Source organism: Citrus sinensis, chromosome 4 (assembly GCF_022201045.2).
Source record: "Citrus sinensis cultivar Valencia sweet orange chromosome 4, DVS_A1.0, whole genome shotgun sequence".
Lineage (NCBI taxonomy): Eukaryota > Viridiplantae > Streptophyta > Magnoliopsida > Sapindales > Rutaceae > Citrus > Citrus sinensis.
In genome coordinates, this window is record NC_068559.1 from 909,597 (window position 1) to 1,050,741 (window position 141,145).

General features: G+C 33.7%; 17 protein-coding genes and 2 pseudogenes across 31 annotated transcripts in view; 8 read left to right on the forward strand and 11 right to left on the reverse strand.

Annotated features, from left to right (window-relative positions):
• Positions 1–1,152, reverse strand: part of LOC102616710 (aquaporin PIP1-2) — a 1,577-nt gene extending 425 nt beyond the window's left edge. The window contains exons 1-3 of the mRNA XM_006486294.4: positions 716–1,152; positions 334–632; positions 104–244 (exon numbers count right to left, since the gene is read on the reverse strand). Coding sequence (XP_006486357.1) covers positions 104–244; positions 334–632; positions 716–1,049 — 774 coding nt within the window. The 5' untranslated portion in view covers positions 1,050–1,152. The remainder of the gene's footprint in view (positions 1–103; positions 245–333; positions 633–715) is intronic.
• A 4,847-nt stretch (positions 1,153–5,999) lies between these two features.
• Positions 6,000–7,568, reverse strand: LOC102616421 (aquaporin PIP1-2). The gene is made up of 4 exons (XM_006486293.4): positions 7,087–7,568; positions 6,685–6,983; positions 6,447–6,587; positions 6,000–6,314 (listed from the first exon to the last, which is right to left on the reverse strand). The coding sequence occupies exons 1-4, from the start codon at positions 7,418–7,420 to the stop codon at positions 6,222–6,224; spliced, it is 867 nt and encodes a 288-aa protein (XP_006486356.1). The 5' UTR covers positions 7,421–7,568; the 3' UTR covers positions 6,000–6,221.
• A 3,861-nt stretch (positions 7,569–11,429) lies between these two features.
• LOC102616130 (glycosylinositol phosphorylceramide mannosyl transferase 1) lies at positions 11,430–15,324 on the forward strand. The gene is made up of 5 exons (XM_006486292.4): positions 11,430–12,203; positions 12,741–13,134; positions 13,903–14,066; positions 14,172–14,242; positions 14,926–15,324. The coding sequence occupies exons 1-5, from the start codon at positions 11,995–11,997 to the stop codon at positions 15,084–15,086; spliced, it is 999 nt and encodes a 332-aa protein (XP_006486355.1). The 5' UTR covers positions 11,430–11,994; the 3' UTR covers positions 15,087–15,324.
• On the reverse strand, positions 15,146–18,439 carry LOC102615835 (uncharacterized). The gene is made up of 2 exons (XM_006486291.4): positions 16,474–18,439; positions 15,146–16,079 (listed from the first exon to the last, which is right to left on the reverse strand). The coding sequence occupies exons 1-2, from the start codon at positions 17,838–17,840 to the stop codon at positions 15,824–15,826; spliced, it is 1,623 nt and encodes a 540-aa protein (XP_006486354.1). The 5' UTR covers positions 17,841–18,439; the 3' UTR covers positions 15,146–15,823.
• Positions 18,440–20,532: 2,093 nt separating this feature from the next.
• Positions 20,533–28,910, reverse strand: LOC107177397 (uncharacterized). 3 transcript variants are annotated; one of them, XM_052439193.1, is made up of 13 exons: positions 28,569–28,910; positions 28,283–28,358; positions 27,073–27,139; positions 23,047–26,985; positions 22,822–22,954; positions 22,433–22,652; positions 22,134–22,346; positions 21,976–22,068; positions 21,786–21,887; positions 21,432–21,689; positions 21,294–21,347; positions 20,895–21,196; positions 20,533–20,776 (listed from the first exon to the last, which is right to left on the reverse strand). In XM_052439193.1, the coding sequence occupies exons 7-12, from the start codon at positions 22,296–22,298 to the stop codon at positions 20,987–20,989; spliced, it is 882 nt and encodes a 293-aa protein (XP_052295153.1). In that variant the 5' UTR covers positions 22,299–22,346; positions 22,433–22,652; positions 22,822–22,954; positions 23,047–26,985; positions 27,073–27,139; positions 28,283–28,358; positions 28,569–28,910; the 3' UTR covers positions 20,533–20,776; positions 20,895–20,986. The 3 variants fall into 3 exon arrangements, with proteins under 3 accessions (XP_052295153.1, XP_052295152.1, XP_052295154.1); XM_052439192.1 differs by having other exon boundaries at positions 27,073–27,738; XM_052439194.1 differs by having other exon boundaries at positions 23,047–23,115; positions 24,577–27,738.
• On the reverse strand, positions 23,308–26,162 carry LOC127901757 (uncharacterized). Its single transcript, XM_052439313.1, has 4 exons — positions 25,425–26,162; positions 24,577–25,205; positions 24,033–24,138; positions 23,308–23,928 (listed from the first exon to the last, which is right to left on the reverse strand). Exons 1-4 carry the CDS (start codon positions 26,160–26,162, stop codon positions 23,308–23,310), a joined length of 2,094 nt encoding a protein of 697 aa, XP_052295273.1.
• A 4,868-nt stretch (positions 28,911–33,778) lies between the features above and the next one.
• LOC102615060 (nematode resistance protein-like HSPRO2) lies at positions 33,779–35,474 on the reverse strand. Its single transcript, XM_006486289.3, has one exon. The coding sequence runs from the start codon at positions 35,366–35,368 to the stop codon at positions 33,971–33,973; it is 1,398 nt and encodes a 465-aa protein (XP_006486352.1). The 5' UTR covers positions 35,369–35,474; the 3' UTR covers positions 33,779–33,970.
• A 6,066-nt stretch (positions 35,475–41,540) lies between these two features.
• LOC102614755 (60S acidic ribosomal protein P0-like) lies at positions 41,541–44,069 on the reverse strand. Its single transcript, XM_006486288.2, has 4 exons — positions 43,812–44,069; positions 43,537–43,704; positions 42,942–43,334; positions 41,541–42,264 (listed from the first exon to the last, which is right to left on the reverse strand). Exons 1-4 carry the CDS (start codon positions 44,067–44,069, stop codon positions 42,127–42,129), a joined length of 957 nt encoding a protein of 318 aa, XP_006486351.1. The 3' UTR covers positions 41,541–42,126.
• Positions 44,070–45,346: 1,277 nt separating this feature from the next.
• On the reverse strand, positions 45,347–47,446 carry LOC102614468 (60S acidic ribosomal protein P0). Its single transcript, XM_006486287.4, has 5 exons — positions 46,992–47,446; positions 46,807–46,875; positions 46,193–46,291; positions 45,702–46,094; positions 45,347–45,613 (listed from the first exon to the last, which is right to left on the reverse strand). Exons 1-5 carry the CDS (start codon positions 47,247–47,249, stop codon positions 45,473–45,475), a joined length of 960 nt encoding a protein of 319 aa, XP_006486350.1. The 5' UTR covers positions 47,250–47,446; the 3' UTR covers positions 45,347–45,472.
• Positions 47,447–48,663: 1,217 nt separating this feature from the next.
• On the forward strand, positions 48,664–53,659 carry LOC102613786 (syntaxin-31). Of its 3 annotated transcripts, XM_006486284.4 has the most exons (7): positions 48,664–48,994; positions 49,581–49,831; positions 49,923–50,068; positions 50,731–50,769; positions 51,271–51,309; positions 52,900–53,097; positions 53,184–53,659. In XM_006486284.4, exons 1-7 carry the CDS (start codon positions 48,772–48,774, stop codon positions 53,341–53,343), a joined length of 1,056 nt encoding a protein of 351 aa, XP_006486347.1. In that variant the 5' UTR covers positions 48,664–48,771; the 3' UTR covers positions 53,344–53,659. The 3 variants fall into 3 exon arrangements, with proteins under 3 accessions (XP_006486347.1, XP_006486349.1, XP_006486348.1); XM_006486286.4 differs by lacking the exon at positions 51,271–51,309 and having other exon boundaries at positions 48,665–48,994; XM_006486285.4 differs by lacking the exon at positions 50,731–50,769 and having other exon boundaries at positions 48,665–48,994.
• Positions 53,660–63,762: 10,103 nt separating this feature from the next.
• LOC102613492 (auxin transporter-like protein 2) lies at positions 63,763–67,194 on the forward strand. The gene is made up of 9 exons (XM_006486283.4): positions 63,763–64,127; positions 64,229–64,422; positions 64,507–64,692; positions 64,826–64,938; positions 65,048–65,231; positions 65,315–65,412; positions 65,799–66,006; positions 66,097–66,354; positions 66,806–67,194. Exons 2-9 carry the CDS (start codon positions 64,252–64,254, stop codon positions 67,010–67,012), a joined length of 1,425 nt encoding a protein of 474 aa, XP_006486346.1. The 5' UTR covers positions 63,763–64,127; positions 64,229–64,251; the 3' UTR covers positions 67,013–67,194.
• Positions 67,195–67,779: 585 nt separating this feature from the next.
• Positions 67,780–69,676, reverse strand: LOC102613198 (uncharacterized). Of its 5 annotated transcripts, none has more exons than XM_052439754.1 (5): positions 69,438–69,674; positions 69,243–69,266; positions 69,053–69,165; positions 68,785–68,952; positions 67,781–68,707 (listed from the first exon to the last, which is right to left on the reverse strand). In XM_052439754.1, the coding sequence occupies exons 3-5, from the start codon at positions 69,060–69,062 to the stop codon at positions 68,235–68,237; spliced, it is 651 nt and encodes a 216-aa protein (XP_052295714.1). In that variant the 5' UTR covers positions 69,063–69,165; positions 69,243–69,266; positions 69,438–69,674; the 3' UTR covers positions 67,781–68,234. The 5 variants fall into 5 exon arrangements, with proteins under 5 accessions (XP_052295712.1, XP_052295713.1, XP_052295714.1 ...); XM_015532707.3 differs by having other exon boundaries at positions 69,243–69,269; XM_052439752.1 differs by lacking the exon at positions 69,053–69,165 and having other exon boundaries at positions 67,780–68,707; positions 69,438–69,676.
• A 2,080-nt stretch (positions 69,677–71,756) lies between these two features.
• Positions 71,757–74,496, forward strand: LOC102612695 (hypothetical protein). 3 transcript variants are annotated; one of them, XM_025101017.2, is made up of 7 exons: positions 71,757–72,035; positions 72,245–72,291; positions 72,436–72,490; positions 72,604–72,696; positions 72,792–72,881; positions 73,482–73,635; positions 73,929–74,496. In XM_025101017.2, exons 3-7 carry the CDS (start codon positions 72,464–72,466, stop codon positions 74,306–74,308), a joined length of 744 nt encoding a protein of 247 aa, XP_024956785.1. In that variant the 5' UTR covers positions 71,757–72,035; positions 72,245–72,291; positions 72,436–72,463; the 3' UTR covers positions 74,309–74,496. The 3 variants fall into 3 exon arrangements, with proteins under 3 accessions (XP_024956785.1, XP_006486344.1, XP_006486343.1); XM_006486281.4 differs by lacking the exon at positions 72,245–72,291 and having other exon boundaries at positions 73,959–74,496; XM_006486280.3 differs by lacking the exon at positions 72,245–72,291 and having other exon boundaries at positions 71,758–72,035.
• Positions 74,497–81,162: 6,666 nt separating this feature from the next.
• LOC102611605 (hypothetical protein) lies at positions 81,163–85,825 on the forward strand. Of its 5 annotated transcripts, none has more exons than XM_006486279.4 (12): positions 81,163–81,499; positions 81,594–81,660; positions 81,897–82,052; positions 82,420–82,473; positions 82,573–82,683; positions 82,952–83,026; positions 83,118–83,223; positions 83,348–83,441; positions 83,889–84,042; positions 84,576–84,783; positions 84,946–85,106; positions 85,301–85,825. In XM_006486279.4, exons 1-12 carry the CDS (start codon positions 81,345–81,347, stop codon positions 85,547–85,549), a joined length of 1,590 nt encoding a protein of 529 aa, XP_006486342.1. In that variant the 5' UTR covers positions 81,163–81,344; the 3' UTR covers positions 85,550–85,825. The 5 variants fall into 5 exon arrangements, with proteins under 5 accessions (XP_006486342.1, XP_006486338.1, XP_006486340.1 ...); XM_006486275.4 differs by having other exon boundaries at positions 81,164–81,499; positions 81,585–81,660; XM_006486277.4 differs by having other exon boundaries at positions 81,164–81,499; positions 81,585–81,660; positions 82,579–82,683.
• A 24,260-nt stretch (positions 85,826–110,085) lies between these two features.
• LOC102611316 (anthranilate synthase alpha subunit 1, chloroplastic) lies at positions 110,086–114,223 on the forward strand. The gene is made up of 11 exons (XM_006486274.4): positions 110,086–110,408; positions 110,552–110,736; positions 110,835–111,024; positions 111,204–111,355; positions 111,745–111,860; positions 112,057–112,303; positions 112,376–112,432; positions 112,583–112,735; positions 112,861–112,941; positions 113,352–113,438; positions 113,535–114,223. The coding sequence occupies exons 1-11, from the start codon at positions 110,198–110,200 to the stop codon at positions 113,853–113,855; spliced, it is 1,800 nt and encodes a 599-aa protein (XP_006486337.2). The 5' UTR covers positions 110,086–110,197; the 3' UTR covers positions 113,856–114,223.
• Positions 114,224–114,256: 33 nt separating this feature from the next.
• LOC107178030 (probable LRR receptor-like serine/threonine-protein kinase At3g47570) lies at positions 114,257–119,516 on the forward strand (annotated as a pseudogene).
• On the forward strand, positions 115,394–118,098 carry LOC127901758 (LRR receptor-like serine/threonine-protein kinase EFR). The gene is made up of 3 exons (XM_052439316.1): positions 115,394–115,528; positions 116,450–116,678; positions 117,770–118,098. The coding sequence occupies exons 1-3, from the start codon at positions 115,394–115,396 to the stop codon at positions 118,096–118,098; spliced, it is 693 nt and encodes a 230-aa protein (XP_052295276.1).
• Positions 119,517–121,442: 1,926 nt separating the features above from the next.
• On the reverse strand, positions 121,443–122,207 carry LOC102611023 (pleckstrin homology domain-containing protein 1). The gene has a single exon (XM_006486273.4). It carries the CDS (start codon positions 122,073–122,075, stop codon positions 121,644–121,646), a length of 432 nt encoding a protein of 143 aa, XP_006486336.1. The 5' UTR covers positions 122,076–122,207; the 3' UTR covers positions 121,443–121,643.
• Positions 122,208–130,019: 7,812 nt separating this feature from the next.
• On the reverse strand, positions 130,020–133,037 carry LOC102617707 (putative receptor-like protein kinase At3g47110; annotated as a pseudogene).
• Between the last annotated feature and the right edge of the window lie 8,108 nt (positions 133,038–141,145).

Genomic DNA, 141,145 nt, shown 5'->3' on the forward strand with positions numbered 1-141,145 from the left:
TGATTAATTGATTAATTATCACAGTTAGATTTATTTCTACAAGCATAAATCTTGATGATCAAGATCTTATTTTAGGGTAATCAAAAGAGTAAATTAAACGTACGTGGTCATCCCAACCGCGGTCCTTGTTGTAGATGATTGCAGCTCCAAGACTCCTCGCTGGGTTGATGCCAGTTCCGGTAATTGGGATGGTAGCCAAGTGAACCAAAAACACAGCGAACCCAATTGGCAGAGGAGCCAAAATCTAACCATACTCAATAATATAGTGATTAGTAAAAATAATCAAGTATTGGTAATTAATTATACAATTTATTAGAAACGGAGTTAACTTACAGGAACATGAGAGTCCCTGGCGCTCCGTTTGGCATCAGTGGCAGAGAAAACTGTGTAGACAAGAACAAAAGTACCAATAATCTCGGCACCAAGACCATCACCCTTGGTGTAGCCATGAGCTACGACGTTGGCACCGCCGGCGAGCCGCCCGTATTGGCCGGCACCCATGAAACCCTTTACAACGCCAGCACCGCAGATGGCTCCCAGACACTGCATCACCATGTAGAAAAGTGCACGTGTCAGCGACAGCTTCCTCGCCAAGAACAGGCCGAGTGTCACCGCCGGGTTGATATGACCACCTGCGTCAAAACAAACAGTTTTAAAAACACTTTAGATATTTTGCTTATAAAATTAACCAAGCAGAGGCGCAGCCGGTACGAACCCGAGATGCCAGCTGTGCAGTAAACGAGCACGAAGATCATGCCACCGAAGGCCCATGCAATCCCTTGAATGCCGACGGTTGAGCACTTGGTATTGGACTTGACGACGCCCATCACTGTCAGTACGGAGATGTACAAGAAAAGAAAAGTGGCTATGAACTCGGCTATACCGGCCCTGTAAAACGACCAAGACTTGAGCTCGCCGGGCTCAAAGAGCGGCGCCGGTGGGGGCTCAACGTAGTCCTTCCCATCTTGGGTCTGAGCCGCCGTCCCAATCGGCTGCCTCTCGGCGAACTTGTTGGCTCCCAGTCTAACATCCTCTTCTTTACCTTCCATTTCTGCTAGTCCCTCAAAAACACAAAACAGTCAATAAGAAGCACTTGCTTTTTTGTTTGTGGCCGTTTGATGTTGTGATGAGAATGAGTGAGAGAGTACTAGAAGTTGGGGGAAGGGGGTTATATCATCCGGATCAGGGAGTGATGAGTGCAGGTGGTGGGCTCCAATTTGGTGTATAAAATTGAATTTACTTACTTATCTTGTGACCGACCAATCATTTTCTTGGAATTTTGTGGAAATTACTTAAATGCGCTTAGACTATTTAGAAAGAAAAATGACATTACGTTGGGGTATCCTAGCTGGCTCAATTTCATCCACATCTGTAATGATGTTGTGGCCACCGTCCATCAAGGGTCAAGCAGACCGAGTGGGTGGGAATTGGGACATGATGATCACGGGATTTATTACGTAATTTCATTGCTCTTTTTAGGGCAAATTACAGAAACCAAAGCAAGTAGGTTATTTAATTTTAATTTCGTTTTACACTCTCAAAGTCTTTCTCATTATCAATCAGCTTTATTGTCATTTTCTTAATGTGAATTATGTCGGTTGCTCTGGCCTATTGTCCTTTCCGTGTGTCCATTTCGCTCTAAGGAATTGGTTCACTGGCACGACTGTAACTTTACGAATTGATGCCTCCATGAATTAGTCCGTTCCTATTTGAATGGCTTTATTTATTTTATCCGTCGTTGTTTCAAAATATTTATTTAGAAGTCGAAGGCTCGGTTTAGGGTTGGCAAAATCCTGGGTTGGGTTCGGGTATCGCAATGTCCAGACTTAGTTTGGATGTAATTTTTAGATGTTCGGATCAAGTTTTAATGCGAGTACCTAAATTTTATATTTTTTAATATTATATGTGTATATTTTTTTTGGTAATTTTATAAGTTTTAAATTTATTTCAATAAAATTTGATATAAAAATATAAACTTTAAGTGTTTAAAATTTTATATCTGTGTAATAAATGAGTCAAATAAATATAAATATTTAAAATAGTATATATTTTATAATATTTTTTTAATAAAATTTGGGTTCCGAGCCGAGCTCCGAATTTATCAAGTGATGCTCAAGATCGGTCTGGCTTCATACTCAAGCTGGGTAATACCATGCCCACAACGCCCGGGTGCGGTACGGGTCTGGACCAGGCGGGTATTTTTGCCACCCCTAGCTCGGTTGGAATTGAAATTAGACAATTATAATTTCAAAGTTATAGTACTAAAATATTTTTTATATATTAATTATTGTAACTTGCAAGTTAAGTTGATTTGAGTTTATACTTATATGATAAAAAATCTATTATATTTTTATTAATTTTAACAAAATTATTGTTTAAAAATTGTGTTTACTATGTACTATTAATTTTTATTTCATATTTACTATATAATATTAATTTATGTTATTTAGAGCCAATCTGACTGCACAGTCACAAAATTGATTAGAAAGTTCTAGTAGACCCTTTATTCTAAATATTAGGGGACTGTAACATTATTAAAAAAAATTACAGCCCTAGTTGATCGAAGTTATGATTTAACGTCGAGAAGTCGTCAATAAAGTTCTTTTTGGGATTAAGGTGCTGTAACTTTTAAGTTACAGCTGCTATGGAAAAAATTGTAATTATGAAACAAAAATTGATAATATATAGTAAATATAAATTTTAAATAATAATTTTAACAAAATTATTAAAGATATAATAGATCTTCCATCATACAATTGAAAATTCATATCAACATAACTTTCAAGTTACAGTAACTAGTGTTTACCATATACTTTAGTGCCGTAGATTTTAAATTTCAATCACAAATAAACCCTAAGACATATAGGCAATTTTTTAACAGTTGAACTCAGAAGACTATAAAATATACTTAAGTACATTTTTTTTTTTTTTACAACTTGCATAACTAGCTCTCCCTCGGATAATGTTTAGGAACAGAACAATGTGTTGCTTTGTATTTATATTTTTAACGCATGAACGTCTACATTAGAATTTAGAAACCTATTTATGTTATAAAGATAGCATCGTCGTAATCAATAATTTTACTCTTCCTGAAAATACACTAGGTTATAAAAATAAATTGATACAACAATTAACTTAATTTTTGAGTATTACTTACGAAAAAAAAGTTCAGGAGTTGGAAGCGACTTAAAAATGAATTTAGATCAATTACTACAGTAAAAAATAGTATTCTTTTTTTTTGGGTGGCGTTTATGCACATAATTTGAATTATAATTTTTCTAATTGATGTTATTCCTACATGGACTAGAATCCTCTCATGATATGAGTTTTTCTAATATTTTATAGATTTTATACAACTTGTATTTTGGTGCTAATATATAATTATGATTTAATTATCTTTACTTTTTTATTTATTAACCACCAACGACATTAATAAAATTTATTTATGAAAATATCATATTAAGAGAGGATCATAATCCTTCCTGCATTAGGCAGCTGTAGCGAATGATTATCTCTTAATAAGTACAAAATCATAGAGAAATTTTATGCTGGCAGGTATTTTTATATATTACACAGGACGGTAGTTAATGGCGAATTCATGGAAATTAATTATGCCAATCATGTCAACTAACATGTTTCTTATAGCGTGTTATTGTTGTAGTGATTTGTCTGGATGATATTGAATAATCTTCATGATATTTGCAATCAATAGTTGGGTTTGTGCTTTAATTAGCTTCGTCATTTCTTTCTGGCAAAGAAAGGTTAAATGCATCTTTTTAATTATATTTGTAATCTATTTGGAGGGAATGTTTTATGGACCTTAATATTTGAGCGAATTTAAGCTCAATAATATTCAAGCTGCATGCCCCTATATAGAAAACGATACGAGTCACGTCACATAAATATATGAAACAACATGAACCCATAATTTTATTACATAAACATGAAAACTATAGACAACAAAGAAGTGACTGTACCTTTTTATTGAATTAAAAAATGCACCATCATATGAGTTAAAAAAAAATTAAAAATGCACTAAAATGACATTACTTTTTTATTTAAGTAAATTATAAAATTGAGAAATTTATAAAGTAGCCTATCTATGAAATTGCCTCCAAACGGAGCAGGTTATATTGACACTATTTTTTATGTTAAATTTTACTCTCATAAATATAAAACACTCAAAACCTCGACCTTTCAGATAATAAGAGTTGGCATGAACCAACTCAACTAAAGAGTTATTAACATACTTGATACTATAAATCTAATTTTCTACTCTCATAATTTCTATTCTTTTAATTCTTATCCATTTAAAGAATGAAATACTATAGATTATTTTTTTAATAGTAAAAAAATTTAATTAGTCAATAGTAAATTTCATCCTAAATGATGTGGATTTATTCACTTATTGGTAAGATAATTTAATTAATTCATTTAGAATTTATTAAAGATCATCAACCACTTAATAAATGATACATCACGTGCCATATAATTTGGGATAACATTTTGGGATGTCATCACATAAAACTCTTGAAGTTTGGTTTCATTATTTGCATATATATTTTTTATATAATAAACTAGTGATTCTCTCGTATAGTTGTACAAATGTCTATCCTTCATTAAAAAAAAAAAGTAAAAGCAAACAATGTATAATTCTTTAGTGGGTAAAAGCTTGTAATTTAGTCCTTATATTATGAGGTTAGTGTTCATTTAGTCCCTATATTTTTAAAAACACCTCAAAACGTCCCTGTTACTAAATATTGACACTTATGCGATTATTTTTTATTATTTTTAACTTGCTTTTACAATATTACATTTTTACAATAATGTTTCTTTTTTGGATATTAATAAAAAATTAAATTATCAAATTAAACTCAAAAATAAAATAAAAACAAAAAAGGTATATATTAATTTTTGTGGAAACTCACGTATGTCTAAAAAATTAATATCGTAAAAAATTACATTATCAATTTTTTTAGAAAAATTAATATTTTAACTCAAGAGTGTGTTCCACAAAAATTAATATATATTATTTTATTTTATTTTATTTTTTGGTGTTAAACTGGTAATTTATTTTTTCCTTTTTAATAATGTCTAAAAAATTATTATAATAGGGTTATTTTTTTCTTTTTAATAATGTCTAAAAAATTATTATAATAGAGCAATATTATAAAAATAAGTTAAAAGGAACAAAAGATAATGGCAAAAGTGTCAATAATTTAATGGTAGGGATGGTTTAAGGTATTTTTAAAAATATAGGGACTAAACGGGCACTAACTTCAAAATATAGAGACTAAACGAGCTTTTACCCTTCTTTAGTTATGCAATGTTGGTTTTAACCATACAAAGAAGTAATATTACATTGCAACAAAACAGAGCAAAACATCCGTGCATGTTTAGCTATACACGATTAAAAGTTGATTAGTTTTGTTTTCTTATATAATAACTATTAATTGTATCTTTAAAAAAAATTATTAAAAAAGTCAGCTTAATACTGAATCCAAATTTACGTAGTAAATCCTCCGCCATTTAAAATTGTCGTATAATCGACAATGTTAATTAAATTAAATCTATTCCATTTCCTTTGTAAGTCATTTTCTTTTGGATTGACCATAAACTTCAATATTACATCATAGCATCATAACCATTTTTTTTTTTAATTTGAAATTTTATGTACATATATAACAATTCTCCAAACGACATTCATTTATAACCAAAACGCAAAAAAATACCAGCACGCAAACTTCATACGATAGCGAGCATATATATGGTGTTCCATAATACATAATGATTATGCTTCTAACAACGCCTCTTCAACTAAGGCAAATTCTTTTTGGTTGGCTAGTATTCAAAAAATTCGATAAGATCCATTTATTAATTATATATATTATATGTTTGTAATATACAGTTTTATCCGCATATATATATTTAGAGTGTGTGGATCTACTATTGTAGTATTGTGTATCATTATTGTACTGTTTATTGTTTAATGAAATTACTTTGCTTTTTAAGAAAAAATAAACTACATAAATTTAAATAAAGCCACTGCCAGCGGCTTCTTTGTGCATAGGCATTACAGAAAATTCATACACAAAACCAAACAACCAGAAAATTTAACGAACCGAAAATGCATGGACTTGGGATAATCTAAAATATAAAACAGAACCACCAACGACAGCCATAAACAAATGCATCAGCAATCACGACCGTTCATAAGACCATCAGCTTGATTTGAACGGAATGGCTCTGATCACAACCTGGTGGTACAAAGCTGCAAGTGCTGCTCCAATGAATGGTCCCACCCAGAAAATCCACTGCATCAAAACCATATATAAGATTGATCATGATTAACTGATTAATTACCATTATTGAATTTACGTCCACAAGTGTAATCTTGATGACCGAGATCTTATTTTAGGGTAATCAAGAGAGTAAATTAAACTTACATGGTCATCCCAACCGTGGTCCTTGTTGTAGATGATTGCAGCTCCAAGACTCCTTGCGGGGTTGATGCCAGTTCCGGTAATAGGGATAGTAGCCAAGTGAACCAAGAACACAGCGAACCCAATTGGCAAAGGAGCCAAAATCTAACCATATTCAATAAGGTAGTTATTAGTAAAGGTAATAATTATGATTATTATTGGTTAATTAATCATACATTAACCAGAAAAAGAATCAACTTACAGGAACATGAGAGTCTCTGGCGCTACGTTTGGCGTCAGTGGCAGAGAAAACTGTGTAGACAAGAACAAAAGTACCAATAATCTCGGCACCAAGACCATCACCCTTGGTGTAGCCATGAGCTACAGCATTGGCACCGCCGCCGAGCCGACCGTATTGGCCGGCACCCATGAAACCCTTTACAACGCCAGCACCACAGATGGCTCCCAGACACTGCATCACCATGTAGAAAAGTGCACGTGTCAACGACAGCTTCCTCGCCAAGAACAGCCCGAATGTCACCGCCGGGTTGATATGACCACCTGCGTCACAACAAAAAGTTTAAAAAATCAAAAATTATTTTGTCGAACCCTTTAGTTATTTTGCTCATAAAATTAATTAACCAGAAGCGCAGCTGGTACAAACCCGAGATGCCAGCTGTGCAGTAAACGAGCGCGAAGATCATGCCACCGAAGGCCCATGCAATCCCTTGAATGCCGACGGTTGAGCACTTGGTGTTGGACTTGACGACGCCCATCACTGTCAATACGGAGATGTACAAGAAAAGAAAAGTGGCTATGAACTCGGCTATACCGGCCCTGTAAAACGACCAAGACGTGAGCTCTTCTTCCTCGAAGAGTGGTGCCGGCGGCGGCTCAACGTAGTCCTTTCCATCTTGGCTCTGAGCTGCCGTTCCAATCGGTTGCCTCTCAGTGAACTTATTGGCTCCTAATCTAACGTCCTCTTCTTTGCCCTCCATTTTCGCTCGCTCTTCTTCACTTAATTAGCTAAAAGACAAAAAAGATTTGAGTCGTTTGCGTGTAGCTGTTTGATCTTGCTACGGGAGTGAGGGTAATCGTTGATGTTGGGGCTTTATATAATATTATCAAGATGAAAGAGTGATCAGAGTGGGTGGTAGGGCAGTGGAGAGTATAAAATTGTGTTTAAGGAAACTTATCACTTACCTACCTAATATTTGGTGAAAATTCAAGGACGTACAATATATGTTTTGAAAGGTATTCTAGAGATACCTCATTTAGTAATACACAATATGTTTGGAAAATTTAAATAAATACTTGTTTACTGATAATGCTTAAGGAAGCTACCTTAATTAATTTAACTAAATTGATAGTGTCTATTTTTTTTATTTAAAACCACCTTAATTAAGGATTAAATTTTTCATTATTGTACTACTATTTAAAAACTGTTTATTTAAACTTTCAAAAAATTTAGATTTCCTTTGTCGTGGTTTGTAAGATCTATAGTAGCTGTTTTAATTTTCACCAAAAGCTGAGGTTTTGGTGATAATTTTACTTAAATTTATTTGTTTATCTCGTGACCGACCAATCATTTTCTTAGTGTTTTTGCGATTTTATTACAAGAACTAATAAGCCTTGGTAATTTATTTATCTCTTTTTTTTTTTTTTTTAATGAAAGGCGTAAAGGACGTTAGGCGTGGGGTATACCAGTCGGCTCAACCTCAACCACATAAGTGAATGATGTAATGGCCACCGTCCATCAAGACTCCAGCAGACCAAGTGATTATAAAAATGTGAAGATTTGATTTGATTTTATTTTTTGGTAATTTTATAGCCCTTGCAGGGGCAAATTATAGAGTTATTTTTTTTTAATTTTTTATTTAACTTCAATTCGTTGCTCTCTAATCTCCATCTTTCATTTTCTCTATGCGAATTAAGTGAGACCAGATTAATGTAATTATCTCTACTCATACAGAAATATCACGCTGGTAGATACCTTATTTTTAAACTTCTATTAAGCTGATGATTGAAGGGGCATTCGTGGAATTTAATTATATCGATCGTGTCAACTAACATGTTCTCGTAGGTTATAATAATTGCAGTGACTTGTCTGGATAACATTAAATAATCTGAATGAACAATAATTTTGTGCTTTAGCCTCATCTTCATCATCTCTTTCTGGCAAATTACTTTTGGTTGAAGGCATCTTATTATATTAGAAAAATAATTGGAGGCAATCGCTTGTGCGCATCTTAATAATTTTTAGGAAAATCAAACTCAATATTCAAGCTCCTTGTCTCTATTAAGAAGTAGAAAAATGACAATGACATAGATAAGCATCCAATTAAATAATAACCCTAAAGTCTTGCTCTTCTCTATTGCATGCGTGGTGACCTCTACACTTTGCGAAATGCTAATTGAAGGAATACAACATTATTACAGCAAAACAATACAAAATATTATTATTTTTTAATTACATGAAACTATTGCTCATATGATATTATAATCGGTATTTACAATCACATAATAACTATAACTAATTTACGTCAACTTTTATATAGTATAACATAGATTTTAACCATCTCTAATATTTGAGAGACTTCAATCTTTACTCAAGAGACGAGATAGGAAATTTAAATTAAAACCCCCACAATATTTCTGTGAGGGGGTTCGAACCACTTTCTTAACACTTGTGAGAGAGTGGTTCTAAACACTAGGCTAAGGTCCAATGATTTACAAAATATTGTTATTTCGCGCCAAAACTGAATAATTTAATCATTGATAAGCATCAATCCACAAATTGTAAAGTACATACTAGAATTCTCATTCAATCACTTAAATTATATATCTTTTAATTTCTCTCTTCTACTGGGGTTGACATAAAACTTCAATATTATATCTAATTTTACATCTTTATCAACTTCAATATTAATTACGTCAAATTATACATTTGTTTAGTCAAAAATTTGTGTGCATAGCATTCGTCCGAAGGACGGCCACGGTCCATTCATGACCAAAACGCAAATAAAATATAACGCACAAACTTCACATGATAGTGAGACCATAGTGTTAAAATAAACAGAATGATTATGCTTCCAACACCGCCTCTTGAATTAAGGCCAGTGCTTTTTTGCTGGTCTGGCAGTATCCTCTGTCCTTATAAAACGTATGTTTGATGACCTAATTTTCATCTTTCGTTTTTTCTGCATTTAAAAACGTAAATAACCCTACTATGTACATATATACGCATACACAATTTGAACTACCAACGTTATGATTGAACATATAATATGTCGTTTTCGAGCTCAAATTATTTTAACATCCGTAAAAACTTTCGATTATAATATTTTTTTTAAAAATTTTTGTTAGCCTTATTTAGATTTCTAGTATCTTTTTAAAGAATAAAATTACTTCCACACAATAGCCTCTTACGTACAGGGTTGTTCAAATTTTATATGAAGTCTGAATCTTAATTATTTTCAGAAATTTACAGTTTTTATTCTATTTTTTTTATCACCTATATCTGATTATAAGATATTTAGATTTGAATAAAGCAAAAAAGTTAAGTATTCTAACTTTTATATATGAATTAAACTTTAATATTCTTTTTCATTAATACCTCTATTAAATAAATTTATTTCCTATTATATAAATTATCCTGTTATTTTTTTATTTATCCTTTTTTTTGTTTTATAAGTATTATTCAACTATTATTATTATTATTTTTTTGTGAATAAGAATTTTAAACATAATAGAACTTTAGGTAAATATATTAATTTTAATTCAAATGATTAAATAATTCTTGATTGACTTATGTAATTAACAAGAAAAAATATCAACATAATATACTAAAAATAACATTATGAGTATCATATATTGATATAAAAAAATATGTGTTAGACTTTTTTTTTTCATTCTTTGTTAAGGTAAAGATTATCAATTTTTTTTTTACTAATCAAATAATTTATTTATAACTTGTCATGTGTTTGATCAATAAATATAATTATTGTTAATATTTATGAGGTTATATATGTCATAATATATAATTTCAAAATTTTCTTTTTAAAAAAATAAATGACTTAATATTTATATTTTTTAAAAAAAACATATGATTCATATATATATATTTAGACCTATTTAAACATCAACTAAATTCAAACTTTTTCATAACAAAAGGTTGCAGAAAACTTTGGGAAGTAATTTAAATTAGGCAGCTGTCCTATTCGACTGACTCATGTCTCCAAAATCCAAGTGTATGGATGGGAAGAGTTGCAGCCGCAATGATGTAATTACAGGCGGTGGTGCTACTAAATTTCGCCGTCCAGCCAAATTTACATATATATATATATATGATTCTTCTCATGACGTTGCCATGCCAATTGAAATCATTGAAAGTTTTTTCTAGCACGTTGAATTGAATAACGAATGAAATGAATACGATTATGAAGTTGAATATTTTCGATAGTTTCAATTGGATGGGCCGCTAAGCTCACTTCTAAGTCAGCCCGTGTCTTGAACTCATGTTTACCAGGCCTAATTCTCAGACCGGCCCTAATATTCACTTGTATTTGAAGCCCCTTCAGGACTTTAGCCATTGGTGCGTCCAAAACTCCAAATTCAGGGTGAAATTTAGCCTATTTAAGCTAAATTTATTATATTTATTTTTAAATATTTTCTTTTAGAACGACATTTTATTAAGATAATCATTACAACTCTATCTGAATTAGCACAATCATACATTAAATATATGTATTACTTTTCACTCGTTATTAAAATCAATCAATGCTTAATATGGTTGAAGTGATGTCAATCAACATCATAATTAGATGGAGCCACATAAAATTATCATGTAAATTCCGTAATATAATTAATTTAGGACGAGATATATTAATTAATTACGAAATACAGACATCACTTGGCATCCGGAAACGATGACACCCATGCAGATTTGAGTATCCAACCGAACCCAGGACTTGGTTCTGTTCTTTAAAAGTCCAACACACAATAGGGACATTCCTCCTTTGTTTGAATCAACAAAACGCGCAAAAAGAAATACCTCCGTGTTTCTCTACCAACTGGGTCCCACACTGGGAAAAATCAGCTCCTCTAACCGCCGTTAATCTCACAAAATTCAACCTAATCCGACGGCTGATACGACCTTTTCTAATATCTGCTTTGGTTTCACTTTCGCACGCTGTTGTTTTTCCCAATCAACGGAAGATCTGATCTGCGAGAAACAAGGCCTGTGCAGACGGACACACAATGAGAAACAGAGCCGCGAAATAGACTGAAGTCAACCAATCCCATCACGACACGTGCCCCCACTCCCCAACTTTCTTATGGACGTACCCGCACTTCAATTTTCACACTGGCTACCGCGCTGCACCTTAACCGCACCGTAACTACTCCCTCTCTCCTTCCCGACGACGACGAGAAGGTTTGCAGAAAAAGTAGTAACATCATTTATGCGGTGACGGATTTCGGGACTCGGCTCGGCTTCGACGAGTCGATTGAGTTTAAAAACAAATAAAATTTGAAAAAAAAAAAAAGGAAGAAGAAGAAGAAGAAGGAGTTGATGGTGATGAGAGGTAGCTTGCTGTTTAATAATAACCGTCGAACGGCACAAAGGTTCAGGCAACTGGCGATCTCAGCCGTCGGATCGTCTAAGATCAAGCTCTTACTCTGTTTTTGCATCGCGTTCACGGTGCTCCTACTCCTGAGCCGCGGCTCCACCTTAACGGAATGGACCGACTCCGGTCCACTGGACCGCTCATCTTCTCCAGGGTTCGTACAGTTTCTTGTTCGCTTTTCCTTTTTTAGTGCCCACATCACGCGGAGCTCTGTGCTGACTTTTAGTTAACAAATTAGGAAAGTTTCTATCTTTGCAGTTAAATCGTTGTAAAGTTTCTACTTTTTCTTGTTATTTGAGCTCAAATACGGGGAATTTATTAGAATGCAGTTTCCCACAGGTAGTTAATAATTAGTACCTTTTGACATAATAAACTTTAATTAACTGCTAATTAATTAAAGTTGATGACTTGGGATATAGTTGTTGCAAATACTGCCCTTTTAAGAGTTTAAACTAAATACAAGATTTGAATTTGTAATTATTTGTAGAATTATAGGTTACTGGAATTGAGGTGTCTGTGTTTTCAAAGATAGGTAGAAGCACAACAGTTGTAAACATACTCTTAGTGGGGCTTCCCCCACCCCCCCAATTTTTTTTTTTTAAATATATAATACTGTGATTTTTGTAGTTGTTAGTCGTATTGAAGTATATTAGAGAAATGTTTTAATGTTAGAGTTGGTATTTGTTAATAGGAAAGGATATGCTATTTTGATGAACACATGGAAGAGATATGATCTACTAAAGCAGTCTATTGCCCACTATGCTAAGTGTCCTGGGCTTGATTCTATACACTTAGTGTGGAGTGAGCCTGATCCTCCTTCAGATTCTCTTCAAATATTTTTGCAACACATAATACGGAAGAACTCTAGAAATGGGCGACAAGTTGAACTGAAATTCGATATCAATACTGAGGACAGTTTGAACAATAGATTTAAAGAGATTAAGGATTTGAAGGCGGATGCTGTTTTCTCAATTGATGATGATATCATATTTCCTTGCCATTCGGTAAAGTTTGCTTTTGATGTTTGGCGAAGTGCACCGGATCAAATGGTGGGCTTTGTCCCCCGAAAGGTTTGCGTTGAATCGGTATGTTTTAACTTAATTGCATTTGCATTTGCTGCAATTTCAAGATTTGACGGTTCTTTAACATTTGGAGCCAGTAGTGTTTAAGCTCTTGTTCATATTCTCTTAGTGCTTATCCATTAGTGAGTTTAGATGTCTGGAAATTTTGAAGAAGCATTATGGGTTGAGAGACATGGCTCTGTATGTAAACTGTGATGGCCTTAAGCTGCATATTCTTGTTCATTGTCCTGTTTGTAGAAGGAAGGAACATTTGCCTAATTGTTGAAAAAACTTTGTACTGTGAGCAACATGCTCTGTATGTAAATTGTGATGGCCGTAAGCTTCATATTCTTGTTGATTGTCCTGTGTGTAGAAGGAACATTTGCCTAATTGTTGGAAAAACTTTGTACTGTGAGCAACATGCCTCTGTATGTAAATTGTGATGGCCGTAAGCTTCATATTCTTGTTCATTGTCCTCTGTGTGGAAGGAACATTTGCCTAATTGTTGAAAGAACTTTGTGCTGTGAGCAACATGCCTCTGCATGTAAATCATGATACCTTTGAGCTTCATATTCTCATTATTCATTTCAAGTCTCTTTGATAGGACACTGTGCATGCATGTGCATCGTCTTTGGATATTGTTGTATGGTCAACCGAGTTTTTAAACATTAACAGGAGAGTGCGGAGATTGGAAAAATTATACTAAATACAAAAGCTTTTGTTAGTATCTATGTTTTGGTCGGAAAACCACATGAACTGCTTTCACTTATGAGTTTGTTAATCTCTATGCAGAAAGAAGGTAAGGATTATTATTCATATTGTGGGTGGTGGTCTGTTTGGTGGACTGGAACATACAGTATGGTGCTCTCGAAAGCTTCCTTTTTCCACAAAAAGTATCTGCGTCTATATACAAATGAGATGCCAACATCGATTAAAGAATTTGTTACCGAGAACAGGTTCTTCTTCCACTGACTTAATCCATTACTTGGCATTTTGATTCAATGTCTTTGTCTTTCATTTATGTGTTTAATTGCTCCACTGGCTGTTTGATGGTTCATCAGGAACTGCGAAGATATTGCGATGTCATTTCTTGTTGCCAATGTGACTGATGCTCCCCCCATATGGGTGAAAGGTAATTATATAATAGTTTATAAATATCTTTCTCATTCTTTCCTAATCAAATCGGTGCTCTCATTTTTGTTATTATTATTTCCCTGGATTGTTGAATTCTGTCCTTGTGTTTTTCTACTTGATTCTATTGACTTTCTGCATGCAGAGAAATGTGATCAGAAACTTGCTTGACAAAAACTTTATTAAATCAGATCATTGTCAAGGGAAAAAGAATATTGTTGCATTGCTTCTAAAGATTCATAAAACAAATCCTTAGAGGCATGAAAAGGCACTAAGGTTTGAGTGAGGTGACAAAATTGCTTGTGGAAAAGAGTATTAGATGAATGTTGTTGTTAAACCATATCTTATATTATGCATCGAACACCTCCGTTATTTTCTTTCTTGAGCTGAAACATCCAAACCTTTGAGACAGTTTTGATGCTGCTCGGTTTATGGCAGCTTCTACTTGAATCTGCACAGGTTTTCTGATCCACCCTCTCTCTTTACATCCATTGGAATAGAGTTGCATTTAAATGCTAGTTGGTGATTTTCAACTTTGGATGGATATTAGTGCAACCCAAGAATGAACTGCATTATTTTTGTGAAATGCTTGTATACATATCCTGTTTCCGTTATTATTTTTACACATTGGATGATTTTTTAGATGAGTATTGTCTGTTTTAAACATTGGCATTGCCCGTGTAGGTAAAATATATGAGATTGGTTCAACTGGAATTAGTACCCTGGGAGGCCATTCCGAAAAAAGAACCCAGTGTCTAAACAGATTTGCAGCTGAGTTTGGTCGGATGCCCTTAGTACCAACTTCAATGAAAGCTGTTGATAGTCGCCGCATGTGGTTTTGGTGATGATGTAGTTTCACTTTCTTTTACAAAACGCTAAACTTCCACTTAAATCAGTTGAGTCATTTTGTTTTTTTTTTTGGCCCTCTGGCTTTAGAGTTGTATAAATTGGTTTGTTTACCTAATTTTTGTATTTTGAAGATAGGGGCAAATTCTTTTACATGTTCTTGGAACGTTACTTGTATTAATGTCACCATGTAACCAATCTTTTATAATACGAGATTTCAGTTTACTTTTTTGAAAACGTAGCAGTTGGATTGTAATAAGCAAATTACAGCGACGAATTACAGTCAAAGCTCTTATCAATTTATTATAAGTGGTTTTTAAGCCTAGCTTTGCAATTTCCATACTTATTTTCTCTTAATTATTACAGATCCTATGAATATGTGCATGAATGTGTTGTCTGATTATCAAAATTATAACTATACGGATCCTTGATCTCTTATTATTTGTTGCCAAAATTATCATGATTGCAGGAAAAAAACCAGAAATTTTTGGGGTTCATTATTAGCCTCCTCCAAGCAAAACTTAAGAGAATGAGCTCTAAGAAAAGCTCACTTTCGGAGCAAGATTTATTCGTTTGCATATGTAAAATAACTATGGCATCTCATCAACAGTTTTTTACAAGCTGAATACACCAAACGAAAAAACCAAGAACTCAACTTTCCCGGTGATTGATGATAATATTTATACTAAAATGATGGTAATATGCTAAGCTTCGATTATTTCTCAACCCTCTTTGATCAAACAATATGATTATAGTCGTCCTGGGAGCTGCTGAGAGGAAAACAGGTCTCTTCGCCACCGGTATTCCAGAGGAAACTTGCATATTTGGAAGCATAAGAAGAGCTATTTGGCTCTGCTGCCATTGCTTGCTGGTATGTCTCCTCTGCTGCCCATAGATCCTTCCTTACTAGCCATAAGAAGTCTGCATATTGACTCAACGCCTCAGCATCTGGTGGATCTGATTGTATTGCTCGCTTGAAGCATTCTTCTGCCCTGCAAACCCAAACAGTATATCAAAACAAACACAATATATAAGCTAGTTTTGAGCATCAACAGCAAAGAATACAAGAATAGACAATCCCACATGAAGCTCAACATACCAAAGCAAAAAACTGAATCATAACCCGCCATCCCCATCCCATCAGTAGACAGATGATTTCAAAAATGTTTAAGATGCAAAACTGTAAATGAGTATGCTAATTGGGTGCTTAAAATTCACATTAATCAGCAGAGACTTACGATGTCAACCTAATTAGGCAATCCTACTTCTATTATTGCTTCTGATACTGAAAAATTTAATCATCATCTTCACATCTAAAGGTAATAGGCCTTAACAAACGAATGAGCCAATTTTAATAAACAAATTAAAAAAGTAACCACAAAATACCTGTCATAATCTTTAGTAACCAAACGCAGAAACTGGGCATAATTTAAGAGCAGAAGTGGATTATTGGGTTCCTCGGCAACACCCATCTGGTAAAGAAGATCTGTTCTAAAATAGTCCATGTAATCATCTGGTTCAAGCTTCACAGTTACTGGAGTTACAAAATGCTGCATTGTTTCATGATCAAGAATCCTATATTCTGATTCCTCTTGAATTCTTAAAGCTTCGTCCAATACTGAGTTCCACAAATCCAATTCCTCTTTATTCATTGGAAATTGTTTACCTGAGGAGACCTCAGACATCTCATAAGGTATGAAGCTAGGGTATTGAATTGAAGGCGATGATCTGCTGAAGCGCTTGTCCGCATTCCCACTGGAAATACGGCTCACTTTTTTGCCATCACCGTCGTTACCAATATCAGAAATTGAGAGTAGTAAATTCTTCATTGTCGAAGAATCAATCTCTGATGTTTCTTGATCCTTCTCACCCGTCAATGAAATAGTTTCTGTGATGGTTTCAGATGATCCTGGCGATAGACTAGCTGCAAACCCAACGTTATTGCTCATTGAATGCACCGTAAAATTAGCCAAAAGAATCATAACATAGACCATCAAAGTGGGTGTTCGTGAGAAAACTTGCTGGAAGAGCCAAACAAATGATGAATTCATTTCCCTTTGCATCTTACTTATAATCTCTTTCAAGTCCTCACAATAAAGACCCTCTCTTATATGCAAGGCACAGGCCTGAAGCTCTCTAATGATAAATACTAGCGAAGAAAATGCCTTATTCACCGAACAGTATGCAAAATCCTCTGCATCTCCAAAACCCTCTTTCCATTTTTGCTTTCTCTTTATCATCCTCAACGATAGAGGAATACCAACACAATTAGCTTTCTGTTCAATGTTCACCCTAACAATCTCTTCCCTCTCTGGCCAGTCCACTGGCTCTGGCCGGATCCCAAGCAAATTATGCTCAAGCAATTCATACTTTGGAAGCATAAATTGCATCGAAAACCCCATATTTACATCACTTACAGCATACGCTGTCTCCTTATTATTTTGATCATGATCATGATTATCAACATGATCGTCCACGATATCTAACCTTCGTGCTAATTCTTCAGCTTGTTTTGCAAACTCATCATCCAAGAACTCATTAAAATTAGGACTGCAAGATCTCTTTATACTATTTCCCCTAGAAACACACGACCCAAAACCCCAATTCTTCAATCGAAAAGTACGATGGGGGTTGCTTTCATTACGAGTTGTAAAAGAAGCAGATGACATAAAAGAGGCTGGCTTTTGAGAAAGTGCATAGGGAACTATAATCTGTACACTATTTTGAATACTTGGCCCAAAAATCAATCCCATTTCCCAACTAGGAAACCTCAAAATTTTTATCAAGAAAAAACAAAATAATATCAACAAAACAGACTAGTTAAAATCACAGAAAACCCTCCTAATGATTGTGACATGCCATTTGTATAAAAGGAGATAATTTAAAAGCTACGTTTATTATTATTATTAATATACCAATAAAATCTCAAAAAAAGATTAGATTCTGAGAAATTCTAGAGGTTGCTTATGCATCTTAACAAAGCCATTAAAGTCAAAGGCTGTAATCCCATGTGATTACAGAACTTTGAAGAAGAAATTCAACCCAAAAAGAAATGAAAAAATAAAATAAAAAGAAAAAATTCAAGAGCAACCCGGTGACAAGGAGAATCGAAATATGCAAAACGGAGATTCAGAAAAATCTTACCAATGTTAATGAATTTTTCTAAACAAGAAGCCAAAACAAAGTGGTTATGATGATGATCTTCCATTTTCGAAACGATCGACTCGTACAACGAAATAAAGGATGAACGGGACGGTTTTTGAGTGAATCAAGGATCGTGATAGATGGACACGTGGGGCTCTACCGTTGGGGTTCGGAACACGTGGCGACATGGGATTTGAGATTTTGTCATAGCATTTCCCGAGTCACATGCAAACGTAAAGTAGCTTCAACCGCGTGCTTGTGCTCGTATCCTCGACACTTGTTGAGAAAATAGCGCCAAAGCCTAATGGGTGGTCAACGCCTGTTTGACTTTTCGGCTTCATCCGCTCGGCTTTCACGGGAATGGGCTCACCGTTCACGGGTGCCTAACCGGCTATAACAGGTAAACTATATTATATTTAACTTAATAACATTACATTACGAGTCCTACTCAATAACTCAATGCATGCATCTGATTAAAGAATACTTAAATTGTTTTGTAATATTACTAACTTTAGTCTTTTACTAGCATAGCATTTGAGCCTACAAAAGGCGAAGGATTTGGAAATTCGTTCTCATTGGGCTTAACTTTTACTTATTTGGACTTCATCCTTCGAGATTTGGAATTTTGGATCTCAACCGTGATACAAAAATGATGTATATGTAGACAGTAGCCATTTGTTGATGTGCGTTTTCTAATTTAGGCCATTTTCTTTCAATTTCCTTCTTGTGGAGTTTAAAAAAACAAAGATTAAAAAAAAAAGAAAAAGAGAAGAGAAATTGATCTAGCCTATCCTAAGAATTACTGCAATAATTTCTTAAACTGCTGAAAGAAGAAAATAGAGAATTGCTCTATATATATATATATATATATATATATATAGTATCTGCTAGCTGCAATAACTCCCTGCTACATGCATGCATGCATGCCCTGCCCTGCCAGCAATGGTGTGAATAATTATAACTCAGCTGTCAATTCGACCCGACAATTTACACATGCATCTTGATCATTCCAAGCTAACCATATCAGGATAAATTCAATTTGCCAACTTGGCTAATGTAATGGGCACACACCACACGAGCAATTTCACAAGACCGTACATTTAATAAAAATGACTGTAGTGATAGAATCAATGCTAAAGCCATGTGATCCGTTCACTCTTTTGAGTTCTGAATTTTCTCACCTCACATGGAATTTATTTCGGAATTGATCTCAACGTCAGCTTAATTAGCTCAAGTTCATCGCGCAACAAGGAGCTCATATAAAAACTCATGACCTTACAATTGTGAGGTCATGAGTTCGAACCCCCACAACACATTGTGAGGGGTTTAATTTCCTTTCTCAAATTGAGTGAAAATAGTTTTATCATTTTCAGAATGTGAGTGGAGTAGACATTCCTTAAATATTATAGAGGATAAAAATCTGAGCGTGCTTTCTGATTTATAAATAATAATCTCAAGTCTTAGTAATAGTCTGATTTGTAAATATCAGTTGTAATCTCATGTAATATGAGTTGTACTCTTCAGTAATAGTCTCATGTAATTAAAAAAAAAAAACAAGGAGCTCATGAGTCCTAACATCATCAGCTACATCGAGGCTACCTCATTTACACCTCATGTAACAAACCAAGTTACTATCGCCATTTGCATTTATAGTCTCTTAAGAATTTCTTACACTACAACAGAATAGGCTTTTCATGGGATGGGAAATATGCTGTCAATGGGATATGACGGCAAAAACATGCGTGCCGTTGATCCATGAGCCGTGGAAAGCTATGAGTTTTAACGGCCAACATTCAACGCTATTAACTATGCTATAGAAGGTATTACACGGTGAAGGGTATCCACCGTTGCTAATTTCATCAATAGCCATCATTACTCCCCGTTATATCTTTGGCGCCAATCTTGTTTTAACCATCCACAGCAATAATAACCAGCCGTTGATTGTTTCATCAACGGCCAATACTACTTCCCGTCTTTTTTTTTTTTTTGCGCTAAACATAGTTCAACATTTAACGAGAAAAAGAAACTGATGTGATAAAATGTGATAGCATGGTTAGTGCATGCCGTTGTAAGAAGTTTTAACAGTGATAATAAAATTTTGCTGTGGAATATTTATATAACAGTCATTACTATTGAAAAAATCAATTTTACCATATAATTAACCTGTTGCAATTTAAATTAACTTACTATTTAATTCCTCGATATATTCCTAATTTCATTTATATAAATAATACATTCGAATTTTCTAAATAAATAAAGTAAACATACACACGATTGTCCAAACAAAATTGTATTCAAATTTGTGTACACATGGTGTCCAAACAAAATTGTATTAAAAAAAGAAAAAAAATCTATAATGAACAATATGATATAAAGAACTCATTGTCAAGAAAAGATGGAAAATATAGCCATTGTTTGAAAAGAAACTACTGAGTACCAAAAATAGTATCCTTAACATGAACTTAAATTAAGCAACTTGATCAAGTCCTCTATGATGAAAACATTCATTATTGCGAAATAATCCTTACCCAAGAACTTCAAATTCCTGCAACAATGAGAATTAAAATATTATGTTCTAGTTTATAAACTCCCAACTTTTATTTTTTACGTATATATACATATGACATTCTATAGGTAAAATATAATTTAAATTATAGCATTACCTTTACTTGAGTTAATCCAAGGTGATGTACTTTATAGGCCATGCAATTGTGCTCCATTTTGCATCACCTAAGTTAAAGAACTTTTGAGTTGGTCAAACCAGAGATAATGATGGTTTATTCACTTCATCAACCCATACTTTGTAGTAATCTGGTCCAAGTTGAACATGGTGGACCAATGCCTCAGGATTTGTTGCAGCTATCATTCCTTTTGCAACCACTTCCCCAGTACCCAACCAATTTAAGAGTTTACAAATATCACCATTAGTTGGAGTATTTGGAATAGCTGTGCTATCTTCAAAGGACTATCAGAAAACAAAAAAATTATATATTAAAACAAAGTAAAAATTTGTTTTTGAAAAATCATAAATTTATATATAAAACATATGAAACCAATAAAACCTGAGGAGTTGGTGCAAGATTATTGTCCAAGTTGTCATCAATGTTAACATGGTCCTGTTAAAATATAAAAATCAAAATAATATTATATGAAAAAAGTAAATATGATGGTACAATTAATTATTAATTTAAATAACTTACCTTACTAAATCTTCTCCTAGACATGAAAAAATTTTGAAATTCAGTAAATCGATCACTTAGTTCTTTCAAATCATTCTCAAGCTTCTTTACTTTGCGGTTGCCTTGGACCTGTGCAGCTACTTTTGAAGGTGTTACACCAAATCCCATACCTTTGACACAGCCAGGACGCTCATCACCTTTTAGTTTTGCAATTCCATCATTCTTTAAGGAGGTTTGATCCTCTTCAGTTGACATTGCAGAAATTTCTTTAAGTTTTTTCTAAATGAGCATATATTACAAGATACTAAGACTATATTAATGGAATTTCATATCATATTATTGTTATATAAACCAAGCAATTGTATTTATTAGTACCATTGATTCAGCAGCAGCCGCATTAATTGGTTGTCCATTTTTTCGTGTACGTGATTTAAGCCAAACGTTTACTCTAGTACCTGAAGATGGATCCTTTTTTATCTACCAATAAAACAGAAGATAATAAGAAAAAAAACCTCATCTAAAAAGATAGCACATATTCCACAATCAAGTTTGAAGTAGATAAAACCATTTCATCCCGTGTCCGTGCCATGCCTTTTCGACTTGTTGTGTGAGGCTTTGTTTGTGTTGCTCTCAATTGTTGGAATTTTTCACTTCTCTCCTATAAGACATAGGATATATTGAATGTAGTAACGTGAAATATAAATAATATATTGACATACATACTTTCCAATCTTTGCTTAATCGGTGGGCAACAAATTTCCTCCATTCTTCATCAGTCACATCTTCAGGTTTTAGCAACTTCAGTTTCCTAGTTGCATCAGGCATTTGAAATGCTTCCCTTATACTAATTGACAATTTGGATTTGTAATCTATCCATAACTTTCTCATTCGAGCAAGTATGTTTTCTTTTTTATGGTCATCAATGATAAACTTTTGCTGCAATGATATTAAAATAAACAACATTGTTAGTTGCTTTAAAGTATTATTATTTATAAATGAAATTAATAAAAAGGCTATCATACCTTAACAGCTGTCCAAAGCACTTCTTTAGTTTCTGAATCAACAGTGGTCCAACAATCTGGAATTATTGATACCGTCTCTCGAACAATACTCCCATGGCCGAACTTAACACTACGGAGGTTGGTCCGATTGGTTGGTCATATTCATTAAACTCTACCACTAGGCGCTCATTTTTTTTAGTTGCCACCACATTCATCCTTGATGGGCCTCTTTTCTTCTTCTCTGTTAACGTGTTAAAATTTTCAAACTTCCAACATTACTATTTATTACAAAACAACCAAATTAAAAAATATACAATAAATAAAATATTATTATGTTAAAGAAACGAAAAGAGAATCATGAGAAAAACATATAATTAAATAAATATTTCATGACTAAATAAAATAAAGACCTAGTTTTGTTGGCTCGGATGGTTCACTGAAACTTTGTGGGTTGGACTGACTATCTAATCTTCGCCTTATCTCTTGCTCCTCTCTTGCAACAATATTTGATGCTAGGAATGGTCTTTTTCCTTTGCTCTTATCCTTTAGGAAGTTGGAAACATTTATAAGTTCAACAAAAAGTATTTCTTAATGTTCTAATCAATGAATTATATCAAAACACTTCTAAAACTTACCTTTCTACCGTTGCCCATAGTCATTTTCTCTAATTAAGTGTTCACGATAAAAATGAATCTTTATGCTAGCTACAACATGTTAAGAGTAAGTGAACATGATATATCATTAGGAAAAGAAAAAGATAAAATACAGTTGTTACTACAAATATAACAACATTATTAGCATATGTTCATTGTTCATACTACAGTAAATCAAATATGCATTCACACTGTAAAAAATAATAAACAATGAATTCCAAATTCAAAATGAATAATAATAGTTTAAATTTCAATTTCAATTTCCTCAGAATCCTTCCTTACATGAGAATCATTACCATCCACATCATTAGGCTCCAGCCTAGAAGCATCGATAGGCATATTAGTTGAATTTACATTCTCATCATACATATTAAGGTTGTGATAGCCCCTTGGTGTTGCTTTAAGTACAACATACCAATTCGATGTATCACTTTCTCGAGAGTAAAAAACTTGTTTCGCTTGTGACGCCAATATGAAAGGATCTATTTGCCATTGATTTTGTCCTTGATGGAGATTCACCAATGTGAAACCATCATTTTGCTTGACTCCATTTATAGTGTTAGCCCAATCACAATGAAATATGGGCATTTGAAATGTACGATAGTCAAGCAAAATGATATCTTTTATAACCCCATAGTAGGATACATTTCCAACAACTGCAGCATTATCCTTCGCACTAGATCTACATATAGTTTCTGCTTCAATAAAGACACCACTATCTTGAGTTGACCTTTCTACTTCCCTTGTATGAAATCTTTGACCATTAACAATGAAACCAACAAAAGACATTGCATGCATCCTAGGCCCTTTTGCTAGTGACTTTAATGTGTCAGATACATTAGCCATACTTTCTTGGATCTTTATCTATTCACCAATAAACCATACAATAGGTCAGCATATACATTGAAAAGTTTATTTCATTTGATTTTTTTTAATGTTAACTTAGATGGACTAAATGATTAGCTTACTTTTTCTGCTAACCATTGGAAAAAAGTTTTAGTGTGCATTTTGTGTAGCTCTTGAATATCACACCTACGTCTCCTAAATGATCTCTGCAATTCCTCCATATGCATTCTAAGATCAAACTAAGTTAATTACAAGACTAAATACATAAATTAAATAATATACATGATCGATAAATACTCACTCTCGAAATGGCTCCGCTTCTATTGTACTTAATAATACATAACGATGTGTGATTTTTAACATAGCTTCAGACATTTTCAATGATCGACCTTTTAAGATTGGCCGCCCTCCTATAATTATCTCGTCACTACTTTCCTCGTTACGCATAGGAAGTGCACCTATATTTTTTGCTTTTTGCATATATTCGCTACAAAATCTTACACACTCCTCAGCTAGACAACACTCTGCTATACACCCTTCAGGCCTTGCACGATTCTAACGTATCCCTTAAGTGTTTTCATACATCTATATAAAAGTAAAAGAAATATTAACTATTTAAAGAGTGAATTTAAAAAGAAAAAAAATAAGAAAAGAGATAATTATTACCTCTCAAATGGGAACATCCAACGATAGTGAGCTGGCCCACATAATCGAGCCTCTCGCCCTAAATGAATTGTCAAGTGAATCATAATATCGAAAAATGCTGGTAGGTAGTACATCTCCAACATGCACACAGTCTCATGCATATCTAACTCTAATTTTTCCAATGCATTTCTATCTATTACTCTTTGACATAATTGATTGAAAAATGCACATATTCGAAATATTGTTGTCCTAGGTCCACTAGGTAAAAGATTTCTCAATGCTACTGGTAGTAATTGCTGCATTAACACATGACAATCATGTGACTTTAGACCTGTTATTTTACACTCTTCTACTGAAACACAATTAGCAATATTAGAGCTATAACCATCAAGTACTTTTAGCTCAGAAAGACGCTTACAAAATATTATTTTCTCCTCTTTTGACAATGTGAATGATGCTGCTGGCAATGTAAGTTTATTTTCTTTTAAATTAGGCTGCAAGTCTTGTCTAATGCCCATTGTCACTAAATCTCTACGAGATTCAATTCCTTCTTTTGTTTTTCCTTTTATGTTCAGTAATGTTCCAATGATACTATCACAAACATTCTTCTCAATATGCATCACATCCAAGTTGTGACGCAAGTCTAACTCCTGCACACAATAAAGTTTTTTAATTCATAATTTAGCTCAGGAAAAAATTAAAAGAAACTAAAATACTATTTATTATCCATTTTTTAATTATCTTTAAAAATGTCTATCATTAGCAAATTACTTCAAATACATATAAACAAAAAACTAATTTAAAAATGACTAAAAACAACTCTTAGACAAATAAAAGAAATGAAGTATTAAACAATGATAAGAGATTACCTTCCAATAAGGTAAGCTAAAAAAAATTGACTTCTTCTTCCATATACTTTTTGGTTCATTTTGCCTCCTGCTTCTCTTTTTCTTATATTTACCCCAATTGTTTTGAATATTACTTAAGGCAAGTACAATGTCTTCACCCGTCAAAGGTTTAGGAGGCCGTCTTGTTTCTTCCTTTCCATCAAACCAATCTTTTTTCTCAATACGCCATTCATGTCTCGGATGTAAAAATCGTCTATGACCTCTATATACCATCTTTTTACTATTTGTTAACCATTCAGAACATACGTTTGGACCACATATAGGACATGCTAACTCTCCTTTTGTAGTACATCCAGCTAAATTACCATAAGCCGGAAAATCATTAATTGTCCACATTAAAATAGCTTTTAGTTTAAAAGCAGATTTATTCAAAGAATCATAAACTTGAACACCATTGTTCCACAATTCAATCAAATCATCTATTAATGGCTCCAAGAATACATCAATGTCATTCCCTGGTTGTTTTGGCCCTGGTATTAATAATGTCAACATTATGTTCTCCTCAGACATACATACCCATGGAGGGAGGTTATATGTTACTAGGAAAATAGGCCAACAACTGTATACAGAGCTAAAATTACAAAAAGGGTTAAACCCATCAGCAGCAACCCCAAACCTGATATTTCTTGGATCAGATGCAAAATTAGACCATTTCTTATTGATGTTATCCCATGCCACTGAATCAACTGGGTGTCTCATTTTTCCATATGAACTTTTGTTAATTGAGTGTCATTTCAATTGTTCTACTTTTTCACATGACATAAACATCTTTCTAAGTCTAGGTATTATAGGAAAATAGCGCAGCACTTTTGCTGGTACTCCTGTCCTAATCTTCTTAGTTCGAGAATTTACTTGCCATCTAGAGGTGTTACACTTAGGACATGTATCTAAATTTTCTTTCTCCTTGGTGAAGAGACAACAATCATTAACACAAGCATGGATTTTTTTGTAACCACTGTCAAAATCCTTAAGCAGTTTCTTCACTAAGTGTAGAGAACCAGGTAAAACATTATCTTCAGGTAACATATCACAAATAATCTGAAGAAGTTCATTAAAACCATTATCAGATAATCCATGTGCAATCTTGTGTTTATATAAGGCAACAGTTGCTGACATTTTTGTATATTTTGAACATTCTAGGTATAAAGAAGTCTCAGCAGCTTTCACCTTTTCAGTAAACTCATTTTCTTCTAACCTATGTGTGGTATCATCAATGTAGTCATTTGGGTTATCTATGACACCATAGTTTTGAAGATAAGCATCATTATACATTTCGTAAGCGTCTGTCATCTTCACATCTTTATCTTGCCTAGAAGTATTTGGAGCTTCTCCATGAAAAACCCAATTATCATAAGTGGGATCCATCCCACTTATCACTAAATGTCCATATACCATGTCTACATGTTGACGACAATAACAGGCACATTTTATGCATGGACATATAATCCTATCAGAATTTCCAGCATTTTTTCTAGCCAAGTTGACAAATTTTTGGGCTCCATCTTGAAATTCTTTAGTATATCTACATATAAAAAAAAGTTAAAAAAAAATAAAACTTTAAATCTATTAGCATAAAATATTTAAATACTGCAGTTATTCAAATACTAACCTATTAAGCTTCACCCATTTTTTATCCTTCAACATGACATCAAGTGCTTGCTTGTAACCTCTTTGATCTGTTGTTTAAATATAAAACATATTTTTTTAATTATTTGTCTAGCAAAGAATCAGATTGCTCAATCTGCTATACATAACCAATTCTTTTTCTTACTCTTTTTTTTAACAAACAATTACGAATAAAAATAATCAAAATTCTTTTTCAACCCAAACTTGCAAATAAGACATCACGACTAGATGACATTATTTGGCAAAAGTACTAGCTCATAAACAAGCATATATACATATATTATACAACTAAGGTTTTTAAAAGATAAAGATAATCAAACAAGTTATTTGTATTATTGGCAAAAGAACTTATCTGTGATTGCAATTTGCATTTGTGCTCAAACTTTTGCCAACTACAAATTTCAGTTGTCCTGAATTCAGATAGATCTGTTCAAGATATAATTTGCTTTGAAATTCTCCAGAAACAATTAAAATGTATTATTGAGTTTGTAGACATGGAAAACCACCATGGCTTGAGATTCTCCAATCATAGACCTTCCAATCCTTGGTGATGGCAATATTTGATTTCAGGTCTTTGGTACTGATGCCAATAGATTTTACCCTGGCTGTTTTTTTTTCCCTTGTGGACCTCTGCTTTACTGTTGTTTCTCTTTTATAGCGTTAATAGAAAAGAAATAGCAAGATGCCAAGAGATTGGACTAGCTAGTTAGTTGGCATTTATTAACAGTTACGAATATGTACATGTTATTTGCATGCTAAAAAATCATGGAAGCAGAGGACATATATGTACATGCGGCCATTTTTATTTAATGTTTTCTTTTCTAAGAAATTCGTTTATGCTAAAGTGATGCACCGCTCAACAAGTAAAGTTATATTAGTTGCTACCACAAATGTTGACGACAGTTACGAATAAAAATAATCAAAATTCTTTTTCAACCCAAACTTGCAAATAAGACATCACGACTAGATGACATTGTTTGGCAAAAGTACTAGCTCATAAACAAGCATATATACATATATTATACAACTAAGGTTTTTAAAAGATAAAGATAATCAAACAAGTTATTTGCATGCTAAAAAATAAAATCATTTAGTATTAAGCATAAAAGAACAAATGAAAAAAAAACCAAAATTTTAATGCCAAACATATTCACAATATGCTATGTGGGAAAAAGATCAAGTATAGGGCATACCTGAAATAATTCTCACCACGAAGTCTGAAAAATGAAGTCGAAAGCTCAGACCAGCATCCTGGATTTGATTTCTCTCCTGTTGCACGTGGAACCAGAAATTTTGAAACAAAAATTTTACTTTTTTTTTCAAATCTTTTAATAAAATTATAATTTAATTAATTGAAAGATAAATTAGATTAACTAGATAACACAATAACAGTAACACAACCATTCAAACTTATGTCCCAACATAACGATTTCCAAATCAAATGAAAAGAAAATTACATATTAAATAAAAAGTTCTTACCTTTCCTTGTCGCTGATGGTACAAACGGCGATAATAGGAATTAAAAAGAAGATTGAGGCCAAAACCTTTGTGAAATTGCAGAGAGGATGAAATAAAATTGCAGAGAGGATGAAATACTAAGGTTAAAAGGGTATACGATTCCAAATAAGAGAGGGAAAATCTGAAAAACTAGGGCATTTAGAAGTATGGGTATTCTAAAAATATGAGATAAAATTGGAAAAAATCAAAAATTTTTGGAAGAATTTGATAACAGCCGAATCTCCATAGAGAATTAATGCGGGAGTGTTTTAGAAGAGGTGGGAAATTTGCAAACTAGAGAGAAATTAGTAAAGTGTTCCTATTTTGTTTGTAGTAAGATTCTAATTTAACAGGATAAGTCCAAGGCCATCTTTTATTATTAATTAACAGCAAATATCACGCGCTATTGAAAACTATTTTTACGGGGATTGATATTTTTATGCTATTAAAAATTTATTATCCAAGCAATCAACGGCAATTTTTTAAAAATATGCCATCTTATTATATAGTGGAATCTTTTAACGGTGAATATTTTAATACATTCCGTCTTTACATATTTTTAACAACATGTAATTATAATATGCCGTTAGAACTCCACCGTAAAAACTCCTTTTTGTTGTAGTGTTACGAGTTGTTTTAGATATTTGGATTTCAATTTACTAGTATGTATAGATACTGGCTTGTACATTGATTTGGAGTGTTAATTAATATAATCCAGAATGTTCATCTCTATCAAATTCTCTGAGTTCTCTTTTTACTATCTCAGTAACCAAACGAAGCAAAATATCAAATTCGCATTTGATCACGAATATTTTCATTTTTGTAACTACACGCCTATTGCTTGACGAACCAAAAATGGCGAAAAAGAAAGAAGTAAAGCTAGGGAAAAAAATTGACATTAATACTTCTAACTTTGATACCATTATAAGAGAAATCATACTCCAACAATAATATGAACACTGATGCCATTTTCAGAAGAATCACCTAAAAGTTTAAGCTGACAAGCGTCCCAAAAGTGAACCCAAGAATTGGAGAAATAATTCAAACAAGGAGGATTACATGCATGTAGAGGAATCAAATCTGAGATTTTATACTCGTTGTGGTACTATGTGTTCGGGAAAATATGTTCTTTAAAAGCATATGTGTTTATTTAATTGTAATAAATAATTTTTCTGATTAATAAAATAAATGAGACATTTTATTCAAATATCTTAATTGCATTAAATTTTTATTAAAGTCTATTTAATCATATTATATGTATTTATGTGATCATCATGTGGATTCACAGAAAATATAAATACAAATTATCTTATGATTAAATAAATTTAATTCGCAGTTGATAAATAAAGTTGGGCACTTTATTTTGGTATAGACTGTAATAAATTCATTGAATGATTTGTCTTAATTTTGTCTTAATCATATATAAATTTATTGATGTAGTACGACTACATTGAACAGGATCACATATGAGATTTAATTAACTTTGTAATAACTGTCAGACTTATTAAATCTCATAGGCATTGATTTTACTGTAATCTTAATCTTGAGTTAATTATGATTTCATGATTGTAATTGTTATTCCATTTGAGTTACCAATAGGCACGATACATACTTGTGGTCAAGATTACCCGGTATCTTGGTGGGAGCAATTATGAGTATTAGAGTTATGGATTAACAATATAGAATTTGTACAACACATCGCTTGATAGGTTTTCGGCACTTGATCATAGAATATTATGGCCAGAGTATGTCAACATATTTAGTATGTTGAAAATTATCATTAGAGAAAACCGGTAAGTATTAAAGAACAAAATGTAATTAAATTGATTGGACCGTTGAGATATCGATTTAATTAATGATGTGGTACAAATGATTGTGTAGTAAAGAAATCAATGTGGCTTAGGACGAATTATTATTCGAGCATACAATTATGGAAGTCAGTTCCAATCTTTTAGTGGAGTAGATTTAGAATTAAATAATTGGGCTAGTTTAATTACAAGTCTAATTATTGTAGCCACTATTGTATGTTCTCAAATAATCCCCGGGTTAGCTCATTTAATTGACTGCACCACTACTGGATTAATAAGCAAGATAACTAGCTATTTTGGTCAAAAGCCTAAATATATTATTTAGTGGGAGACTCCATTTAATTAGCTTGTGTGTAAAGGGCCTTATGTTATTTTACAAGGTGGGTCCCCTATAGAAAAAGCAAGTAACGTGAGTTTTGATTTTTGATTATTTGGAGCCTATGGTTTTCACTAAAGGGTGATATAAAAATGCTTATTTTCTCTAAAGAAAAAAGAGCAACCACTTTATACAGATCAGAGAAAAAGATTTTTCTCTCTATTGTTGAGAGAAAAATTTTCTCATGCTAGTTGCTTTAGTAGTGATAAAGGTGCCCACACATTAAGTGTAGATCAAACCTGAGTCATAACCTGGAGATCATTGGTGAAAGTTCGTGATCTAATAAGCGTGGTGGTGACGGATCGTGATCTAACAGTCGTGGTGGTGACGGATCGTGATTTGGGAGCGCCTAAATCACTTCAGTGGAAAAATCTAAATCGGATTTTCAAGGTACGATTTCTAGATTACAAATTCTTGTATATTAAATGAGAGCGATCTTAAAAGGGTTTTTTAAAAAAAATTAAAAAACCTGATCTTTCCCCAACAATTGGTATCAGAGCCATCTCATATTAATATATAAGAATATTGTATGAAATCATTCTTGAAATTTATGTATTACAGTGGCACAATTTATTCATATATATATTATTTATTTAATATATGAATAAAGTATGTTTTGGTTTGTCTTAATTCATGATTAGATCTTCCATTGTATTTTTCTTTTGGATCTGTAATAAGAGGGGTATTGTTTTATCACCATGTTTCCATCTTGATTTATTTTACTGTTATAGAATTTTTCTAAGCCAAAATTGGCCTAGGAAATTTGTAAATCGCTGCAGAATAATCACGCGATGACAGATCAGAGAACGAAGGCTGGAAATTTCAGCGGCAACCAGCAGCAAGCAGCGCGCGGCCAACAGTAAACTGAGGTGATTTGGGAGATGAACTAACGTGATTTCAAAAGTAAAATGAGGTGTTCTAAGTTTGAAATAATATAAAGAGATATATGGAGTTAATTTAAAGATGGAGAGCTCAAAATGGATATATTTTATTCTTTTTTCATGATGGTTTGCTCTAACCATCGAATTTGGCTTCGATAACCTTTGTAAGCTATCCTCCCTCCACTCAATAATGTAGACTTTTCTTCCATTTATTCTATGTTATTACGTGTCATTTGCACATCAATCCAAATTGATGTCCCAAATTTATCCCAAACAAGAATTTTACCATCAAAATGTTGAATGATAACTACAAATGTTCCAAGGATTCTTCTGAATGCGAATGATTGAATCACCGATTATTTGCTGAGCCTTGTGCTATCGCCATCTTCAGGTCTCTTTCAGCTTGAAGAAATGATAAATTGATGATAGTGTCTGAGAAAAATAAACAATGAGAGAAATTATAAACATACAACAGAAACATAGACCGAGAAAAATTAAAAGTAGGTGAGACCCTTAAGAAGCGCTTTCAAAATAATTCTGAAACAAAAGCACCCCACTTTTGATAATCTTTCTCCCCAGCAGAGGGCTTCACATCTCTGTTCGTTCGTAAGTCATAAAGTTAGTCGCTCCTTATTCCTTTATTCATAGGGAGTGTAAATATACATTTATCTTGATTATTTGACTAAGATTTCAAATTGAAGATTTATGCTACGCAAACAATTTTTCAATTTGGACGAAATAATTTATTATTTTCATGAAATATTGCATGGGATGAATGTTATAAATATCCATATGCCTTGCCACTTCTCATTAAATGATTTCTAATCATCTAGATTACAGTGAAGGTGTGTAGTAAAAAGAACATATATAAAGAGTTTTTAAAATAATTATTGTTAGTTGTGTTATAAAAAGGTCCAGCTACAATACAAGTGTAATTTTATACCTTTTTTTTTTCAACCATTGGATCCAACCCAAGAGTTGCAAATGCTATTACAACGGCTTGGATGGTGTTATTTGATTATTAACGATGTTGTCCCTTATGTTTACTAAAAGAAGAAGAAAAAATTAAGTTTCAAAATTTTGACACATTGGTCCGTTAAAATATTTTATTGTCAAAGGTAATTTAGTAAATGAACATATTTATATATTAAAAATATGAATGAATTATTTTAACTTGGTAAAATACTCTCTACTTCTATTTACTTAAAATACCAATTAGATTTTAATAATACTATTTTGTATTTAGTGTAACACAAAATTGGACAAGGTTTTATATAAATTTTGTCAATATTAAAATGAAAAAAAGATAAATATTAAATAAATTCTTGGATAGTCATTTAAATTCTCATTATAGAGTTTATAAATAATATTTTCAAAATAATAAATTTCAATATGTAAATTTGAGATTGTTTAAATTTACTTATATTTTATCACACGTATGAAACTGATCAATTATTTATTTAATATGAAAACAAATAAATTGTATAATATTTATTCTATTACTTAAATTTAAAATTGGTTGAGAAGTAGAGAGAGAATAAATTTTTTAGAATTTTAAAATTATTATATTTTAATTGGGTTTATTACATAAAATTATTAAAACTTATAGTTTTTATTATTTACGGAAAACAATAGGGATTTTTGAAGAAAATACCAAATAAATTTTTTAGAATTTTGAAATTATTATATTTTAATTGGGGCTTATGCATAAAATTTTTATTATTTATAGAAAACTATAGGGACTGCTAAAGAAAACACCAAAATGGTGTTCGGTACAACGAGGGTAAGATAGTTTTGTCCATTGTGTTATAAAAATAATTAATTATAAAAAGAATTAGTTGAATATTTTGTAAAATTTATTTTTAAAAGTTCTATTAATCTTAAAGGATTAAACTATTATAAAAATATGAAAGAATATGATGGATAAAATTTAATAAGAGTAATGTTAGTTCTCGAAATCAAATTTTAAAAAATTACTCTTTATTATTTACTATGAGCTGATAATTTTATCAAAATAATTTTTTTAAAAAAAAACTAAATCAAAACAATTAACTTTTTACATTTTTAAATCACTTTCAAATACTAAAAAAGCATTCTGAAACAGCCTTTAAACAGCCAAAAACAAACTTATGAATCAAAATTTCGGTCTTTCCATTATAATCATAGTAAAATATTTTACAACGATGTAGCATCAACTAATAAATTGTACAACCGACGCAAAAATCTGCCCAAACTCAATACAAAGAATAATGCTTTAATTTAATTTTTTTTGGGGTTTGTGTATGAACTGTAAAATAGAATGAAACTATAACTGAAAGTTTAATGTTTCTTTTCAATTTCATGACTCCAAAACTCTCCCAAGAAAGTCTTGGCAGCATCCAAACTCGGATAATAAGTCGGCTCAAGAAATAACTGACTCAGCGAGTCACTCGATGCCCCACTGACCACCACAACTCCGTTGGCCTTCGCCTCTAAGCTCCCCATCACCACCGCCAGCAACTGCTTATACGCGTAAAAGAACCGCTTCAACGCGGCCTCCACCGCTTGCAGTGCCTGAACCAGATGAATCTTCGCGAAGTCTCTTTCTTTCTTCTCGTTGTACATTCTCATCGCCGCCTCCTGCACCCTGGGCCCACCCCTCGGGTCCACCTCCACTCCTAGTATTAACGGTACATTGTGTTTTAATTCCTTGGACTGTTTCGTAATTTCAAACAGCCCACGTGATCTAAAACAAAACGGGCCGGATTCGGATGACGAGGATATCGATAGCTGATTCTTCAGCCTCAAGAAATCGTCCGGATCCATCAACAGGTGGAGGTCTTCGATCTCCGACAGAAGTTTCCAGATTCTTTCGAGTAGATAGCAGTCGTTTGACGCTTCTTCGAATTGCTTACTCTCTATCCTGGAAACGATGCGTTTTAGGAGCTGCTGCGTTGTGAAGATCCACGATTCGAGGATTTGGTGTGCTGTGTAGAGAGTCTGATTCTCGTGATTGTTTATTTGGTGATCGTAGGGGTTCTTTTTCAGAGAGTGGAGCTCGTGTGGTTTGCAAACGGCGTCGTATTCGAGGTTTGGTTTCCCGGCGAGGTTTGGCTCGCCTAAGCCGAGAGTGTACCGGCACCCTCTCATCTCGCACTCGATGATGTACATAATTTTATCCGCCGCGTCCTCGGATTTCTGCCACGTGGCCAGACGAGGCAGCAGGCTGTATTCACTTGTTCTGTTAACCAACGTCGATTCCCCGCCTGGAACCTTCCACACCTCAGCGGAGCTTCTATTGCGAGCCAAGAAGCCGTTCTCCGTCGTCAAATCGACGATCGGAGCCGTGCCGGAGCGGTCATCGTCCTCGCATAGAGACGCGATGAGCTGGATCTGACTGGTAGCCAGCGACTCCAGCCGCCGCTTGAACTCGCGCCGGTTGGCGTACGGCCTTGGATCGGAGAGGACGATCGAAACGAACCGGAAGGTGATCTCCAAAGCTTGCAGAGCCGGTTTCAAAACGGCCTCGTTTTCCCAGTTGGGAAAGTCCCTCGAGCTCCATAGCTTCCTCAGCTCCGGAAGACGGAGATACTGCTCGTAAGCCGAACAAGCCGCATCTGAACAAGCAACAGGCGATTTAGTGGCTCCCCGGAACGGCGTCGGAATCGAAACCTGAAGTTTATTAGAAAGCTTTGGAGACTTGCTAGGCATTTTCGTTTTACAATCTAGATCAACCATTGTTTTTGTATCAGGGAGAGATGAAATAATTAAACGTAGTCGTTTTGGGTTTCGTTAACGTTAACTTTGATTTGGTTTGCTCTTCTAACACCAGAGAAAAGAGGGAGAGGGGTGTATATATATATATATATATAATAAACATAGGGCCGTGTTTGGGGATAAGATTAAGAAGGAGAAATAGAAATATGTATCTTTCAGAAAAAAAAAAAATAGATATAGAAATAAATACCGAAAAGGCGTGTGGAATAAAGAACGAGGAATTTTGAAAGTAGTGGTGGCGTAGAAATGTATTTTAAAAAAAATTGTTTTTTTAATTGTTTTTCAAAAGCATTTTTATTGGGTTAGGACTTAGGACACAGGCACATGAAGCTTATCCATTTCTTTCACCTAACAAGAAGGAGCGTGCCCGGTCTAAAACTTGGCCTTGTTTGGAATCACAGGGTTGGAACGGAGACTTTGGTCTTTCGCGTGTAGTTAATTTTTATTTTTTTTTAAATTAAGCCCACCATGGATGAAGATCCAGTGTTTCGCTCCTATTGTAATTACCAATTGCATGCTGCCACGTATATGATCTGGGTCACTTAGATGATGGCAATAGGATGAGCTGCGGCAGATCTAGTGTTTCCTGCAACACTTTGTGAAGGTTTTTGTTTTCTCTTGGGATGCTTCCTCAGGGCAACACACATCCTTTGTATGTGGCTATGGGTCAAAGCGTGTCAGCCGACATTTGCGATAGGCTTGTAGTATCGAGTATAGACCATTAGACCACAATTTTATTTATTTATTTATTTATTAATCACTTCTAGATTTTGTTTGATGAAAACGACTGCGGCCCAATGACGCTTCATTAACAGTGTCAGTGATGCTGCAATCTGGCGGTCTGAGGTTTTACCCAACAAGTTTGGAAAAATCGGATTCAGAACGACTCCAAGGTTTTACCTATTAATTTTAATTAAAATTTAAGAAGCCAGTTGGTTATTTAACATAACAAATTTGATGTTCGCAGACTGCAAATTCGCAACCCTTGGACACAAACTGGAGGTACCTTATCCTGTTTTTGGGACAGCTTTCTCTATTATTAAACTAAACTAAATTTTAAGATAATAAGTAAACTCTAAAAATACTTGTCGTATTAACCAATCCGGCATCTTTAATGATTTATAATATGTTTAAGAACTAATCTTTAAAAACATTGAATTCGACATAAACATTTTGATACTTATGTTTTACCAGCAATGTTTTAAAAAAAAAAAAAGGAAAGAAAAATTGATCAAATCTCTCGCTCTAATCCGTTTCCCAAAATGCATGCTCCAATTAAATATCGCCCATATGTATAATATTTTTGTCCAAATTAAAAATCATTGCTTTATCTTAGTGAGAATGAGGAAGAAAGAAAAATTCCAAAATATGGAAACTAGTTCCGATGTGTTTCGGATAAGTCTCTTTCTCCTTGGTGGGCTTTGTCTCATTCCCACTTGCAAATTTCGGCTAAATGGACTTTGAAAGATCTTTTTCCCTTTCAACTCAATCTCCGTGTTTACCGCTCAACGTCACGACTCCCACCGCCCTGATTGGTCCACGTGTCCCCCGCCGATTGCTCCAATCACCGTAGTGCCCTCCAACTAAATCACGCTGCCAAGCACGTGACCGCGTCCGCACACCAGACACGTGGCGCACATGTCACGTGCAACGCATCCTGTTTATCTGCCCACCCAACCTGTCGAGCATGAGTTGGCACTTCACGTTTCCTATAGGCTAAGGCGGTGCCAAGCAAACACGTGGGTTGCCTCCACGTGGCCTGGACAGTTCGGATTGGTAGTTGATGATGATGGAGATTGGCTTACACGTCTAGTAACAGGACACGCGTCGCGTGGAATAACAGCCGTTGATTTCGCGGGTATGGTGGTATGGGCCGCCGAACAAATGAGAACAGAGATTAGTCTATTAGAAAACAGTGAAAGCAGAAACAAGATTATTATTCTTTTCTTTTTTTTTTCAATTTTTTTACTTTGAAGTTAGTCAACTGTGAGCCAGCAAAGCAGAATCCTTTCTATTTATTCATTCATTCATTCATTCATTCATTCGTTCTTGCGAGGAAGCATGTTTTAGGGCACAAAAAAGGGGGCATTAATGCGCCAACCAAAAAAAAAATAAAAATGTGAAGCATGGCCCATTTCCTTGCCTTGTAATATGCACTTAATTTTTCTTTTCCTTTATCCATTTGTGGATGAAGAGAATCAGAATTTTGGATTAGATAGCGAGGACCATGATGCATAATTGTCTGTTAAAGCAAAAAGTTTTACCCATAATAAAGTTCTTTTTTTTTTTTTAAGTTTAAACGATTTAAGATGCGTATTATATTCAAATTTTAATTCTCATATCCAACTTACACGTATATATGGATGAGTTCTTCTTTTTTATGAGGAATATTAAAATATGTTTAAATAAAGATATTGTTATGGATAAATTTCAAATGTCTTCTAAAATTTAAATTTAAAATCTACATCCGATCCACAGACATATGGATTGGATTTGAATTGAATTTACCAATCCGTGGATTGGATTGGATTAAAAATTTACAATCCGTAAAATTATGGATCGGATATGGATTGATATCCAATCCGTAAAATTCGATCCGCGAATACCCCTACTAAAGGTATTCATGTTGCATGAAGCTCTTCATTTGAAACCAACTTGTTTAATTTTATCTTCAGTTTTTAAATTCTGATTTGAGAATGCTTATTTATTATTATTTTTTCTTCTTATTTTAGATTAAGGAAATTAAGCCAAATTTTCTTATTATTTCCTTGAAAACATTATTTAACTTAGATTGACAACCGAAGCTAAGCATATATTACGCTTACTATTCTTGCCCTTGCGTCATGACACTTTTTAGCTTTAATTATCGGTGTTAATCCTTATTAGATAGATTCAAAATCATCTCATCTGCCCCACTACCAAAAAGAAATTTAAAGAAAGAACGGCAGTGTCGGTCTCGTTAGGCTATTATAATTTTCCTTATATTATATGCTAATGTCCTTTTGGAACCAACTTTGTTAAAATAATGCGATATTGTGATCAGCATGCCCCCTTGTTTCCCCTTGTTTCTAAGAAATGAAAAGGCAGATAAGCATTCCATTAAAGTAATGTCACCATTTTTGCCTCCTTGTTGCAAGTCAAAAATCATTTTATTCTCTATTAATTCCGCAACAAATTTGAGCCACATAATGACGTATTAATGAGAAAAAAAAAATTAGTGACCAACCAATGCTGAGTTGAACATGCCCTTTAATTTAACAAGAACACGACACTCATTAGTAGATTTATGTTGACCTAAAAAGACACGATTATTAATCAAGACAAAACTTAAGTTATCCATTGATTAATCGTGTCAAATTTAGATTAAGAGTTTTTTAACGCTCCAATCCATTAATGATAAGATTAATTATCTGATTAAAGATATAGTATTATATCGTTGTTTAATCTAATTATACCCTATTCTTTAAACCATATAATCTAGAATTATCTAGTTATATTTTGACAGAAGATTAATTAGAATTTTGAGTTTGTAATATGTTATTATAAACATGTTACACAAGTGTTTTTTTTTTTTTTTAAATTCAAATATAAAGAATATGTTAAATGAGTGGCATGATTTATTAACAACTTGAATTAGAGATTCTAGACGCGATTAATAAAATATGTGTCTCAATTTGACACACACCACACGACACGCTAACTCAAATTGTTTCCAGGTTGAAGAAGTCTAAGAAAGAAATTAATAAGGAAAAGGCATTTCTGGTCCCCGTTGATGGCCATTAATTACAATGAAGAAGTCGTTGTCGCTAATTACAGCCATAATAAATGCACATACGATTAGCGGAGAAAACCCATTAAAAGATAAAATGATGCAACCTCGGAATGGATAAGCATTACATGAGAATGAATGATACAGCGATTTGCCTCCTTATTGCAAGCCTAAATACCGAAAAGCACATCAAATGAATCTCAACTTGCCTCCTAATTGCAAGTCAAAACTCTAGAACGCACTTAAAATCAATCTCAAGTGGGGACGAATTGTCATAAAAGAATTGAGCAAGCAAGCGGCAATCAACCTCTCAAATGGAGCCACTTTGTTTTATTGTTTATACATTATCCTCAAGCTTTTCTTTCTTTTCTTTTTTTAATTAAAAAAAGAAAAGCAAATGAACGGATATAATCTTAGAAATTACGAAGCTCCAATTGGAAATCTAGGGAGCAAAAGTAATATGGGTAAATTTCTAGAAGCAAAAGTCCCATAAAAGAAAGAGTAAATCTGAAATTAAAGTGGTTAGAATTTAAAGTTATGAAGGCCAAACTATTCATTAAAAAAAAAAGTTAAAATTGTGGATATACCATATACAATATTTGAACATTTTTTCCCCTATTAAAAGAATAAATTAAAGTTTATTCCTGTAATTTTGAACCAAACCCCAATTTGTTTTCTTTTTTTTTTAAGTCAACAATAAAATGTTTTTATCTACGACTTTATAGTCTAAATGATAAAAAGATAAGCATCATGAAATACAGAAGATTGTTGTGCTGTCTACCTTCGCATGTTGTTAAGGATGTTCACAAAAGAGAAGAATTATGTTATTCCAAAAATCGATCAGTGCGTAATAAATAACTGGACAGTACGGAGGGATACAAAAATCATTGAGTTGCTGATGACTATCGTGAAAAAAAAAATGCTCTTAAAAGTGATGGTAAAGGGGAGTATACATTGAAGGATAAACTGATGATGTTCACGTGCAATCGGAACTGTGAGTTGGTCTTTTTTTTTTTTAATATTGTTATACAGAACTGTAGATATTACAATTAATATTTACAAACAGATTCTATAATTGGGACCTTCTTCATGGCATGTACTCCTCTGAAGCGCTGCCCAAATTCTTCAAACCCTCTCAAATATTCGAGGGTTGTCCACTTCACTCACATTTCGTGAGGGATAGACTGATTCAACTCAATTATTTGATAATTGAGGGAGGATTGTAAATAACCCTCTTAAATACTTTTATGGAAACTCGAACCCTTACACTCAATATTGTAAGTGTAAGGATTCTTTCACTGAACCAAAGGTCCATTGATCTTTGAAACAAAGAAAGAAAGAAAGAAAGAAAGAAAAAACATGCACGATACCAATGTGTGTTATAAAGTCAATGATAACAATAATGTGCCACATGATGAAACATTGGTGCCATTGATGTAATTAATTGTTTTGCCGTAGATAAGGAGAAAGAATTCATGGGATGGTACAGTTTACATCTGCATCATTCTTGTTCTCTGTATGCTTTGACTTAAATGATGTGATGGAGAATGATGGCTAAATTGACAGTATCGCACCGAATTACCATCAGGATGTTTGGAATCGGTCCAAGTCTCACCCAACTATTGCATTCAAGTAATCGTTATATAGAAAACAAATAAGTAAAAAGAAGGTAAGAATTTCAATCCACACATAGGCTCAAGATGATCAGGCGGACCTAATGTGATATAAACATTTATTATCATTAATTTTTCTCTTCCTAATTTGCTAATAATGAATCCACCAATCCCGAATTCAGTCACAAACACAAAAACATATGAAATGGTTTTCTTTTACAGACTTTAAAAATATGCTTGTAGTAGATCTCTGGAGTAGCTTGGAGTCGTAATTTTCAATTTTGTAGAATTTTGGATTTAACTAATTAACTTGATTGTAAAGGGTTGCAAATTAACATAAACTAAACTACCATGGATATTGATTGTATTTATCAGATTGAGATCCTCCCGTGATGTTATCACGTTTTATTAATTAATTTGACAACCTCTTAAAACCATGCGCTTTTTGTCCTTAATATTATCTGCCACCGCTAATTTTTTCCCGCATCATTCCGGCTTCTGTCCAATTATTCTCTCACCATCAGGAACTCATCCTCTTATCAACAACTAGTCATAGCATAAGAAAAATTTAAGAAAACAATCCCACTTTGTTAGGTTAAAATATCATATATTGGATTATGGGAAGAACTTGAATCTGTATATCTTAGGGTATTTTTAGCCTTCAAGACCATTGTACTCGACGGTTTGATATTAGATTCCACCATTAACTTGTGCTCTTATATTAAAAAATACAAATTAATTGGTTTACTAATAAAATGCAACATTGCAAAGGAATGAATCTTGACTATAAATTGAGAATGAATTTTACTTAACAACGTGTGATTAGTTAGTTATCTCAAAACATCACTTGTGAATTATCATTGCACCAAATTTAAACATACCCTTAATCAATAGCATCCGTAGGAGAAGCAAAATAATTGACTTGAGTCGTCAACAAGATCATCTTCGTGAATCCTTTGGGGTTTTGTCGTCGTCCCATTTCGCCGAAAAGTGAGTGAGGTGATCCTCTATTATCATCTCCACATTTGTATTAGACGACATGTGCCATATATATTATGTTGAACGTCTTCGGTTTAGCTGGCTTCGTTGTTTGCTGATCTTCAGCACTTGAAAACCCCCAATTCAAGGTACTTGAATGTTAAAGCAAAAGCAGAATTGATTTTGACAGTAGTTAGATTTATTCAATGCAGCCTTAAAGGATATATACATATACAAGATTTATTTAACTCATTGGGAAAAAAATTAATCGTCTTCTTGAAGAAAAATTAAAAAGGTAAAAAGATCCGAGTGATCAAGAAATTAGAGCACGGCAAATTAAGAAACTGCATGCAAACACATTAGTCGAACAAACTGAGACCCATGTCATCATCAGACTCTTCTGCAGGCTCTTCTTTCTTTTCTTCCTTGGCGGCTGCAACAGGGGCAGCTCCAGCAGCTGCAGCTGGGGCCGCCGCAGCTGCAAACTTGCTAGGATCCTGTATTTATAAAAGAAAGTCTTAGATAGGATAGTCTCAATAAAATAATTCAATAAAATCATATCATGTTTTTCAAAATTTCTCGTCAATATCATGCTTCGTTAATGACTTAATTTCATAGGCCGAGCTATATATAAGTAGTTACCAAAATTTAATTTAATATATGTTACTAGGGCTTGATCAGGTGAGTGTTGTCGCTCACTTCGACATGCCACGTGACAGTCTCATTTTGGATGGGACGTGAGTCCTCATCTAATGAGAAACTACCACGTGGTGTGATGCTCACTTGATCGCTTCTCATATGATTATGCATTTATTTATAATTTTAATCGTGTTATACACACAGTTTTTATCCTAAATATTTATACTATTTAAAATCGTTAGAGTGTGTTTGGCAGTGAGGTGCTGTAGCTTTTAAGCTGCAGCTGCTGTAGAGTAAAAGCTACAACTGTAGAATAGAAGTTGAGAAAAAAAATTTACTAAGCTGTCAAAACCCAACTACAAGTGTTATCACCACACTTCCAAACAGGCTATTAGTCCTAAAATTTGCTCTTATGACTTTAGGCCTCACATATTTTCATTTCTGGCTTCTGTCTCAGTACTTGATTCAAAATGAATGTGTACGTGATAAGATTTTTATTGGACAGACACGAATCAAACAGTCCCAGAATACAAACCTTGAGGTATTCCTTCACTTTGTCTGCTTGAGAGAAGGAGTACTCGGTGGCTACTGCAAAAGAAAGAACATTCTTGTAGCCGTTGATGAAGAAGTGTGGGGCAGCCGCAATTGTTGGGTACCGAATGGAGAGAGCCAAAGACGCGACCCTTGAGACAGCTTCAAGGAACTTCGTTGCGATGTCATCTTCAGTCAAGTCAAGCACTTCTGGACTATAGACAGAGCCATTCTCATAGACAGACATAACAATGAGACCATAAGAGAATGGCTTAATCGCCAGCTTCGAAAGCAAAGCAGACTCAGAACTTCCAACCCTATCACCTTTCTTAATAAGCTCCACTGGTGTGATAATTTCCACGGTTCCTTTGTTAATCTTTGTGGGAATGTTGAGCACCTGTACAAAATTCGTGAACCATTGGATGTTTTAAGGTGTTGTGTCAAGGATCCTGAGAATAAGTCAGGATTCTCTCCTAATATGAACTTCTCTTAATAAAATAAATATAAGAATTGGAGGTAGTTACTGTATACTAAAAAAATGAACGTTAAAAAAATCAAATTAGAAAATAATCCTGATGTCAAGCAATAAATAAATTAACCTGAAAGAAAGAGGTCTGTGAGGGATCGAGCCCGGTGTTGCCGGGAGGAACAACGACATCAATCGGAGCAACTAAGCCTACGCGAGCAGGAGCTGCCACCTTGTGTTTGCTTACCTCGTCGCTCACTTCCTTCAAATCACCTTTGGTGAAAATCATACCCACATTGCCCTGATTCAACCAAAATATGAAAAAGAGGGGTAAAAAAAAGCCACGAAAATCAGAAAGTAAAAAAGAACAATTATTGAATAAACTGATCATATGAATAATCACATTACCTGAAGAAGGGGAATGAGATTGAGAAGGTCCCGGTTACCAGTTCTTTCAGCATGCAATCTGATGGATCGTTTCATCATGGTATTTTTTCCCATCAGAACGATCGAATGGTCTCGGAGACCTGCCCTTATGTGCTGGAGCTGATTGGATCCCACATTATCGGCGGCCACGATCAGAATCTGGCTGTACTCCTCAAGCAACTTGCACAACCTTGCATCGTAAGCAATCTTCTTCTCAGCCTTTGATAGCCTCGTCGCCATTTGATTTTGATTTTTTTTTCTTTTCTCCGGGAAAAGAAATACTGTTAAGTAGAAATGAACTGCTTTCCTGAGTTTTAGGGTTCTAAACTGATATTTAGACTTGGAATTTGGCGGTGCTTTCTAACTGAATTCCCTCAAATGCAGTCTTGGGTTTGATTGAATCAATATATATTGAATATTGTCGTTTTGGTTAAGTTTTCTAATATAGTTTCATATGCGCGCCACATTATTTTCATCTTGTTTTACACTAATATAGGTAGCATTTTTATATCACATAAGAATTGTTTTTTGGCTCATCAATTATTCTGATTACACAGGAGAAAAGTAAAAGGATATCCGTTAATCAGGCTATTGATATTCGATTGTTAAGGCAGAATAAAGCAACGGCTTTTCAATTATTTTGGCTTATCACAAGCTGAAAATATTTGTGCTGCAAGTAGGAGATGGCTCGTTTCTGCAACTGAGGATATCAGTTATCGACTTGACTTTTTACAATTTTCAACCCTATAGCTCTGTATCAACAGGACCACTTTGATTTTCACTTTTAATCCTTTTGCTTTTACTTTGGTAGAATCACGGGAAACTGTCGTCTGCGAGAGCTAAAATGGTGAGAATCTCAGCCAAGACTATCTCTTTCATTAATCTACAGCTTTCCCTTTATATATATTTTCTGATTATTATTGTTTATTTTTATTTTTCTTAATATATCATTACTATTTACTAGATTCGTTGAAATGAACTGATGGTGTTGCTGTTAGGTTTCATATCAAACAAGAAGATTAACAGCAAACTCGCTCACTCAGAAATTATTGGGATTTGGAATGCGAAATTATGTGAGTGGCTTTCTCACTGCTGCCAGTCTGATAAATTAATTAGTTATCTCGGAGCCATTTCCTGAACTTAGCTGAGTCCGAAAAGTTTTCCGAGTTTCACATCTGGCAATGAATGAATGAATGCTTCCGAAAGATGATCGCTTAACGATACACCTGCGCTGGCTTCTTTAGCGCATATGCATTAACAAATGTCAAATTTTTAACGTAATCTAACCTCTACGCTCAAAAAGGTGCAGGGTTGCAATGCATTAAAATCAATTAAACAGAGAAATTCAAGGTGAAGTACATCGTAACGAATGGTTTGAGGTGATTATTCCACAATATTTTGGGCAGATTTTTAGTTAATGATAGCCCATACAATAATCAGAAATATTTGAAGAAACTTTCCTGATAAAATAACAAATAATTGCTTAAACATGTAAAACTTGTATGGGACAGAATATATATTGTCCTAAATAAAGGATTATATAAAATAAAAAGGAAACTGAGTCTACAAAAAGCATTAAGAAAATAAAGCAAACATAACCATAAACGTCAAAATCCTAAGTTATAGCACAAATGACAGTGCACTTAGTCGAACAAGCTGAAGCCCATATCTTCATCAGACTCCTCAGCAGGCTCTTCCTTCTTCTCTTCCTCCTTTGCAGCAGCAGCTGGGGCATCACCACCGCCAGCAACCGGGGCAGCAGCAACAGCAAACTTGCTTGGGTCCTGCATTCATACGATGATAAATAATTATAGATTTTGTGAAGATATATAGAACAATGCAATCGGAAGGGAAAGTGCATGAAATACAAACCGCCAGGTACTCCTTCACTTTGTCGGCCTGAGGGAATGAATACTCAGTTGCAAGAGCAACAGCAACCACATTCTTGTATGCATTGACGAACATGTGTGGAGCAGCTGCCAGGGTCGGGTATGAGATGGCAAGTGCCAGAGCGGTGACCATTGATACACTTGAGGCGAACTTCTCCACTAGGTCATCTTCAGACAGGTCAAGGACCTCTGGGCTGTAGACGGAACCGTTTTCATAGACAGACTGGACAACAAGACCATAAGAGAAGGGTCTAATCCCAAGCTTTGCAAGCAGGGCTGCCTCAGAAGATCCCACCTTGTCACCCTTCCTAATAAGCTCCACAGGTGTGATAATTTCAACAGTACCCTTGTTAATCTTGGTGGGAATGTTAAGCACCTATAAAGAATTGGAATGGTAAGATACAAGCAAAACCCCAAACTCACAACGTTAACACTTAACTCCACTGCTGTTTAATCAAACAACAAACCATATACCTGGAAGAAGGAGGTCTGGGAGGGGTCGAGACCTGTGTTGCCGGGAGGAACAACCACATCAATTGGAGCAACCAAACCAACACGAGCAGGAGCTCCAACCTGTTCACAAAATATCATATAACATTAATGGGGGTAAAAAAGAATACTAATCAGAAAGCAAATTGCAATAGAAAGTGCCAAATACAACCAAACTACTCAAGCAAACAATAAAAAAACACCTGTGTCATTGCAGGGAGAATCTAACAAAGTCACATCTAACTTTGACCACAAAAACAGATTTATATCTAGTTACCATCTACACCTAAGCATCAATTACCACACAAATCACCTAGGCATCAAATTACAAAAACTGTATAATCAGATGAAACAATATGAAATTGTTCCACAACAAAAATACACACGGTCTTCAATGCTTATTTGCAAAAAATAAAAATAATCTATACTTAATCTACTACCAATAGCAATCGAATGAACGAAAAATTAATATAACATTGTGAAAAACGTTGCACTAGTTACCAATAACACAAACAGCCAAGAAAAAAGGAAATCAATCAGTTTCTTATTAAATAAGCAATCAAATTTAGTTTAATAAAACAATAGAATCAGAAACTCACCTTGTACTTAGCAACCTCCTCTTTCACTTCCTTCAAATCACCCTTTGTGAAAATCAACCCAACATTGCCCTAATTTCAAACAATAAAAGAACAACACCCCCATCAGTTAAAACGAAAAAACTAAAAAACAATCGAATCACAAAATTGAAAAAAAAATAATAAAAAAATAAAAACTTTAAATATACCTGAAGGAGGGGGATGAGATTGAGAAAGGCAGTGTTACCGGTCTTCTCAGCGTGCATTCTGATAGTCCTCTTCATCATAGTGTTCTTTCCCATGAGCACAACGGAGTCTCCACGCAGACCCCTACGAATGTTCTGGAGTTGATTGGACCCCACGTTGTCGGCGGCCGCCACCAATATTTGGGTGTACTCTTCCAGCAACTGGCATAGCTTCGCGTCGTACGCGATCTTCTTCTCGGCCTTCGATGCTTTCACTACCATTTCGTGGATTTGGTTCTACTTTTGTTGGTGGTAAAAAGTTGTAAATTTATACAAAATCGAGGGCCAAGACGAAGCAGCGGCTTGCCAAGGCGGACAGCAGCGGAATTGCCGTCTCTTTAACCTCAACGAGATACAAAGAGAGTGAAAGAAGTGTACAAGAAAAAACCCTAGAATTATCTGCGAGGCTAATAAGAAGGAAAAATGAAATTGGCGTCGCTTTTATAATCGATGAGCTGCGGAGACACTGAGGATTTTATTGTGACCCTAGATCGGACGGCTGGGATTGTTTTTTGTTTTTCTACGTTTGGGGATCAATATGGGCCGATCTTGGGCTTCACTAGGCAAGTCATCAATATCAAATCTAAGCCCATTTCTTTAGAAACAGCGTGTTTGAGCTTAACTTATTTTTGGTTGCATAAATTTAAAAATTAGTAGCTTATGTCAATAAGCAATGACTATGATTTTTTTTTTTTAATTCTCGTTAAGTATGTATATGGGTAAGGAAAAATCTTAGATGGGATGGGCATGGTACCTCTATTTAATAAATTGTTATTAGTAGCTATACATTATTTCAAAATCGATCAATTAAAACTTGCCTATTTGGGAGTCTCTAAGTTACATTTAATGTAACATACACAACTCATCTCAACCACATGAATTGCGAGTCCCATAATTTTATGTGGTTGAGATGAATTGTGTAAGTTACATTGAATGTAACTTAGCACTTGCCTATTTATGATCATTATTATGATAAAGGGAAAAAAAATTAAATATGTGCAATAATTCTATTTGATAGTCATATTAAGACCCTCATACCCCAAGAGTTTCTTGTAGATAAAAAGTAAATAGTCACACCTTAGATCATATGTACCTGCCGCATTGATTCATGTTAATATTTGTTTGGCTTGACTTTGATCTAGGTTAAAATATGATGGTAATTTCTTCTTAAACAATGAGCAATAATTTTTCAAACAATTTTTTTTTAATTCTACTAAAATGTTAGGACCAGTCTTAATCAACACAATAATAAGAAGCATAATCATAAATCGATTTAGAGAGAAAGTTACTTCATTAAAATCCAAATTTATTTGTATTTTAGTATTAATAAATATTGAAGCCCTACGCTCAAACTTTAAAAAAAGACGTGAAAACTACTGAATAGTGATTCTCAATTTTTTTTTCTTTTATTAAACAAGTTAACAACTTACTACAATTTATAAAGCTATGTTCTTGAAAATAATGTGCCACCAAAAAGTGTCTTTATTAATCTTTAAAAAAAAAAAAGGAAAATGAAGAGAGTGGAACATTTAAACATTATAGCACTGTAACAAGTTGGAAATTGATCGCATTTTTTAACTTTAAAAAAAAAAATTTAATAAATACAGTAAAATGGAAATAAAGCGGGTTGCATAAAGTTGTTCGTTTGAGATCCAAAGGACCGGTCCCCGCCAAGCAACGGTATATTTCTCGCAAAACAAATTCATTCCCATTGTGCACCGTCCGATCAGACACCATTTGCCTAATGGCGTCACCGTACAGAGATCGGACGGCTGAGTTCCGATCTCTGTCCCAAACTCTGAAGAAGATCGGAGGCGCCACGACAGCCGTAGATCAACCAAACAACTCCTTCGTTTCACCGAAACCTCCGAATCCAGCCTCTTCTAGATCCGAATTCAACAAGAAGGCTTCTCGAATCGGGTTGGGCATCCATGAAGCCTCCCAAAAAATCGCTAGACTTGCCAAATGTAAGCCCTTTCTCTCTCTCTTTTTTTTTTAATTAGTTATTTTATTTTTCACAATGGAATTTTTAAATTTTTAAAAAGTTTAATTTTTTTATTTTGAATATTAATGCATAGATTTAGGCAATGCTTGGTATCTGAGAAGGAAATTGATTTATCGAACTAGGAGTAAATTAGAGAAGCTCATTTTGAGAAAGCACCCGTTGAATCAACCAGCTGAAGCATCTTGTGCTCATGCTAATGAATTGGCTTCTTGTTTAGTTGTTACTTAATTGTATTATAAATATTGATTGGTAGAATGAATACAAGATTATTCGGCATAAAGAAAATAAAAGGTCGCGTTCACTCTTTAATAGTGTGCTGTTTGTTAACATTCTAATGGCAAGGACACAATGGATTATTAAATGCTTGTAAGTGACCCGAATGGTTAAAAAAAGTTTCTTCTAGGGAGCATGTATCAAAATTTTAATTTAAAAGAAGCTTCTTTGATCTCAAACTTTGCTTCTTTTTTTTTTTAAGTTTCGATCAAACACTGGAAATGTAATTTCTTTTTAGTGATGCTATGTTGACCTTAGGTTTTGATTTAATGTAGTGGCAAAAAGGTCATCGATGTTTGATGATCCAATTGTGGAGATACAGGAGTTGACTGCTTTGATAAAGGACGACATTACAGCTCTCAACATGGCTCTTTCGGATTTGCAAACCCTTCAAAACTTGGAGATTGCGGAGGGAAATTATTCTCAGGACAGAGTTGTGCATTCGACTACTGTCTGTGATGACTTGAAGAGCAAGCTCATGGGTGCTACTAAAGAACTTCAAGATGTTTTAACCACAAGAACTGAGGTTTTTATTCCCCTGAATATAGCTTTTTTGGTTCATTTGTTTGCCACTGTTTCTCTTATTTTAATGTTTGTATTGTTTATTTTCTGTATAGAATATAAAAGCTCATGAAAACAGGAAACAAATTTTTTCTGCAAATGCATTGAGAGATAGCCCATTTAGACAGCATGCACAACCTGTTACTGAGCCCCCACCTTGGTCAAGTCCAGTAAATGCATCTGAGAGTTCACAACCATCAGCGTGAGTTTCCTTTCGGCAGACTATCTGAATTCTATTGGTAGCTCTTCTGTATGATGAACTAGTTATTTATATAACGCTGAGTGGCTATAATATGCATCTAGTTATTCTTATGATGCCCATTAGCTGTTATGTGAATTAATTACTCTTGTATATTATCGGCATATAACCTTGTCTCAATTTCAATTTTCGATGAAGAAAGTGCTAGGAGCTTGAGTTTTCTTTTCTTTTAGAAAATTTTCATTTACTTGCATGTGATGATCCATGGCAAGGTTTACAAAAAGGTTAATAACATGGGAAGACTCTGAAATACCTCTTGTAACAATGCAGTTTCATTATAATGACAGTTGTCTGTGCCTTAAATATATACCATAGAGTATAGACAAATGGAAAGGGCTAATTTTGAGTTAAACAAATGGCCAGATGGCCCTATGTCCAGGTGAGAAGGAAACAGAATGGAAGCAACTTTGAAGTTCGTTTGTGCTATCTGTAAACTCTCTATATGTAGAGTTTCTTGAAAGCCTGTTATTTTTCCTGTGATTCGTAACTCATTTATATTGATATTAAGATCTAGCCATGTGCATGTTTCCCTTCATTTATTTATAGATTCATAGTTTTTCATTAGTCACTATTTGATTCATTTCTCCTTTTTTCTTTTTGACCAGATTGCCGCCAGGTGGAGTCCAAGTTGGAAACCAACTGAGGTATGTTTTAGGTTTATGTTTTTTCTATTAATTTTGTACATGTTGACAACTTTTGGTTTTAATTAAGCAATTGTATTATGTGGCCTTGTTGTGCACCAATGCTTGGAGAATTACTATTTGGGTTATACTTGCGCCCATAAAGGTTTAGGGTGTGTTTGGTATTGTTTTCTGAAAGGTGATTTTTATATTTGTTTTACAGAAGGAAAATTTAGTTTTTGTCGTGATGTATTTATAATTGAAAATACATTTGGTATTTTAAAAAAAAATTAATATCTAAAAGAAAAATAGTAAAATATGTTTGGTAGTTTGTCTTAAAACAATATTATTATTGAAAAAGTAAAAAATTAGAATAGTATATATTTTATTTGCAATAGGGTGGAGTAACAATTTATATTGATATTAAGATCTAGCCATGTGCATGTTTCCCTTCATTTATTTATAGATTCATAGTTTTTCATTAGTCACTATTTGATTCATATCTCCTTTTTTCTTTTTGACCAGATTGCCGCCAGGTGGAGTCCAAGTTGGAAACCAACTGAGGTATGTTTTAGGTTTATGTTTTTTCTATTAATTTTGTACATGTTGACAACTTTTGGTTTTAATTTAGCAATTGTATTATGTGGCCTTGTTGTGCACCAATGCTTGGAGAATTACTATTTGGGTTATACTTGCGCCCATAAAGGTTTAGGGTGTGTTTGGTATTATTTTCTGAAAGGTGATTTTTATATTTGTTTTACAGAAGGAAAATTTAGTTTTTGTCGTGATGTATTTATAATTGAAAATACATTTGGTATTTTTAAAAAAAATTAATATCTAAAAGAAAAATAGTAAAATATGTTTGGTAGTTTGTCTTAAAACAATATTATTATTGAAAAAGTAAAAAATTAGAATAGTATATATTTTATTTGCAATAGGGTGGAGTAACAATTTTTTTTTATTTTACTTGCCACTCATGAGATCTGACTACACCATAAAGAAACAAATAAAAAATATTAATTTTTATCATTTTGTTTTAGGTGTGAGCCTAGTCAAAATTTAATGGGTTGAAAATGTAATATAACCATTTTGCAATTTTCATCCTTCCTTCAACATCTCTAGAAAACAAGTTGAAGAAATAATGGAATGAAAGTTAAAAACAACTATTTTACTATCTTGACCATTAAAACTCAGGTTGGACCCACGCCTAAAAAAACTAAATTTAATGATTTTTATTTGTGCAATTGAAGATTTGAAGTAAAGTAAAATCGTATGGTTTCCCATGAAGAATAAAAAATTGTTATCCATTACTTTGCACATAAACAATACAATTCTGATTAAATTTTTTACTTTTTGTATTTTTTTAATAATATTATATTATTATTTTCAGACAATCTACCAAATATCTTTTTACTATTTTCATTTTTAGATCCCAAATTACATGTATCCTTTAGAGTTGAAACTTTGACCTGTTGTTTCCTCAGAAGAACATTTTAAGGAATGACTAAACATCTTTTTGAATTTAAAGAAATCGAATCATTTTTATCTATAAAACGATTTCAGAAACCTCATTTGAAAAGCAATACCAAACGCACCTTTATCTTCTACATGTACATGTAAATTACTCTTAAGCCACTAAACTTATTCAGAATGGACATATATCTAACATCGTTTTATTTGTCATTCCAGTTTATGGTTTTGTAAATATTCTAGTTCTCTAAATTTGATACAGACTTATTAGAATGAAAGAAATACATGAAAAAAGAGGGCCTTTAATTTTTGGTTGGGTATTTTGTGTATGGGCAAGGATGAGGATATAGGAAGTCAACAAGAACAAAATCCAATAAAGCTGAAGCTAAAAGGTCCATCACCCTTTCCTCCTTCCACTTTTCTTATATCATTTTTAAATGAGTGAGTAATAAACGCCGAATATGCAACAATCTATATTTTCAGTGAATGATATCAGAAACCAGTAAATGTTTGCGTGTATCTCGCCAATGAGATGTCCTATTGCTTTGATTATTTGCTAGTCTCGCAGGTTTCTTTATTTATTTATTTGGACTTGGCACGCTGAAAGTTATTATTATTATTATTATTATTTTGGCTTGCCATATGTTGACGTTTGATGTGTTGGATTGGATCTTGCCTAAACAGACGAAGGCCAGCTGTGGACAATGCTCCTTCACACCACATGGAAATGTCGATGTTACAGCAGGTAGTTCCACGGCAAGAGAATTACTCACAAAGTAGGGCAGTGGCTCTTCATAATGTTGAATCTACAATTACAGAACTCGGTGGGATCTTCACACATCTGGCCACAATGGTAGCACAGCAAGGCGAACTAGCTATCAGGTCTGTTCACCTTACTAACATATTTGATGTTTGTACATTTGGCTTTGGATGTCAAAAGAATTTACCCATCCAACTAATGTGAGCAGGATTGATGATAACATGGACGAGTCATTGGCTAATGTTGAAGGTGCTCGTAATGCTCTGTTGAGGCATCTAAACCAAATTTCATCAAATCGATGGCTTATGATCAAGATTTTTGCCGTCATAATATTTTTTCTGACGGTCTTTATGTTTTTTGTGGCATGAATTGGAATACCGAGCATTCAATAATTTTGTTGCTGCTGTGCGAGTATCTATTTTTCACAATCCATTTATAGCTAGTCAAATATGCTTCTTCATTCTGTAAATTCGATCTGCAACTTTTTTTGCTGTAACTAGTAAAATTATTAGGAATCTAGATATACTTAAAGAAAGCATAATTAGACATCAGTTCTTTTGTGGGTTGTGAGAATATCAAAGGCAAATTTGATGCCCAAGTTGAATTTGTGACTGTATACTATTAACTGATACAAGAGTTATATGATGTCTTGATGAATAAGGATGTTGGTTTTTATCTTTCCTATTGCCTCGACCAAAACTTTAATTTATATAGATGGAGAAATATGAATACACAAAATAAGGGTTTGACTGAGTGGTTTCGAGCAATTCTCTTTAGCTGGCCATGGGAGGTCGAAGTATTTGTTAAATGAAGGGTCGGAGACATAAAGTGAAAATCATACAAATTTATATTTTGGGATACCCTTTTTGGGATAAACTATTTGATGGCTAACATTGCAACAACTAATCACCAACTTGTATTTTCTTGGTTAATATATTTTGTTTGTATCCTGGATTTTCCTTGCATACCTTTGTGCCCTGTATGGTAATTTTATTTTCCGGACGAATAAAATTTGGTTCCAGGCTACAAGATAGCCACGAAAAGGTTGACGTAAAGGGGGAAAGCTTGATTTATCACCTGTAGAATAAAAAGACAAAAGATCCAATTTTCTTTCTTTTTGCAATCGCAAATGGAAAGGAAGTCCCATAATTACAAGTAAGATAAGACATTCCAAGTTGACAATAATCTTCAATTCTTCATGTCTACGTAAATTCTCAAAATGGGTTAACAAGGCATTTCTGGTCTCATAAAGCATTACCTATATGCTTTCTGCCTAACAAAAATCTTATCTCAAACAAGTCTTTGCATCACACACTCATCTTATCTTCAGATTGCTATAATTGGGACTATGATTGAGTTTATATTTTTGACTAATTCATCCCCACGTAACGTGGCACAGAATATTCGAACTTCAAGGTTGAAAAAAAAAATTGTATCAAAGAGCTTTCGACGCTCAAGTTAATTAGTGACCAAAACTCAAAAAATTTATCTCATATGTCACAAAAATATTTTCAACCTTTTTGTGACATAGCAAAATCCTCATTGCACTTGTAACATTCGAGCCTCTGCAAGATAGTGGTAGCCCCGTATCAACGTTAGGCCACAAAATTAAATAAAACATTCCATTGCCTGTTTTGGTTTTTGTTCATTAACAGGTCACATCTAACAGGAGTCCATATTCAAAGGCTTCAATCTTCAAGCACCTTTTATGGCCTCTTTTCCTCTCATTATTGGCATACATGACTGCGATATTTCACTTGTTCAAAAGTTTCCATGAAAGATATTGGTAGATGATTGAAGGTGATGAATAGACTAAAGAGCAAAAAACACTGCAGAATTTGCCAACAAGGCAGCAAGCCTAACTCTTGTGCAACGGTTAAAAATAGTTCACAAAATTTTCCCCACAAGCAAACATATCTAAGGCAAAATTCACAACCGTATTTTGAAGAAAGAAATTGCAATGAATGAATTTGAAATTGAAGTAATTTTGTGAAAGCAGCTGCTGCTTGCGGCGGCCATGTGAGCATGTCTAATGGGGGAGAAAAAAAAAGAAAAAAAAAAAGGAGCGGATTTATGTCAAGATTTTCTATCATTTTGATGGTCTCTGCCTGCTTTGTTTGCATTATACACATCAACTTTGATGTAACATTTCCTTAATTTTGGTGCAAAAATTAAGTTGAATTTTTTGCAAGAGTAAGATGCCACCTAACTTGCTGCTATAATTTTTCCATCGAGTCAATAATTTGATAAATCAAATTGGGTTAGGTAATTTATTTCCCCCAAAAATAAAAGGGTTAGGTAATTTATTTTAGGACAAAAAAAGGGTTAGGTAATGACTAATGATTTCGGTTTCTTCTAGGCTTTTTCAATTATATCAGTCTAGCTAGTGTGCTGTGTGCCAATGATTGCATAAGAAGAATACTTGTCAGAATATTCAAATTTCTTTATACTATTTGAGCTTTTCTTTTTTTAAAAAAGAAAAATAATAATAATCTTACATTGAAAAACTTCTAAACATACTAGTTTAAAATTTAAAAATTTATCTAACTTGTCATCTTTTTTTAATTTAAAAACTGTTTTGATATCAATAAAAGGTAAATGAATATAATAATTTTGAAATACCCAAATTCGATGAATCTTTCTATGATGTAATTTTGATGTACATTGAGCAATGTCAATTAGTGACAGGTATCATTGCGTCCAAGTGTGAAAATATATAGTGAGGTATATATATATATATATATAGAACACGCTCATGGATGTTCAACACTTCAAAATATAAATTTGAAACTAGATAATACTATCTTTTAGTAGTTGGTATATTTTTTCTTATGAAAATATACTTGTTTTTTTCTAAAATTATGTTCACATTAATTTGCTTAGATGAAATATGTAAGATTACTTACAAACTTAATCTTTTGATGACCTAACTCTTTGATCAAAAGCTATAATATCTTTGCTGGCCTAACCATTGAGTCGTATATATCTCTCTTACCAAGGGAAAGACAAATGGAATCAAGGGCCAATAATTTTGCTTAAAATTTCTCTTAATTCTCTCAATTTGTCATTTTTGGGGCAACTCAAATCTCTAACTAGCCCCTCAAAGCATATTGGGACCCCAAAACTACTTATTGCTTTGGCCACTATCAAAATCTTACTGTAATTGAAAAGAATAGAGGCAAAAATAATGTTGACTCCGTATCTCATCATGAACTTGACACTAAAATTATGTAATTGATAGTTATCAAATAATTATGATGATGATATATAATACATCCCATATCCCTAGGACCCATATAAATCAAATTTTTGTAGAGTAGTGATTACTTTACAGTCATGCTGGTAGTGATTAAAGCTGGCCAATGCCACATGAAGACTTGTGAATTATCTTCAATTAGTGCAATAGCTAATGAGGTCGAGTTCTTATTAGATTTGATGACAATGATATGGGTATGTTGCTCGATTTCAAAATGCCCTAAAATGAAATAGGGCACAAAAGATTATGTTTGAATGAGTATGCTTGTTTTTTTTTTTTTTTTGGGGAAAAATAATTATTCATCGGTTGTTTTAGGAAAATATAGTTTGTTTCCTTTCAATTATTTCCTTGATTTATTATAGTTTTAAATAATTAAAACCAAAGAGTTTGCTTCAAGTATTTCCCCTTATTTGGGTACAACAAGCATTTTTCTTATTGATTATCTGTGTTGGGTTGTCATACAAACATTGTCCTCATTACTATTATTATTGTTGTTATTATTATTATTATGATTATTGTTATTGTTATTGTTATTTTTTACAAAATGATTGAACCAACTACTAAAATGACTTCGATGTCCTACACTAATAGACATTCATTGCATTTCTTTGCTTATAAAACTTAACGTTATGATATTAAGTACAATTAATATGTCACACAATCATTTCTTGCCCACTGAAATATTAATTGTTAGGAAATTAAAAATATTACTGTGGGCAGTAGAGCATGGTTTAGGATGCTTGTATTGATCGACCCTTCAACAAAACAGAGATTCTAAAGGGAAATTCAAAATTAATTAATTAATTAATTGAAGGCAAAAAGCTCGAAGCAGAAGCCAAATTGCATATAAAGCTTGAAAAGAAGTAAAAAGAGAGACATTTTAAACAGATATATGCTTCGATCTACACAAATTCCATCTAATCATTATCTCATGGCTGTGGACCTATTTCTAATTAATTCAATCATTTAACGAATATGGAAAATCATTAAGTTGATTAGAAATGTCCATCGAATTAATGCTTCAAAGTTTTATTGTTAATTACATATTAGATTCGTTAGTTTCTTATTAAAAAAATTATATTTTGTGAAATTTTTTATTTTAATTAATTTGTCTTGTCAGATTAGCTCATTTTTGAAACTCGAATCGGGTCCTAATTAATTGAGTAGGGATAAATTTGTGTCCCACTAATATAAATGAAGTAGATAAATTCTGATTAATATATCAGTGTTAAAAAAAAAAGGTTGGGGGGGGGGGTCTTATTGCTAGTAATTATTGGAAACTTTTTTACGCGGTAAAGGGAATGTGGTAACTGGCTAACTCATTCTTTTAATCATTCCGTCTCCCACTAATCTCTCATTAAACTTTCGAATTATTTATTAGTCGATATTTTAAGTACATTTCTTCACTTTCACAAATCACTTTTTTTTTTTATTAAAAGAAAAGCACTTTTTGTTTAATAATATGCATGCGCTCATCGTTAAATAATCACTCCAATAAATTGAATTTGTATGCAACGTATTTGTATTTACGTTAGTTTCTTTTTTCTTTTTTCTTTTTGTAATTTGTGACGTACGAAAGACAAATTGACCAAATCGTTTACAAACTTATCCCTCCAATAAATGATGTTCACAGAATTAGCGATCAGATATATCTCTTTGTAATTTTTTTTCTAATTATTTTTTTCTACTCCTCAAAGATTTTCTGTTTTTTTTTTCTTTTTAATAACCTCTCAATTATATCGTTTTTATGTTCAGATTGCAAGATTAAAATCTTATTTGATGTTGAGGTGCCAAAAAAAAAAATATAAATATGAAATAAAAGTTAAAAATGTGTAGTAAATATAATTTTTAAATAATAATTTTGAAAAAATTAATAAAGATATAATCGATTTTTTTATCGTATAAGTATAAAATCAAATCAACTTAACTTCTAAAGTAGAACAATTAGTAATTAAATAAACTTAACTTCTAAAATAGAACAACTAATGTTTAGTAAACACTTTAGTACTATAAATTCTTTAACCTTAATGCCAAACAAGGTTTATGTTTGTGTAAGAGTCAGTTTATGGACCTTGTGTTGGGATTATATGCTCTTTTAAAGCATATTAATTTATTTTCTGATTAATAAAATATTTGAGATATTTTCAATTGCATAAATATATATTGAATAAGGTCCGTTTAATCATATTATATGTATTTATGTGATCATCATATGAATTCACATAAAACATAAATACAAGTTATCTTATGATTAAATAAATTTTGGTTCGCAGTTGATAAATAGAGTTGGACGTTTTATTTATATTTAGACTGTAGTAAATTCATTAAATGATTTGTCTTAATCATATATGAATTTACTGATGTAGTATAACTACATTGAGCTGGATCACATATGAGATTTAATTAACCTTGAAATGACTGTCAGACTTATTAAATCTCACAGTCATTGATTTTACTGTAATCTTAATCTTGAATTAGTTATTATTTCATGATTGTAATTGTTATTCCATTTGAGTTACCAATGGGCACGACACACACTTGTGGTCAAGATTATCCGGAATTTTGGTGGGAGCAATTATGAGTATTGGAGTTATAGATTAACAATATAGAATTTGTACAACACATCTCTTGATGAGTTTTCGGCACTTAATCATAGAATTCTCTGGCCAGAGTGTGCTAACATATTTAGTATGTTGAAAATGATCATTAGAGAAAACCATTAAATATCAAGGAACAAGATGTAACTAAATCTATTGGACAATTGAGATATCGATTTAATTAACGAAGTGGTACAAAGGATTATGCAGTAAATAAATCAATGTGGCATGGGTCGAATTATTATTCGAGTACACTATCATAGATAGCATACAATTATGGAGGTCAATTCTAATCTTTTAGTGGAGTAGATTTAGAATTAAATAATTGGAGTAGTTTAATTACAGGCTTAATTATTGTATCCACTATTGTATGTACCCATATGATCCCCGGGTTAGCTCATTTAATTGACTGCGCCGCTACTGGATTAATAAGCAAGATAACTAGTCATTTAGGTTAAAAACCTAAATATATTATTTAATGAGAGACTTCATTAATATGCTTGAGTGTAAGGGGTCTTGTGTTATTTTACAAGGTGGGCCCCCATAACACAAGAACAAGTAACGTGACTTTTGTTTTAATTATTTTTTAATTTAAATCAAATGGGATTTAATAAAAATAAAAAATAAATAAATATGAAGCCTATGGTTTCCACTAAATAGAGATATAAAAAAGTTTATTTTCTTCTAAAAGAGATAGAGCAACTACTTTATACAGATCAGAGAAAAAGATTTTTTCTCTCTAATTTTGAGAGAAAATTTTTCTCTCTAATTTTGAGAGAAAATTTTTCTCTTACTAGTTGCTTATAGTGGTGATAAAGGCGTCAACATGTCAAGTGCAGATCAAACCTGAGTCATAATCTAGAATATCAGTGGTGATGGATCGTGATCTAATAGGCGTGGTGGTGACGGATCGTGATCTAACAAAAGTGGTGGTGACAGATCGTGATCTGGGAGTCTAAATCACTTCAGCGGAAAAAATAAAGATTGTTCATCTTCTCAGATTTTCAAGGTACAATTTCTAGATTACGTATTCCTATATATTGTATGAGATCGGTCCTAAATTTTTTTATAAAAAATTAAAAATATTGATTTTTCTCCAACACCTTGATGCAGTGTGGTCCTATAATGAATAGAGAGTGTATCTTGTGTAACAGTCACACTTCTAATTTGTAGCACATGAGATTATTTCAATATGAAATTTTTCTATTTGTATTTATATCCAATGTGACTTTTTTAATTGTTTTGTAATTCTAATTTGGCCCTTAAAAAAAAAAAATTCCTCGAGCACCAACGTTGACTCTACTGATTGGTACAGAAACAAGTTTTCGTAAGAGATTAATCTTCTGATCTAAAACTTAAAAATACCAGTATATTTGAATAAGGGAAAAAAAGAAAAGAAGCTAACAAAAGAAAATAGACTTTCATAAAGAAAATCTGAGAAAGAAAATTCATATTAATATGTTACTGCATTCAATTTTGAGGATAATGATGTTGTAAAATCAATTGATGATATGAATAAATATGTGGGGCCAGCCATACAATTTAAGCATCGATTATTTAGTCAAAAGATCAGCAATTAGAAAGAAGACAGAGAGCATATTATGGGGAAAAAGTTAACAGGTCCCTCCACCCACTAACAAATTAAACTTGCTTGTTTGGCTCATAATAAGATAATAGAAGTTAAATAGGAGCAAAAAAGAAAGAAAAAAAAGATGAGATTTTGAATCAACTTTTTGACTAGTAAAGATTGAGTAGTTCACCAAATTCTTGGCTGAGCGGTCGTTTTCATTCAATTTGCGTACATCAATTCACTTTTTCGTTTCTCAAAGCCATCCCTAATTTTCAATAATTTTTTTGGTAAAAATCAAATCACCAAACGCTGCAATGCATATCATAAGTTAAAACAAAGAGGGACTATACTATATCATCAGTTAAAACTTTTTTTTTTTTTTTGGTTAAGAACTTTCAAATTTTCAAAGTCTTTCATCATTGACCCTTAAATTGGTTAAATAGTTTATTATTATCAAAAAAAGAAAGAAAGAAAGAAAGAAGAACCAATAAATCTATTTGAATTGCATCAAACTCAAAAGTTGAGTAAAATAAAATGATGTGTTAGTGTAGTAGCTTCTTCTGTAATTTGAATTTAGTGTTGATCAAAATTTTACCGAATTATTTTGTGTTTGGTAACTTAAAGAAGAGGCAAATGGTTATGAGTTGTAACGATTTATAATAGAATTTGTCCACTTTGAATGAATCTTCCTTTTTCTACATTAATATTTATTCTTGAATTGTCATTTTCTTAATTATGTCTCATCATGCTGAGTGCTAGAAGTATCTTTCAAAAGCATTATTACATAATACATTCCTACTATATCATTATATCATCCCCAAAAAATTATGACTTTATTACGATCGTTTTACGTATGTTATGTCGTAAGTTTTTAAGATAGTGTTTACTTTCTGGAGTGGGAGTGTGGAGTGTGGATTCCTCTCACTCCAGTGTTTACTTACCTTAAAAAAGAGGGGAGTGGGAGTGGGAATCCGTGGGTCCCACCCAATTTTGGAGTGGGGAGTGGGATTCTCACTCCCATGGGGGGAGGTGGGAGTGGGAATCCACTCCCCCCTCTTCCCATTTTATCCTTATAAAAATAAATAAATATTTAATATTTAATAAAATAAATAATATCATATTTATTAAAAATAATAATTATATCATATTTATTTTATTAAATTTAATAAAATAAAAATAAATAAATATTATATTTAAATTAATAATATTAAACATTAATTTTAATAAATATTAATTATTTAATTATTTAATAATAATAAATATTTTATTCTAAAAAAATATTAATTTTGTACTATATTATCAATAATAATATTTCATTTGTGTTGCTATTATTAATAATTTTTATTCACATAATTTAAATTAAAATTAATAAAAAATTATGATTTACATAATTAAGAATATTAGTAATTATTATTAATTTATAAATATAATAAAATATTTATTTTATTTTCCAAATATATTTTTTATTAATTTTTTAATTACAAATTATAATTCTGTGCATAAGGATAAAATTGTAATTTAAAACAATTTACTCTCAATCCAAGACAAAGTAAACAAATAATTAGAATTCTGATTGACAATCCATACATTCATTTAGTCTAAGTAAACACCCTACTCCCACTCCCACTCCACACTCCTAATCCAAAGATTCCCACTCCTCAGGATTCCCACTCCTCAGGATTCCCACTCCAATCCAAAAAATAAACGCAGCATAAGTGTTTTAATGCATTGAAGCCCAATGATTTGTTCTATTTTACACTTTTTATTTAAGATGGTATATATATAATAAATAAAAATTGAAATTCATAATAAAAAATTTACCAATTTGTTCCTCTTAGATGTAGATATTTAATCATTTAAAAAAAATTAAACTCTCAGCTCAAGAATATAGGGAAGATATTTCGACTACTATATTAAAGACTGGTTTACTAAATAGTAAATACACGTTGATTTAATTTTTATAGAATCTCAAAACTACAAGATTTTTTTTCTGTAACATAAATTGCACAAACCTAAATAGAGGAAACTAAAGTTAATATTCCTCGCTTCTTTTGATATAAAATGGATCAAGTCTTATCAATTGGCACCTAAGAAAACAAATTTAAAAAAAAAAAAAGGACAGGCAATGGATTTGATTTATCGTTTTAATTTCATATAGCTGGACTTTCTTTACGGAAAAAATAGAGCCAATGGGTTTTCTCAAATGGAATTACAAAATTATATTTGATTTTTTTACCTTAGTTATAAATCAATGCTTGGATACGAGACTAGCTCAAGTTAACTAAGAGTATCTCTAAAAGGCTCTATTAATTTTACTTTTTAAATATTTATTTATTTACTTATGTAGTAAAAATGAGAGTGAAAAAATATTATTCTCCAAAGGGTTCTTCAAATATAAATAAGTTCATATTATTTAATCAAATAAATATTTTTTTCAAAGGAAAAATGAATGGTAAATTAAAATATTTTTCTCTCTTTCTAATAAAAAGTAATAAAATATAAATTGAATAGTGAAAAAGTAACTCTACAAAATTGAAAAGAGAGAATTATTTCTTATCTGAAAAATCTTAATTAAAATATATTTTAGAATCTTAAATGTTGACGTGACTTTTCAAATAAGTAATAAAATTTTATTTGAAAAGTTTTTTAAAAATACTCTAACCCATTGCATTGAATTGTTGAGTTGTCAATTACGCAAAATTTTTTCATATCCAACAACAAAAGTAGGTGAAAATTTTGTGACTCATAATTAACTCCCCCTCCATAATATATTACGCAAAGGATTATCATCTACGCACTCTGCCATTTTAGGACAATATTATCACAAATGACAGGCAATGACAACTGTTTAACGCGACTTTAATGATAAATGATTAAATGTCCAACAATAAAGAGTTAATAACGTTTGGTCCTCTCATTTATTATGTTTTTGTAAATTAATCCACAAACCCTCTATCAGTATCAAACAAGTCCTTCACTCTTTTTTTCCCTAATAATTTTCTTTTAAATGGCGGATTAGAATTCTCATATGATTTGATCTCTTTCTGAGTAAAAATACATGTAGGTGATTAATAGTTAACAAATAAAAAAATAAAAAAGTTAAATTATATCCGTACACTATCGCTTAAAAACAAATGATACAATATTTTTAAAAGTTTATGAGAGCTCAGATAAAAAGAGAATCTTTATCCGTGAAAACTCACAGATAAATTCACATGACTTTCAAATATTGAAATTGGAATTAATTGAGAAAAATGTAAATTACCAAGAATTCATTATGTTACTTATTTGGATATTTACCATACAAACACACCCATGAAACAATATTTAATGCCATTTATGTGACGGTTACACTCACAGAGATTACATAAGAATACACAGAGACATGGACACGCTGCAAACACAGAGTAAAAAAAACAAATAGTATAAAGTTTTGGATTTCAAGCAAAGTACAGACGCAATAGAATCTCTGCAACTCTGTAACAGAAATCATGCGAGTTTTAAACAAAAGCATGCAAAAAAAGCAGCTGAAGTTTTTAGTTGCTTTCAAAGTTTAGAAGGGTCATTTACAACACTGCGAAATGCCAATTCTTCAATTGTGAAGCTTTAAATGATTTTGTAGCTGTTCCGCCTTTCATGCTTTTGCATTCTTGCTCTCTTTTCCTTAGAAAGACAGTTTAGCAAGTAAACCAATTTGCCAGTGTTCCTACATTTGTTAATCACAACAAGGTAACACTAAGGTGTTACACATATATTTGTCTCTTGAGATCAATTTGTCTTTTGTATTTTATTTTATTTTTTATTTTGCTCTTGGTGTTTCCGTGTTGCAGATCTTTGAATTTGTGTGAGCAAAATGATAAGTGAGAAACAAGCAGATGAAGAAATGGTGTCAAGCTTGAATGAGAGTGAGAGTCAAGAGAAAGAGGAACAAATTAAGCAAGATGACTCAAAGTTTGGCCTCAAAAGCCTTCTTTGGCATGGTGGGTCTGTTTATGATGCCTGGTTTAGCTGTGCTTCTAATCAGGTACAATTCTACTTGATGTTCAAAAAAAGAAAAAGAGGGAAAAAAAAAAAAGAACCCATCTCATGTTTGTATTTTGAATTACAGGTTGCACAAGTTTTGTTGACACTTCCATACTCATTCTCTCAACTGGGAATGCTATCAGGCATCATATTGCAAATTTTCTATGGGATTATGGGAAGCTGGACTGCATATCTTATTAGTGTTTTGTATGTGGAGTATAGAAGCAGAAAAGAGAAAGAGAATGTCAGTTTCAAGAACCATGTCATACAGGTTAGCTTTTCAAGAACAAACCCCCAAAATAAAAATTAAGATAAAAAATCATTTTTTTTTCCTTTTTATTGTTTCATATAATCCCAAAACGCTTCTACATATAATTCAAATTCACTTGTTTTTGTTTTTGCAGTGGTTTGAAGTGCTAGATGGACTGCTGGGTCCTTACTGGAAAGCTGTTGGATTGGCCTTCAACTGCACTTTCCTCCTCTTTGGTTCTGTTATCCAGCTTATTGCTTGTGCAAGGTCTTATAATTTTTTTTCCCTCCCAATTTTGATCTTATTTATTTATTTTCAATTATTGGGTTTTGTTCATTTGATCAATAATTTCTGTTTCTCTTGTTGTGATTTGCAGTAATATATACTATATAAATGACAATTTAGACAAGAGAACATGGACATATATTTTTGGAGCTTGTTGTGCCACCACTGTTTTCATACCCTCATTTCACAATTACCGACTTTGGTCTTTCCTTGGCCTTGGTATGACCACTTATACTGCTTGGTATTTGACCATTGCAGCTTTTGTTCATGGCCAGGTAATATTATTCGACGGTTCTGATGCTTCCTGGGTGCCTTCTTTGCTTATCAGCCGTTAGATTTGAGCTTTATCTATTTACAGGTTGATGGTGTGACTCACTCAGGCCCAAGCACGTTGGTTTTGTACTTCACCGGTGCCACCAATATACTCTATACTTTTGGCGGACATGCAGTGACTGTGTAAGTGAACATTTAAAAAAATAAATAAATTCTATTGCAAATGCCTTGAGAGTTAATTATGGTTTGCCAAATCTTGTCACTGCAGATATTAGTCTATGTTATGCTTAATTTTGTGTTTGGTGCTGACAAAAAAAGTCATGCGGGGTAGGTATATATGTTATAACTTTAGGTAGATGGTCCTCATCTGCTCTTTTAAATCTAGATGGTCCTCATTTGCTCTGCTACTTTAATTGAAGATTTTTATCCCCTCTTTCAGAGGATCTTGATTATGTTTCCTTGCTAAAGACTAGCATATCTATGTGATGTGTCCCACGCATTCATTTCAGCCTGACTTTGGTTTGACTAATTATTGATAAAGTTTTTAATTTATGGATGTTAAATTACAGAGAAATTATGCATGCTATGTGGAAGCCACAGAAATTCAAGTCCATATATCTTCTTGCCACCCTGTATGTGTTCACTCTAACCATTCCTTCTGCTGCCGCTGTTTACTGGGCTTTTGGTGATCAACTCCTCACACATTCAAATGCCTTCTCACTGCTTCCACGCAGTCGATGGCGTGATGTTGCAGTAATCCTAATGCTTATTCACCAGGTTTGTACAATGTTGTGATGACAACCATTTTTTTTTTATTACATGTAGCAATGATTTGGCATGACCAATATTTTTCCTTTTATTTTGCAGTTCATAACATTTGGCTTTGCATGCACTCCACTATATTTTGTGTGGGAGAAAGTGGTGGGAATGCATGATACAAAGAGCATATGTTTGAGGGCACTTGCCCGGTTGCCTGTGGTGATACCAATATGGTTCTTGGCAATTATATTTCCTTTCTTTGGTCCCATCAACTCAGCTGTGGGGGCTCTCTTGGTCAGCTTCACCGTCTACATCATCCCTGCTTTAGCCCATATGCTCACTTATAGATCAGCCTCTGCTCGACAGGTGAATGGTCCAATCTTTCAACTTCTAATCTTCAATTTATATCTACGAGCTACCCACTGCCTTATATCTCGTGCCACAGCAAATTTTCTCATCTTTGATTGGGATTGCAATTGTACAAAAAATATATGTTTGATAAGTCCAATTGTTTTATTGATATGTTTCCGGCCTCATAATGTAGGTCAGAGGTGACTGAAACCCCGGATGTTATTGTAGTTCTAGGCCCACTCGTGGATTTAATGCTTGAAAAGATGCAAAATTATAATCTTGAAATGATGTTGGCGGTCCTTTCTCATCAATTGGTTATGTGTTATTTTCACACTTATGTCCCTGCATTACTTCGTATCTTAGATTAGCTGGAAGACTTGAACAACATTTGATGCATCTTTAGAGAACGACATCTCTTACAAGTCTCTGAACATAGCTTTTCCTTCCATAATTCTTGTGATTACAGAATTCAGCGGAGAAGCTTCCGTTCTTCCTCCCAAGTTGGACGGCAATGTACGTGGTGAACACATTCATACTGGTATGGGTACTAGTGGTTGGGTTTGGACTAGGAGGCTGGGCTAGTATGACCAACTTCATCAAGCAAGTCGACACATTTGGACTCTTTGCCAAGTGCTATCAGTGCCCACCGCCAACCTCAGCTACTGCTCACTGATTATGGGCCCACCCCACATTACCACCAAAGCATTTCTAACGTCTTCTGGTTTCTTGTATTTTCCCCTTTTGTTATTTGTTCAACATTTCTATGTCAATATTAGATGCTTGTGCATGTTATATTTTCTTATTAAGTTTAGCCTACAATTTCCCAATATAATTATAAAGAATAATTCTATAGGAGATTTTGGATTTGGTGTTGTATCATTCACACAGTACATAAAATTGGGCAGCTTATGATGTTGAGTCCACATGAGTCCAAAACACAGTTCTATTTTTTTGCCTTTCTCCTGTCACGTGAATCATGATCCGATACTCTTATGTCTTGTTGCTTAATTCCATTCTATGAAGTCTGACGAGTTAAAATGTGTTTCTGAATAAACATCCACATGCCAAAAGAACTTTCTAAATAAGCACTTCGCCATGCCATGCAGGATAAAGATGATAAAAACAGCTCTTTATAAAAAAGCGTTTTCAAGGAAACGCGCTTTGTTAGTATAAAGGAAAAGCTTTAATGAGCAATCACAAGTTTTCATTTCTTTACTTCTTTTGCTTGTGAAGCTTATTGGTTTGTTTCTTCAAAACGCATAAAAATTAGAGGAAAAATAAAAAAAGTGTAAAAAAGATCGGAGGAAAAAGCAGCTTTCAATTTTCAATTTACCATTGGAGGCATTAAGGTGTATATCATCATAGCGTTATCATATAATCTTCTTTCACTTTATTCACTAGGCTTTATAAAATGTATATTGAGATGGGCGTGATTCATAGCAGTGAATGTCAACCAATCAATTCCCTTTTCTTTTCCTTTGGGTAAAAAAGATGATAAAAGTTTTTTGATCTTATATAAGATCTAGAATATGCAATCTAACCTCTCAACTAAGGGTATATTTACAATGCAATGCTGTCTAGTACAACACACTCCACACTCTGTTGAAAATCTTGAATTTTTCGTTCCTCTAGTCTAATTATGCACACTTGGATAGTCATTAACTTATACAGACATCCATGCTTTAAACACTACTGATTTAAGTAATATAGCATATTTTTGCAGTAAAAATAGAGTTAACAAAACATAAAACCAACAGCATACTCCTCCAAGCTGTACTGGGTACCTACGAAATTATATGCACTTAGATTATGCTTAATGCAACACTGGCGTATATATGCTTCATTTAGATTGGTTCAATGGCTAGTTTAGCAAAGGCAGCGTCAAAATTTGGTAGTTAATTCTCCAACTTTGTTGCTTCAATCAGCTTACTCTCCATGCAATCCTCTTCTTTCTTCGCCAGTGCTTGCATATTCTCAATCAAGCTCAGAAGTCTACTCTTCTCCATTCTATGATTCTCAGCTTTGGTCTTCAACCCTTTTATCTGAAATTGAAACAACTTGAGCTCCGTCATAATATCACCTAAATCCACCAGCCTTCTCCTTAATGCAATCACATTGTACCCCAAATTTTGCAACTCTTCTATTGTTTTCCAAAGCCTTTTCGCTCTAACCCAGAAGTCCATTGCTTGTAGAGAGTGAATTTCTCTCACTGTTTCTTCAAAAATTCGATCCCATGCTGATATCAAGTTATTTCTTGTTAGCTCAGAGTAGTTTCGAAGCTGGTAAAAATGTGGGCTCTGCGGTATTCCGTTCAAGATTCGCGTGACCATTGTCAACGGCAACGGTGAATTGGACAATGGTTTTTTCTCTGCAACAATTCAATGATCAAAATATTAAGCATAATTCAACAAAAGAAACACACTTCAGGCAGAAAATTAACCTCACCGCCATCTGATTTTGCCTTAAACGACACAATGCCACTAGGAGCTTGCTCTGCAGATAACGTGCCAATGGCATCACTCGTATGCAAAGGGGAACTTGTACGACATTTATTACGCCTTTTACCAATCCTTTCCTTTTTCCTGAAGCCAAGAGCACTACTGCTGTTGACGGCTGAAAGCAAAGTTTCCATTAATTAGAAAAAAAAAAACACACTAATGCATGCGGATGATCACACTTGGAACGTACTAGCATCGATCATTGGACAATGTACCAGTAAACATTGGTAGATATGCAGGTTTAAAAGGTTTCTGAGAGATACACAGTAAAATGTACAACAGGTAGTTGACGCAGAGGAATCGAAGAGGCTTAAATTTGAGTCTGCTTCTGTCATGTTTTAAGAGAATCAAAACTTAGTTAAAAAACAGTAAAGTGTTGAGAGTAGAGAGAGTAAAAAAATTTACCAGAAGAGCCAAAGACGAAGGATCCTGCTGAAAATGCAAGAATTAATCAGAACATGCATACGATATAATTTTTCTCGAATCTAAATGTCTGTATTATTTCTAACTTCAATGCTACAATGCTACAATGTTGAAGATGAATCATGTACAGAGATACATATACTTTGGAATTGAAGCATCATCAATGGAGATACCTACCAGATGTTGAAGAAGCAAAATTTGCTGTATTAGATTCAAAAGAGAATGATTTTGAAAATGAAGCCATGGCTGCTAGTTTAGTTTTCTTTTCCAGTTTCTTAATGAATTGGTAAAGATAATTAGTAATGCGTCTTATATTAATTCTTGGGTTGGGTTGATTGCATTGGTGTTGATGTGGCCGGTTAAAAGCTTGGCTTGACTTTTGACTCAACCATGGAATGTAAAGAGACTTTTCTTTTGAAAGGTAATGTAAACGGTCAGTTTCTCTATTTGCTTGCACTCTGCTATTTATTTTACATTCCTTCCATCCGAAGTTTTGAATTTTGAAAGAACTGCCGATAAAAAAGAGGAGTCGTCTTTATAGAGACGACGTGTCGGGCAAGGATGAAGGTGTTATAAGACAGATACGTCGTTTCTTCGAATTTATCGGACGAACCAGTTCTGCCTCTACAAGTACAAGCGCAAGCTCAGGAAAAGAAGGTGAAAAAGTGATAATAAAAGAATTGGTACCAACTAGTTTTGCTAATGTATCTTTGCAAATTAAAGCAATGATTTCTTGGAGTAAAGATGAGGAAGTAATGGCGTTTTTGCTTCAAAATGTTTAAAATAATAATAAAAATGATTAATTTCATGCAGTCAATAAAATTCTGTTAACTTTTGCTGTTAATTTTAACTGATGGAGGGTAAAATTGAAAAAAATAATTTTTTTTTCATAAGGCCAAAGAGATAAAATATATTAGATTTATATAAAATTTTACAATTCATAAGAGATGTGCTTCTTAAACTTTGATTACCCAAATCAGTTTGATTCAAAAAGAATTAAAAAAAATATTTGATTTACCCAAAAAATACCTTGTTAATTAAACTTTGATTTAATTTTTTATTTAAAAAATTAAAGATTAAAAATAACTGAGTAGGGGCAAAAATATGATTTTGTAGGGATAAAACTATAATTTTGTAATAAATTATATGGACGGCAACATTATTTTATAATTAATTGTAGGGGCAAAAATATCATTTATAACTAATTTACTATTCTCATTAAAGTTAACAGCAGACGTTAATAAAATGTCACCTGCTTAGATTTTTTTTATAAATATCACCGTTTTAAAATTTATTAAAAATGTGTCACCCAAAATAATTAGGGGTTCGGCTGTGTGGCCACTCTTGCACTTTACCACCACCTTTGTCTTTTGTGAATTGGTTACTATAAAAATTTATTGAGCCCCTTGCACTCTATTTTATTTAGAATTTAATATAAGTATTAAAAGGAAAAATTAACCCTCATATTTGTTAAAATTAATAAAATTCTAAACATCTCTTATTTATTTATTTTTTCTCGTTTCTTCTTCACCTCTCTTCACTTTCTCTCTGTGATGAGCTTAATGGTGGCTTCAATTGTTGCTAAATGTTGCTGACTGACGGTCAATTTAAGGATAGTCGCTTGTAGGTTTGGTTGTTTGTGTGATGGTTCTTGTGGTGGAAATTATATGCATCAAAACAAAATCCTCAATTTGATATGAGAAGTTGAAGCGAGAGCAAGAGAAAGCAAAATGACGATGGCAAGGGTGAACTCAAGCCTCGCTTATCCAGAGTAATTCTACGTTGTGACTTTATATGTTGGCTTCAATGGATCTCCAGTTTCCTCTGCCTATAGTGATGTGGCTGACGTGATATTGTTTTGAGCGAGGAGAGAAAAGGCTGATGTAGGTCGAGGTTGTCGGTCGTGGTGCAGCTATGCCATCTTGTCGACGTGGAGCGGCATGGTGGCACCTAGTGGCTGGTAGCTTCCCAATGTGGGTATTTGGGTTGAGAGGAGACTAGAGAGATGAAGCCACGAGGGTTTGTTTTGAATTTAATTGTGAATTGATTTCGATCAAATGTGGCATTTGTGAGTATTTAGGATTTTTTTATTTAATGTTAGTTTTTTTTAAATTATAAGTTATAAATCGATTGATTTTGTAATTAACCCGAATCGAACACTCGTCCATGGTTCATATCCCTTAAAATTTTAACAATGATGAGTCAACTTTTTTTAAGTGATGGAAGATGAGCAATCGTAATTCCTTAAGAGAAGAAATAATTTTTTAGCATTCATTTAAGGGCATTTTTGTCTTTTTATTGATATTTATGTGTTAAGAAGATTAATGTGGCATGGTTGTAAATAAAAACTCTTTTAATATTACAAAAAATAGTAAATAAAAAAAAGTTTAAGGTGATAAATTGAATTTTGACAATGAAGGTAAGTATAAAGTGTCATAATACGTTTTAATAAATTATATATAAAACAGAGTACAAGGGGCTCAACAAAACATTTATATTAGTCACAAAAGACAGTGGCCGTGGTAAGCTAGCTACAACAATGGCAGCATAGCAGAACCCAGATAATTAAACCCCCAAAAAAAAGAAATCAGATTTAAATGATAAAAAATAGTAAGAAGTCCCAAAAATCACACTCCCTCCTCCGTTCCGTTGAGTTCTCAAGCTCTCTCAACGTTTTCTTCCTGCACCCTCTCTCTACTACATTCCCTCTGAGCTTTCACACGGAAGCCTGCAAAGAATCGGCGACCTGCGGTTCACGCTGGTGACGTCACACAGGTAAATTTCTGCTCTCTTTATTCTTTTGTTTGGTTTGAGATGTTTATGGAAGAGACGTACCAAAATTACTAATGTTCTCTATTTCTATTTTCCAAATTTCTTAATAGATTGAAATATAATATATAAAATCAATAATTTGATAGAAAAGTTTATGATATACTCTTTAAGTTACTTAGTTAAAGATAGTAACTTTACTCTCACTGGGTAAGTCCACCGTGAGGCCGCCGGAAAGTCGCCGTGAAACTGCAACGATAAAGTAAGCTCAAATGCATTTCGACATGTCCGCTGAAGTTTTTGTATTTTTTGTTTTAGATATCAATTGAAGTTTGTAAGTTTTCAGCTTTGGGCAAAAATTGTATTATTTAGATAATTTTTCCCTTCAATTTTCATTGGGTTATAGGTTCACAAAGGGGGTGATTCACTCACAAATGGCGCCGAGAAGAAGACCAAGAAAGGTAATCATAAACAGCACTTTTTTTTTGGTTTCTCACTGTCTTTAGTTTTCATTTATCGATTGCTAAAACGGGTCTCTTTTTCTTATTTTCATTTTGGGTTGGTTTTGCTGAAGAAAAATACCCGAATGCAAGCAGCACTTGAAGCAATGCAGGTATACGGGTTCTCAGAGGATTTGATTCTGAAGAAGTTAAAGGAACTCTTGAATGTATGTGTTCTTGTTTTTGTGTTTTTAGTTTTAAGCAAAAACATGTTTGGGTGTTAGTGTTTTTGACAAGGAAAAGTTTGGTTTTTTGGTCTTAGGTTTATGGAGAAGACAATTGGTTTTTTATTGAAGAGAATTCATACAAAGTCCTCCTTGATAACATTCTTGAGGAAGAGGAGCAACAAAAGGTAACTTTTTTATTTTTTACGTACTAATCTCACCTTCAACGAATCATGAGTTTTAGGGTTCCGTTCTATTTTTTCATCTTTAATTTTCTTAGAATGTAAATTAAAGGTTGATAGATGGAGTAGAAAAGAGATTGATAATAGCAAGTCATCTCACGAATCATATTGCAATTTTGGGATGGTTGCAAATGACACACTTAAGATCAATTTGCAGTTATGGCCTTTATGTTCATTAATGGTCTCAAACATGTTGACTGTGGGTTTTTATTTTTTTAGGTTGAGTCAATTTGAAAATGTTGGGTATTTATAAGGGGCTAAACTTTGCCATCCCATCTACTCCAATTTTGGTTGTTTATTTTATTGGTTTGATTCTGCTCTGTTCAGTTTTTATTTCTATCTGTTGTGATTGAATATGATATTTTGCTGCTATTTAAATGATATACTTTCTTCAAAGGATTCACATTTAGTTCCAACTTAGCTTCTCCTGCAATTGTTTGAGCCCCCAAATTTCTTCTAATTCATATTTACTTTCCATCTCTATATTAAGGATGTTAATATGAATTGATTTTGTTGTCTGCATTTTCTTTTATTCCTCTGTTGAAGGATGATACACTTGCTGGGCCCTCAACTGCCGCTCTTCCACCCCCCCACTCAGACGCGGAGGCTTTAGAAATCACTTTGCCAGCTAGTGAGGCCCTGGAGTCTGCACCACAGACATATGGGACTTCGGGTACTGCATTAGTGAGTTATGATTCAGGTAAATGACTTCACATTTCTCACTCTCAAAGCTTGACACTGCATACTTTAAGAGGTAATATATTGTGCCCTCCTCTGGAATTTTTTTGTTGCCTGTGCTCAGAACATAGGTTTTTCAGTCAATTCAATCACTTGGATCATTCTTTTTTCTTCCTTTTCCTTTATACCAGCCAAGAACTATGAATTGCTTTCAGGTTCACATTAGTATGGATTTTGACTAAACTGAACTTTGTACAAATTGCCTTGTATATTTATGCTGCAAATACAGTACATCAGCTGCGCTCTTTTTGATAGATTGCGATGATCGTCTGCCAATGCTCGCAGATGGAACTGGCCAGAAAGACCTAAACTTGGAGCAGAACTCAGGAGAACAGCAACATCTTAACATCCTTAAAACTTCTGATAAGGATTCTGGTAGTGTTGATCCTTTTGGAGATACTAACCTCTCGCCTCCACATGCCATTCACTCTGAACAACCGAAGCACACTGTTCGTATTAGGAAACGTAGACCTTACAATGGATGGATCAGTAATGACGACGAGGTCAATGAGGAGTGCTTTATCAAGCTTGAGCCATCACCATTACCAGTAGAGTTGGCAAAGCTGCTTTTTGGCACAAATATTCGCAGTAGTCGCAAGAAAAGGTGGGATTTGAGGCCTGAGGATCTAGTGTAGGCAAGGGTCTCTCACTTTTCTCGTCTCTCTTGTAACTATTCCTAAGAACGGAACTTCAAACTTTACTTGAATAGCGATTTTAGGTAAAAAGAAAAAAGCTTGCCAATTATGAAAATGTTTGTATAGCCTAATGGTTTATTCAAATACTAGATACCATCTGGTTTTGAATTCAGTCTTATGTTTTTATCTGTTCTATTTTCTCTTTGGCAAGAAAACTCTCGCATTCACATATTGCTAGTTTGGGCCTCAGATTCCCTCTGGTTCTGTTCAAGGGTTTTTGCTTGCCCTCATTAAATAAAAACTAGTTTGATGTTTAAAAAAAAAATTGTTTTGAAATTAAAAATTTTGAAAGTTACTTATCAGTGCTCTCAGCGAGTATGTTATTAAGAAAACAAAATGTTTTATGTTCTACTTTGATACAACCACTGCACAGCCAGTTGCTCAAGCTAGGCCTAAGAGACAACCCAAAATTCCCTTCAAGTTTCAAGATTTTGTGCAGGAATGATGGTGCAACCGATTACAACACTTAGATACTCTTAAGATATTGTGCTGAATTTGTTATTTATTTATTATTGCAATTCTGTTTTGCTATGCTGTCAAGTTTGTTAGAGAGAATATTTTTAGCTGTCAAGTTTGTTAGAGAGAATATTTTTAGCCGTTTCTAGAATTTGTCTGTAGCTCTCTTGAAGGAGTATTTAAAGAAATAAATAAACAAGAAAAGGGCAGCTCCCTTAAATCCAAAATACAACTCCTCTGTTCCTCTATTTTCTCTAGTCTCTACTCTTTACTCTTTCTAATTCTGGAGGACTCCACCCTCTAAAGCGGAAACTTAAATTCCAAAACTTGCTGCTGCTATCATTCTTATCCATCATTTGGTGCTTTCGTTGAGAGATGACAAACGAGGATATGCAAACACGATATCGAGCCCTTGAAGAACAGGTCACACAACTCAAAAAATCGACCCAAAAATCCATTGAAGACCTACGCCAAATCATAATACAACAGCAGCAAATTAACCAAAGTTCACAACAAAATCTGCAAGGTGCACAACAAGCCCTACAAAACTCTATAGCAGAGCTTGCTGCCAGAGTTACCATGATGGCACCCTCTCAGATTGGGTCCTCCACAAACCCACCAGCCTCTGCACCATCTACACCATAAAATACACAACCTATACAAGTTCAACTACAACCCACACAAAGCACAAGATCCATACGATGTGATCGATCAACATTTGATGGATCTAACCCCTTAGATTGGATATTTCAAGCTGAAAAATACTTTTCTTTCTATGAAACCCCAGAGGAGTAGCGGATTGATATCGCCAGTTTCTATATGACTGGCCAAACACTCTCTTGGTTCCAATGGATGCACAAGAATCAACAATTATCTTCCTAGGCAGCTCTCACCCGAGCTATTGAAAGCAGGTTTGGCCCTTCCTCTTATATTAATCATCGAGCTACTTTATTTAAACTTACCCAAACAAGTTCTGTAGAGGCTTACCAATCAACCTTTGAAAACATCTGTAACAGAGTCACCAACCTTCACCCAGATGCCATTTTAGATTGCTTCATCTCAGGTTTAAAACCAACTATTCAAAATGAGTTAGCTATTCACAAACCTTCTAACCTTCGTGATGCAATTGCTTTAGCCAAATTGATTGAAGATAAATTGCAATCTTATAACCAAAAATCCATTTCATGGAAACCAACCAATACACCAATACCCACAACTACCCGCAACGAAACAAATATACGACTAAATCCCCTTTTACCCCTTCCACCACCAAATCCATCAAACCCACCAAAGATTGCCCTTCCTATATGTCGTCTCACGGCTGTCGAAATGCAAACACGCCGTGCTCAAGGCTTATGCTTCAATTGTGATGAACAATTCAAGCCCAGTCATCGTTGTCGCACTCACCCTTTTCTGTTATTGTTGACAGAGGAACCATCAGAAATTTTACAAGAAGAAGAAATATTGGTGGAGGATACGGTGCCTAAGCAGTGAATCCAGGCCCCAAAATTTCTTTTCATGCTTTGATTGGAACAACTGGTCCTCAAACCTTCAGACTGAGTGCTAAAATTAATAATAAACCTTTATCAGTATTAATTGACACTGGGAGTACGCATAATTATCTCCACCCACGATTGGCTCACTTCCTTCATTTGGCTATTGAGAAGACAATGAGTTTTTTGGTAGCTGTTGGCAATGGGGAACGGATTCGCAGCGAAGGTCACTGTTCGAAAGTTAAATTCGAGATGCAGGGTGTTGGATTTGAAGCTGACTTTCATATACTAGATTTTTCTAGAGCTGATGCTGTTTTGGGGGTACAATGGCTGGAGAAGTTGGGGAAAATTATCACTGATCACAAAGCCTTAACTATGGAATTTACATATAAAGGGTAGCCTATTAAACTTGAAGGAGCTCAAAATATTCGGCCTAACCCTACTCTTATATCCTTTCACCAACTCAAAAGACTACAACAAACTACCTCAATAGCTCAGTACTTTCGTTTAGAACCCCAACTAGTCAATTCATCTTTAATTCAAAATATTCATCAGTCCATAGATTCCAACATTCACTAAGATTTCCTAACACTACTAAACCAATATTCAGCTGTATTTAGCATCCCAAAAGGCCTTCCACTAAATAGACCCCTTAACCACAAAATCACTCTTCTTTCATAATATAGTCTTGTGAAAGTTAAACCATACCGCTACCCTCGTTATCAAAAAAATGAAATCAAGAGACAAGTTCAAGAAATGCTTCAAGATCAAATTATACAACCTTCCACCAGCCCATTCTCCTCACCCGTCCTCTTGGTTCACAAAAAAGATGGGACATGGCAATTTTGTGTTGATTATAGAGCTCTAAATGCCATCGTTATCAAGGATCGATTTCTGATACCTGCAGTGGATGAATTACTAGATGAATTACATGGGGCCATCATCTTTTCAAAAATCAATTTGCGGAGTGGGTATTTTTAAATTCGGATCCACCCATTCGACATTTCGAAAACCGCATTTCAAACACATGAAGGTCATTACGAGTTTCTTGTAATGCCCTTTGGGCTGTCCAATGCCCCCTTTACATTTCAAGCCACAATGGACTATATTTTCAAACCTTATTTTTGTAAGTTCATTCTAGTTTTTTTTACGACATTCTTGTTTACAGCCGATCCCATGAAGAACACCTTTATCATCTCAAAATTATTTTACAGCTGCTCCACCAAAACTAATTGTATGCTAAGTTGTCCAAGTGCAGTTTCGGTCAAGCTAAATTAGAGTATCTCAGCCATTTAGTTTCAGCCCAAGGAGTGAGTGTTGATCCCACCAAAGTTCAAGCTGTCTTAAATTGGCCCAAACAAAAAACAATTGCTGTTGTGAGAGGTTTCCTTGGACTCACAGGGTATTACTGACGTTTTGTAAAGGGGTATGCCCAAATTACAAGCCCATTAACTGATTTGCTTAAGAAGGGCGGATTTGACTGGGGCGAAGCTGTTGACTTAGCTTTTGAGCGTCTCAAACGCGCTCTGACTGAAGTTCTTGTCTTAGCTTTACCAGATTTTTCTAAAGCCTTTACAATGGAAACAGATGCCTCTGGTCTTGCTGTGGGTGCGATTCTCTCCCAAAATCGACATCCAATTGCTTATTTCAGTAAAAAGTTGCCACCAAGATTTCAATCTGCACCTGCGTATGGTCGTGAGATATATGCAATCACGGCAACAGTTTGACGATGGCGACCATATCTTTTGGGTCGACCCTTCACCATATTCACTGATCATAAAAACCTCAAGCATCTCCTTACACAAACTATACAGACACCAGAGTAGTAGACTTGGTTGACAAAGCTGTTAGGGTTTGAATTTACAATTGAACATAAGGCCGGGGTTGAAAACAGTGGACCCGATTCTCTTTCATGATGGACAAGCGAAGCACAAAGTAATTTGATGTCAATTTCAGTTACTACTAGCACTTTCTTAATTGGAATTCGAGATGCCCTTGCTTTGGATTACACGGCCCAACAAATTCTTTAATCGATTGAGAAAGGTGCTTGCACAAATAATAATTTTTTTATTCAACAAGGCTTACTCTGCCATCAGGGTAGAATTTTTGTTCCCAACAATATGGAGCTCAGAAAACGCCTTCTGAATCTATTCCATGGCTCGGTGATTAGCGGGCATTCTGGGGAACAAAAGACTTATGCTCGATTATCAGCCAATTTTTATTGGCCGCAAATGCGTCGTGATGTACGGCAACATGTCTGAGAATGTTTAATTTGTTAGCAACCTAAACCAGAAATTTTTTTTCCAAAGGGCTTTTTACAACCACTGCCCATACCATCAAGAGTCTGGGAAGACATTTCCATGGATTTCATTACTTCTTTACCACAATCAAATGGTAAGACAATTATTTGGGTCATTGTTGATAGATTGTCCAAGTATGGTCATTTCTGTGCCTTGCCTGAGGGAGTTACTGCACCAAAATTGGCTGAATATTTTGTTCGCGAGTATGTTCGACTTCATGGATTTCCTAGATCAATTGTTACTAATCGTGGCCCTCTGTTTATTAGTGAATTTTGGCGAGAACTATTTAAATTGCAGGGAACAGAGTTACGGTCTAGCACTGCTTATCACCCGCAAACTGACCGACAAACAGAAGTGGTCAATCATTGTCTCGAGACATACTTGCGAGCATTTACTGGAGACTACCCAAATAGATCGTCTGCTGCTTTACCATGGGCAGAATATTGGTACAATACCAGTACACACAGTTCTACAGGGTTTTCACCATTCCAAGTTGTTTATGGCAGGCCCCCATCACTACCTCTTGTAGGATACTCCAGTGAAGACACCCCTATTGATTCTTTAAACTCTGCATTGTTGGATAGAGAAGCTTTATTGGCTACTGTCAAGCTGAATCTTCAGAGAGCACAATAAAGAATGCACACCCAAGCAAATCGTCATCATCGCAATAAGGAGTTTGAGGTTGGTAACGGGGTTTATGTTAAGCTTCAACCTTATTGACAGTCTTCTCTTACTCACCGTCTAAGTAACAAGCTTGCAAAAAAGTATTATGGTCCTTACCAAATAGTTGCACGGGTTGGAAAGGTTGCATATCGCTTATTGTTACCACCCGAATCTCGTATCCATCATGTGTTTCACATTTCAATCCTCAAGCTATGTCCAAATCCTGCTGAAGCTATTCCCATTTACCTACCACCAACTGTAGAATCTTATTCCATACCTCTATGCATTTTGGACCAGCGAACTATCAAGACAAATAAGCAAAAGGTCAAGCAAGTCTTAGTGCAGTGGTCTAACACCACACTAGATGAAGCTACATGGGAGAATTGAGAACATTTCCACGCCACTTTTCCTTAATTTAGCCTTGAGGACAAGACTCATTTCCATGGGGATGGTAATGATACAACCACTGCACAGCCGGTTGCTCAAGCTAGGCCTAAGAGACAGCCCAAAATTCCCTTCAAGCTTCAAGATTTTGTGCGGGAATGATGGTGCAACCGATTACAGCACTTAGATACTCTTAAGATATTGTGTTGAATTTGTTATTTACTTATTATTGCAATTCTATTTTGCTGTGTTGTCAAGTTTGTTAGAGAGAATATTTTTAGCTGTTTCTATAATTTGTCTGTAGCTCTCTTGAAGGAGTATTTAAAGAAATGAATGAACAAGAAAAGAGCAACTCCCTTAAATCCAAAATACAATTCCTCTGTTCCTCTATTTTCTCTAGTCTCTACTCTTTACTTTTTCTAATTCTGGAGGACTCCACCCTCTAAAGTGGAAACTTAAATTCCAGAACTTGCTGTTGCTATCATTCTTATCCATCATACTTCGGTGGAAAATAAATGTTCTTAACAAACCTTAATGGCCGGCCCATTAGCAAACGAGATCCATGTCTTCATTCCATGGTGGCGAATATCAATAAGGTACATAGTGCGAAATATCATAAATGTCTAGGACGGCAAGCACAAACCTTTCAAGTAGAGCTGGCAAAATTTGACACGACCCGATTACCCGACACGAACACAACACCAATAAATGAGTATGAGTCGTCGAATTTAACACGATTATTAAATGGGTCGGGTCCAGGTCAACACGATTTTTTTCCGTGTCGGGTTAGGGTTAAAATTCTTGACCCATTTACCCGATCAATGACCCGATTATATTTTCTATTTTAAAATAATTTACAGATTCTTGTCATCAAAACTTAAATATTAGGATGATTTTTTTTATTCTTTAAAAGGATGAATATAGACACAATATTTTATTTATAAAATTTTAAATACATTTAGAGCTTTAATAGTGTAAATGTATAAAATATTACTAGACATGTATATTTTATAATATTGATATATACTATTATTTACATATATATAATTAAAACCTCAATAGTATGTGTAATATTTTAGTAGATATATATATTTTATAATATTGATAAATTATGTATATATGTATGGATGTATGTATGTATGTGCATATATATGTATGACAAAGTGTAAATATTTAATGTAACTTTTGTTTAATATATAAATATTAAGCCAGTTATTGGGTAATCCGATTATTTTTTCGTGTCAGATTTGAGTCTCAATATTTTGACACGATTATTAAATGGGTCGAATTTGAATCGACCTAAATTTGACATGACACAAAACTGACACGATACGAACACGACCCGATGACCCATTTTAGCAGCTCTACTTTTAAGTCCATGAGGATAAAATACCAATAAAGTCCAACTGTCCCGCTTCTTAACACATGTCGGATCCTGATTGGTAATATCCAAAACGGAAAAAATCTTTAGGCGGGTATTTAACCAAGAAAAAAAAAGGATAATTTCATTTTTCGATACTCGTCAGCACTTGTCAGTCCTGAGATAAGACTCGAAAGATCTCCAAATCTGCAAACCAAAACCTTAATCAAAATTCTCCAATTTTTAATAATGTTTAAGTTTCAGTCGAACTAAGGCTTCAGTATTGTTGTTCTTTTATTTTATATTTCAAAATTTGAAAAATGAATTTCACGACAACTTTTCGCGGGAACTTGAGTCTGCTACCACATTGCAGTTCTTGTTGTGATATTCGTTTTCAGCCAATTTTAGCTTCGTTACATGTCACTCGCCCCGTACGGTGCCGTTTAGGAAACTTCAGCTCCTATAAGGTTTCAAGGTATCGATTTTTTCTAGTATTATTGGTTGAACTCTATTTATTTATTTTAATTTTTAATTAATGGATATTAGTGTTCATTTTATAGATTTTGCAGGAAGAAGAGAGAGCTTATTTGTAGAGTAACTGATACACAGACTGAACCGGATAGCAATAATGATAAGGTGCCTCTTTTTTATTTTATTTTATTTCATTTTAATTTTTTGGTACTTGCTCATGTATATTTTATAAAATGCCTGCTGTATTTCAGTTCTGAGCAAAGAATTTGCTACCAAAAAAAAAAAAGTATCATCTTTCTTTTCATGATGAACATTTCTTTTAATTGCCCTAGTAAAGTATGATCTTTTTTGACTTTTGTGTTTCTCCTCTAATGAATTGGTATTTATCTGAATTTATATAGGAAAAAGAAGTTCATGATGGTCAAGAAAATCAACCGGCAACTGCTTCCGATCAGGAGGATGACAAATCCCAGCCGGATTCTCAACTTGATTCACAGCCCCAAGTTGAAAATCAAATAAATGGCAATGATGTTGCTGATACAAAAGGTGGCGTCCAGGTATTTATTTTAAGTAATTAAAGTAATGCAAATGTGAACTGCGGTCACTAGATAGCTTGTTTATCAGATTATCATCATATGATTGAGGTTAGTCAGTGTGATCTGATGAATTCACTTTCTACTCTTGACCACTTGATTAGATTTTCCTTTCTTGTTGTGTCCATATTGTTCGTAAGAAAATTAAATTTGAAAGTAGAGATCTAATAGCATATGAACGCCTGAGCAGAATGACTTTGTCTATTTAAAGTTTTGGCTCTCATTTTGAGTTTCATAACTCTTGGATATCAAGAAAACAGTTCGCTTTCATTTGTAGAGAATGGACTTTTCTTTTCCTCTCATAGTTATTGCATTAAGCTTGTGTTTAAAGCAGGATGATGGCAATGGAGAAGTTGCCAGTGGATCCCCATTGCCAGGTGTGAAGGTGATTATGATTTGCGCACTTTCATATTTATTGCATTAGAACAAAGATCATAGTTCAATGTCTTCTTACAATACTTCTCTCCATATATTTCCTGGATAGCCTCAGCAACTGGATGAATATATAAGGATTCCAAAGGAGACAATTGATATTCTAAAGGACCAAGTATTCGGTTTTGATACCTTTTTTGTGACAAACCAGGAGCCATATGAGGTGGGTATATTACTTCTTTGGCTTTTTGTTTCTCATTTGCGTGAAACTTTTTGTGAATAACTAGAGCTACAAATGGAGTACACCACCAAGGTTAGAAACCCAATGGTTGTATAAATAGATCCTTCAAGAAATGGGAACTCCTTATTCATTTATATGGAATTAAAATGACTCATTCATTTGGTGATATTATGCTAATTTTTCCAGTTGATAGGTGCTTGCTTATGGGCATTTTATTGGTTAGTTTAACTTGTTCATTTACTTTTGATAGGGTGGAGTTTTGTTTAAAGGAAATCTGAGAGGACAGGCAGCTAAAACCTATGAAAAAATATCAACTAGGATGAAGGTATGCAGATATGCACTTTGTCAATAACAATATTTATGAAGATTTTGAATTATCTTTTGCTAGACTTAATTTCTGCTCAATATTTACACAGAATAAATTTGGGGATCAGTATAAGCTTTTTCTTCTGGTCAATCCAGAGGATGATAAGCCAGTAGCAGTTGTAGTTCCAAGGAAAACATTGCAACCAGAGACAACAGGTGATTGTTTAACTGTCACCTAGAAAGTTATTCATGCTGATATCAAGCTTCATCATCGTAACTGATTTCCATTCTTTGGAACATAAAGATTATTAGCCAGCATTGGTTTATATTGCTTTTGCAGCTGTCCCAGAATGGTTCGCAGCTGGGGCATTTGGGTTGGTTACTGTGTTTACATTACTTCTCCGGAATGTGCCTGCTCTGCAGTCCAACTTATTGTAAGTGGTTCTTTATGACTTTTTAAAGTCATATATTCAAAGATGATGAAATATGGCCTGTTTTAACTCCTTCGAAAATGCAACTAATTTTCCTCCTTGATTTTTCATTTCTTCTTTGAGATTATAGATTTTGCAAGATTATTTTGCTGTTAATAAGCATAACCCACTCTACACTACCTTATTTAGTTGTTTATTTATAGTTTTAGCAAAATCTTAGATGCTGGGGAAGTACCTAAAAAGAAATATTATTGATGATAAAAATTAAAACTAGGATGGAGTATATAATAACCAGCCTAGCCGGCAAAAGGGCAACTTTATGGAGAAGACCTGTCTGAATTACTCTAAATTTTCTACGAATCAGTTATGTGAATTCTGAGACACTTCACGTGGTGAAGTTTAGTTGTATTTCATTATTTGACTGCAAAAACAATGTTTGTGATGCTGCAGATCAACTTTTGACAATCTCAACTTGTTGACAAATGGCCTTCCTGGAGCTCTTGTTACTGCACTTGTTATAGGGGTACATGAACTTGGCCACATTTTAGCTGCGAAAAGCACTGGAGTTGAGCTCGGGGTGCCCTACTTCGTTCCTAGTTGGCAGGTGATATGTTCTGTTCCAAACTTTTAGTTGGAAGAACTCCCCACTCCCTTTTCCCCATTTTCTGTTTATATTGTGAATTTTTCAGTACAGAGAAGCTACTTTTATGGAGAAAAAATATGGTAATCATAATAAACTATATTATAATGGCTAGTTGGATTTCCACCTGAAACTAACTCTTCAATTCCTTCAAAGCTCAATCACAGAATTCAACATTGATGTTGGATGGTTTAATCTTTGTTAAAAAATGCAAGATTGCCTCCAAAAGCACTTGATCATCATGATTCTGTAATCAAGGCATAATCAAACCTAAATCTTGGGAAATTTGTTTCAGACCTGAGAACATAAATTCTTGATTGACTATTGATGCATATTAATAGTGATGTCCAAGCAATAACATAGAACACTGGCTTTCATCAGCTGGCTGATCACAACCATGTTGGCCAGAAGCCATATTTACATCTATAAAGCATTTACGGATTCATTATGTGTTTCCTTTGCATATGTGTCAGACTAATGAATTGTTTTGGTGGCAGATAGGCTCTTTTGGTGCTATAACGAGGATTAGAAATATTGTTTCCAAGCGTGAAGATCTCCTAAAGGTTGCAGCAGCTGGACCTTTGGCTGGGTTCTCGTTGGGCTTTGTTCTTTTTCTTGTAGGATTCATATTCCCACCCAGTGATGGTATCGGCATTGTTGTTGATGCTTCAGTATTCCATGAGTCGTTTCTTGCTGGGGGCTTTGGTAAGCAATTGATTTAAAACAGCTATTTGATGCAAAGATAGGGTTTCCATATACATGCTTGTTGAATTTTTTCGAATCTCGTGTTGATCTGTTACTACAAGTTCTGGAAATTTTGGTTCTTATTTGACTTTATGGCTGTGGAATTCCTATCTTCTTTTATAGCAAAGCTTCTTCTTGGCGATGTACTCAAGGACGGCACTCCAATATCTGTTAACCCATTAGTCATTTGGGCTTGGGCTGGACTTCTCATAAATGCCATCAACAGCATCCCTGCTGGGGAGCTAGATGGAGGCCGAATTGCTTTTGCCTTATGGGGAAGAAAGGTATTTCATTTGAAGTTATTCTGATTACTGAAAATTCTCTCACAAGCCTAATGACCATGGTCCATGGTTAGACCTTCAAACTTGTAATCGTAATTCCGGATATCTACTGAAAGTCATATATGTTTAAACACTACCCAACACAACTAATTAGAAATGCGTAAGTGTTATAATGATCAAGTTTTTCTGTTGAACAGGCTTCAACGCGCTTGACAGGTGTCTCAATCGTGCTGCTAGGCCTGTCCTCTCTTTTTAGTGACGTCACATTCTATTGGGTTGTACTCGTATTCTTCTTGCAGAGGGGGCCAATTGCTCCACTCTCTGAGGAAATCACAGATCCTGATGATAAGTACATTGCTCTCGGAGTTCTAGTTTTGTTCCTAGGATTGCTGGTATGCTTACCATACCCATTCCCTTTCTCAGATCAAGCTGTTTCAAATTTCTAGCTCAATCTTCTCTCATATGTTATACTCTGATCCTTCTGATAGATGAGAATCTGTCTCAGTAGGACTTTTCAAGGGAGATTCTCCTTGTATAATACATCTTGGGCTGTAAGTTGCGTAGTAGCTGAAATATCCGCGATGTCATTAATCAAGAACAACATAAACGTGTCAAGAGCTGGCTGATTTCTTGTGGAAGAAAATAGCTAGTTAATAATTTATTTTTACTTAAAGCAGATAAAATCCGACTGCAATTTCGATGTGCATGTCAATTGGCACTTAGTTTTGATAGTCACTTTGACGCAATTAGACAAAAATTACAACATTTCGACAGGTCTTATGCAGCGCTGAGACAACTTTACCACTTCTTGTTTCTATTGATGATACAAATTTTAAACAAGGAATTCATAACATTTGCATGGCAGCACTGGTAGTGATAACTACAATAATTTCATATTGAAGAATATGAAGTTATAGCTAATGCGATGACTAATTAAACTTTTCAACTTGAAAATGAATAATCGGTTGAGTGTTAAAATACCTCCCCTTCCAATCCATGACAAAGGTAAAGGGTTGGAGGAGTTATTTCATGTGTGTTGTAAAGAGACCGTCAATTAGTCACCAAAACAGAACTACTTATATTCACTTAAATTGTTTCTTACCTTTCCATCGTTAAGACTGTTTCTAACCCTATGTTTCTCGGTCAGCATCATCGTATAAAAAAAATATAAAACAAAAAAAATTACAAGAAATGTTGTAGATCTAAATAAGATGCATCCTAGCTATTATAAAGAAATTGTAAATAAGAAAATGTGCGAGGACTGCAATGAAATCGAGCAATAGAAATTAGAGAGCAGCTAGCAAATGGTCTCGGTATGGTTTCATTCAATATTGAATATAATTTACCAGGCAGCAAGGCTGTTTGTTATGAAAAGCTTGTAAAGAATTGAAGGCTGACCGACCGCTGATAGAATTAACTATAAATTCGAGTGGGTTCACCATGTTAATTGATTATTTTCATTTCATACGTGAACCCGGCTTGTGTTTTACTTCTTTTTCTGTCTCTATCTTCCAATCCAGGTGCACCCCGTTTCCCATTCTTACAGATCTTAATTGCTTGACAAATCTTGCGAGCCTGACTTGACTAAACTTGTTACAATTAATTTTTACTTGACTAATCTTTGCGAGCTTTGCTTGACTGTTATGATGCATTTATAAACATAAACAGTTTCTTTGGAAACTGGATTCACCCGAAAGAACGAATTGTCATATTGTTGTGAAAAGTGAATTGACTGGTATTTTGTCTATGAAAACGACTTGAGAGTGAATTGCCTGCCTGTATAAGCCTCCAACTCCTGATTATATAGCACGTGAGCAGCCTCAAGTGTTTCTCAAGGGTGGGGTGCTGAACAAGTTTCTCATCATCTAGCAAAAAATTATAAACGTTTATCAGAGTGACGGGCGTGCCGGGTTAGAAAATGCATGATAGGGATGTTAAAGATAAAAACGGCAAGCTTTACTTCCAAAGAATTTTCAGAGAAGGAAAATGGCGAAGAAAGACTTTATTTGTTTGTGGTTGTCTCATTTCCCCTTAATACAAGGCACTTGGTAATTGCTTCTCTTCTTCACAGTAAGGCTGGCGGCTCTACGTAGGGTGGAAGTGCAAGTCTTTTATTAATAGAGAACTACTATGACTAAATATGATTAGGATTTTAATTCATGCACTCAAATCTTTGAGTAATTATCTGCTTACATGTACGGTATTACTGTCAAACACATGTCATTATTAACTGGTGACATAAATATTTGAATAAAACTTTTGTATCGAAACTTTACGGCAATTTATACGCATATCATCATTACTCCAAATCTTTACATGCAGTATAATCAGTTTCTGCGAATCGCGCTGCGCCGCTTGTCTTTAGATGACTATTGAGTATTGACTGTCGAATAGCAGAGATAATTGAGTATCGGTTCAGTCGTGACACACGACTGAACCATGTTAATCGACTCCCAATGTGGTTTAATTTAAGTTACTGGACCTGTCTATGTTACAGATTCTGTAACAAACATCTCCCGTCATCCCACCATCCGATTTTCTTTTGTTTAGTTTCTCACTCCACATCCAACCACATCCAACGGCTGATGCTGCAGTCTGTACCTTACAGATTCTGTAACGTAGTTTTGTCCTAAGTTACTTACTCTACTTGCATACTTCGAAAGAAACAAAAGCCTTTTTACATCTCTCATCTCTCCTGGCCTTGATTACACATGGATTCTCATTTCATTTTATAAACTGTAAACATTCACGTGTGTGGAAAACTGAAAATGGAAAATTGTTTCTTTGTTTCCTGAGGTTTCCACCGAGTGGCATTGACTATTTTCTTGCTTGGAATCGGGATTCTTCTAAAAAAAAAAAATTTGTAATATATTAAAATCTATTTTTTTATATTTTTAACGTGTATCTTGATTCTATATATATAAGATTTTAATATTTTTTTAATTATTTGTAAAATTTTTAATATTTTTTAATATATTAAAATCTATATCATCAGCAGCCCTTTAAAATTACATCTATTTTTACACTAATTTATAATAATTAAATTTACTATATATTTTGAGAATTTAATAAAATAATTAATTAATAACAACAGTAATTAATGTATTTTCTCTCTCCTTATCAATTTTCTTATACAACTTAATTTCTCTCTCCTAAATTTTCTCATAGATAAGTCTTTATCCATTTAATGTATCATTAAAAAAAATTCCAAGATTTGATTTTTATTACCAATGTCTAAGAACCCATCTCGGGATGACAATGAAGCGTTTCAAAGTTAATGATTTTTTTCAAGAAATTCAAACGATTAAAGGCTAATAGGGCCATATATTGGGGTTCTTAGATTTTTTTTTTTGCGTTAATGGTGGATAAGAGGAGAGTTGAATTTTTGAGTGAGGATGGAAATGGGTGTGATTTGTTTGATGGTGATCGGGTGTGGAATGAGAAGTACTCTTTGTATAAGTATGTAGATTGTAAATTTTTTTTTTTTTTTCATATGAAGGATTTTGGTGTACTGAAAATGAGATGCCGGATAATTTCCTAAGCAAGCCATTCTTGATTGTGGATTTTTTTTTTTAATGTTTCATTCAATGGATGGTTAGCCATGAGAACAGAAAAACAAAAAGAAATTAAGAAAATTAGGAGAGAGAAAAAGTTACTGAGAAAAATTAGGAGAGAGAAATTAGGTTTTAATGTGTAGTAAAATTAGAAATTAGGTTTTAATGTGTAGTAAAATTAGGTTTTAATGTATAGAAATTAGGTTTTAGTAAAATTAGAAATGTGAGAAATTAGTAAAATTAGGAGAAATGTGTAGAAATTAGGTTTTAATGTGTAGTAAATCTAATGGTTATAAATTAGTGTAAAAATATATGTAATTTTAAAGGGTTGGTGATATATATATATGGGGGGAAACTTATGGTGCAACTGTGGCACCGTGCCACAGTTGCACCATAACCTTATCCTATATATATATAAGATTTGAATGATTTTTTTTAATTATTTGTATAAATTTGGAACTTTTGATTGAAGACGGCAGAGAAATGTCGCATAGTCAAATAAAAATTTCTTAATTGTCGTAATCATTGAGAATTTGAGATTGACTTTTTTTTTAAAAGTTTTAATTTGTATATCATGGTTGCGGTGAAAATTTTGCAGTAGTATCATATTACGGTCAAATTTATCATCATTGTGATTTGTGGTCTTAATTTCAATAATAGAAAATGAGCCTACAAGTGGAACAAGGAAAAATAAATGCCTCGACTGTTCACGTATCAGTGTGTCTGCTTGGATGTTAGGTTTAGCTCTTTCATTTTCATAATCTTTTTCCCCCAGTACTGATTCTCCACCATGACCCTGCTATTACTCTTCTCAATTTTAATGTTACTGATGTCGGACAAGTATTTTAAAATTAATTATTTTAGCACGTACTTTAATTTTTGTCAACTATATTTTATTAGTCGTTTTGCAGTAGTTATGACTTATGAGAGCCTTTTTATTATTATTTAAGTTGGATTCTATTTCTCTATTTGAGTTATTCTAGCCTAATGAATTTGTTCTATTATAAATGGAGTGGTTATTTTTTTTTAAAATCGTTGTGGTTAATAAAAATCACTTCTTATAATTCTAAAGGGATTATTTATCAAAATTTCTCTTATACAATCGTTTAGATTAGAACGTCATCTAATCTTGTTGTAATACTAATCGTACAACTTTTTTGGCTACTCTTCACTCATCTTCCACCCAATTCAATTCAACACTGAAAAAAAAAAATCAAAATCCCAAACCATAGTCACCCATTACCATACATAACCGCTGCCACCACCGCGAACCGCCTCGCTATCTACCCTTCGCTGCCAATTGATTCACACCATTAGACTCACGAGCCTCCACTCACTAAAACCAACCGTCTGCTACCCATCTGCCACCGCTAGAACTACCACAACAACAACAACCACATATCCACTAGCGTAGGAAAAATCTAAATGCGACAATAGAATCCTACCTAGATAATAATAGAAAAACTCTCATAGAAAACCAATTAAAATATGACTCTAATAAAATCTAATTGACAAAAATTAAATACTTACTAAAAACAATTAAACTGAAAATACTTGTCCTACATCAATTGCGGTCTACTTTAATTTATGTTTTTTTTTTTTGCGATAGCCCCCTATTGAACAAATAAAACCTTGCTTTTATCATTTTGTAATATAAATATTTTACAATAATGGTTGGTAGCTAAACGAAGTCCTTTATTCTTTTTTCTTTTTTTACAATAATTAAGCAAAATAATTTCTATACTTTGGAAAATAAGATTTTAACAAGCAAATGAAGATATAAAAATTTCAGAAAGGGGGCGTTTGGTAGCTTGCATTGCACTGTATTGCTTTCCATTAAAATATTGTTCTTATAGTAGCCCATGTTTGGTTGTAATTTCTGATCGCATGCATTTTATTAAAAAGGTTGCTACTAGCTAGTACATTGAAAGATGTATGAAATAAACTATGGAAAAGTAGGGTTTAGGTTGTGTTGAGTTAAAATAATATTCATGTTTTAAATATAATCATTTTACTTTTATTATTCAATAAATTATAATAAATTTTATTTTTATTAAATATTGATTTATATTTATATTTAAATAAAAATTTTAATTTAGATAACAATAGAAGATAGTAATAAACTTAAATATTTAAAAAAGTAAATGATAATACATTATTTTAATTTCATTAATAAAATCATTTTAATTATTTTACTTAAATATTTAAAAAAATATTTTAATTTTATTTAATCATTTATTATTTAATAAATAAAAATAAATTTACATTTTAATATTTTATTTGTATAATATGATTTGATCCATATTATATTATATAATTATAATATATTTATATTTTAACAATATAATATTAAATTGCACTACATTATAATATGATTATATTATTTTATAATGACTAACACATGGAAATAATTTATATTAGAATATAATATTATTAATAGTATACATAATGTTATAATATTTTATTATTTAATAGTAGTATAACATAATGTTATAATACTATTCAATCATTTTTATATTTCAAAAACTAATAGTAAAACCCTAAAATATTAATAAAATTGAATATAAACTAACTAACTAAGTACAGTATCATATTATACTTTCAGGCAATACACCCTAATGTAATAAACTATAATGTAATACAGTTAACACAGTGTAATATAATACCATCTGATAAATGTACGCAAAGTAATTATTATTCTAAATAGGAATCAAACGCGTCAGCTGGGGAACAGTTGTGTGGCTATTGTGCTTCCATTTCAAGTTCATGCCGCACGATTTATTCAACAATAATATTAGGGATTCCAATATTTAAGTTCTAAATTAAATTTTAATGTTATGTGTCGCTTATTTATCGAATAACGAATTTCATAATTAATAAAATTACTTAACCATCATCTAATGGATGAATATCATATTAGTTGAGATTCAAATTGAAATTTAGTCGTTGGTATACTTGCAATTTATTCAGTCGCTCTCCTCACTAACTACGTACATGACAATTCATAATTCAAACCAGCAGCCCGCCGTCTGCATCCACCACCAAAACTGGAAGTCATCAAGCAAAGCTGATAAAGCTGATATTATTTTATAATAACATTACGGATCTGCAATCCTTTTAGATAAAGGGCAAATGTAGCAGCATCAATCCCCATGGTTAGTCGTTTCCCGACTGGGGCCGGCGTCATTAAGTCACACTGGATTTTAATCAGTATTGGTTGCTGGTAAAATTACAATAAATAGTATTCATTCGTACGCAGTACCCTGTTTTTGACTTAACTTCACAATGATAAGATAGTTATTATTTGAAAAAAAAGAAATTGAAGGAGATAAGATCCTTGAATTGAAACGTCAAGTTGAATGGCAATAATATAAATATAGTTTTAATTGGCGAAATGATACCTGCGTTTTGTTGAAGTGAAATTTACTGACAGTCTCAGCATTTGGTTAACTTCGTCCAATCATATACTGACCCATTCGTGTAGGTATCCAGAGCTAAGATTTGATTATAAATTATCCTGAATATACAACAACCGGTCAAAGATAAACTCCTATTTTGTGTAAGAAAAATTTCAAATGAAAATGTAGTTTCGGTGTACTCTACTCTTTAAGTCAAATTTCATGAAACAGATAATAGTTTAAAAATTTTAAAGATGCTTTTTTAATTCTATAATTATTATTTATTACAATAATTCTAAGATGATTGACCATTGAGGATTTTTTTTTTTTTTTTGGAACAACATTATAAGTCTATGTTTAGTTGTATCTAAAGCCTGTTAAAGCGGATGAATTATAGGGAGATTGTCAGTTTTTTTTCTTATTTAAAATTAATATATTAATGTTTTCAGCATCAATAATGACTCTGCAGGTGACAATTAACCACTAGGCCAAAAATAAGCAAAAGTGAAGAATGGAGGAAAAGAAAGCGAGAGAGAAAAAGAAAACAGAAAAACAACGCGTAAAGAAGAGCAAGTCAATTTAAGAAGAAAGGTAAATATATCATTACTGGGGGAGTTGCATTGATATTTAGGCAATATCTCCAAGGAAAATGCCAAAACAATCCCGAACAAAATAACAAACCATCGGGTAGCTTCAATAGTTTAAGCCTCACATTTAAAATAAGATAAAATTATTGACTTAATAGTTTTATTTACTTAAAAATCTGTTGGTATCTCAAATGAGATTTTGCATTGTGTGTGGGCAGTTGTCAAAACCCGAACGAAGGACGCTTTAATTAGCCATTAGAAAACATGGCATGTGTAAATGTAATTGAACGTGCTTCTCACATGTTTTTGTCCATTAATAAGATTGGCCAGAGAAGCGACCCACATATCCATTTCCAACAAATTCGACTCCTTATTGGTTAGCTAAAAGGATAATCATTTAAATTCAACAAATTGAACGTGCTTCTCACATGTTTCTATATATTTATATATATATATATAGAAAGTCGGCCATATGGTGCTGGGCTTGCTTCTGTACTTTTATGAAAATTAAGAGTATATGTATATATTTAGACAAATCTCAACAGATTATATATGGTGGCTTTCGTTCCAATTCCTAATGTAAGTAGTCATGCATTGAATTCATAATATTTTAATTGATTACCACAATCTTTGACCTTTATAACATTAATCAATCAGGTTTTCAAGTTGGTGATTGGATCGTGCTCGTGTCAAGCACTTCCCAACGAGACCATTCATTCATTAAGCTCGACACCTGCTCGAGTCTTATGCCATGCATGCCAAAATACAGTCATATTATCTATCATGCACGGCGTTGAATGCATGCTAAAAATTATTCCCACACTCGCACACCATTTAAACTTTTCTGAAACTCAAATTTTGACCATCGGTACTGAATCTGAAAGAACGTGACTTCGCTAATGAAAATGAAATCTTTTAAGATATTAATAATGATAAATTAAGCAAAACAACAAATACGCATCCTTTTTGAAGCTTTTCAAAGAAGGTACGTGCGGTCCAGCCCTAAAAAGTTACTCCCGTAAGTACGGCCGCCACTGTACATGACAGCCAATTTCTAAGCCGGCGGCTGTTCGATTTCATTAATCAGTTTTCTCTAATGAAGTAGAGGTACTTGGATTTATTAGGAGAATGAGCCACTTCGCCTAATGGATTAATTTTTTGAGTTTGGATATTTATAAATATTAAGTCATTCTTCTTTCAAACGAAACTTATAATATTTTTTAATCCGTGTGTTATTATTTCTTATTATTTTTTATCTGCGTGTTATCATTTGATAGAGGTGATCTGTACTTATTCAAGTCAAATGTTAAATAATATTTTTCGAAGAATGAATTAAATATTGGAAAAAAAGTGAAAAAGTCTTTATAATTATTTAATTCACATGGGAATTATTGATGGCTAATTCACCATTGGCCAGTTTCTAATCCCCATCAGAATGACTAGCTGTATTTAATTTTATTCTCAACAAAAGTTACTATCACTAGCCGGATTTGGATCGACGCGGATCTAAACTTCTTATAATATTCTAATTGATAAATATTGAATAAAATATATGTAATTAATTAAAACTTAACTGTATATATATGGTTATAAATACTCACATAGTAGAAGATTATAAATTGCTCAGTTCAGCTCACTCTAAATCAAAGTGATCGTAGTATATCTAGTAGTTTTGCATTTATTATTTTAATCATTGAAGATGCAATTAAAAAACTCTACTCAGAAGCATCCACTTTATGAAGTCCCATTCTTCACTAAAATTAAATATACAAAATTGGTGGAACACTAAGCCAAAGAATTCAAAGTAGAAATCCGAGCTCAATGAGAACAACAAGAATTAGCCCAACGTGAAGCTGAATGGTGGGATTACTTGGGAAGTGAAGAAGCAGACAACATAGAAAACGACATGGAAAATTAGTCAACAATAACTAGCTTGCCAAAAATTAAAAGTAGTCAGAGTCAAAATCACGTGTTTTTATAGATGACCTTCTTTTACTTACTACCCGATAAGGAAAAACTAAGAAAACATCTTTTTTATTTTACCTTTTTTTACCGATAGTGAGTCAGCATAAATAATAGTAGCCAGTTACTATTCATAGATATTGAGTCACCAAAAAGTCATAATTAGCCAGACAATATTTAGTTTTACTTTTTAGTTAATCGATGACTTTTCACCACATATAAAGTGTAACTTTTAAATTTTATCTTTTGTACACATGATGTGTTTACTTGTAAAGTGTAACTTTTAAATTTTGCAATAAATAGTTCGCCAAAAATCAAAAGTAGTCAGAAGTAAAAAAAAGTTATCTATAAAAACACGTGATTTTATAGATAACTTTTTTTTACTTACTACCTGATAAGGAAAAACTAAGAAAACATCTTTTTCATTTTGCCTTTTCTTACCGATAGTGAGTCAGCATAAATAAATAGTAGCCAATTACTATTCATAGACAATGAGTCACTAAAAAGTCATAATTAGCCAGACAATATTTACTTTTTACTTTTTAGTTAATCGATGACTTTTCACCACATGTAAAGTGTAACTTTTAAATTTTGTCTTTTGTACTCATGATGTGTTTACTTGTAAAGTGTAACTTTTAAATTTTGCAATAAATAGCTCGCCAAAAATCAAAAGTAGTCAGATATAGAATCACGTGTTTTTATAGATGACCTTCTTTTACTTACTACCCGATAAGGAAAAACTAAGAAAACATCTTTTTCGTTTTGCCTTTTCTTACCGATAACGAGTCAACATAAATAATAGTAGCTAGTTACTATTCATAGATAGTGAGTCACCAAAAAGTCATAATTAGCCAAACAATATTTACTTTTTACTTTTTAGTTAATCGATGACTTTTCACCACATGTAAATTGTAACTTTTAAATTTTGTCTTTTGTACACATGATGTGTTTACTTGTAAAGTGTAACTTTTAAATTTTGCAATAAATAGCTCGCCAAAAATCAAAAGTAGTTGTTGAGTGTTAGAAAATGCATATTTATAAAGGAGAAAACCGTCATTTTACATTTCAAGTCTTACTAATAACCCTTGCTTTTATGTATTTAACATTCTTGTGATTTAATTACGTGTGTTTTATTTTAATTAAGTAATTTATGTATTTTAGGGGCATTATAGTCATTTCACAATAAAGGAGAGATCAGACGGCAAAACGGACATCACTTTTGAACTCAGGACGGTCGAAAACCTTAGGAGGAGCATAAAAGGAAAAATGATACTATTCACATGTACGGTACTATTCACGTATACGAGACTGTATACGTTACTGTTCACGGCACTGTTCACATAGACGGATCGATGACGTGACATTGACCGATGATGTGGCATTGACTGATGAGGTGTCACGATCCTGTTGGACTAAAATTCTTATGTACTGTTGATGGTGACGTGGCAGCATATCAGTGGACGAAAAATCTCGCGTACGGTGCATGCATCACACAGGATTATTTTCAACCAAACCGCGTTACTGTTCATCCGGGTCAAACCGCGTTACTATTCAAAGTCGGGTCAAACCGTGTTACTGTTCATCCGCGTGGTCAAACCGTGGACTGTTAACTGATGACGTGGCGCAATCCTGAGCGTCCAAACTGTTTTTAATCCGATGGCCATGATTTACTCCATGTATCTATAAAAAAGGGGCCTCTCCCCCCTAATTTGATATCTCTGAATCCATTTTTGGACTCTGTTTTCTATAATTCCCTCTCCATCTTGTATTTTCTTCGTATTTTAATAAATTTCCATTTTGCCCCTAGTTCAATTATGAGTGGCTAATTTTCTTTCAAGCTTGGGTTGAAGGTGAAGTCTCAACATGTGTCATGGGCTTAATTTGGTAAATTTATTTTCTCTTCCCCTCTAGTTTTTGTGGATGTTTTGACTTCTCGTCGACAAATAATACTAATCTTGTCTAGTACCGCCTTGGTTTCACCGGCCCTCTAGTACAAGGTTATTATTATTTGGCACGATAAGCCCTTAGTACCATATTGATTAGAGCGTGATTCATGAAGTGTGGATTCCCCCCTCATGATTTAATTGGCATTAATAAGGATTATTTAGCCCATGATGCATGTTGATACGGATCCAGATACCCAAGTACGTCATTTTAATAGAATTCTCTTTAATTTATTCTCGCCATTTCAATTCCAATTTTAGAATTTATTCTCGCCATTTTAATTTAAGTATTAGCATATTCCAAATCATTTCCACCATAAATCCAACAACTCATTTACAAAATTAATTCTATATATAATTAAAATCCACCTCCTCGTGGGATCGACACTCGTCACCATTAGTCTATACTACAATAGATTCGTGCGCTTGCGAGTACATTAAAATTTGCACAACAGTAGTCAGACCCAGAATCACGTGTTTTTATAGATGACCTTCTTTTACTTACCACCCAATAAGGAAAAACTAAGAAAACATCTTTTTCGTTTTGCCTTTTCTTACCGATAGTGAGTCAGCATAAATAATAGTAGCTAGTTAGTGAGTCACTAAAAAGTCATAATTAGTCAGACAATATTTACTTTTTACTTTTTAGTTAATCGATGACTTTTCATCACATGTAAAGTGTAACTTTTAAATTTTGTCTTTTGTACACATGATGTGTTTACTTGTAAAGTGTAACTTTTAAATTTTGAAATAAATAGCTCGTCAAAAATCAAAAGTAGTCAGATCTAGAATTACGTGTTTTTACATATGAAATTTTTTTACTTACTATCCAATAAAGAAAAAACAGTGAAAACATCTTTTTTGTTTTGTCTTTTCTTACCGACAGTGAGTCAGCATAAATAACAGTAGCCAGTTACTATTCATAGATAGTGAGTCACTAAAAAATCATAATTAGCCAACCAGTATTTGCTTTTTACTTTTTAGTTAATCGATGACTTTTCGCTACATGTAAAGTGTAACTTTTAAATTTTGTATTTTGTAACTCATGATGTGTTTACTTGAGGGTTTAGGGTAGGTATGGCAATGGACATCGCCCGCAGCGGGTTTGCCATTACCAAATCCAAACCCGCACAAAATTTAAATTACCAAACCCACCCGCAACTCGCAGCGGGTTTTAATTTTTTTAAAAAAACTCACCCGCAGCGGGTTTTAACAATTACCAAACCCGCAATGGTACCCGGTGGATTTTTTGTGGGTTTCCTTATTTAAAATCACAAATGTTTAATATATAAATTTATAATCATAACCTCAAATTCCATATAACACACTCAATTTTATATTTAAACAATGTAAATGAAAAATTAAAATTTCAACATCAATCCAACACAAATTCTCAAATTTAAGTATAAATTACACAAATCCATTTAAAAAACACAAACTAGTATCTAAAAATAATAATTACATTTCATATTATCATTTAAAACAAGCTCCGAGAGAAGATATTCATTTCATTCACCACCATAAACACCCATCCAACACAATGCCTATAATAACAACTAAGATTAATATTTTCAAATACTAATTCGAAGGGAAATGCCTTTAGTTTTCTTTAGGTTATGACTTTAGAATGGGAAATGGGCCACATACACACATACACAACTTTGAACCTTTGGCTATTTGGTAATTTGAATAATGACATTATTTTCTTTATACATTTTTAGATTTAAATTAAATTAAAAATATTTGAAAAAAATATTGTGGGTTTGGTGGATATCCATGCGGGTATCCACTGGATATAAGGTTAATACCAAACCCACCCGCATCCATGTGCGGGTTTTAGTTTATAATACTAAACCCGCCCGCAACGGGTAAAATTACCCGCATCATGCGAGTTTTGGCAGGGGTTTGGGCGGATTTGCGGGTTTACGGGTACAATTGCCATCCTTAGTTTAGGGAATATGAATGAAGAAATAAAAATGAAATTCATATTTACTTGGCAAAATATAATTTGGGAATGGAAATAAAAGGTGTGGGTCCCACATAATTTAAAAATAAGGAATGAAAATCTCATTCCTATGGGGGGTTGGGAATGGAGATTCCTATTTTCTGAACTGACTTTTGTATCCCTCTTATTTTTTCATATTTCCCGAATTACCCTCGTTCAAATCACAATTAATTTTATTATTTTAAATATTATTATTATTATTAAATTTTATTAACTTTATTATTTTAGTTATTATTAATTATTGATATTATTATTTTTATTAATATTATCATTATTAACATTTATTATTTTTAATTTAATTTTTTAATTAATATTATTTTTTAATAATATTTATACATATATCTAATTAATGAAAATTACATTATTTAATACTATGAGTATTTTGATAAATTGATTTTCATTCCTATTTATTTTGCCAAGTAAACGCATCAATGACATTTCAGTACATTCATATTCCCATTCCCATTTATTTTTGCCAAGTAAACATTAAATTATCATTCACATTCAGCTCATTCTCATTCCACCCCATTCTCATTTCATGAAGTAAACGCACCTTAGAGTCATAACTCATGTCAATAATAGTCCAAAGTTCTCAATAAAGAGTTTTGAGTCAATGTAAAGTAAGCACGAATGTGAGAACTACTCTTGTACCCAAGAAACAAAATCAATAAAAAGTTATTTATCCATAAACACTTAGCAATTTATCTAGACAGTAAATAGCAAGGATATCAAGTAAGTAGTTTAACTCTTTACTTTTATTTAGTTTTCCGGTTCAGAAGTCTAACCGAGTTAACGAAAGTATAAATTATATTTAAAGCATTAACAAAAGACGGTCCTTATTATCATTCAGGAGCAAAAAGTTTTTGGAGGGAAAGTTTTTGAAAATTAAAGGCATGTTCGGTACCCTTTTCAAACTTTTGTTTTCATTCTTGTTTTATGAATACAATTAACTTAAATGTTTAGTAAAAACTGATTTTGAAAAAGGTATTACCGAACGCATATTCTCTGTTTTTACCATTTTCAACTGTATCTACCGAATGCATATTATTATTTTCTATTTTAAAATACAGGATATAGAAAATGATACCAAACGCATACTTAAATTCGAAATACAGCAACTGCAAAATACAATTTTCATTTTCATTTTTGTTCTCAGAAAATACAAATTCAGAAACAATACCCAATAGGCCCTTAGGTTTTTGTTTTTGACAAAATTAATAAGAACTCAGTAAAAGTTTCTGCTGATTTTCTTAAAGCTTCTTTTTAAACACGGTCTCCGTTGGCCCGTTTAGCCGTTGATGTGTTGAAAAGGCGTTTTAGGACGTGAGTCAAGAGTTAAAAGTGTTTTAACATGCATGTTTTCAGAAGCAGTTAAATAACTTTGAAAGACCAGTTTTTGCCAAAGTAACTTCCGTAGTTTTCACAAAGCTTTTTTTGGGAATACTCTGTATATAGGCATGAAACCAACGACGTATATTTTGATGGTCAATCGGAATGAAGACTAGATCAGTTTGCACTGCTGGTATAACAAGCCACGTACAAGTTTGCAGTGGCAGACCTACACGTGGGCTAGGTTGGGCAATAGCCCGGTCTAGTCCGAAAAAATCATTTATACCCATTATGTTTTCATTAATTTAGTAAAATAACAGAGTTTTTATTTCGTTTTCATATATGTCCCTAAATCAATTACCCTTATTTCCATCAATTTAGTATAAAAATAGAGTTTCTATTTTATATTCAAATATGTCCCTAACTCAATTATCCTTATGTTTTCATCAATTTTATATAACAATAGAGTTTTTATTTTATTTTCAAATATGTCCCTAATTCAATTATATTATTTTCAATTAAAATTAGTGACTTATTTTATAAAATGATTAAATTATATATTTATTGAATAGAATGTAAACATTAGGGAGCTAAAATTTTATTACTTCTTTAATTTATTTTAAAAAACTTCGAATTGAAAAAAAAGTATGTCAATGTAATATAATATCGTCACTGGTATTAAAAATACTTACAAAAACAACATATAGTAACAATTATCAATATTTTCATAAACTTTTTATGTGAATTTTTAGATTTTATTTTTTAGTTACATTAACTAGGAGGACAAGTTAGAAAATAAACTTTGAGTATTTTAACAAAACTTTTGATCGAAGAATCATCAACATCTAGTTAGAGAGATAGAGCACCAGACAAAGAAACAACTACATCCAAGTATTTTTTTGCTGAATTGAATTTAGTTTATTATTGAAATTTTTGACTAATAATACTTTTATAATTTGAATGAATGAATAAATTTTAATTGTTTAATTTCTTAAGCATGGTAATTTCATACTTGATTTCAAACATAAAAGCTTTACTTACAATTTTTAATTGATTGTAATTATATATATTGATCTATTTTAGTTTGAAATTCTTAATTGATTTCTTAATTCTTATATAATTACATGTTATTATATGTTGCAATGTCATATTCTATAATTGAAAAATAGTGTTTTGAGATTTGAATTGCCTTTTATTTTCTACTTTTTTTATAATTATTTTTGTTTATAATACATTTTTATAGGGATAAGATTCTTGGTGTTCCTCTTATTTAATGTATTTCTTTTCATTTATAAATTTTTATATATTCGCTTCAAAATATAAATTTTAAAATTTAGCCCGGAATAATATTAAATTTTGGGTCCGCCCCAGTAAGTTTGCATGAAAAAACTTTTATCTTCTTTCTTATTTCCTGGAGCAGCGACATACTCCCCAAATAGAAACCCCTAGATAAGAAAATGCTTGTTGCCCCGACAATCAATCCCGACTGAACCCTACTCTAGCGTAATTTAATTTATCTTCTTTTTTATTTTCAATATTGTCGGGGCAACAAGCATTTTCTTATCTTTCATTATCGAGCGGGCATGGTGATAGATATTTTAAAAAATAATTACTTGTCATGAAACACATGATAATTACTTGTCATGGTGATAGTTATTTTCCATGCTTACACTTATCTTCATTCTTCCAGTTGGTACAACCACAACTACCGTGTTTATTCTTAGCAGCATTAGGTGTTAATTAAATTATAAATTAATATTAAAAACAATCAAAAGAGAAATGAGGTAAAATAACGGAGGAAGCTTTTGAAAACAAGACCGTTTGTAAAGTGTCTCGCAACTGTAAAAATAAAGGAGAGTGGGGGAAGGAGGGAGAAAGAAAAATGGAAAGAAAGGAGTGAAAATTGAAAATTGAAATTATGTCGTCGAATATTTTAGTCGTTAATTTTAAGTTTTAATGGGTATTTTGATCATTTAATCATATAAACTAAAGGTATAATAGTATTTTTATACTGTCCGAGTAGTCGATGGTTAAATTTAACGGTCAAACTAACGGCACGAAGATGGAGTTATGACTTTTCATAATTTTGGGTTGAAGCAAAATTTAGCTTCTTCTTCATCTTATTATTATTATTATTTGCATTATTTGCATTATGGAGCATCTCCACCCTATCATTGCATGCATGTTCATTAATGACACGTACAAATTATTGTATAAATTAAATTTGTACAAGATGTGACATACTATATTTATTGCCGCATGCTTATAAGAATTAAATTTCTATTATATAGAATTTAAAACTATTAATTATAAAGAGACTTCATAGGTATTTTGGTTCTTTTTTTAAGAAAAGATAATTATAAAGCAATAATAAATTAAAAAGATAAATACATAACCACCATTGAGTTGGATATAATATAGGAATTTATATTTTTATGGATATATAATAAATAATAAATTTACCATAAAATATGGTTTAGCATATAATCAAGCCGCTTCTTGAAAATACCAAATAACACCTAATTCCTCACTCTGCGGTCTCCACCCATTATATTTTCCCCTTATTCTCCACCATATCACAAAAAAATTGTCGCAATCTCACTTGTTTGGGATTGGTCCCTGTGGGGCGAAGCTAGAAAGTTAGTCAACGGGGACAACATAATAATATAATTATTATTATTTTTCAAAATAGATATTACTACGTACTTATTGGAATTATATAACCAACTTTACAATTTTATTAAAGTATTTTAAAAAAATTGTGTACGCTGTAAATATTAGATCACGCAAGAAGTAAAGAGAAATATTAGTTGGACTAAGAATAAAGGGACCAAGAAAAATTGAGCCATAAAAATACATTCTTATTTCCATATGCTTCTTCAATTCATGTGCAAGCAATTACGTAGCACTTTCACAAGAGATGGCAATGAGGAGGGGAGGGGAGAGGAGGGACCGACATCTTCGTACATATATCCGATATTTTGTATATATTTTTGTCCCCGCTTATACTTGTCAAAATTACTTGAGGGGAGGGGATGGAGATTCCTAAGTGTCCTCAATCCCCAAATAATTAATATATTTTTAGTTTTTGAACTTGATTTAATCATATTTAAATAAAAAATTTAAATAAATTCTGGCAATATATCTTATATTAACATTAATCCATTACAAAAGTCATATAACAAAATACAAATCATCATAATAATTATTTTCGAATAAGAAATTGGATAAAAGATTGTTTCCGTCCTTCCATTGAATAAAAAATTAGATTAAAATCATTCTCCATATCCTTTCCTAATGGAGAAAATCCACATGCCCCCTCCATGGGATTTCTACCGTCTTTAACTTTCATCTATTTATACGAAGTCTTCACTTACTTATAGAGTGGTGCATATTAAAATAATGATAAATGGATCAAAGTAAGGTCAAATATCATATTTGACCTTACTATCTAAGCTAATATACCATGACGACATGCATTTTTTTTAAACTCTATCTCCACTCAATTATGAAATAATTGAGGAAGGACTGTAATTAACTCCACAATGTTTTTATGGAGGTGTGAACCCTTACTTTCGCATATTGAGTGTAAATGTTCTCCCACTAGGCCAAATGCCCATTGATTACCATGACAATATGCTTGATTAGGCATTGGGTGAATTTTATGGAGATTTTGAAAAAAAATATTATTTGTCAGATTTTTGGGTCGTATGCTTTTTTGAATTAATGATTTAATTGACTTAATTTTAATTGGTTAAGTCATTAAGTTTGTTTGTTTTTTCATCTGAATGAAAATTTTCAATCATTAAATCATTAAGGGGGTGTTTGGCGCCCCGCATAACATTGTATTAGAACGCCACATTATATTAAGATACTGCGATACAATGTTTGACTGTTACGCGGTATTGCATAAAAAAAATTAATGCGGCAAAACCAACATAATGAAATCCCATGTGAATGTCGAGTTTACCCCGCATTGCATGTAGAGATGACCAATGGGTCGGGCCGGCAAGCAAGGCCCATGTGTGGCCGTGCCCGTGCCCGTGCCCGTGCCCGTGCCCGTGCCCGTGCCGTGTCGCGCCCACTATATATTTCGTGTCGTGCCGTGCTGTGCTTAATTTTTTCTACTTAGGCCCGGCCCGGCACACGTGCCGTGTTGTGGGCCATGTCATGCCGTGCCTAAGAAAAAAATCCCAATAAGCGTTTTTTTTTATAAAAAAAAATTTAAGAGCGTATGTCAAGCTGTTGCCATACTTTTTTCAAGTTTATGTACTTTTTTTAGGTTTATACCTTAATTCAAATTTAATAGAATTGAAAATTCAAAACTCAAGTCCACATTCAATAATAATAAACTAATAATAGTAAGAAAATGTAATATTAATTACTGAGTTTGACCTTATAATATTAGAATTTTTTTAATACTTAACAACAACAATAATAACAAATTTTTCTTAAGGGTTAACTTAATTGTTAACTTGGACTTGTATAGAGTCATACATAATAGTTCACAATAATATTAATTGATATTTATAAAATCATGATATTTATAATTTTATTCATTAATATCATGATATCTATTATTTATTTAATAAATTATAAATATATCTCTAATTGTGTCGTGATTTTAAGGCTCGCATGCCTAAAATTCTAAGCCCAGCCCAGCCCACGCTCACGTCATGCTGTGTTGCGTGCACCACCGAAATGTGCTTGTGTCGTGCCGTGCTCGTGCCACGTGCCGTCCGACCCATTGGCCATCTCTAATTGCATTACATCTTCATTTATTGTTCGTTTTTGCAAAGCCCTTACAACTTTCGAGAGTAAAAAATCAGGGAACAAAGCCAACTGCTCGTAACAAAAAAAATAAAAAATAAAAAATAAAAATCATCTTCTCTTCTCTTCTAAATGCGTCAAGCAATTTCTTCTTCTCCTCTCTTCCAAATGCACGGCAGTCTTGCTCTACCACCACGCCATCTTGATTTGCCGAGCAACACTGCAACTTCACCACCTCGCGTCGCGTGATAACTAGCTTCACAGCCACCGTCGCAAGACACCACCAGCTCTAATGCCTTCATGATCTACCTTCATCAAGCTCAAATCACACAAGCTCAAATCACAAACCCTTAAAAGTGCATAAACCAGTCAACAATTAAAAAAAAAAAAAAGATCCTAACATCAAGCTCAGATCATAAACCAATAAATCCATTTGCTAATCTCTCAAATAAACCAAAGATAAAAACTTTATATAAAATAAATAAAACTTTTTCTTGATAAGTAGTAATCTTTGTGCTTGTTCAAAAAGAAAAAAGATTATGAATTGACACTTCAAAGAAACACGATTTATGTTGCGATTAAATTTAGGTTGCGAATTGGGAGTTGTGTGTCAAGGTGGTTGGTGATTAATTGATAAAAAACATACGAGACATAAAACGAAGTGGGTAAAGGGTCTATTAAATAGATATTGGGAGCTGGTTGGTGATTAAATTGTAGTTGAGAATTGGAAGTTGTGGTGGGTGATTGTGGTTTTTAGCTAATTTTGTATACCTTAATTATTTATTTATGTTGTGATACTACGTGAAATTATTCCATCGGACGATTTGATTTAATTTTTATTTTATAGATTATATATTTAAAAAATACTAAAAAATAAATGTTATGCTACTAAAAATTTAAGATAATAAGCTTAAATTTTTATGAAGAATAATTATATAACTTTTAACATTTTTATTAAAACAATAATGTTAAATTGTCAAAATTTAAGACTTTTATATTCAATATTTTTCTAAGTATTAAATACTAATAAATATTATTTTCTAAATATATAATTTAAATTAATCAGCAAAGAAATTAATACAGTACAATGCAACATCAAATATAGTATAACTAAAAATTAATACAATACAGTGTGACATCAAACATTATACAATATTATTAAAATGCAATGTTAATGTAATACAACATAATATAATACTGTGTGCCAAATACACCGTAAGTTATTGAGAATTTTTTTTTAGTTTTTTTCTTAATATAAAAAGTTTGAATGATATCATTAAAAGATATTCTCTAAAATGTAGTTATCAAATAATTAATTTTCATCTTTACCTAAATAAAATTTAATAATTAGCATTATTACCTATCTCTATAACGTGTGATAATATAGTGGTAAACTATTATTATTTTTATCTTTTTATTTTCTTCAAATTAGCATTATTTAACTTCATAATCTTTTATGAATACTTTGCATATAAAAACATCATAAACTACAAAAAACAATTGATTAACATATACTAATATAGAATATTAAAGGGTTTTATCCAATTGAATATGATTTATGTTATGATAGTATATTATCTTATTTATGTTCTTTGAGATGTTTATTATTTTTTTAAGATTTATAATTTGTAAAAGTATAAATGTAAAAATACTAGTTTTTAGATTTTTTAAGTTAAAAAATAAATAACTTAATATTTATTTTTAGTGATACATATAAAAAGACAAACATATAATTCAGATTCAAACTTTCAACTCTATTTAAAATTCAGAATAATTTAAATTTATTTATATTTCAGAGAGAAAAACAAATGCCAACATTGTCTCCACAGTCGGCCCGTACATACAGTTTTCTTTTTTACCAAATCTTATCTATTTATATAACGCCAAATTTCCATGATTTTAAATTATGAAAATTTTGTTTTATTAGAAATTACAAATGGCATTTTTTCCCTTATTAATAAGGATTATTAAATCCATGAATATGATTTATAGTGTAATTTTGGAAAAGACTTACTCTTTCCAAAGTTAATAGGGTTTCTTAAGGCTCCTTATAAAATTATATTTTTCCTTCTTCCATAAACCTAAATCCACAATGTCTTTTTTTTTTTTTTTTAATTCTCTCTACTGCTGCTCATTACTCTTTCACTCATATCTTAGGATTCAAACTTTTGCTTAAGGGAGAGAGAGTCGTAACGGTTGGTAAGTTTTACTCTCTCTATGTTCTATTTGATTTCCTATCATTGTGCTCTATTTAGGGTTTTATTGGCATGATTTTAGATTGTTAAAGACCATTATACATGGTTTAAGAGGTGTTTGAGTTGTGTTTTAGTGCACTAATTTATTGGTGAGTCATGTTAGATAATCACTGATGCAATAAACACATTGAACAATTTTAGACAACATGAATATCCCGAAATAAAACATATATTTTATGGACGATTTATAAGAAAAAAAAAACCTTATCTTTTTGAAAATTAGACATTCAGGGATAATTGAATACTCTTTTTTTTTATAAGATTCGATTTTTTTTTAATTTTATATGGATTTTCGAAAATGACACTGTTTCACTAGAAAACTGCAATTTCAACAGAATGACCAGATTCACAAAATTATTTATTCTACCAAATGAACTCGAAAAATTCTGAAACTTTAGAAGAGGTTAATATATGTGGGATAATTGAATAATATTTTTTTTATAAGATTCGATTTTGTTTTTAATTTTATATGGATTTTCGAAAATGACACTGTTGCACTAGAAAATTACGATTTCAATAGAATGACCATATTCACAAAATTATTTATTCTACCAAATGAACTCGAAAAATTGTGAAACTTTAGAAGAGGTTAATATATGTGTCTAGTATTTCCATTTTTCCTTTCATAATTTTCTGATTGATGTATAATTTTATAAAAATCTCGGAATCTACAATGTTCAGTTAAGGCACTGTGAGACAATTTTGAATTATCAAGAAACAAATAGTTTTGAAATTGTTTTTGGTGTCGGATCCCCTTGAAAAATTTATGAGAGATACCTATGGATGTCCAGAATAGTTCTATAAAATATTGTGTCATTATGATTTTTAGATTAAGAGTTAAAACTGTAAGAATCAGATTTATACGGGTATGAATTAGAAAATTGGGTTTTTAGAATAAGTTGTTAATAGTTATATCTTGTATTTGTTTTAGGTGTTGGAGGTGTTTGAGGTTTAGAGGTGTGTATAGATAATTGCTTTTACCGAGGTTAGTAACTTCATTCTTAATGTACTGGATATGTATGATTATTTTAATATTATTATAAGTGTTTTTGTACTATTTCAAAGATTAATTAATTTTCATAACAAAATTTAGTTTATGTAAATATTTTCAAATCTAAATTTTTAACAAAATATTATAAATGTTTTTAAATATGAAATTTATTTTGTTACATGATTACCTTTTATCATTTTGTCTATAAAATATTGTGCAAGCCTAAATTATTGTTATGGACATTTATGAATATGATACAAATGTTTTGTACCCATGTACGATTTAAATTATTTGTGATTGTACGAGGGCCACCTCTTGAGACTCTATGGGGGTCACCTCTCGAGGACCAGAGCGCCGCGAAGTGCCACATACAATGCAAAATGCAATGTACAAGTGAATACATATAGAAAAAAAAAACTAATTTAAATGTTTTGACTCATTGTCTATAGTTATTTTGATTCTGATCATATAAAATATATAAGGACTAGTACTGGGTTTCTATTCTGAGTGTACTCACGATATTCTAATTCTGTTTCTAGGCTGATCACCTGGAGTATAGGTGACACTATGTGACATGAGCTAATATTTTGTTTTCTATATATATGTTATACAATTTGCTTCCATAATTAATTATGTTTTTGATATTCTAAATTACTATGAATTGACGCAATCTTGTTATAACATGTCATTTTATGAAATTTAACTTATAATATATGTTTTAAATAAAAGAAGACTTGCAATGTTTTTAGTACTCGATAATCCTAGTGTGTTAGGAATGATTTTACTTACCGAGTTAACGACTCACCCTTCGTCATTACTTTTTGCAGATTAAGTATTTTGTTGAGAGATATGCTTATCATTGGAGTTAGAAATTCATTTCATTTTGCTAGTTGACTAAGAGAAGGGTAAACTCATGTTTCTTCTAAGATTATTTATTTTATGAACATGTAATTGGGGAGTTTTGAGACTTTTGTTAATTTTTATCTTCAGGAGAGATTATTTAATTTTAAGACACATGGATTTGTGGTTTTATTTGATTAAAAAAATTTGATATATTTCAATTTAAAATTTTTGTATAAGGATTTACGTGTTAAATTTAGGGTGTTGCACTTTAAGTCTTTTACCAAACCACTCTTGCAACCTCCCTCATGCACTCTTTGCAAATATTCTCCTCATAATTTTTATTTTGAATTGTTTATTCAATTTTTGCATAATTTTTCGTTTTATAAAAATATGAAATGAAGATTTTATAAATTAAGAAGGAATTGTTTTGTTCTCTATTTTTGTGTTATAAGTTACAGCTACACACAAATGAATTATTTAAATGCCTTTGATAAATATAGTTTTAATTCGAGTTTGTGTTTTGTGATATGCTAATTAATGCTAGTTTTATTATTTTACCAGCTTTTTTGCATTTGATTTTGATTAAAATTATAATAATAAAAGATCAAATGAATAAATAAACATTATATGTACTGCATCATCCTCATCATCATAATAATTCTCTTTTATAAATAATTTTATATAAATTAATGTGGCTCTATAATTATCCATTACATGATGAATTGAATTTTTTTTTTTTTTTTTGGTAAAGATTTCTATCAAACGCAATTTCGGAACATGTTTGACTATATTTATTTTCATACCGTTTTTTAAAATAATATGCAAATATATTTTCATTTTTGAGAATGTCACATCAAAAAATCATCTTTCTTCTAAAAAAGGAGGGAGGCTAACTTACAGATTCTGCACCTTACAGCCACCCTTGCACAGTAAAATGAAAAGTGGGCCCAAGTGGGGCCCACGGACATTTTGTGTGGGTGCTGTAAGGTACAGAGTCTGTACCTTAGCATTCTCCCTAAAAAAGATGTAAAATAAACAGTGACCGAAAAATAATACTATCAACCGCACCCTAAAATAATTTATCACGAAATCATTTGAAGTCTAGTGTTTAAATGAACTGTGGGCTCCTCATAATCTATCACACTGGCATATAATTAAGAGCCACCTCACCAGACTTAAAATCCCCGATTTTACTTGTCAAACTTAATACTTTTCAATAAGTGACAGAAGGACAAAACGGTAATTGAGTTATCAAAATTAAATTACGTGGCCACATGATTTGCCGGCGGCATTTGGCCTACGCTGTCTTCACCTTCACTCTATATATAACGTCCTGTGGCGAGCTCAAAGAGCAAAGACACCGAGAGGCCAAAAACAAAATCCATAATCTTTTGTTTTGAGCTTCAACCGGAGACTGACGCTATCGATTTTTGAGTTATTTATTTGTTCTTGTAGCGATGAATGCAGGCGCAGCGGCAACATCAATGCAATCCCTAAGCTTCTCCAACCGCTTGGTCCCACCCAGTCACCGGCTGTCTCTTGTTCCGGTCACCGTCACCCGCATTAACCTCCCCAAGTCCGCAGCAACTTTCAGTACAGTCAAGTGCTGCGTTTCTCGCCAGACCACCACCACCACCAGCACCGCCACCGCCACTGCTACTAAGTTAGGTAAATGAAGTGTTTCTGCTCACTGTTCGGTCACTGAGAAAATGCGAGAAAGTAAGATGAAAATAATGCGTGCTATTATTTTTAGTGTCAAGAAACTGTTTTTTCTTTTCTTAATCTTTTTTTGTTTTTTTTTTTTTGTGTAGCGAGTGATGCATTAGGATTTAGTGAAGCTTCCAAAAGGGCAAATTTGGTACCCTTATACCGTTGCATATTCTCGGACCACCTTACTCCGGTGGTTGCATATCGGTGTTTGGTTCAAGAAGATGACAGAGAGGCTCCGAGTTTTTTATTTGAATCAGTGGAGCCCGGTGTTCGGGTTTCAAATGTTGTAAGTGACTCTTTCTTTTGTTTCAGTATCTGGGTAGTCATGATTTATGCTTTTTTTTTTTCAGTTATGAAATTGAATTGGATTGGATGATTATTCAGGGGAGGTATAGTGTGGTTGGAGCTCAGCCTGTGATGGAAGTTATCGTGAAAGATAATAATGTTACAATAATGGATCATGAGAAAGGGAGCTTAGTCGAGGAGGTTGTTGATGATCCGATGGAGATTCCCAGAAAAATTTCCGAGGATTGGAAGCCTCAAATAATCGACGAACTTCCTGAAGCTTTTTGCGGTAATTAAATTTTGCTGATATATTACTTGTTTTGAAGTTAATTTTATGGATTGAAATAAGGAATAAGTTGAATTGATGTTGGCATCTTGTAGTCGGCTGCTTAAATTTGCTGAAATTGTGGAATGTTTATTATGCTGTTTACTTCTTTCTTACTTTAGATTCTCTATTTTTATGAATAGGTGGTTGGGTTGGTTATTTCTCGTATGATACCGTTCGCTATGTGGAGAAGAAAAAGCTACCTTTCTCAAAGGCACCACATGATGATAGAAGTCTTGCAGATATACATCTGGGCCTCTATAATGATGTGCTTGTCTTTGACCACGTGGAGAAGGTTAGTCTTTAAATGTCCATCAACATTTCCACTACTCAAATTTTAGGTAAAGCAAACTACTTCATTAAATGTTTGTTAGTTTTGATTGTGACTTGCCCTTCTCTCTTGAGAGAAAAAAAGGATGATGTTCAACATGCACATGGTTGAAATTGGGCTTTTGTCTGTCAATCAACTTCCCAAACAAAGTAACTATATGCCAGAATTTCATTTTGCAAATTGTATATTTGGTAATTAAATTCCCCCCCCACCAGGGGTTTGAACCCCTAGACCTCTTGTCTCAACTAAAGAGGTTTTACCAACTAAGTAGCTGGCATTCAATTCGTAAAATTGGTTTTGTTAGAAGCTGTTATAGAGCTTTATCTGAATTGTTTTTTTTTTCCCCTCCTCAGAAAGTATATGTAATTCATTGGGTGAGGCTGGATCAACACTCCTCTGTCCAGAAAGCATATGCTGAGGGATTGGAACACTTGGAGAAACTGGTGGCCAGAGTACAGGATATTGACTTGTGAGTTAATTCGTAGTAATTTTGTGTACTTTTATATTGGTTTTGGAGAAAGTCATTACACGTTTGAGTTTTTTTTTTTTTTTTTAAAAAAAGCAAAGAGATTCATTATATTTTGGCTTGATTGTTGATTCTTAGGCCAAGGCTCGCAAAAAAGCAAAGAGATTCATTATTTTTTGGCTTGATTGTTGATTCTTAGGCCAAGGCTCGCCCCAGGTTCCATAGATTTACACACTCATCATTTTGGTCCTCCATTAAAAAAGTCAAACATGACAAGCGAAGCATACAAAAATGCTGTACTAGAGGCAAAGGAACATATTCAGGCCGGGGATATCTTTCAAATTGTACTTAGCCAACGTTTTGAACGTCGAACTTTTGCTGATCCATTTGAAGTTTATAGAGCACTGAGAGTTGTGAATCCGAGTCCATATATGACTTACTTGCAAGTATGCACAGTACCATCTGGAATTAGTATAATTTTTTGTTGCACTTTCTGATATCAATATTCTTTTTATCAGGCAAGAGGGTGTATTCTGGTAGCTTCAAGTCCAGAAATTCTTACTCGAGTAAAGAAGGTAAACTTTGATTATTATCAATTTAAATTACTTAGGCTTTCTAGAAATTACTAGAAAAGTAAAGTTTGGCTGTAAACATTTAAATTCGTTGGTTATCTACTTTTTGAACAATCATCAGCATGGTTGCTTATTTTTGCATTGTTGTAACAGAACAAGATCGTGAATCGACCTTTGGCCGGAACAGTTCGAAGAGGGAGGACGACCGAAGAAGATGAGATGTTGGAAACACAGTTGCTAAAGGATGCAAAGCAATGTGCAGAGCATGTTATGCTGGTTGATTTGGGCCGGAATGATGTTGGAAAGGTATTTCTGAAATGATTCATTGTATTTGTGGATGTTATCATCTTCTGTGTTTTCTAATGATGGCCGATATGATTTCTGCGACATAGGTTCATAAAGTGTTTTTAATAACCTTTATGTTGATGTAGGTTGCAAGATCTGGTTCTGTGAAAGTGGAAAAGCTGATGAATGTTGAACGGTATTCGCACGTAATGCACATAAGCTCCACGGTTAGCATCTAAACTGGAAGCCTATAAACGAGTACCTATACTTGTCCTTTTCTCGAAAAGGATTGTAGATCTGGGAAAACATAGCCTCAGGATTCTGTCAACATTCAAATTCGCAGCACATATGGGGAATATATTTATTGTAATGGATAAGTTAGATTATGTGCGGACTTTTTAAACTTAATACTTGTTGGCTTGCAGTGGAGGCCCAACATACCCCATGCCTTGTATTAGTTTAGTCATGCATTTTTGGTTAGGTGTGGGATTTGAATGCTGTTTTGTCACCAAATGGCAATTTGAGTTCTTTTCTCCCTTCCTAGCTTTTAAACAATATCCAAACTTACACATTAAGCCATACAGAACCAAATCCACATTCAGTGCTCACCAAAGCCATTGATTCGGCCTTTTTTCAGATTACGGGTGAGTTGCAAGATCGTCTCAGTTGCTGGGATGCCCTGCGTGCTGCACTGCCTGTTGGAACCGTTAGTGGAGCACCAAAGGTTGGAACTCTCTGCATTATTTCTTTTTCAATCAACTAGATCTGCGGATCGTTGCTAGTTAATGTTTGTCTGATCATTATTGGCATTATGAAACAGGTGAAAGCAATGGAGTTAATTGACGAGTTGGAGGTAAATAGACGTGGCCCCTACAGTGGTGGGTTTGGCGGTGTTTCCTTTACTGGAGATATGGACATTGCCCTGGCTCTAAGGACCATGGTGTTCCAAACCGGTACACGTTATGACACAATGTACTTGTACAAGGATGCCAGGAAGCGCCGGGAATGGGTGGCTTACCTTCAAGCTGGAGCTGGCATCGTCGCTGATAGTGATCCAGATGACGAGCACCGTGAGTGCCAGAACAAGGCTGCCGGACTTGCCCGAGCCATCGACTTGGCTGAGTCAGCGTTTATTAAATAATCAAGTAGCTGATGTCTTGGAATTTGAAACTCCTTTGAAGTTTGAAGGGGAGTTGAGTTGCTCCGATAGGATTTAGAGAAAAAAAAAGTATGAATAAATAAATTAAATAACGCAATAAACAAAAGGGGGAAAAAAAAAAAGAAGTTTGAAGGGGAGTTGAGTTGCTCCGATAGGATTTAGAGAAAAAAAAAGTATGAATAAATAAATTAAATAACGCAATAAACAAAAGGGGAAAAAAAAAAAGAAGCAACTGTAATTTATGTCTGTTCCATCGTCTCAATTTGTGTGCCTAATCAACATCTGTAACCTGTGTCTTGTATTTGTAACCTGTGTCTTGTATTTATATAACTGTTATATTTATTTGCAAATTATGATTTTTTTCATTATTACTTTTTTGGGGGGGGGGGGGGGGGGGGGATTACTTCTGTGTATTTTATTGAGATTTTCTAATTTCAATGTCAAAATGACAGCCACTCGGCTTTGCCCTCCAAGTTGGAGGGTAGCGGTTCGAACCCTCACAAATGTATTTAGGGGTATTTTCTTCCTCAATTAAAATTGAGTGAATGTAGTTTTCTTCCTTACCCAAGAGTGAGGAGTGGACATTTCTTGAATATTTGTGAGGGTTAAAATCTGGATAGAGCTCCATTAGCATTGATGTAAATTGGTCCCAGTAATAGTCTGTTAATTAAGTGAAGGTAGTCTTCTCCATTATCCAAGAGTGAGAAATAGACATCCCTTGAATATTTGTAAGGGTTAAAATCTGGGCAGAGCTCTATTAGCATTGATGTAAGTTGGTCCTAGTAATAGTCTGATTTGTAAATATCAGTCATAGTTGATGTAAGTTGGTCTCATTAATAGTCTGATTTGTAAATATCAATTATAATCTTATGTAATATGAGTTGTAATTTGAGCAATAGTCTCATGTAATAAAAAAAAATGTCAAAATTACAACTTTAGTTGATTCAAGTCGTAGACGTCTGAAGGCCGGTGGTAACGCATGTGCTTGATGATGTGGGGCTCAAGCTCGAATGGGGGGTTTCCTCAAATTTTAAAGGGATGAATTATTTTCCTCGTTTATCCTTGGAGTAAAATTCAGATTGTAGGTATTTTACAAATTGTAATAATTCAAAACGAATTGAGGATTTCTGAAACCAAAAAAATTAAATAAAAATAAAAATAACTATCTAAGTGTTTGACTGTGTAGTTTTAAAATCAAATCGTAGAGAGAAGGGGAGTTAAAAAAATTAACTAATTAAGTTAAGTTTTGCCCATTCCGATTGTACGGTGAGAGTAAGGCTGGAAAATAATAATAATTAATATGGTGAGAGTTGGTTAGAAATAAGGCCCAAGAGTGAAGCAAATTCGGCCGAACTATAGGCCCATTTCTCCTGGTTTTGCGTGGTTAATTGTGTAGAGCTCCGATTGTACGTTGCCAGCCCAGCCCAACTGCCGTTCTTGAAAGGTTCAGTTGTACTAATCAAAAGTGTCCGCGCCCCCGTCGTCATTGTCCCTTCGAGACTTAGACAAAACAGAATAATATGGCGGCAGTCGGGCAGTTATTCCAAGAGCACCTCCTATGCGATCACAAACTCTCAGTTTTTCTCAATCCGACGTCGTTTCGGTTTCGATCTCAAATCCTGCCTCTTCAGTCTCGTTCCCTTCGCCTCCATCAAGTAATGAATTAATCCAATCTCAAACTTTAATCTCTTTTATAAATAATAAACATTAATTTAAATTAACCAATTAATTCATTTGCCGCGTAATCAGTTTATTGTGGACGCGGTGACAAGAAAACTGCTAAAGGAAAGCGCTTCAAGCCTTTTTTTGTTTTTTGTTTTTATAACAAATTATCTATCTCTCGTGATTTTTCAATTTCATGTAAATGTGGGTTTTGAATGTGTTTGACAAAATGTCTCTTTAAAAGACTATTGTTATTGTTACCTATTCAATTGTGAGTAAATTGCTCGCATCGGAATTCGCTCTTTCATTGCTTGAATTATAATGAACAGGGGTCCTGTAACAGTGCATCGTGCGTCCGTAACAAGTGTTTTGTTGTCCCTAATCAATCATTCGTTAATAATATAGTTGCATGTAACAAAAAAATGAGATGGATGTACTGCAGTCGCACCCAAATGAACATGTAACAACATGACATGTTCGATTCATCAGATTAGATGGAGATTTGTTTGTCTGAACAGAAACAGAGAGAGATACAAAATATTTCATTAAAAATAATCATATAAAATGGCAGCAGGATAATGGATAACAATTCCTAGACATACTGGCATGTGAAGAAATAATAATTGCCAACTGTATTTGAATGTGGACGCAACACAATAATAGTTGAGGTAATAACTCCTTTATAATAGTTGATATAAGGGTTGAAAATTAGAGAAGAGATTTGACATATTATGTCATTGTTTATTTAACAATTTTTCGGCTTTGTTTGCATGATATATTAAAGTGATGGAACTCTTAATGTCGTCGCACTCTCCTCTTTAGCCTGAAATGAAGGCGAAATTACCAGCATGACAAGCATAATGTGGCCTTCTCTTGTAATCGGAATAAATTTTATTGTGCTTATTATCTCGCAGCTTTGCTTGGCAGCTTCTCTTTCCACTGTTGCTAATGCCACGAGTACATGTAGTAATGAGACTGACAAGATTGCTTTGCTGGCATTCAAGGATTTTATTACAGAAGATCCTCTTGGAATTCTGAGCTCATGGAATGATTCTGTTCATCTATGCGAGTGGCAGGGAGTAAAACGCAGCAGCCGGGACTGGAGAGATGTAGAGTTGAACTTAAGGTCTCAAAAACTGGCAGGTTCTATATCACCCTTCATCCGCAATTTGACCTTCCTCAGATCAATTTACCCTCAGGACAATCAGTTTTAGGGTAATGTCCCACAGGAAATTGGTAACTTGTTTCGTCTACAGAATCTAAACTTCGGTAACAGTACTGTACAGGGTGAAATTCCAAGCCACTTGTCGCGCTGCTGAGACGTTAAGAGTCATTGATTTAAATTTCAACGATCTTGTTGGCGAAATTCCAGCAACTTCCAAGCTCACTTACCTATCTCTGTTCTCCAACAATCTGCATGGAATCATCCCTCCATCTCTTGGTAACTCATCTTTTCTCACGCTTCTTTCTCTGGGACAAATAACCTTGAAGGAGACATTCCCGATTCTATTGGTCATTTCACAAACTTGGAATACTTTGGAAGTGGTCTAAGCAATATCTCTGCAACAGTCCCTTCTTCAATCTATAAAATTCCTCTCACACAGATTTAATCATTCCAGATAACCACTTAAAAATGGGTCTGCCCTGGGATATAGGCCTGGCACTCCCGAGCATTTGTTATATTTCGTTGGAGGAAATCAATTCACTGGAATTTTCCAGCTTCTTTCTCCAATGCATCTAGAATGATACTTCTTGACATCACTGAGAGCAGACTTTCGGTGCCAGTTACTTTTGATCTCGGAAGAAGAATGACAAGTCTAAGGTGGCTGAATTTGCTTCTAATAATTTAGGCACTGGGGATGCTGGCGACCTGAGTTTTATTGAATCTTTAACTAATTGCACCAATTTAAGAATAATGGCACTAAGTGACAATGGTTTTGGCGGCGTTTACCAGATTCCTTTACCAATCTCTCAACTAAACTAAGAATTCTGGACGCCGGAGGAAATCAATTTGCTGGCGACATCCCTGCTGGCATGCCTAAGTATTTCAACCTAATTCAACTTGGCTTAGATAGGAACTGTCTCTCAGGTTCTATCCCATTTAGTATAGGGAAGCTTCAAAACTTGCAACAATTAGTTTTCAACAGAAATAAACTCTCTTCTTCCATCCCAGAATCCATTGGCAACCTCACTTTACTCTTTTCAATTGAATTTGGCCGAGAACAACTTGACAGGAAACATTCCCGAAAGCCTGGAGAACCTCACAAGCCTGCAGATTCTTAATCTCTCTTGCAACCAACTTGGCGGTTCAATTCCTAAACCATCTGGCCTTTTCTCCACTTTATCTTCCATCGACTTTGCTCACAACAATTTTAATGGTTCTCTCCCACTAGAGGTCGGTTCATTGAGTAATACACAGGAACTGGATTTTTCTGAGCACATGTTATCAGGTGAAATTCCAATCACTCTTGGAAATCGTTCGAAATTTGAACATCTTCTTCTTGGTGGTAACATGTTTCAAGGAAGAATTCCTCCTTTTTTGGTTCCTTCAAAGGAACCATAGATTTGAATCTTTCTCACAACAACTTGTCTGGCACAATTCCAAAAGAGCTAGAGACTCTTCCTTTTCTTGAGAATTTGAACTTGTCCTTCAATAACTTTGAGGGCCAGTTGCCATCAATGAGTGTTTTCACCAACACTAGTGTGATTTCGATTGTTGGAAACGGGAAGCTCTGTGGTGGTGTTCCAGAATTGCGTTTACTATCCTGTGCCATTGAGAGTTCTAAGAAGCAGATCCATCATCTCGGTACCAAAATTTATTCTTATAATAGTTTGTGGGGGTGTCTGTTTGATATTTCTAATTATGCTTTCGGTTGGATTCTTTCAGAAAAGAAAGCCAAGAAGACCATCTCTACGGTCATCCCTGGGAGAAGAATTCTTGAGGATCCCTTATGATGAGCTTCTTAGAGCTACTGATGGTTTCTCTTCGGCTTTGTGAGAACAAGGGAAAGCTACTCCAGGATCAAAAGCCTGTAGCAGTCAAGGTATTCAATCTTGAAAGGATAGGAGCTTCCAGAAGCTTTATTGCAGAATATGAAGCTCTGCGGAAGACCAGGCACTGAAATCTTCTCAAAATAATCACTGCAGGTTCAAGCATGGATTCTGGAGGCAATGACTTCAAAGCTCTTGCTTTTGAGTTCATGCCCAGCGGAAGCTTAGAAAGTTGGTTGCATCCAAATGAAGCTACAAGGAGACTAGACCTCGCAGAAGGGCTTAAGATAGCTGTAGATATTGTCGCTGCTTTTGGATTATCTTCATCACCATTGAGAAACACCAATTGTTCATTGTGATTAAAAGCCAAGCAATGTTCTTCTTGATTATGACATGACTGCTTATGTGGGAGATTTCGGTTTGGCCAGGTTCCTTCCTACGAACGTCACTAATCCCATGAAGGGGCAGAGCAATTCAGCTGCAGTCTGGGGTTCAATAGGTTATGTGCCTCCTGGTGAGTCCATTCTTGTCTTTCACTTCCAAAAAATATCAAGTTATTTTATCAGATTTAATCATGAACCATAAAAAGGATAATTATTTTTTGTTATAATTTTATAGAATATGGAATGGGTGGCTCGTTATCAACACAAGGGGAAGGGTTACAGCTGCGGAATCCTTCTGCTAGAGATAATGACAGGAAAGAGACCGACAGATGAAATGTTTGCAGACTGCCTAAGCCTGCACAATTTCTGTAAGATGGCATTGCCAGAGAGAGTGATGGAGCTTGTATATTCTCGTCTGCTACAAGGAGTTGACAAAGATGCCGAAGATGAGCCATGCATGAAAGCCAAAATAAGGGAATGCTTGACTTCACTTGGCAGAATTGGAATTGCTTCTTTAACAGAAACACCCAATGAACGAATGGGCGTAAGAGAGATGGTGATGGAGATGAATGTCATTAAGGAAGTGCTGCTTGGTGTACGCATTAACGGGGAGAGGCGAATAAGAAAGAATGCAACTAACTAATGAAGGAACATGGACCTCTCAGCTAAATTATTTTTATTGCTCTAAATAAAATCATTTAATACCTTTTTTTTTTCTGACTCTTCCTTATCTTTGTGAAATCCTCACTTTCCTTTTTACTTTATACTAATTTTTTTTATTTTTTTTTTGGGTAACATCAAAGTTTGACTATCTACAGAATAACCGGTTCAGTCTTTCCTTCTAATTGATTAGAAGGATGTTTATGAATCAAACTTACATTTTACAGCCTATTATTCATTTGGTTATATAACCCAAGGAGCTGGATTCTCAAGGGCGAAATTGGGGCATCCTGGAGAGCTCTTTTGCGCAATAAAATTGACTCTTTTTATCCATGAGCTATTGTTTACCTGAAATTGGCATATCAAAAGATGCTAATATCATTTCTCTCGTTGGAAACAAAAAGCTTCATGGGCAAATCCCTGAATTCTGTCAACAGTTCACCTTGCTTTGTTAGCAAGTGTCTTTATTCCCTGCCACTAGAGAAACAAGTAAAAATAATACTTCTCCTTATTCAACCCTCGGATAAAGCTTTTAACTGCAGATTCTTAAAGCGACTGATGCTTTATGAGAAGCCAATTGGATACTTGTTGGTAGCTATGACTGACAAAGGTATCTTGTACCAAAGTAAACCAGCCATGGTAATGAAAATGTCCGGTCTTTACCTAAGAGGAACTTTAAAGAGCTTCATTACCAATTGCAAACATCTTCCATAGGAATCTCTGGAAAATATATCTGCTTAAGGGTGGATTATCAAACTAATGATTTTAGGATCTAAACCACAAATTTATTCACCAGGAAATCTATAAAATTGGTCAACCCAAAACAAGTTCCAGATAATGAACACTAATCAGGATGTCTCGGCTTTTTTGGACATTAAACAATGCCATTCATGTTGATAAAGCACTCCAGTACTTCATTCTCATTGTCAACACCAATAATCCCTAGTTGGCTCAAAATCAACAATGGTCTCCCTGATGAAAAATTTGAATTTCCCAGTGATTTGCTGAACAAACTATTTAACTCAGTGATGATAAGGGAGTAGTTGATTTGTTCCCATTCTATAGAGATACAAAGTTACAAACTTTGCATACCTCTAAGAACTGATTGGTCAGTTAAAAAAATAATAATAAAAGAAAATGACTAAACAACTTAATCCACTATACACAAAATACAGCAGTGTTGATAGCTTACTTTTTGGGGAGATGCATGCAATTGTGAGATACTTCTCTTCATAATGTTTACAGAGAATTGACGAGCAAATGCATGTTTAAGAACAACCTGAACCTCACCCAAATTCACCAAAATGGCATTGATTGGCCAAGTGATGGACATAGTGGATCCCCTTGTATTGCCGGAAGGATGCATGAGAGAATGATGCATAAGCGATTTAACAGAGAGTTAGAAGTTGAACTTTCATGTTCAAAAGAAAGACAAAGAGAATGAACAGGAATAAGAAACGTAATAAAGGTCCTACATTTTGAACGACATTCTCACCAACAATAGGGCTATATATAATCTGAGGTATCAATGAACCAAATTTAGCACATAATAACCACCAAGAATAGAGGATGTAGAAATTGTGGCCTTCTTCAGTTTTTATTTAACTCTCTCCCTTTCTACAAGCCAATTCATTGTTTATCAATCAAAAAACAATGATTACTTTTGCAGTCCGCAAGCTTATTTACCAGTGCTCGAAATTTCAAGATGAATGACAAAATCCAATCTTCTAATTCAATCAACCAGCTCACTAATTCAAGACAATCTCAGCAGAAATCAAGTCCACGTTCAAACAAGAAGCAATCAATACAAATTCACGAGACGATTACGTTACCAACAATTACATCAATCAACATCAGTTTCTCACGAATTCCATAACAAAAACCAAAAATTGATTTCAATTTATAAGCATTTTCATGTGGCAAAGTAAGCATCAGAACATACACCGCGGAAGCCCTAACAAACTAATACACACTAATTTAAGCATCACAATATACAAAGCAAACAAGGAATTATTCACCACACGTTGCCACGTGGCACAAATGATTCAAACCTGTAGTTTATCATCAATCGTCATCACCGCTTGCTATCGTAATCAACGATCTCGGAATCAGTAACCGACCTGGAGTGCTGCACTATGGAGCGTCCGATGGAGTTGATCCAGTCCTCTTTCTCCTTCTCGGAATCAGCGATGAAGTACATCGTCTCAGTCCTCGTACTCAGCTCAAAAGCGTACTGTTTATTCAACACATCTTCGGCTCCCTTGACGGTGAGGCAGGAGGCCACTGGAATAACGCCACGTGGCTTGGAGGCGCGGGTGACAGTAGATTCTTTGAACCAAAAGAGCTTGCCTTGTTTTAAAACGAACCAACGGCGACGCCAAGTTTTTATGTACTCGCCTTGTTTGGTCAACCAGCCGGACCGTTCGGGGTTTGACCAGAACTCAGTGCTGTCGTAGTCGCTGAGCTGGTTTGTTTGGCCCGATATGGCTCGCCAGAGGCTACCCATTTGTGTCAAATCACTTGCTGGCTTCAAATTGAATCGTTTCGTCCTCTCGTTCCGTCGTGCGCATATGTATAGAAGCCTAATAGGACATCATGATGATGATGATGATGATGATGATGATGATGAGGCTCACTATGCTGTGATACTATCTGTCCGGCTGGCCCTCTCCTCTTTTGTTTTCTTCTAAAGATATTTTTATTTTTATTTTTTTTTGTATTTTCATTTTTTTTAAATATATCACGTAGAAAGTTGTTTATTTTTGCGTCAATAGAATAATATCAACAACAACAATAATAATAATATGTTGACATAAAAAAGGTTGCTAAGTATAGAGAGGTCAAATAAATCCGGATTCAGCCCAGATCCGCAAAGATGCGGAAGATCCAGATCCGGATGTAAGTGAATCCGAAAAACTAGATATCTGGATCTGGATAAATTTTATTTTAAATTACAAATTAAATTAAAAATATATTAAAAATTAAAAATAAATTTTATTTGTAGATTTATTATGTTGTTGTATGTTATTCATGTTGAATTATTAATTGTTGGATTATGATTGAATTTTATTTGGTATTATGATGTAAATTATTGAATTTTATTTTAAATTCAAAATTAAATAAAAAAATTAAATTTTATTTGTAAATTTATGATGTTGTATCTTATTTATGTTGAATTATTAATTATTGGATTATGATTGAATTTTATTTGGTATTATTAGGTAAATTATTAAATTTTATTTTAAATTAAAAATATACATTAAAAATGAAATAAAAAATGAAAAAATAAATTTTATTTGTAGATTTATGAGATTATTTGTATGTTATTCATGTTGAATTATTCATTGTTAAATTATGATTGAATTTTATTTGATATTATTACGTAAATTATTGAATTTTTAAATTATATATTAAATTATTAAATTTTAATTTTTTAAATTATTAAATTATGATTGGATTTTATTATTATTATTATTATTACAATAAATCGTTTGTGGAGAGATACTTTTATTTTGTTTAATTATTAATAATATTACAATAGACAACTGTTGATATTTATAATAAATAATTATTAAGATAGATTTATATTGAATCTTATAAAGTACTATTTAAATTTTTTACTCTCACTTATTATTTAAAAATATTTATTTTACTCATATTTCGTAAATAAGATGACGACGACGCCACCTCACCACTCGGCCAATTGCTCATATTTTAGTGTTGCGGACTGCCCAAATTAGGATGCTAAAATCAGAAGTCGCGCGAGAAAAAGCCCAGATCGTTCGCGAATATCCCGAAGCATTAAGCAATCACTCGGTGGAAGGGGAATGTAAAAAGTCTCCATAAAGGGTCGTTGAGCCACATGGCGTAACATTATGGACCTGATGCACAACACACTCGCGAGTCGAGTCTTCGTCGAATTCATTTCAAAGAATCAAAATCTCAAAATATCTGATATGTATGTTTCTCTATACACAGATTTCACAGGCTCCCTAAAAATCCAATTTTAATCGAAATTAAATCTTGCGCAGCTAAATAAATTACTATAATTGATGGAAAAACTATGCTTCTTCATAAGCAAATAAATTTTACAGATCCCTTCTTGCACTGTTAGCAAATACTACAAGTATTCAAAATTCATACATTAATTTTTCTTAATAACAAGCGACTAGATATGCAATAGAGCATATCTAGCTACAAGCCTTCTATCAGAACCTCATTCCTCCACAGCAACTTACAGATTTTTTAAGACTTTGCTAGTTATCTCTATTGGCTGTAATAGGAAAAAAAAATGACAAGAGGTGAGTTGCCGCTCAAAGAGCAGAATCGTGCTTAATAATTAAAAAGATTCACTAGTTCAAAAATATTTTTATAGATTTCACATAACTTTCCAAGTGTAACGGAGTAATTTTTCGACCATGGTTGTTTATGACAAACGATTTTATACGACGATAATTTTTTTTTTTTAAAAAAAGGCAAATGGAACATTTTGTTTAGATATATCAAATTAATAAAAGAAAATACATCTCGCTAAACTTTTTTTCTCTTCAAAAAAATAACGAAATTAAGAAAAGTAAAAATCATTAAGTAAATTCATTTAAAGCACAACAATAAGTGGAAATCTGAAGCACTTAAATTTACCTCTTTGCCTGCTGAGCACGGTTTGGGGTCCAAACAGAATTATGAAGATTCAAATCTCCCTCAAACATGTCAAAGTCGGTGGCCACAAGGCAAATTCAAGTTGGCTTTGACAAGCCGGCCAAAGAAAATGGTGCAGCCGGCCAAAGAAAATGGTGCCGTCCAAATGGAGAAAAAGAAGAAGTTGGCAACAACATTTGAAATATGTATATATTATTTTAATTACCATTTTTTGGCTATAAAAGGGAGAACTCCCTAATTCATTTATCATCCAATTTTGTAGAGAGAATTGAGAGTTGTGAGAAGTGATTCTTGCAAGAGCAAAGAATTTTGTGTGCTTAGTGATTTGAGAGTTTGGGTGTATTGGGGTTTTGGGTAGTGAGCTAAAATACTACAATACTTGTAACTCCTTTTCACTAGTATAATATTTCTTTCTGTCTTCGCCCGTGGACGTAGGCTAAAAGCCGAACCACGTAATTTCTGGTATTTTCTTTTGTGCTTGTTCTTTATTTTTCTATCAATTTTACTTTAGCTGCGTGTCTGCTTCACCCACCAATTTCCTAACAGTGGTATCAGAGCTATTGGTTGTATTTATTTTTGGAGTCGGGAACTATTCACGTATACCGCGTACGGCACTATTCACGTATACGGCGTACGGCACTACTCACGTATACGGTATACGACACTATTCACGTATACGGTACTATTCACGTATACGGCACTATTCACGTGAAACGGTGGAAGCGATCCAAGAATTTTGCGGTGCAAAGCAGGGAATAGTGGTGTGAGTAAAGCAACTGTGTGGTTCTGTACATGTCTAGGAAAGTTCTGTCACAAAGGCGATAAGAGCTTAAGGAGTCTGGGTTTTAAGTGGGACCATTGTGACCCCTCCAGTCTTTCCTGGGAACTTTCCTGGTGTGCATTCTCACACATACTCACAACTATTCAAGGTGGTACACTAACTTGTGTGCGGTATTTATCAACAAAATGGCGGCAAAGTATGAAATTGAGAAGTTTAACGGAAATAATTTTTCGTTGTGGAAAATGAAGATAAAAGCTGTATTGAGGAAAAATAATTGTTTGGCAGCAATTGGAGAAAGGCCCATGGAGATAACTGATGACAAGTGGAACGAGGTAGACAGCAACGCCATTTCTGATCTACACTTGGCACTTGCGGATGAAGTATTATCCAGTGTGGCAGAGAAAAATACGGCGAAGGAAATTTGGGATACTCTCACAAAATTGTACGAGGCCAAGTCACTACACAACAAAATCTTCTTGAAGAGGAAACTCTATACTCTTCGAATGGCGGAATCTACAATGGTGACCGACCACATCAACACCTTGAAGACTTTATTTTCACAACTTACAACGTTGGGTCATAATATAGAGGAAAATGAACGTGCAGAGCTTCTACTTCAAAGTCTACCAGATTCGTATGATCAACTCATCATCAACCTGACGAACAACAATCCAGTGGACAGTCTAGTTTTCGACGATGTTGCAGCCTCCGTACTAAATGAGGAGAGCAGGCGGAAAAATAAGGAAAATAGACAAGCAAGTTCGCAGCAAGCGGAGGCGCTATCGGTGACGAGAGGGAGATCAACGGAACGTGGCCCCAGTGGGAGTCAAAATCATGGTAGATCAAAATCTAGAAGTAAGAAGAATGTTAAATGCTACAATTGTGGCAAGAAAAGGCACGTCAAAAAGGAGTGTTGGAGTAATCAGAAGAGAAGAGAGGGTAAAGAACCTGAGTCATCAAATGCTCATGGGTGTGTAGCAAGTACCTCGGATGATGGCGAAATACTCTACAGCGAGGCAACAATTGTTTCAGAAGGCAGAAAACGACTTTCTGATGTCTGGCTTATAGACTCAGGAGCTACCTGGCACATGACCTCTAGGAGAGAATGGTTCCACATATATGAACCTATCTCAGGAGGATCTGTATATATGGGTAACGATCATGCCTTGGAGATCGCTGGTATTGGTACTATCAAAATAAAAATGTTTGATGGTACAATTCGCACAATTGGAGAGGTACGACATGTCAACGGCCTGAAGAAAAATCTATTGTCTTTGGGACAAATGGATAGTCATGGGTACAAAACTCATGTGGAGAATGGAATTATGAAGATCGTTAAAGGCGCGCTTGTATTGATGAAGGCAGAAAAGATCGGTGCTAATCTATTCATGCTTAAAGGAGAAACGCTACAGGAGGCTGATGCGTGTGTCGCATCAAATGGAGAAGAGTCAACGATGATATGGCATCTCAAACTTGGCCACATGTCGGAACAAGGTTTGAAGATTCTCTCTGAGCGAAAATTGCTTCCAGGGCTCAAATCGGTAAGTTTACCATTTTGCGAGCATTGTGTTACAAGTAAGCAGCATAGATTAAAATTCAGTAGATCTATTGTTAGAAGTAAATGCATTCTAGACTTGATTCATTCTGATGTTTGGGAATCACCGGATATATCCATGGGAGGTGCAAAGTACATGGTGACTTTCATTGATGATTATTCCAGAAGATGTTGGGTGTATCCAATTAAGAAAAAGTCAGATGTATTTCTAGTGTTTAAAGAATATAAAGCGCGGTTGGAACTTGAATCTGGTAAAAAGATCAAGTGCTTAAGGACGGATAATGGTGGAGAGTATACAGACGGTGAGTTTCTTGCTTTCTGTAAGCAAGAAGGTATTCAGAGGCAGTTCACGGTGGCATACACTCCTCAACAAAACGGAGTGGCGGAGCGGATGAACAGAACTCTTACAGAAAGAATAAGAGCTATGTTGAGGACTGCTGGTCTACCTAATTCATTCTGGGCAGAAGCAGCCAAAACTGCCTGTTATATAGTAAATCGATCGCCATCTACAGCTATTGGGCTGAAGACAGCGATGGAGATGTGGACTGGAAAGCCAGCTGATTATTCCTACCTACATGCATTTGGATGTCCTGTGTACGTGATGTACAATGCCCAAGAAAGAACAAAGCTGGATCCAAAATCTAGAAGATGTATCTTCTTGGGGTATGCTGATGGAGTAAAGGGGTATTGTCTGTGGGACCCCACTGCCCACAAGATCGTCATCAGCAGAGATGTTATCTTTGTAGAAGATCAACTGCAAAGGAGAGATGAGGATGATGGCACTACAAAAGAAAAGTCAGAGACTGTGCCAGTATATGTGGAAAATAATCTAGAAGATTCAGATTCTTCTGAAGCAGCACTAGAGCACGAGGAACAAGAACCAGTCGAGTCTGAGGCTCCAGAAGTTCGTCGGTCAACTCGTGAGAGACGACCGCCGACGTGGCACTCGGAGTATGTCACAGAGATCAACGTTGCATACTGTCTTCTAACAGAGGATGGAGAGCCTTCAACTTTCCATGAAGCTTTAAACAGCTCAGATGTTGCTTTGTGGATGACAGCAATGCATGAAGAAATTGAAGCTCTACACAAGAACAAGACATGGGAACTTGTACCACTACCACACGGAAGAAAAGCCATTGGAAACAAATGGGTATACAAGATCAAACGTGATGGCAATGACCAAGTGGAGCGGTATCGTGCGCGATTGGTGGTGAAAGGATATGCTCAGAAAGAAGGTATTGACTTCAACGAGATATTTTCGCCGGTGGTTCGACTCACAACAGTCAGAATAGTTTTGGCAATGTGTGCCACATTTGACCTACATCTAGAGCAGTTAGATGTGAAAACTGCATTTCTTCATGGAGAACTTGAAGAAGAAATATATATGCTCCAACCAGAAGGTTTTGCAGAAACAGGAAAGGAGAACTTGGTTTGCAGGTTGAACAAATCTCTATACGGTCTCAAACAGGCGCCGAGGTATTGGTATAAGAGATTTGATTCCTTCATTATGAGCCTTGGATACAACAGACTCAGTTCAGACCATTGTGCATATTACAAGAGGTTTGAAGATAATGATTTCATCATTTTGCTGTTGTATGTGGATGACATGTTGGTAGCAGGTCCCAATAAAGATCGAATCCAAGAATTGAAGGCACAGTTGGCTAGGGAGTTTGAAATGAAGGACTTGGGACCAGCAAACAAGATTCTAGGGATGCAAATTCACCGAGACAGAAATAACATGAAGATTTGGCTTTCGCAGAAGAATTATTTGAAGAAAATCTTGCGGCGCTTCAACATGCAAGATTGTAAGTCAATTTCTACCTCACTTCCTGTTAATTTCAAATTATCCTCAAGTATGTGTCCTAGCAATGAAGCGGAGAGGAAGGAGATGTCTCGAGTACCGTATGCATCAGCAGTGGGAAGTTTGATGTTCGCTATGATATGTACTAGACCGGACATTGCACAAGCAGTGGGAGTAGTCAGTCGATACATGGCGAATCCTGGTGGAGAGCATTGGATAGCTGTGAAAAGGATTCTGAGATACATCAGAGGAACCTCAGATGTTGCATTATGTTATGGAGGATCAGAGTTTACTGTCAGGGGTTATGTGGATTCAGATTTTGCAGGAGATCTTGATAAAAGAAAATCCACTACTGGTTATGTGTTTACACTTGCGGGAGCAGCTGTAAGCTGGGTTTCGAAACTGCAGACCGTTGTGGCTTTATCTACAACAGAAGCAGAATACATGGCAGCTACACAAGCTTGCAAGAAAGCTATTTGGATACAAAGGTTATTGGAGGAGCTCGGGCACAAACAACAGAAAATTCTTGTGTTTTGTGACAGTCAGAGTGCCTTGCACATTGCAAGGAATCCAGCCTTTCATTCCAGGACAAAGCACATAGGAGTTCAGTATCACTTCGTTCGTGAAGTAGTGGAAGATGGAAGTGTGGATTTGCAGAAAATCCATACCAAAGAGAACCTAGCAGATGTTTTGACCAAGCCGATAAATACTGATAAGTTTGTCTGGAGTAGATCCTCTTGTGGCCTAGCAGAAACGTAGGCAACATGATTATGGCGAAGCAGAAAGGATGATGTGGAGATTGATTGATTCTCAATCAAATCTCCAAGTGGGAGAAATGTCAAAGTCGGTGGCCACAAGGCAAATTCAAGTTGGCTTTGACAAGCCGGCCAAAGAAAATGGTGCAGCCGGCCAAAGAAAATGGTGCCGTCCAAATGGAGAAAAAGAAGAAGTTGGCAACAACATTTGAAATATGTATATATTATTTTAATTACCATTTTTTGGCTATAAAAGGGAGAACTCCCTAATTCATTTATCATCCAATTTTGTAGAGAGAATTGAGAGTTGTGAGAAGTGATTCTTGCAAGAGCAAAGAATTTTGTGTGCTTAGTGATTTGAGAGTTTGGGTGTATTGGGGTTTTGGGTAGTGAGCTAAAATACTACAATACTTGTAACTCCTTTTCACTAGTATAATATTTCTTTCTGTCTTCGCCCGTGGACGTAGGCTAAAAGCCGAACCACGTAATTTCTGGTATTTTCTTTTGTGCTTGTTCTTTATTTTTCTATCAATTTTACTTTAGCTGCGTGTCTGCTTCACCCACCAATTTCCTAACAAAACAAAGCATCTGTGGTTTTTTTTTCTTGTCACCATTTCTAACAACAATATCCCGTAACTGTAAACATCGCCATTTGTTGACACCTCACTTCCTAAGCTGTACTCTGTCATTAGTAAACAAATCACAAGAAATAGTTATATAATTTTGAGAAGAAATTAATAGGCGGAAAACTCAATAATGTAAGTATGTAACGCATTTAAATGTAACCTGGGGCTGTGTAGCCAATTGTTCCTTTTACTCTAAGAGAGCTGCTTTGATTTGGATTTGATATTTCTTGACGAAATCTTGCTAGCCCGAAATCACCAACGTGAGCATTCAAGTCATTGTCGAGAAGCAACACTTGAGCAAGATGTTATGACCCTGTCAAGGTTTCGGTGGCGTACATTTCTCAAGGCTTTACATTCAGCCATGAAACTCTTGGAAGCTCCTGGACGTTGGAGGTTAAGCACTTTGATTGCGACAACAGTTCCATCTTCATCAAGTAGTCCTTTGTACACAGAGCCAAAGCTGCCAACTCCAATCAAATGTGTTGAAGAAAATCCATCAGTTGCTTTCAGGAGACTTTCATAAAGACACTTTTGGAAGTGCTTTTCTCAGTTTAGGTCCTGACAACTGTTTTCTTAGTTTTCTCCTCCTTTGGAGCCAAGAGAAAAAGAAAAATGATACTATAAGTAATCCTGAAAAGGCACTGATAATTGAAACTATTACTTTCAATCCTCGAGAGATCTTCTGATTGCTTGAATTGTTCTTGGTGCATCTAGGAAATTGCAATTTTGGTATGCCACCACAGAGCTTACTGTTTCCCATAACTGACGTAGCACTTGAATTTTTGATGACTCCTTCTGTTGGTACGTACCTTGCCCCAAGGTCATTGTAAGATAGATTTACATTCTCTAAAAGTTTAAATCCTGCTAAAAATTTAGGAATTTCCCCTGAGAGATTATTTTGAGCGAAATCCCAAACACTAAGACCTCGTAAAGATCTCAATGATGAAGGAATTGGACCATAGAATTTATTGCCCTGCATCAGTAATTTTTCCAAACTTGTACAGCTCCCAAGACTAATAGGAATCTCACCCGATAACAAGTTTCCTGAAATATCTAATACACCTAGATTTTTCAGATTTCCAACTTCTATGGGAAGGGAACCGGTGAAATGGTTTCTAGATAAATCAAGAGAAATTGATAGGGATGAGAGACCAAAGAGTTGGGGAGGTATGGTACCACTGAGATTATTTTTGGAAAAATTAATTCCTATCAAGCTCTTACACTGGCATAGGCTTGAAGGGATGGTGCCTTGAAGAAAATTTTCACTCACTTCTAGTTGGATTAACATTTTCAAATTTCCAACAGAAAGTGGAATATTTCCTGAAAATCTGTTTCCACTCATGCCTAACATCCTTAAATTCTGGAGATCTCCTATAGCAGAGGGAATCGTACCTGATAATTTGTTGTTCCACACATATAGTCTGCGTAAATTGACAAGCTTCCCGATCCCGGGTGGAATGCTTCCAAAAATTTTATTATTGTCAAGAAACAACGAAGCAAGAGTCGTTGAGAAGTTGCTAATGCATTCGGGTATTAACCCTCCGAAATTGTTGTCATTGAGTAGCAATAACTCTAATCTAGTAGCGTTGGTCAAAGAGCAGAGGAAGTTGAAATCATCGCGTCCCCCTCTTCCGAGATGGTTCGCTGTAATTACGAACTGAGAAAGTCTTTGTAACTTTTCCAAATGAGGCACTTCCCCAGTTAGTTTATTTTCTGCTGCTAGAAATTCTTCCAACTTGGAGGCATTGTTTATAGAAGGTGTGTGGGCTTGAGTGCAATGAATCGAAAACTCAAAGCCCCAAAACGGTTTCGTTTGGATCAAATGGTTTCAATCACTTGTCACATGCAGCACGAGACATTTAAGTTTAAAGACGAAACGACTCGGCCCTCAGCACGTGAGCTAGCTTGTGAAGGAACGAATCAAGTTTGTTAAATACCGTTACACACGTGTCCAGATTCTGTGCAATCTGGGTTTCAGCATCAGGAGTATAAAACTGGTTGTTGAGGGAGAAAGACGTGTGGTTCAGTGAGAGCTTGAGAGAGAGATTGAGGAGTGAGAGAGGTTCTTCTTGTTGCTTGTAATCTCTTGTTTAGAAGCTCTATATTTATCTTCTTGATTCTTCAATAAATCTTTTTCTGTGGCTTCTCCCGTGGATGTAGATTGTGCATTTCATGCACAATCGAACCACGTAAGATTATGTTTCTTGTGTGTTTGTGAAGTGCTTCTTGGTTAGGTTATACTCTGTGATATTAATCTTAGACCTAGGGCTAATTGGAATCCATGTTAGAGTCTTGATATCAAAGCTTGGTTTCTTCTGCAACTTGTTTGATCTTGGCTAGAGTCTCCTGGGCAGTGGTTTATCATCTTGAGTCTTAAGGGGTGTTAAATCACTACAAGGTGGAATAGCACCAGTAAAATTGTTAAACACAATGCCGAAATGCTGGAGATTTGGGAGAGTGAAACCAAAGTCCAAGGGAATATTTCCTTGCATTCGGTTTAATACCACACTAAAAGTTGTGATGGAAGAGCGGTTAAAGATTGAGGAAGGAATAGTGGCAGACAACATGTTTCCGCCTAATGCCAGAAAGGAAAGATTCTCCAGGTAGCCTAAAGTATCAGGAATACTCCCGGCTATATTATTGTAGGTCAAAGAAAGTCGAATAATGGATGATAAGTTTCCCAAAGAAGAAGGTATGCTGCCTGTCAGATTGTTCATAAATAAACGGAGATCTTTAATCTTTGACAAGGAGCCGAATTCTGGAGGAATATTTCCCAGCAATTGATTAACGGATAGATCCATAAGAATAATGTTTGAGCAACGGGACATATTGGCAGGTATTTCCCCTCCAATTGAGTTGTTGTTAAGAGTTTGTCCTCTCAATCTTCGTAGACGACCAATTTCTGGAGGGATTGCATGGGTGAAGCTGTTGTTTTCGAGATGTAGCCTTCTAAGAAAGCTCAAATTTCCAATGTAAGGTGAAATAGAGCCAGCAAGTTTAAGGGACTCTTAAGTCCAAGGTTGTGACTCTCTGGTGCTTATGACCACATGAAACACCATGCCACTTGCAAAAGTGGCTGGATTCGTTCCATGAGCCTAAAACACCAAAAGGGTCAACAGTGATCTTGGACTTGAATTCAAGTAAGGCTTCTCGGTCTGTCTCGTTCCCAGCAACTCTAGCGGCCCTCGCACCATGGGATTTCGGAACGAACTGAAAGCTGAAACAGAATACCAGGACAAGGGCAGCATGCACAACAAAATACGGCAAAGACACTCTCGTGGTCGTGCCCATGTTGAATGGAATTTTTCTTTTGGAGTTAATTGGAAAAGAAAGAGTGAATTTTAAAATTTGAGAAAGTTGGATAATTTGCTAGAACTTGAGGTTCAACAATGCAGGGTCTGTGAATTAATCTGGAGGTGTTGATCATGCCCCTGCCATATACATATAATTTATATATATATATATATATATATATATCGCTTACCACTTTATTTAGAACGGCGGGTGTCTTAACGCACCACCAACTACACATCATTAAATAATAATAAACAATCACGTTTATTGAGCATAAAAAGATGCATTTGCAAAGAGAAGTAAGGTAATATTTTTTTTAGGAGATTATTGCTCATGATATTTACAATTATATAGTTACTGAAATCAGTTTACATCAACTCTGATACGGCACCGCTCTCAGTTTACATCAACTCTGATATGTCACCGCTTAGATTTTAACTCTCTCAAATATTCGTCAACTCTGATACGACACCGTACTCAGTTTACATCAACTCTGACACGGCACCGTCCGCTCAGATTTTAACCCTCTCAAATATTCATCAACTCTAATACGACATTGCTCTCAATTTACATCAACTCTGATATGGCACCGCTCCCTCAGATTTTAACCCTCTAAGGTGACGTCATTAAACTTCTGAAATACGTCTGCGGGAGCTCGAACCACGTCCCTCACACTTGTGACGAAGTGGCTCTAGCCACTGGACGAAGCCCTAGTGGTTAAGTAAGGTAACATTACTAAAAGAGAAAAAAATATTGTTTCTTTTGCAAATGGCAGAAATAATTTTATTTTTCTTCCGCGTGCAGAATAATTGATAAAATATTGCAAATTGTTACGCCTCGGCCTTTCGAATATTATAATTAATCAAGTTTCAGCTTAAATCCCCTTACTGCTAATCTTAGATACTATATATTATTGGATTCGATTCCATCCCACTAGATGAAATGATGAATCATCATAGAAGTTCTGATTTTTTTTTCCCAAAAAAGAATTTTAACTGCCCCTAAATATTTATTTCCTGCCCAAAAAAAAGTCCTATTGAAAGTTTTGCCAACTATAGATGTAACGCTAAAGATGGTTCCCAAGGCAAACTTTTGTCGTATGTTTTCTTGGGTTAAAAGTGCACCAGTTAAGAATTGTAATGAAGACTGGCCATCATCATCTTTCAGCAGTCAGCAAGCCGTGTCTTAAGTTCCATATGTGAACCTTTGACAAAGTGATGACGATTCAAATTAACATAGAGAAACAAGTCTTAACTAGCGTAAGAGATTCAAACAATTGGGACGTTAACTTTAATACTATGTCACAAGTATCACTTGACACAAAAGTTTATAGCAATAACTAGGGGACCAACAATAATATTTAAACCAATTTGTCCAAATGATTACACGTGTCCCTTTTAACTATTATATCTTTGATTATAACGATCCCGAAAATTATCTTTAAATTTTTACAAAAAATAACAATTTATATTAAACCAGTTATAATGAATAAGATAATATATATTTTATGAATTATTTTTAAATACTAACAAATTATTTTAATACTATTTTTTAAATGATTTTAATACTATTAATGTGCCTATAATTCGGTATTACATACGTATAGCTTAATTACACCCACCATTTTAATTAATATAAAAACATTAATTAATCTTTTATGATGTTTTCACATCAGATGGTTTCATTTCGTAGAAGCCACGGCCAAGGTTAATCTTGGCGTTGCCGTCCGATGACTGCCGCCAGTGTGAATGACAGGTATTATTGTTATTATATATATAATGCTTGTTTTGCTAATGGCTGATATAATTTTGTACTTCCACAACATAAAATGATAAAATATAGATAATGGGATGTGTTAATCTCTTCAATTATAAAATATTAGTCAGTTTTGAGAATTTTTAGAAAAAGAAAAATATAGAAAAATAAAAAAAAATTCAAAAATTAACAAAAGAACAAATATTCTTTTGTCATATTTTTGTTCTTTATTTATTTTTTATGATAAAAATGAAATGTGGAAACTTAGGTAGGATCTGTTTGAGATTACTTTTGAGAGGTTCAAAAGTAATTTTGAAAAGTTAAAAGTTAATTTTGGTATTTGGTAATTTTTTTTTTAAATCACTTTTGATAAAATTAACCCATCCTCAACTGTTAAAAAGCATGAAAGGAGTAAGTAGCTTTTCAAAATCTGATTTTGAGAATCAGTTTTATACTTAATATAATTTCATCTATATCCACACATATATTATGAAAATCTAAAAATTATCCTAATTCAATTAAGAAATAAAATCATTAAATTTAAAGAGATTAGTATTATTACTAATTATATTGAGATAACAAAATAAAAGATAAAATATTTATTTTAGTTGTCAATTATTATATATACACAATAGAATATATTATTTATGCGTGTTTATAAATCTGTAAATAAATTTTATTCAATATCCATTTCAGTTATTTATATTCATATAGTAGTTTAACTATAAGATTTATCAATCACATATGACTATTTTTAAGACTCATAACATCTTCAAAATAAATTTTATCAAACGTTTAACAATTTTCATAGTAGCTAATTATTTCGATAACACGTACAACTAATATCAATTATTTTAAAAACTCATTATAAATTGGCATTTAATATAAGCAATGTTTAATGGGTTAAATGTAGAGAAATGGATGAATTTTGGTTAAAATGCTTGTTAGAGATTTTCAAATATAGTGGAGGATTCTCGTCTTCATTATATTTTATTAGGAGAGAATGGGACAGTCTTTCCAAAAATATGTGTGTGCGTCTGTGTGTATAATAAAATAAAATACGGTTTTTGAGGAGAAATTTTGCAGCTGCTTTGCAGGGATTTTGAATCAGTAGAATTGTGTAAATAGCATTTACATTTTCAGCAGTAGGGTATGTTTGGAATTGTCAATTGTTTAACTTCTCAATGAATCACTTCTAAATTAGATTTAATAATAATCAGTTTTCCAAAAATAAATTCATAATGTAATAATAATGTAATAATCATCTTATCTTATATTATTATAATCTTGATAAGGGAAAGATATTTGTCATTTCTTTACAATAAATATATAATCAGTTAGGATTCTCTTCTAATTTGAGCTATTTTGAGCTTTCAAATACCATGTAAACATTGGATTAGGATTCTCTTCTAATATGATCATGTCCTGAGCAAATAACTCAATCAGATTGGTTGTTAATAAATAAAAAATAATAAAAGAAGTTAAATTTTACTCATATACTATCACTAAAAGACATATAACAGAAGATTTTTAAAAATTCAGTAAAGCTCAAATTAGGAGAAGATCATATTCCGTAAACATTAAAGGGTCTCAAGATCCATCACTAGGCTAATAATGATGAGAATCTTACTTCACTAGAAATTAAGGAAATTTCTATAAAATTGCCCAAATCTTACCTCAGAAAATACAAAGACAATAATAGAAAATCAACTTTTTGGTTAACTGTAGGACATAGAACATGTGGAACAACTGATCCCTTATCTTCAAGTAATTGAAACTGACGAGAATGTGGAATAGACTTGTCAGTTGTCGACATGGAAGAAAAAGAAGAAACAATGTTATAAATACTTCCAAGTTCATAAATATCCAGATTTGAATATAATCCCTCCAGTCAATATCAAAGGTCAACCGAGAATAAATGGCCAAAGTTATAGGTGCAGGATCACCAAAAGTTGAAAAGATAAAGGAACTTAAGCTGGAAAACTCTAATACTGCAAATGCAATATAAAAAAATGAATTAAGCACATCATCGACTTTAATCGATTCTCACTGTAATATATGCAAAGGTGACATCTTGCTACCCATGCAAGATGATCATAGTACTGCAAGTACAGCTTTCATTACATCCAATGGCTATCGCTAACTCAATTCTAATATAATGGCTATTGTGCATTGTCCTTTTCAGTTCTCTCGTGTCTTCGGATAGACCTTGAGCTAATCCTTGTGACCTCTAGAGTATTCTTGATCTAATGCTGAGACATCCAACATGACATTACCATTTCTTGTTCATGTCATGCCTCATCATCACTATCTGATGCACACGAGTCTTGATGATAGAGCTTAGTGTTGGACTGTTCACTCAGGCATTTTGTCGATCACTGAGTTCATTCAATCAAACAGCTTGCTCTCCCCAACACCAAATATGTTCATATTCATCCAATCATATCATGAAGAATCTATATAAAATGAAAATAAGAATAAAACCGCTGTATATGGTCATTAGTGCGTGAACGACGTAAACTGACATTTTTGCAAAGATGAAACCACACCAAATTAAATAGGATGGGTCGGTTTGGGTCGTAAAGCTAATTGGGATATTTTTGTGGATGTTTTTTCTTTTTCTTTTTTTGGGTCTTTTGCATTTGGGCTTTTCATTATGTATGGAGTGGTTGTGTGATAACATCTTGAATTCTTGATTGTATATTTTCCGGAAACTAAAGAGGAGAAGCTCATTTAGTTTTTGTATTTTAATATTAGCATCTATTTAATTTCTATATTTTTAAAAATATCTCAAAACATCTCTGCCGTTAAAGTATTGATACCCATACCGTTACTTTTTATTTCTTTTGACTTATTTTTACAATATTACCCTTTTATAATATTTTTTTGTTTGGACATTAATAAAAAGAAAATAATTAAATTATCAATTTAACCCTAAAAAATAAAAAATTATATTAATTTTTAATTGTCAAAAATTAAATTGTTACTTTTTATTTCTTTTGGCTCACTTTTACAATATTACCCTTTTATAATAATTTTTTTGTTTGCACATTAATAAAAGAAAATAATTAAATTACCAATTTAACCCTAAAAAATAAAAAAATATATTAATTTTTAATTGTCAAAAATTGTATGAGAACTACCAAGTGTGCAAATGGTGCTTGCAAAAAAATTAATATAATTTTTTTAGGGTTAAATTGGTAATTTAATTATTTTTTATTAATGTCCAAACAAAAAAATTATAAAAGGGTAATATTGTAAAAGTAAGCCAAAAGAAATAAAAAATAACGGTAGATGTATTAATACTTTAACGGCAATGATGTTTCGAAGCATTTTTAAAAATATATGGACTAAACAGACACTAATCTTAAAATATATGGACTAAATGAGCTTTTACCCGAAATTAAATAATAGTTGCATCTCCATCGGATTGCATAAAAGTCAAAAGAAAATATTATCCTTGTCAGTCTTCTCAAGACCCATCACTTGGCTAATATTGATTAGAATTTGATTCCATTTAAATTTTAAAAAAAATCTACAAAATTGTCCAAATGCTTGCTTGCAAAACTTGGAAGTAGACTGGAAGCATTGTTCTTTCATGTCTTCGTATAGCACACGACAATTTAATCCAAACTGTCCCTTAATCACGTAATTAAAACTGGGAAGATATATTGGCCAAACAGATCAGACCAAGGACGGTATGTGTTGTGAAATAGATTCGCCTGTGGCTACCACAAGAAGAAAAAACATATATAGATAGTTCACAAAAGATTAAAATTCTTTGAGTAAAGCCACCCAGTCCATATCAAAGGTCAACCGGGCGAAATTTATAAGTCTATGATCACCAATAAATGGCCAAAATCATAATTTCTTCACCATAAAACGCGGCATGGGAAAATATGAACAAGTTGCATAGATAATTCAGCCCATTCTGTTGCGGAAACGTGGGTTGAACAATTACTAATACTGCAACTTCTGAAGAAATATAAATGTGGTGTTAAACAAATGTAAAGAAAATATAACACAATGATTTACGTGGTTCGGCGTAATGCCTACATCCACGGGCAAAGACTGAAAGATAATTTTACTAACAATGAAAATTTACAAAAGTGGAAAAAACTCACAAAACCCACAACCCCAATACACGCAAATGGAACCTCACTAGAACACTTAAGTGGAAGCTCTCTCAAATTCTCTCAAAGAACTCACTTGCAATTGCTCTCTACTTCTCTCAAATTGGGATGATTAACAAATGAGGAATTGCTTTCTATTTATAAGGAAAAATGGGGTGCACTATTGCACCTGAAATACTAACTAGGCAACCCAAGAGGGGGGTGAATTGGGATTTTAAAAATTATCTTAGGCAAACCACACAACAATTTAATCTAATGCCTTAATAAATTCGAAAACAATAAATTCAATAAAAGCACAATAATAAATGAGTAGGGGAAGAGAAAGCAAACTCAAGGATTTTTACGTGGTTCGGCAATCCCCGCCTACGTCCACGCCTCCAAGCACACCGGGCTTGAGGATTCCACTAAGCAAGCCTCCAAGGCTTCAAACGCTTACAATTGACTTCCAAGGTGTCAATGGGCCTTTACAACAAGAGATTATCCCCAATCTCTTAACCCAAGTGTATCCCAACACTTACAATCTTTTAACTTGATTTTACAAAAAAGATTACAAATGAATCTCTCTCACACAATATGTTTGATCACAAGTGAAAGCTCAATGTGTGAATGAATGAGATGAATACAAAGATTTAAAGCTCAATGAAAGTTGTATTCTCTATATTTTGCTTAATGATGATCGTTGGAATGCTCTTTGTTTGAATTGGATTGAGCTTATTTATAGTTGGAGCTGAAAAACTAGACGTTATAGACTGTCGGACAGAAAACGGTTCGTCGTTAACCCTAAACGGTTAACCGTTTCGGTCGGTCAAAGTTACCGTTGGGCTAATTTTCAAATAAACGGTTAGCCGTTTAGTCTTACCCTTTCGCCGTTAATTTCCAGAGACCTGCAAAACAAATTTGGTTTAACCGTTCTTACTAAACGGTTCAAGGTTAGCAAACTGGAAATAATCGGTTAACCGTTTTCAATAAACGGTTCACCGTTAGTTTCCAGAATCATCATATTAACAATACTTTAAAGAACATGCTTTCTGGAAATTATCGGTTAGCCTTTTTAAATAAACGGTTAGCCGTTTGCTACAGTGATTGTTACAGTAACCTGCACAGTGCACTATTTTCTAAAATTACAGTTTGACCCCAAACCTTTACAAAACTGTACCATAGCCCAACACGTCATGAAACTTTGCAAATAGGTCCAATTTTAGAATTTTTAAGTAATGCTTTGTTAATCCCAAAACTTTCTGAAATTATGTTATAGCCCAAAAATGCTATGACACTTTTCAAATAAGTCCTTTACCAAAATTCAAGCAATACTTGTTTATTTCAAAGTTTTCAAAATTCTTTCAATTAAACCATAAACTTTGAAAAACAACCAATTTCATAAAATCATTTTTCCATTAAATATGAAACATTTATAATGTGAAAATAATGATTTATTATTTAAAAAGAATAAAAACAATCAATTTCATAAAATCATTTTTCCATTAAATATAAAACCTTTATAATGTAAAAATAATGATTTATTTAAAAAGAATATTAAATAATTTGGGCTTAAAAGATTAATCATTCTTAATCTTGTTTGTTATCATCAAAATCAATATTATGGAAACATATATGTTAACAGCACCAACCCCAACAAAATTGTCAACATAAATTAGGCACCTACCTTAGGAATTTGTCTTTAAATTTGCTTCTCCAAAGTTGACTGCATGCATGGCAACAACCTGTCAAATATTTGTGCCACCAACCTCCAATTTGTCAAGAAAAAATCGTGTGGAAAATAAGTTTTGTGGGCTGACTTTTCAACAATTTTCCACCTCGGCAAAGATTTAGTAAATTTGAGCCGACTATCAACAAACTACCTTCCAGTTTCTGCCTTCTCGGACTGCTTTTAAACTTGTAAGATGTTGATCAAGTTTAGACAATACTCAAACTTGATCGCCGTTACTACCTAGGTCAACATATCTGCGGGATTATCTGCAGTTTTAATTTTCTAAAGAAGAATCTTCCCCTCATAAACAATTTTCCACACAAAGTGAAATCGCACATCGATGTACTTCGTACGCACATGATAAACTTGGTTCTTCGTTAAGTGAATAGCACTCTGACTATCGCAATACACATTAATGTGCTCCTGTGTCAATTCCAAGTTTTCAAGCAAACCTTGTAACTAAATAGCCTCTTTAACAACCTCTGTAATTGCCATGTACTCGGCCTCTG

Coding starts and splice junctions, on each gene's coding strand:
- LOC127901758 (XM_052439316.1), top strand. CDS start 115,394: ATGGCGGCAGTCGGGCAGTTATTCCAAGAGCACCTCCTATGCGATCAC. Junction 115,529..116,449: donor GTTCCCTTCGCCTCCATCAA/GTAATGAATTAA, acceptor ATTATCTCGCAG/CTTTGCTTGGCAGCTTCTCT. Junction 116,679..117,769: donor AAGGTCTCAAAAACTGGCAG/GTTCTATATCAC, acceptor ACAACTTGACAG/GAAACATTCCCGAAAGCCTG.
- LOC107177397 (XM_052439193.1), bottom strand. CDS start 22,298: ATGAGAAAGTTATGGATAGATTACAAATCCAAATTGTCAATTAGTATA. Junction 22,069..22,133: donor GATTAAGCAAAGATTGGAAA/GTATGTATGTCA, acceptor TATGTCTTATAG/GAGAGAAGTGAAAAATTCCA. Junction 21,348..21,431: donor CTAGGAGAAGATTTAGTAAG/GTAAGTTATTTA, acceptor ATATTTTAACAG/GACCATGTTAACATTGATGA.
- LOC127901757 (XM_052439313.1), bottom strand. CDS start 26,162: ATGAGACACCCAGTTGATTCAGTGGCATGGGATAACATCAATAAGAAA. Junction 25,206..25,424: donor TTAGCTTACCTTATTGGAAG/GTAATCTCTTAT, acceptor TATTGTGTGCAG/GAGTTAGACTTGCGTCACAA. Junction 23,929..24,032: donor TCCAATGGTTAGCAGAAAAA/GTAAGCTAATCA, acceptor ATTGGTGAATAG/ATAAAGATCCAAGAAAGTAT.
- LOC102613492 (XM_006486283.4), top strand. CDS start 64,252: ATGATAAGTGAGAAACAAGCAGATGAAGAAATGGTGTCAAGCTTGAAT. Junction 64,939..65,047: donor CAGCTTATTGCTTGTGCAAG/GTCTTATAATTT, acceptor TGTGATTTGCAG/TAATATATACTATATAAATG. Junction 66,007..66,096: donor TCCTAATGCTTATTCACCAG/GTTTGTACAATG, acceptor TTTATTTTGCAG/TTCATAACATTTGGCTTTGC.
- LOC102615835 (XM_006486291.4), bottom strand. CDS start 17,840: ATGGGATTGATTTTTGGGCCAAGTATTCAAAATAGTGTACAGATTATA. Junction 16,080..16,473: donor GTTACTAAAGATTATGACAG/GTATTTTGTGGT, acceptor TTGGGTTTGCAG/GGCAGAAGAATGCTTCAAGC.
- LOC102614468 (XM_006486287.4), bottom strand. CDS start 47,249: ATGGTAGTGAAAGCATCGAAGGCCGAGAAGAAGATCGCGTACGACGCG. Junction 46,876..46,991: donor ATCTCATCCCCCTCCTTCAG/GTATATTTAAAG, acceptor GTTTGAAATTAG/GGCAATGTTGGGTTGATTTT. Junction 46,292..46,806: donor AGGAGGTTGCTAAGTACAAG/GTGAGTTTCTGA, acceptor TTTTGTGAACAG/GTTGGAGCTCCTGCTCGTGT.
- LOC102613786 (XM_006486284.4), top strand. CDS start 48,772: ATGGCGTCACCGTACAGAGATCGGACGGCTGAGTTCCGATCTCTGTCC. Junction 51,310..52,899: donor CAAGTTGGAAACCAACTGAG/GTATGTTTTAGG, acceptor TTGCCTAAACAG/ACGAAGGCCAGCTGTGGACA. Junction 53,098..53,183: donor CAAGGCGAACTAGCTATCAG/GTCTGTTCACCT, acceptor TAATGTGAGCAG/GATTGATGATAACATGGACG.
- LOC102616130 (XM_006486292.4), top strand. CDS start 11,995: ATGGTGATGAGAGGTAGCTTGCTGTTTAATAATAACCGTCGAACGGCA. Junction 13,135..13,902: donor GAAAGGTTTGCGTTGAATCG/GTATGTTTTAAC, acceptor ATCTCTATGCAG/AAAGAAGGTAAGGATTATTA. Junction 14,067..14,171: donor GAATTTGTTACCGAGAACAG/GTTCTTCTTCCA, acceptor ATGGTTCATCAG/GAACTGCGAAGATATTGCGA.
- LOC102613198 (XM_006486282.4), bottom strand. CDS start 69,504: ATGGCTTCATTTTCAAAATCATTCTCTTTTGAATCTAATACAGCAAAT. Junction 69,270..69,437: donor TTTTGCTTCTTCAACATCTG/GTAGGTATCTCC, acceptor TTGCATTTTCAG/CAGGATCCTTCGTCTTTGGC. Junction 68,708..68,784: donor TAAGGCAAAATCAGATGGCG/GTGAGGTTAATT, acceptor GAATTGTTGCAG/AGAAAAAACCATTGTCCAAT.
- LOC102614755 (XM_006486288.2), bottom strand. CDS start 44,069: ATGGCGACGAGGCTATCAAAGGCTGAGAAGAAGATTGCTTACGATGCA. Junction 43,705..43,811: donor ATCTCATTCCCCTTCTTCAG/GTAATGTGATTA, acceptor TGGTTGAATCAG/GGCAATGTGGGTATGATTTT. Junction 43,335..43,536: donor CACAGACCTCTTTCTTTCAG/GTTAATTTATTT, acceptor AATTTTGTACAG/GTGCTCAACATTCCCACAAA.
- LOC102611023 (XM_006486273.4), bottom strand. CDS start 122,075: ATGGGTAGCCTCTGGCGAGCCATATCGGGCCAAACAAACCAGCTCAGC.
- LOC102615060 (XM_006486289.3), bottom strand. CDS start 35,368: ATGGTTGATCTAGATTGTAAAACGAAAATGCCTAGCAAGTCTCCAAAG.
- LOC102612695 (XM_025101017.2), top strand. CDS start 72,464: ATGGCGCCGAGAAGAAGACCAAGAAAG. Junction 72,697..72,791: donor AGTTAAAGGAACTCTTGAAT/GTATGTGTTCTT, acceptor TTTTGGTCTTAG/GTTTATGGAGAAGACAATTG. Junction 72,882..73,481: donor AGGAAGAGGAGCAACAAAAG/GTAACTTTTTTA, acceptor CCTCTGTTGAAG/GATGATACACTTGCTGGGCC.
- LOC102611605 (XM_006486275.4), top strand. CDS start 81,345: ATGAATTTCACGACAACTTTTCGCGGGAACTTGAGTCTGCTACCACAT. Junction 83,442..83,888: donor GCTCTGCAGTCCAACTTATT/GTAAGTGGTTCT, acceptor GTGATGCTGCAG/ATCAACTTTTGACAATCTCA. Junction 84,784..84,945: donor GTTTCTTGCTGGGGGCTTTG/GTAAGCAATTGA, acceptor CTTCTTTTATAG/CAAAGCTTCTTCTTGGCGAT.
- LOC102611316 (XM_006486274.4), top strand. CDS start 110,198: ATGAATGCAGGCGCAGCGGCAACATCAATGCAATCCCTAAGCTTCTCC. Junction 110,409..110,551: donor CGCCACTGCTACTAAGTTAG/GTAAATGAAGTG, acceptor TTTTTTGTGTAG/CGAGTGATGCATTAGGATTT. Junction 112,433..112,582: donor TTCTTACTCGAGTAAAGAAG/GTAAACTTTGAT, acceptor TTGTTGTAACAG/AACAAGATCGTGAATCGACC.
- LOC102616421 (XM_006486293.4), bottom strand. CDS start 7,420: ATGGAGGGCAAAGAAGAGGACGTTAGATTAGGAGCCAATAAGTTCACT. Junction 6,588..6,684: donor CCAGAGACTCTCATGTTCCT/GTAAGTTGATTC, acceptor GAATATGGTTAG/ATTTTGGCTCCTTTGCCAAT. Junction 6,315..6,446: donor ACCACGGTTGGGATGACCAT/GTAAGTTTAATT, acceptor GTTTTGATGCAG/TGGATTTTCTGGGTGGGACC.